Source organism: Lichenostomus cassidix, chromosome Z (genome assembly GCF_008360975.1).
Source record: "Lichenostomus cassidix isolate B80296 chromosome Z, HeHo_3.0, whole genome shotgun sequence".
In the NCBI taxonomy this organism is placed as follows: Eukaryota; Metazoa; Chordata; class Aves; order Passeriformes; family Meliphagidae; genus Lichenostomus; species Lichenostomus cassidix.
Window position 1 is genome coordinate 3189165 of NC_139511.1, and position 120486 is coordinate 3309650.

At 39.0% G+C, this 120486-nt stretch overlaps 1 protein-coding gene across 2 annotated transcripts; it reads right to left on the reverse strand.

Moving 5' to 3' along the window:
• Nucleotides 1–6045: 6045 nt before the first annotated feature.
• SLC12A2 (solute carrier family 12 member 2) lies at nt 6046–61225 on the reverse strand. Of its 2 annotated transcripts, XM_085042798.1 has the most exons (27): nt 60386–61224; nt 44463–44582; nt 43362–43437; nt 42658–42753; nt 40922–41061; nt 40098–40208; nt 37003–37111; nt 36433–36560; nt 36261–36345; nt 31988–32142; nt 27820–27927; nt 27082–27205; nt 25801–25902; nt 24382–24537; nt 23540–23639; nt 21760–21871; nt 19391–19531; nt 19081–19187; nt 17143–17222; nt 15710–15847; nt 14988–15035; nt 13390–13509; nt 13111–13222; nt 12575–12661; nt 10634–10769; nt 9829–9896; nt 6046–9076 (listed from the first exon to the last, which is right to left on the reverse strand). In XM_085042798.1, the coding sequence occupies exons 1-27, from the start codon at nt 60884–60886 to the stop codon at nt 8941–8943; spliced, it is 3396 nt and encodes a 1131-aa protein (XP_084898924.1). In that variant the 5' UTR covers nt 60887–61224; the 3' UTR covers nt 6046–8940. The 2 variants fall into 2 exon arrangements, with proteins under 2 accessions (XP_084898924.1, XP_084898925.1); XM_085042799.1 differs by lacking the exon at nt 14988–15035 and having other exon boundaries at nt 60386–61225.
• Between the last annotated feature and the right edge of the window lie 59261 nt (nt 61226–120486).

Below are 120486 nucleotides of genomic sequence, written 5' to 3' on the forward strand. Positions count from 1 at the left end.
AAACCCCAAACAAACAAAAAACAAACAAACCACCCCCTCCAAAACAAAAACCCAACCAAAAAGCCAAAAAACAAAAAAACCCACAAACAAACAAACAAACCCCCAACAACAACAACAAGCCCAAAAAACCCAAAACCAACAACAACCAATCAAAAAACCCCACCAAAAAACCCCAAAACAAACTAGCGAGAGACAACATGAACAGGGTGTCAAATATGGATATAACTTGGCATGCCTAATAAAAACAAACAAACACACACAGACAACAAACCCATCCTTTGTGAAAAACAGTGGTTTTTTAGTTTCTGGAGTTTCAAGATGAACACAGACAGAAAATGGGGTCACATCTATTTATTCACATTGTTAGGGTCACAGTGCCAGATCTGCCTTCTCTGTTGTTCAGGCAATACTTTCCAAAATGAATAAAATGGAAATTTCCTCTATACATGAGAAGAAACCACTCCTAATTCTCACACTTCTTTGTCTCTCTTCAGACTAACAACATCAGTTAATATCATATAAATACCTTTTTTTGTGAAATAACCATCACCTTCCTAGGAAAGCTCCTTAGATTTGCTTTTGTTTAGTGTTGCTAACTAATTAAGCAGTCCTTTTTCCTGAATTTTTCACTTTCAGCCACATAATAGCATACAAAGAGCTGTGCATTCAGGTGTAGAATGTTGTCTGTGCCAAACAAACTGGTTATGGGAGCAACTAAGAGCAAATACTCTAAAGTGACCCAGAGAAAAACCAAGGTTTGTTAAAAATCAAGAGGAAGCAGAATCCAGAATATGATCCACACAAGCTGTCAAACCCTCAGAATTTTCAATGATGCAAGCAATATTAAGCATGCTGCAACTAAATGGTTTATACTGAAAAAAGGAAAAAGACAAAAAACAGTGAGAAAACAAAAATGTCAAAGATTTTAAGACTTTCCACAGTACAAAGTGCTATTAAAAAAAAAATTACTACACACAGAAGGCATTCATACACCCTTGTTGTCATCCTGTGTATTTCCTTACAGCACTTTTGATGTCCTCTCCAAAGCAGAACTCAGAACCACAGGATCTCATTCCCAGGGATTCATCTTCTGCCAGTTCACTCCAACTATCATTTCACAGCTACTCTCGTGGCAGACGCATAAATTTTCATGACTCTCATCTCCTCAGCCGAGACATGAGATGCCTGCAGCATTTTTGCAGGTGACCTGATATTCCTTTCTGTTCTGACAAGAGCATTTAGGTGCCTCAGAGCACGTTTGAAGTGTGAAATGTTTGAAATGTGTGTTCTCCCACCAGCCAGAAGACCAGGTGGGAGAGTGAACACATTTACCCAACACCTGTTGATTTAGGAAGCAGAAATATTTCTGTGTCTTAAAACAAAAAAACCTGAAAGCCTCCTAGAAAAGTGTGGAATATCCCCCAATAACTACTTACAGGTGGCTCCCCTGGAGGACAAGCAGCACAAACTACCCAAACCTGTCAGGCAGTGTGACCTGACCAGCTCCACTTTTACTACTCCCACTCTGAAAATCTGAAATCCTAGGAGCAACCTTGTCATTCCTTCAATCTCCATGTACCACAGGCCAGTTTCAAAAATCTGTACCCATATTGCAGTGAAGCCAGTGAAAATGCAGATATTTTCCTGCTTTTGTTTAGGTTTGGGAAGTATCTTGCCATATTCTTAGGGACTGAAGGAGCAAGCTGTTTTATGTACTTGATTTTTCTTTATCAGGGACTATTAATTATTCCACATCACAGGAATGTTTTAAAGTAGATGACAAAAAGTAATTTTAAATAAAAGGTGTTATTTTAAAGTGATCACCAAAAAATGTTCCCCGTTAAAGGGAAGAGAAAGCATGACTGTTATTCACAGGAAAATCTGAAAAAAAGGATTGATCTGAATTCCAAATCTACCACTAAGTTCTTTTCTGGCACAAATGCTGCCATAAAATATAGTTCTTATGATCCAAACAAGGACAAACCTACCAAATCAGAGCTTATTGTTCTTTATTTAGACACCAACTACAAATAGACAAATCTACAGTAGGAGGAGATGGTTTTTATTACTAGCCTTGTCTAATCCTGGGAAAGTGAGTACTTCTTGACTGTGGTGCATTTGGAGTGATGGCTCATGGATAGATACATTTGCAAAGACAGACTCCAAACCACAAATTAATGCTGGAATGTTTTGTGTCCGGGGCAGAATGAGTTTTCTAGGGTGACTGACGGGTTTGAGGGCTGGCCAACAGGATGGAAAAAGTGAGATTTGTGCTCTGGCTAGAGAGGAAATCATAATCTTGCCCTTCCAAGTCTCAGCTGAGAATTAATCCTCATTTTTCTAGATCCTTACAAACATGGCAAGGACATGAAAGCTGCCCTGCAATACAGTGAAAATAAAAATATCATGAGTAAAGAGCACTCAGTAAGGGTCAACATGCACTTGCCAAAGGCTGAACTCTCCTCATAAATCCTGCCATGCCTGAATTACTACTATTACTACTTGAAGAGTACAGAAAGATTTTAATGAGAACAAAGACTCTTAACAATGCTCCATAAAATGAGATCTGTGTGAGGGTAGCCAAAATCCCACGTGAAAGCTCACACTAGTGTGTGGTTAGCCTTGATTTCACCTGCTAATTCTGCAAATAGCTGTCCTTGTTTGACTCTGTAGGGTTCTGTTTGTTCCTCTTGGCAGGCACTGTGCTTCGACCTGCCACGATTTCCAGGTGCTTAGACTACAAGCTTAACTTTTCTGCTGCTATTTTTGCACCTTATCAAATGGTTTTTATTCCATTTTTTCTTTCACCCCTGCTGCTCATCAGAGAGGAGCTGCATTAAACTTCCCCCAGGGTTTATAAAACACACAGGCTAGCACTGGATTATCTGACACACGTTTTTTTGTAGAACTGTCCCACCCCATGCTTGAGGTGTAATTTTATTTACTGCTACTGTGAATGTTTTTGTATGTAATTGGCAACAGTAGTACAATGGAATTGTTCAAGAGTCTCTATAATTTGCAACACTCTGGTTAAACCATCCAGCCAGGCAGCTTGGTCTGAAAAAATGAGTAACTTCACAGGGCTGGGAGTGAGGATATTTCAAGGCTAATCCCAGCTCTCTAATTTTCAGGCAGAGCCTGTGGAAATCCTTTGCTTGTGACTGACTCCATGCTGCCATCTGTTTTGCAGAGACAAATTTAATTGCAGAGAGATGTTCCAAGATTTAGTGGCTGTAAATCTGTTCAACAGAGTGATAAAGTTATTTTCAGGCTAAATTAACTTGAAAATGTCTGAACTATTCAGTCCCCTTCAGTACTTTAAATAGCCAGTACTTGAATATTTCAGGATGACACAAAGCTTTTTTTGACCAGCTCCCACCTTTGTGGTTGGAAGCAGCAGACATTTGTCGTTTGTCACTTATGAAGCAAAAATACCTTATCAGAATGTTATAGATTATTCTGAAACTGGATTGGACATGCCAGTGTGCTCTGTTTTCTAACATCTCTTCCCTCTCTGCCTGCAGCATTTCTCCTGCTCTCTAAGGTCAATACAGCTGGAAAGTGCCACTGAGAAAAGCAGTTATCATCACCCAGTGTGTTATGAAATGATTACTCAGTGGTGAAAAAGGCTGTTTGAACTCATCAGGCAGCATCTGCTTGGAGATTCCTGCATCCCTTTGGAGCAAAATCAGAGTATTCTTTCCCACAGGGCCTGATGGAATTAATACTAAACTCTGCTCCAATCCAGTCAAAATTTTGAAAAAAATTATGGAAAATAATGTTATTATGCTGATAGCTGTTGTTAATTCGAAGTACTAAGTGGTTAAATCAAAGAAACCAATGGAGTAGTGCAGGAAGAGTGCTTTTGGCAGTGCAGTTTCAGGCATTACACGAACTGCTGAAAGACAGTGGTGCCACCTGGTGATGCTATTTTAGTTGGAACTCCTAGAAAACTCTACAGGAATAGCATTTCCCTCACCAAAAATAATCTGCTACCAGGAGTTTTGCTATCACTGTGGATGGGACTGAGGGAATACAAACGGGAGGAACCTGGACACAGAACCTCACACTGGAATTTGGTTTGGCTACAGCTCAGCAGGGTGAGTTTTCCCAGATCCCAGGGAGCAGGATTGTGATGTCTGTCACATCCAGGGGCTACTGCCATCAGATTCTTGTGAACAGGCATAAGGGCAGTGAAAGGCACGAGAGGGGATGCTTTACTTTTATTTTTATATCAGCATTAGCAAGGCAGAGCAGACTGACATTTCCCTGCAGGTCTTTGCTCTTGCTCACTGTAGATTGGCTCAGTGCTGAGAGATGTCTAGAGGAGGATGGGTTAAAAGGTTTAATTTAGTACATCCTGGCAGTTTAAATCCTGAGGGATTCCTTTTCCCTGCTCCCCATAATGTTGTGATGTGGGGTTAAATGCAGCAGGGTGTAGAGCAGGTTCCTGCAGATACAAATCCAATGTTTTCTGAAAGAGACAGAAGGCAGACCAAGGAGGAGAGCAAGAAAAACTCATCTGAGGTTCCTTTTCCTGTTCTCCATTCAGTAACAACAGGATTCAGTCAGAAATCAGCAGAGGCTGGACTTGGTCACACTGGTTGTGCAGCTGCCAGCAAGTCCAGAGGATACAGTCCCAAGGATGGAGCACTTTCTGTCAGCACCAGATGCACCTCTGGGCATAGGAAGCCTTTCATTTCAACAAAACATCTTGCCTGCTGCTGTTTGGAGAAGGTGGCTGCACCTGCTTCAGCATTTACTCATTCATTCCATGCTGCCACTCAAAGCTTTGCAGCAGTTTGCATCACCCTGCCCTAAACGCAGTGGCCTCCAGCAGCCTAATCCAGTCTGAACTCTGGAAACCCATTTTGCACCACTCTGCCAAAAGGCAGAACAGCAGGAAGGATTGGGTGATGCACCACTTGCTGCCTCTGTGGTCTCACTGACCTGAAAGCCTGGCTTTCCCACCCCAGCTGAACACAAACCAGGTTTTGGGATTATCAGGATCCACAGAGTTTGTGTGGGGAAGGAAAGCACCAAGGTGAGGGGTGTCCTGCTTCCCTGTTTTAAAGCAAAATAACAGCACTGTGCAGTGTGAGCCTTCACTCTGAAGTGATGAGATTGACCTTGATCAAATCCTCATTTCTTAGCTTCAAGCGCAGGCTTGAAGTCAATTAAGTAAGAATTCAGCACAAAGTAATGTCATTGCTCAGATCCACTTCACACTGCTCCAGCAGACAGGAGGATCTAGAAAAAGCTGATACAAACCTTCTGTGCCTCTTTACAGAGCAGAGCAGGGTAGAGCTGATGCCACAGGTGCTGGCAGTGAACTAAAAACAAGCTTTCCGTTTCCCAAACCTCACTCTGAAGGCCTCAATTTAAACATTTCTAACAATGGATATACAGAACAGCTCTGAATGTAGCAGAGGTTAAATACTAAAACCAAAGAGGTTACAGTTTTTCAGTGGTTCTAAGTAGGATTTTAATGACAGAACTCAGCCCTTCTTCTCATTATACTTTTAAACTTCAGTTTTTCAACAATTTCTCAGTTGAGTGCACACTAGTGAACTTGAGGCTAAACAGGTCTTGTTAGAAGCAAGCTGTTTCCCCAAAATATTTCATGTCCCAGTGGACTACTGTTTCAAGGGACACACAGGAGTTGAGAGTCCTCTGTGCTCAGGAGCAAAATGAATGGAAACAGATTTTCAGACACCCACATTCCAGCTGAAAAACACCATGGGCAAGTCTGGCAAGTCATGACAAATTTTACAAGGTTAATTTGTTATGCAACCACTGCTGTTTCTAACCCAGATGCAAACATTCTTCTCCCAAAAAAACAAAATGGTTTTTGCTTTTACACCAGACACATGAATTGCTTTAAGTTCCCCTGGTCCTGTGCAAATTCCACTACAAAGGTAATTATCAGATGGATGAAATATTCACGTGTCAAGAACTAAATTCAGCATTGACATGTTGGATTATGAACATTATTCCCTTCCCACCACAAAAAAAAAAAAAAAAAAGTTTAGTTAGACAAGACAGTTGTATTGAATTCACTTCTTTTATTGCAGTGACATCCCCCTGGTACAAAGTATTAACTGCAATAATTACGTTAAAACATTAGAAAAGCATTTGTGTGGGACAGTTACAGTACAGTGTCAAATCTTACATCTTCAAACCAAGTGGGCCACGACCCACTAACGCCCAAATCTTTAAATTATTTTTAGTTATTTTTTTAAATATGTAATGTCAGAAAAAAGCATATAAAAAGAAATGTATGTAAAAGGAAACCTAAATACAAGTGAACAAATAAATAATTGATTTTCACCAGCTATTACTGTCCTTCTAAACCCATAAAAAGGAACTTAATCTATAAGAAGGTATGACTTGCCATGTGTAAGTGATTTACTTTCTCATGTAATTAATGATGATTGGAAAATAAGTAAATTTGGCGTCAAAATCAAAGCAGGAGTTGGAGTGACTGCCACTAACTGACATCTGTTGCAGACAATTACCATTAACTGTTCAATTTTAAGTGAGAAAATAATCTTGGAACTTGCCCTCATGCCTAGCATTAGTGGACTCCTGAGAGTGCATGTGAAAAGCATCCTACGGTATTTCACAGACATGACCTTAACTATCCCCATATGCATATTTAGATATATTTTATATAATTTTATACACATATATGCATGTATACACACACTTCATTTGGTTTCTGTGTTGTGTTACAGATCACAAGCAATGGTTTCCTGAATGGGCAAATAAACCTTTTAAGTAAGTGTACCTGTGCACGTTTTGTTTTTGTTTTTTTTTTTAAAGATAGCAGCACTAAGTCCATGCCATACTGTCCATCTGCTCAAAAGAATGTTACCCACGAAACAAGGAGAAATGTGGCAATGATTCCATATGCACAATGTGACAACCTTATCCCCTACAAAACACTGTAAAACCTGTGATATTTACGTTGGTAAGTTTGATCCACATCCCCTCACCTGGAAGGAAACAGCACTTTGACTGTGCACTGTCTGTCTTGTCTTACAATGTTTTATCATAACAAGCTGGGTTCATGCTGGCATCAGTTATCTCACACTTAGCAGCAAGACATGCATGTTTGTTTTTCTAAAAAGTTTTTTCAAAAGTGAAATGATTCCATAGCCTCAAATCCAATTGACAAACAGCAAAAAAAGGAAAAAAAAAAAAAAGGACTTTTTGCAGTTTACCAAGAACTTGACAACAGTGTACACTGCACAGTGTATTTTTATCTTTAATCACAAGAAGTTGAAGCTCCACCTTGCCACACAATGATTATACTTTGTCCTTCAAAAGGAAGTTACATTTCAATTTGATCCTGTATTTAGGAAAAAAAAAAACAAACACCAAAACAAAAAAACAACAAAAGAACAAACACCAAAACAAAAAAAAAAAAAACCCAAAAAACCTTTTCTGTGCATCCTTAAATGAAAGTCACTCACCCACTGGTAAACTGATCCAGTAGCATGTCCAATGCTAATATCAAAAGCTTGTGAAATGTTTTTAGGCAATCCTTTCTATCCAAAATATATTAGGAATTTAAAAAAGAGTTCACATTACTAACCTTCATACAAAGGCTCAAGTGAAATTTCTTTTGCAGGTGTTTGTAGTAGACTAAATTGTGAAGTTTCCAAAATATACAATGAAAGGGCACACAAGACTGGCAGTTTCTTTATTGAACATAGAAAATGTATAAAGTAGGATGTATGGAATAGATCAAAACTGCTAGACGATCAAACCTGAGTATTATTTAATAAGACTAAATGCATTTTCTGACAACTGAATGAATTGACCTAAAAACATCTCCCCTAAGAACTTAGTGGTCCGTTTAACCATTTGTTGAAAAATGCGAGAGAACTGCAGCTTTTACATTTCATACTGGATAGCACAATTCCACATAGTGTTTACTGTTTTCTGTTAGATAGCATCACATTGCTTATATTATCCCCATTCAAGCCTTAAGTCGAGTTTTGTTTCAAAAATAAGTTGAAAGTGACACTGAAATGTAAGAGGCCAAGAACTAGGACAGGTCTTTTTTTAAATTTTCTTCTGATCTGTATTAAGTTGAGAAACCTCAGCCAGCAAGATGAGCTTGATTTCACAGCAGAGCTAAGACCAAGAGGGTACTTTCTACCCTCTGCTGAGGCAGATAATGTTAGCTGTCTGTCTCAACACATTGTCAAATTTGAGAAAAAGAACCCTCTCTCTGCAAGCAGAATTAGTTTTATTTTGACTGTTACAAAACTTAGTGACACTAACATAAGGGATTTGCTTTAGTTCAACTGACCTGCCCCAATTCTCACCTTTAAATCTAACAGATATAATAATTAAAAAAAAAAAACCAAAAAACTTTCTGACGATAGAAAACATACAGTACTAAGAACTAATAGCTCAATGGAAGACTGAAAAGCAGCATTCATTTTTATTGTAATATGGAATAGACTAGAAACTAAAGGAAGTCTGATCTAAACTCTTAGTTGAAGGCAGATTTTGACATTCTATATAAATTTACAAAATAGGATGTATGGGTGAGATTTGGTTAATTTCAGAAGGCACCTCAAGGCTAAAAGGCTTTTATAAATCTATAATCCTTTCATTGATCAAAAATACAACATTTTATTGCTGCTATTCAAATAGCAAACAAAAAGCTTGTCTTGTTCTTCAGTCTAACAAGGAATCCTCCCCCATTAAGCAAGATTAAATTACAGAAAATATAGAATAAAACTGAAGATGTCACAACTTTAGAAATACAGTGACTTTCCTTGTGTGCTTTCAAGTCAGTGAAATAGTGAAAGAAGAGTCACTTTTTGCCTTTGTGATGTTAATGAACTATAGACCACGTCAGTCACTCTCCCCTGGGCACTGAAGTACCATTTCACCACAGCTGTGCCATGTGCAGTACTCTTAGGAATAGAAGGTGAGGACACTCTGATGATTCCCACGAACAAGGAGAATTGGTGGCAGATCTTTAGAGAGAACTTCTAGCCAGGCCATGTACAGTGCACTGGAAACTGCTCCTTTCCGTGCCACGGGCAAGCTCCTGCAACCAGCAAGGAAACAACATTCACTGAGCAGAAAAACCTGGCCAGGTGCAAGTCAGATCATGATAAACGTGACTGGTGATTCTAGAAAAAACTAAATATTAAGTCAAATTTCCTAAGTGTTTTAATTTATTTCTTCCCCTCAATCAGAATTCATGAGTTGAGAGTTTGTATCTTAAACATCTCAAGCCTTTGCATCTATTTCCTCCTCACTTTTGGGCTGTTACCACCATTTAATATTCAGGCAGCTTCATGCAGAATTCTCCTCAGTTGAGGACATTCTCTTGAAAGAATCTTCAATATTTTAAAATATAGCAAGTAAGAAAACTACAATCTGCCTCTGCTTGTTTACACCAAAAGCAATTAAAAAAAAATATGTGAGCAAGATAATTGACTTAACATTACCTTGAGAGATCTCCTAGAAAAGGAAATCATAGAAAGGACTTGAAAAAGAGGACAATAACTGCATGAGGAAGTAGAAAGGATGTGTGAATCCTGAGCTGCACTACAAATGTGGAGGTGATCAACTAAAGTGTCATAATCCAAAGCACAACTCTAAAAAGGACATTATTTGTTCAGCAGAATAGTATCTCCATACTTCTAATAAATACAGTCAGCACTGAAATCTTGAATATTTCTATCCCTCAATGCCAAGGCAAAGGCTTGTTCCTGATCCCTATTTATGTTTATATTTCAAATTACAGCTCCATATCAATTAGGGCAACACCACAAATCCAAGCAGTTTACTCACATGACAATTATGTTAGCTGTACTTGAATGCTCTTTCAGCAACTCATTTAGCCTGATCTGTCGGTAAGTCTGTAAATAAAATGAAACTTTTTAGGAACAGCTTTTATTCCAAAATGACAAAAAGTTAATTTGTTAAAAAAAAACCCCAAAAACCCCAAAAAAATCCAGTTATGACCAATTGGAATGAGTAATTAATAAAAAGCAGGTATTTTCATCTCAGTGTGGAAACTTGTTCTTATTACCAAAAAACCTACAGTTGTAAGGCTGGGAAAAAAGAAAGCAGCAAGTTTAAAATGTAGAAGTAAGCCAAGTACTACCCTTTTACAGGATAACCTTTCCTCCTCCAAAGAAACACTTGGGAAGAAATATTTCTGGAATCTCTATAGTGCACAATAGCTTGGGAAAGATGTCAAACCTTTAACTGCTCCTCTGCACCACAAGGTGTTGTTTGGTTTTGGTGGTGTTTCTTAAAAATTATGAAGTAAAACACATCATCTTAGTCAAAAAAAAAAAAAAAAGAGTTCCCAACACCTGGATATAGACTAAATTATTATAAACTAACTGCTGAAATACTATAGGAAAGCAGACTGCCCCCTACTCATCCTCAAATGCAGAACCTTTTTGCTTTTGTGAACCATCTAAATGGTTTTAGATGCTCCTTTTTATCTGCTATTTACAAAAACTGCTATGGAAGAGAGAACAGCAAGAATGAACTCAGTGGTATCACAACCACAAATGCAGTAGGAGAAAAAACAAGTTTTAACAGACGTAACACTTGAAAGAAAACAGAAAACAGAAAACAGAACCTTTGTTTTGTAAAGCTCAAGCTCATTATCTGTTATCCTCCATGGCTCATCCTCCTTCATTTTATCTGCAACTTCTTGTTCTTTATCATCCTCGTGAAGTCTGAAGGGCTCTATCATTTCCTCAAAAGCTGCAATACTGGAAGGATTAAGTGAACAGATATTAGAACAGAAATTAGTCTTTATGTAAAAAATTACTTTCATGGTATCAAGAAGTAAGTTTTGTTCTACTACATAAAAATAAACTGAAGTTTTTTGCCCTGCCTGCTGCAGTTAGAACATCAAATCATCTCTTTGCACATGCAGACACTGATTCAGCAAACAATTCACCATACAAATAAAATTTTACTCAGTTCCAAAATTTCACTCTGATTTTAAAAATCAGTACTAAACTAAAAAAAATGTACAGTAACTAGGAGCAGCTTCTTCAGAACTAACTTTGAAAATGGGGGAGGTTACATGTTACACCAAAACCAGCTATCAATTCTCATGCTACTGCTATTAGGATTCTGGCTTTGATCTTTTTTTTTTTTTTCTTTTTTGCCTCTTTTATCTCTTTCCAATACAGTCCTGGAGCCACATGCAAATGGAAAAACTCAGACATCTTACTCAGTCTTCCTCTCACACTCGTTAGAATATGAATACTTTGAATTTACTAGAACTTTAGAGCAAGAATTTCAGAGTACAACCTTCTGAAGATCAAGGCTGAATTATTTTCTGCTAGAAAAAACAGCTCATATTACTCCACTTTTCTACCTACATTTCCTCCAGGAAATGCCTACGTTACTAACAAAACAATCTTTGTATCTACCCTTGGTGGTCTTTACTGTAGAATGACTTCACCTTAATCAAAGAAAGAAAACAAATGTGATTTGCTGTTTTTTGGCTGAACTTAAAGGAGATCTACTAATAATATTATATTATTATACAGCAAATGCTCAAAACAAATCTTCTTCCACTTGGTTTTCAGCTGTTATTAATACCTAAATGGTATTTAGAAATATTTTGGATATACTGTGGGGATGTATCCACAGAGATAGAAAAAATGCTCTCAGAAGAAACAATTCATGGATCGCTTCTATTAAATAAAAACAATTCTGTGTGATCCTGCAGTCTCAGTGATGTATAAATGAGTGCTACTCCATCAGAGTTTACACCTTTCACAGCTAAGCATCCAACAGCACCAGAGTTCCTGCAGCACTTTGTTTTACTCTGCTTCAGTTGCTCAAAGTTTCCCACACATTTAAGAAAAAACTATTAAAAAGGGTATAAATGAACTCATATTAACATTTAGCATTTAAGCAAGTTCTAAAGTAACACTTTTCAATTTCCATGGCATACCAAGACTTTCAGATAAATGCATGCCCATATAAAAGATAATTTTACAACTTCAGCAAACTCAAGAAGGCCTGAAGGGAAAGGAGGATAATGGGAAAAGAGTATTTTTAGATCATCCACATCCACATTCACATTCTTATAAATTTGTGCTGAAAGCCATCTACATTTAACGTTTTTTTGAACTTGAAAGTAAGAAATCTCCTAAGTATGATCATTCCTGTGTCCATTAACAGTCCAAGCAATTTAAAAAAAAAAAGAAAATCCCACATCAGACTATTTCCAGACCAAATTTTGTTACATTAAACTAAGATTTTATGAGATTCAGATCATTTAAGTTTTGGTGAACATCTTTCTTCTTACAGAAGATTGCTCCAGACAATTCTCATTTTTTTTCAAACTTCATTTTTCTGAATTTAACATTACAGAGTAAGGGCCAGAGATTCAAAAAAATACAGATTTCTATATTCTTGGACATAGGAGTTAATTTCCTGCATTTTTGTGAAATGCTTGATGTCACAAGAACTTCTGTACTCTAACTTCTGTGTCCTAAATGAATGACTGACATCACAAATTCAACAAACAAACATCATGCGTTTCAAGACTTACTTTTCTTTCTTTGGCTTAGTATTAATATCCCCAAGAACCATAATATCTGAGAAGTCTATCCGAAATTTGCTGAGCAAAGTAGCCATCCTGTACCAGAAAAACAAGCCTTTATATGTGATCATACTTTTAATTATCTCACAGAGTAAACAGATAGATGTCTGTAAATAAAACACAGCAGTTTAAGAAACAGAAAAAAAGCATCCTAAATGTAACAAGGAAAAAAACCAAACTGACTTGGCATATAAATATAAATCAACATGCTTTTGGAAAATAAACCCAAAATAAGAGAAGTGGTATCCCTTAAAGACAATCTCAGAAAATATTTGGAAAAGAAAATGTTATTGCAGAAAAACTAGTTTGAGGTTACTCATTCAAAAGCAATCTGGGAGAAATGAAGCCTTTTTTGAGAAAGGCAACAGAATATGATTACACCTCAAGTGAAGAACAACTGATACAAGGCAAGTTGGAAGAGAAACTAATCCAATGTGTAACATGCTCTATTTACATTTGAAATGGAATTTTTAAGGCAAACTCACGCTCTTCTGTCATGATCAATCCTGTTTATTTTTCCACCAATGAACACCCTGATCTTGCACTCTTTCCACTTCTTCTTGGTTGTAATAAGGTAAGGAATCAACAGTGTCAGACCTGTGTTTAGAACAGAATTTGAGAAAGATTAAGAAAACTGCACTTTGTTAAATAGTACAGACTTAAAACGAATTGGCTAACAGATATCTATTAAGAACAAATCCAAAATTATTCCAATAAATTCTTTTATCAACATTTAAAGCTTTGTAAATTATAAAGCACATTACCTCCATCATCAAAGAGCCACCAGACATCAATATTGCTCTTGCCTTGCTTCTTCTGGAACTGAGAACTGGCATCAAGAAGTCTTTGGTCAGCCAGGTTTAAAGGAGATGAGCTCTTTGAATCTGGGAAAAAAGTATAGTAAAATTTTGGTTTTTAAGTGTTTTGCTTAATCACTTTGAAAATCATCAAAAGGAACTCCTTAATATTTTGTGATATACCTACTTTTGAATTAAAAATTCTCCTTTTTGCCCCCCAGCCCAACTCCAAATTTTGATTGACTGGCTCTAGACTGAACTGGCTGTACTCAGGGAGTCTGGAGACTCATAATTTCAGCAGCTGAAGTAATTTAGCAGACATCTGAGAAATAAAGGATGTGTGAGGTCTTTAGACAGGGATTTGCCTGGACAATTTAATTAACCTTGCTCCAGAGCTTTAGGCCATACATTGTTGCTACCTCTTGCAAATGACATAGTTTCCCTAAAAATATATAGATAACTAATTTTACAAGTAAATACAATGTCCAAAGCAATTCCTTCCTTAAATCCGGTTTTCTTTAACCATGTGGTGAAAATAAAAGCTGCTTATGCATTTTGGGTCCTACCTTCTGCAACAAGTACTGTTTTGCGCAACAAAGTTACTTTATTTGTTGAGAACAAGACAATAATGGCATTTTCAATCAGAAAAATACAGGTAATGTCTTTTTTTTTGAACTGTAGAAAAAAACCTTAACCTCTTAATTAAAACTTGGGTCTGAACAAGAGCCAGGAGTCTGACATTCATGTCTGTCCCTATTTTATTAGGAATTTTTTAAATTTAGAGCACATCTGTGACTGATTTACATTAATATACTACTTTACTGCATACTGGGACTTCTTCCAAGCTGCCATCTTGTGCTTCAAGATGTAATCTCACTTTCCATTATTAAAACACAAAAGGTTCTAGCTGCTGAAATTGAAGAAAATGTCAAAACAGTTCAGATGAATTGTAGTTAAGGCAAAAGTATCTGATTAAATCAGAACAAGTGTGAAATAAACCAGGAAGTGAAAACTGCTCAGGTAATTTCTCAAAATGTTGACCTAAATGGCTACTTTGCATTATTTCACATGTTCATCTCACTGAGTAGTCTTAATTTTTAGGATATTGAACAATTCCAAGTAACAGAGCAACAACTATGGCTTTAGCAGCTACACTGAGCAAACTGACAGAGCAGGTCCACTACACCATCAGATGGTATTTCCTGAACCAAGCAAGGACCCCAACAGAAAAAGAAAAGCAGAAAGCTCCTGAACACATTTCAAACGTTTCTCTAAAATAAAAGTTTTTGTTTGTTTTTGCTTTTTTTTTAATGCCAGCGTTTATGCACAATCCTTTCTCAGTAGCAACTTCTTCTGGGAATTTCCACTATGTTGCCTTTTTTTTTTTTTCCATGGCTAATCCCTAAGGATGAAGCACATTCTAAAGCAGATATGAAGAAACAAATAAACATTGCACAGTTGGGATTTTCCTCTCTGGTACTTAGGTGTAGAAAGAATTACAAAAGGAAAACTGAAATTAACAATGTGAAAGAATGATTTAAAACAAAAAGGTGGAAAATGCCTGCCTTTATTCAACAGTGGTTGTGTTGGAGTCTTTCCATCCTCGTCCTCCTCTGGAAGGTTTTTAAAGATACAAAATAAAAAGGTTAATTTCCTTTGTGACATTAATGAAAACAATACAAATGTAAATAAAAAAAAGAGATTAGAAAATAAAGATGTGAAATGAAGCGGATTTTGGCACAGAGAAAAGCACACAAACACAGTCTACCAAACCACAGGATTCATTTGTACTTAAAAAAATATATATATACACCTTCATTATCACCTAACTATTAAGGCTTCTGCTTTGCAAGAAAAGAGTAAAATTGCTTACAGTTATGTCAAAGAATCCTGAATAATTTGTGTCTGTTAACATGCGTAATATTCTAGTCTGAGAAAAAACGTTCATATATTTAGGAGCCTTGTAATCACTCATAATGTACAAATGTGGGGCACGACCCTCAAGCACTTCCTAATGTCTCTCAAACTCAATAACAAAGAAAATCCATTTTAAGTCATTGCCTACCACCTGTTTTATTTAGGGGACTAGAAACAAATATTTATTTCACAGACTGGTAAGCTCCAAATCAAAGTATTAAAGTGATTACACATCACTGTCTATAAAAGCATGACACTTCTATTCCACAGACACAAAAACTGCCTAAACAATCCCTGGGCATAGAGAGAGAGGGACTGAGGAGAGAATGAAAGAGAGAGAAGTCAGGTTTCATTGTTAACTGGCAGTTACCTTTGCGTGGAGTGGGAGTTCTTTCACTGGATGATGGAGCAAAAGCTATGGAAGTGTCTGTCTCAGACTTCTTGCTATAATCCACTTTTACTATGACATCCTTGGTGCATGGAGACTTCTCTTGGGATGATAGCAAATCTTTGAGAAAGCAAAAACACCATTAGAAACCACTGAATTGATACAAATTGTTTCAACAGAGGTATGTGACTACACTGTGCTATTCATAATAAAAGTGTCCTGAAACTGTTACACCATGGCAAGAGGGCAGGCAGGGGAGAAACAACACAAAAGCATTCTATGAACTTCTTCAGAGCACAAAGAGGCTCTTCCTCTGAGCAGAGCTGTAATTTTCTGCTTCTTTCCCAGGTTCTGGCTGCTGATTGCATTCCCAGAGTCTAAAAACAGAGCTAGATAACACTGTGGAAGTACAACTAGAAGAGAAAAAAAAAAAAAATCTCTTTGTGAAATGTTTTCTGTTTCTACTTTTAACTCCAAGAGGAAGATAAGCCTCAGACACGGCACAGACCAAGTGTGTTTGTCTCACTGCCAAGTCTTTTTCCCAGGTTTGGCTTTTGTGGAGCAGCTCTCAGAGCTGAAGCAAACTCACAGTGCCCAGTGGGTACCAAGATTCTTCCGACACCTTGGTGTGACATTCTCAGTTTTGTCAGCAGTGCTGTTTCCACCCTGCTGGTTCAACTCCTTGCCATTTCTCACACTCCTGTGCTCTCCTGCACACTGTGACAGCCTCTTTGACTCTCTCCAAATACTAAAACATTCTTTTTTCCCAGTGAAGGAGCAAATCTCCCTCTCTTCTGGGAGATGCCCCTCCTTGTGTGATTCCCCCTCATGGTAGCAGCAGAATATGGAGCAAGCCACAAACCAATTACACATTACCAAATCAGTGGACAGCTGCACCAAAGCTCACAGCTTTGGAATCTAACTAAAATTACACCATTCTACTTAAGAGCACTACTGACAAAGCATAACCAAGTCTTAAACCTTTCCAAATTTGAGGCAGACTGCTCAGAGTCTCTAAACTGTGTAGGGGCTGGCAACCCACACACCAAACTCAATTGCATTCCTCTGCATTGTGCAGTATTTGTTGTGATTTTCACAATTTCCAGCCCCACATACTTGATGCCAACTTGCCAGCATCACTAATTAGTTTCAGCAAAGTAGAAGATCTTCTGGAAGCAGCTGTATACAATTTGCAAACACAGAAAGGTGAAACACACAGAAAACCCAAGTTCTGCTGCTGACCGTGGGTTACCATCTTACAGTTCAGACTGACTAATTTTAGCGAATTTTACTGTACCAGAACATTAGTGTTTCTTTGATTTTGTTTCACTGAGTGTTCATTTAATATATTTAGAATGCAGCTGTAAAATGGAACTAGAATAGCAACTCACCAGATGGAACAAAGTAAGTCATACCTTGGCCCTGAAGGTGAGAAATGTCCAGACCCTCCTTGAGGCGAATGACAACTACACCATACTGGACGTCAAAGGCATCACTAAACAAAGGGACAAAATTAAAATATTTTACTTTTTTTTTACATTTTTCTTTTCCAAAGGAAAAATGAACCCTCCCTAAACAAATTCCAGTGATTAAGCACTGCCATTGGAAGTCCCCAGTTATAAATTTGCACTGAATTGCAGTTTCAATTACAAAACATTAACTGCATCTCTAAACTGAACATCATATTTGGAAAATAATGTCTAGAATGGATTAGGATATGCATAGAGATGGATATGGATAGGAATGTATCCATATCCATTTATGGATATGTAGGAATTCCTTCTCCTCCCTCTCTCCACTATGTAAACAGTGATTAAATAAAAGCAACAGGAATAGGTCACCTGAGTTCTGCACAGATATATAATACACCAAGAAATATAATTTTTTATCTCCCTCCATCAAGAAGGGGATTTGAGTAGATCTTTTTGATCTGAGAGCTAAAGACTTCTGACATCTTTCCAAAACGTTTGGGTATTAAGAACACCTATGATGATGCAATTTAGTATCAAATTGGCTGTGAGTTAGCTATAATGTGCCTAGTCCCATTACAACCAATAAAGTTGGAACTCACTCTATTCAAAAATAAGGAGGCAAAAATTCATTACTGTGTAAAAGAGTAAAAACCCTGAATAAATTGCTGAGTAAAAGTGCAATAAAATTAGTAACAACCCCACCCCCAAGATATAAAACAAGAAAAACATGAATAAACCATATCATACAGTTTGCATTAGTCATTAATCACCATCCTTTACATACAAATACCTCATTCATTACAAACAACCATAAATCAGAGAACTCCCTCCCATATCATTTCCACAGACAGAAATTTCTCAAGATTTTTCTAATTAAACACTTCCCTTTATAAGTAGTAAGGTGTGATTAGAAATGTTTGAAGTATCAATGTATTCTGTAATAAGTGCAAGAAAAATTGAGGTTGATTTAAGATTTGTTTTGTCTATTAGTGAACATTTTAATTTCATTATTGAACGTGTTAGATCTGTAGAGATTAGATGTGTTTCTATTGTGTGCTTCAGAAACTTTTAGTTTTCCAGAAATACATTTGACCTGCAGTTATTACCTCCTGAGGTTTCTTTAGGGATGTGGAGAACCACATGACTCGCTGACCTTGACAGATCTTCCTGCAAAAGCCATCCCAAAATAAAATAGGAAAAAAAGAAAAAACTAACCAACGTGTTTCCTTATTTTTCCACTGTATTGGTGTCCCTGCTTTTCTCTTAAAGACCTGGGTGAGATGACTTTTTTTGTCCTTTTCTGATATCTGCCTGTAAACCCCCATCCTCTCTCTCTTAAAAGCACAGCAAATGAGAAATATAAAGCATAAAGGAAGTGAGTTAAGCAGCACTTCAGCTGCACACAAAAACCTCAGTGTAAGTAAAATATGCTTTTTTTTTTTTTTGTCCTTAAGTGTTTGGTAGCAGCACAAGTTACTCTGTTAAATTTTTCAGCCACAAGTGGTTTGCCTTTCAGTACTGTCAAGTTACTCTGGGATTTCTTTTCTCTTCTCCTGTCTATATTACCCTGGGTGTCAGTGCTGTGTATCTTGTGAGTAAAGTATTTCTTCTCCTTTTCAGACAGCAGCTCTCAAACCTCAGACCTCTGCCACAAGTCTTTCTAGATACAGAAAGTCATTATGGAGATTTCTAATATGCCTGAACTATAAAGATTTGCTTATTAATTTCTGTATCAGGGAAAAAACAGAAGCATTGAAGGCTGTTGAATGGAAAATCTAGGTCTACCTGAAATAGACTTCACTTAACTAAGGTCTTTCTTCACTTACAACCAGGCACACTGAAATGGAACATAGCAACTGAAACTCTGTATTTGCTACTTACTGGAATAAATTGATATAGGTCTCAACATCTCTCATATCACCTTGTCTCCAGTTTTTCTTAAATCCAACAACAAGGGTGTTAGGTCTCATTCTACCCAAACCAGCAGCCTAAGAAGAACAACAAGTATTTTATAAAACAACGTGTTACTGACACAGCTAAAGGTTCTATTTTCTGCTTAAGAGAATTATAAAGTGCTTTTCATCAAAGCTTTAAGATAATTTTGCAAAAGGAATAGATTTAAAAGTATAAAGCCACTTTCAATTTTGATGTGCATCTAGACCCCTTAAATTTATTTATTTTTTTAAAATACCTGCATTAAGTACTGCCCTCCATCCCTCAAGTCATCTGCATGCACTGGAGCATAGAAAGCTTTCATCTTGTTTTTAATTAGCCAGCGCTGATACTTGGCCAAATCAGTTGACAATTCCTTCATGGCTTGCCTCCGAGGACCCTTTCAAAAAAAGGAAATAGTAAGAGGGAGGGAACAAGAATTAGGAATATGAGTAATGGGAGTAAAAAAGCCCCTACCAGTATCTTAATGTCACTGCTAGAAAAGAATTCAAACTTGGAGAACCTCAAAACATGCTTGCACACTGTCAAAACCACCCCAAACCACAAAATACCAGGCATTATCAGCAGCAAAGACTGAAAAACTTTTACTATTTTTAGGAAGAGGGTTGCTCAAACTTTAGCAATCTTGCTCCTGCAGAGCACAACCCTCTTCCCCAGGGGGTGGCACAAGTTTGTCCTCCAAAGCATAACATAATTTTAAAAGAAAAGGGCTTTATAAAGAAATATACAGATGTCAGATGACTTAACATTACACTTTATGGGAGTATTTGTATCCTGCAGTCAGTCACCTCTTCTTTAAATACTTCCTTTATATTATTTCTGTCGGGGTGAATCTTTTGTGTTCCTCCCAGACATCAAAATGCACAATACAGGATGAGGTATCATCAAGAACACAGCAGCCCAGTTTTCCCAAAAGGACACAGATTCTGACCAAATGGTCAAAACTATTGAAGAATAAGGTAGTGTTGTCCTTCCTTTAAGAAAGAAATTTTAAATAGGGAAAGGATATGCTCCCAAAAAATATCTAGAGTTTTTCCTACAAGAAGGATGACACCTCCTTATTCTTTTCTGTATAGCCCTACTTTTCAAAGGCAGTTATTACATCTGTGACATTTTGTCTCCCTAGCATTACTCAGTTTCTGTCCTTTCACATTCACTGAAATATTGTATTATAATAAATATTATGAAGTTTATATAGACAGCAATTAAAAGTTTCTTATAACAAAATATCTAATGCAGTCTGCATTAACTTGATTTGCTCTCATCTGTTCATTAGATCAGAAGCAAGTCATATTTAACAAGTATAGCAAATTTGAACACATTTAAGAGCAATCAGTGTTTTTATTCAAAGTCTTTCAGGGGTGTCACTGCAAACCTCCTGAGGGTGGCCCCAATCTCCCTGTCCATGTCACCAATGAAGGTGCTGAAGAGTCCCAGTGCCAGGACACAGCCCTGAGGGACACCACTTGTCACCAGCCTCCAGCTGGACACGGAGCCATTGACCACAACTCTCTGGCTGTGTCCATCCAGCCAGCTCCTCAGCCAGGGAATCACACACCCTTCAAATCCATGTCTCTCCAATCTGGAGATATGGATGTCAACGTAGGACTGTGCTGAAGGCCTGGCAGAAGTCTGGGTAGGTGACATGTGTCAGTCCTAGATGACATCTCTGTCACACAATTGCTTAAATGTTCTTAGCGATGTGACAAAAAAGTTTGGCCTTAAGATATGATGCAGAACTGCACAATCTCCATGTGTTAAAATGCATTTACCAATGTTTATCAGAGATGCCACAGCCTCTCTGTAGCTAAATGAAGTTTTGGTACAGATCACTGTATGACAGCCACCCTGCATCTCAATCAGCACAACTCATGACAAGCTGACTCTGAAGAGAAATTGCTTGAAAATTGCTTCCTTCCTACCATCACAAAACCACTCTTTAGGTCTGTCACAGACACTAAGTAGTGAGAACTGTTAAAATTATGTCCTTGCAGAACCACCCCCACACAGCCCCCTCTGCAAAAACATCCTCACTTGATATTCTGACAAAAAACCCCAGGGATACTTAGAGAAGTATTATTAGGGGCCGGCCAGAAAGGGAAGAGGAACACCTGAGAACTAAATGAATCTGATAAATGAAGGAATAAAAAACTACTTGGAAGGTTAAAAGCAAATTTTAGCTATTGGCTAAACTGCTATTGACTTCCCTGCTCAAGGTTTCTCTTCTCATAGGATCTGTAAGAGCTCCACATGAGAATCAATCTCCCACTGTTCACTTCAATTAGAAGTAAAAGGTCCCTCAGCATTTAAGCATCAAATGATCAAAGGTACTGACTTTTTACAAATTTTCCCCTGTAGAACATCTAACTGGAATAGTGATGACCCATACATCAGCAAAACTTACCAATAAATCTCTTTTTGCACTTTTTAATGACTAATGATGCTTTCATTACAAAAAAAGCACCCAAACAAATAAAGAACACAAAACTTAAACATGAACCAGAGACAAAAAGCAAACAGGTTAAAAAACCCAAACCAAACCCCACAGCAAACAGAATAAAAACACCACCAAGGTAACTTAATAATGACATGACAGAATACACTTACCATATGTACATGGCCACAAATCATCAAGCCCACGTTCTTGGTGAAAGCATGGACAAGGTGAAGCAAAGCTGGACGTGCATTTGGAGCACCTGTCATAATTAAGCACTGAGGTCTAGAATTATGAGGGGAAAAAAAAAAGATTGGAATTGGAATTAATCTGGAGTTCTGGGGTTTTTTTATTAACAGAGAAGTTTCTTCCAAATACTAGCCATAACAACACAATCATCACTTCAAATGTAATAACCTCATCCACTTTTATAAGACTATGTTAAATTAAGAAAATATCAACTGTTACCCAACTGTCAGCAGATCTATGACTAACTGCATAAAAACTTAGTAATCCCATTAAATCTGAATAGTTACACATTTAGAAAGTTCAAGGAAAGTTTTTAGACAAGACTACATCAGAAAGATCAAGTTTTTCCTCCCCATTAGTAAGTCACATCCCTTGCATTTTGTAGCTTAGATTCTTCTGAATCCCACAGAAATACTGGAATCATGTGCTCATTTTTACATAACTTTCCTTCAGAAGGCAGAGCGAACATAGTGTAAGTAAGTTAAAGGCAACTTTTTAACCACTTTTAAAAGAGGAAGTGTCCAAACTTCAGAACTCATTTTAGGTGGTAAGTTTTTCCATATCATACAAATCACCTGAAGTAATGTCTCAGTCTCTTTAGCTGCCCCATTTAATTTTCATTGATGGAATCACAGAATAAAATCAGAGCCATTTAGGCTGAAAAAGACACTGAAGATCATTGAGTCTAACCATACACTTGACTGCACTAGTTCCACCACTAAACCATGTCCCTAAGTGTCATGTCTACACACCTTTTAAATACCTCTGGGATGGTGATTCAACCACCTCCCCAGGCAGCCCTTTACAATGCCTGACAACCCTTTGGGTGAAGAAATTGTTTGTGATACCAAATCTAAACCTCCCCTGGCCCAGCCTGAGGCTGTTCCCTCTCCTCCTGTCCCTGTTCCCTGGAGCACAGCCTGACCCCCCAGCTGTCCCCTCCTGTCAGGAGCTGTGCAGAGCCACAAGGTCCCCCTGAGCCTCCTTTTCTCCAGGCTGAGCTCCTTTCCCAGCTCCCTCAGCCTCTCCTGGTGCTCCAGACCTTTCCCAGCTACATTCCCTTCCCTGGACACTCTCCAGCCCCTCAATTTTTTTCCTGTTGATGATGAAGCTTGATCTAATAGCCAATATAACACTTATAAATAAATCAGGGATTTTAATGGCACCTTATGACTTCAGAACAAAGAGCTGCCCCCTAATTAAACCTCCAATTTTGTGGTTTGTACCTACAGCCAGCTTTTTTTTCTTTTATAGTCTGGAAGTGGAAAGTCCATTAATACTCATATTACTACATCTGTAATTTAGTTTCATTGTCATATTCCTTGACACTCTGCTGGTGCCTATCCCAACTGATTGACATATCCTATTTCAACTCTCTGTACATATGCAATATAGATGTTACACCTTGTACTTCTGCAGGGAAATTTAATAATTTCCAGGAGAGCCCAGGGGTAAGAACTGGAGTATTTTCCCAACTGACAGGAAATGCCATAGATGCTTTCTTTGAAAAGAAAAGAACCTGTGCTGCTGCCAGGTTCTTCATAACTTCAGAAGCTGGCACCTGTATCAGGACTCCCACTCAATCTGTAATTCCATTTATTTGGCTGAATCACAGGAGAGTAACATGGACTAAATGAAAACCTTGACAGCAGACCTCATGACAGCAGCCTAGTGAACACAGAACTTCCTGGGTTTAAGTGTTACCTGAAGTTTTTCACGTGATCTTCCACTCCTGAGAGCCTAATGGAATGCTGCAGGGCATTCAGGTAAGTCAAGGCTTGAGTTGAGGATCCCCAGTTCACATCTGTTGAAAGATTTGAGGTTCCAGTGTGTTATTTACTGTTGTCCATTGTAAAACTATATGATCACAAAATGAATGCTGGATACCAACTGAAAACACAGATTTAAGCTACCCCTTGATATCTTTTATACAATACTAGTCAAAAAAACCCCTACAGCTAAAGAGGCAATTATATTTAAAGACAACATTTCTGTATAAGTTTTAGGCAAAATACTGTCCTTTTTTATCACATTTCAAAGACCACAACAACTCAAAGCATACTAGTTGAGAAAAAATGCTGTGATTTATATCATGGCAAAGAAAAAAGTAAATCCCAAAACACTGCCTTAATAAAGTCAAATACTTTCAGTGAAAAACTACTAGACTAAGCAGATCCTTTCAGATTTTTATGAGGAAAAGAAAGACCCCATTATCATCTCTTTTTGCTCCCATACACAGCTCTTGATAGCTACAATGAATTTACCATTTTCCATATGCACCTTTTCCTCCAATTTTCATTCCAGACATTGGTGCCTAAGTGGCATCTTCATAATTTGCACTTTTTGCAAGTGAGGAGGAAGGGGGACAGGAGTGACTATGCAGGCAAAATTCCATTTAATTACAACTAAACAGCGTGAAACAGAAGTTTAAACTAGCTGTCCAAACAGGAAGAAGCTGTTGGGGTTTTTCCCCACCAAGGTCATCACTTTTTCCCTCCTACAAACCTCCTTCCCCCTCCACAACCAAAAGAAGCCCCTGTACATACCTGGCTTCTTGTAAGTGACATAGATGTAGAGGCCAAGGACTATGACATAGGTCAGAAGTGCTGCCCACCAGTTAATGACAAACATCACAATGCAGCACAGAATAGCTCCAACAAGAGAAATCCACATATTGTAGTATTTGAAAGCAGGGCGCCAACCTAGTCAAAATACAATTTTGAGGACAGAAGAGAGGGGGGAAATTAATTTAAACAACACTATAAGAGAAGGAAGGCACTGTTTCTTGTTCCCTTCCCTAGTATTCCACAACCATTTCATGTGAATGGGTGAGTTTCAGTGATTACTTCAGAGTATTTCAGTACAAAATGCAGACTGGCACACTTATGCTTTCCATTTTCCAACATCTTTCAAATGAATTTGCATCTTGCTCACACAGATATGTAAATGTTCCTAATTTTGCCCCCTAAAAGCACAGCTCAACAGGAAAGTTTCAGGATGCCTGTGCCAGTATGCATATTGAATCTGGCTACAGGAACTTTTGGCAATAGCTTGGCAGATATTTGATTTTTGCTTTCAAATGCAGTATAACATGAATCATCATCTCATACCTCAGTTTCTTATGTACTGCTGCTTTCAGCTGTGCATTTTTGCTACTTTCACATGAAATTTTCACTATGGGAAAAGCAAAAGGACAGGTATATCCAAGAAGAACTCGGATAAGTCCAAGTACTGGACTGCCACTGTTTTACATCCTTATTGCCATGCTTATTTTGGTTCATCCAAAATCAGGTATATATACATGCACACCCCCACTAACATATCCAAGATTAACAAGTGTTATTAAACAGAGTTATTAAATATAAAGTTAGAACTGTTGTTCAAACTGTTTTGCCCATCCTGTATATAAGAATAAAGATGTATCTACCAGTTCAGTAACTTAAAAAGCTTTTCAGGGAGTTATTTCAGTACAACTGCACGTGGACTGGGTATGATGTACATCTGTTCTGCAAGCACCAGGCTTTGGCTCATTCCTGTAGTTTAACCAACCTCCCACACTAAACACTAGAAAAATGTGGCAATACCACCAGCAATTCTTGTTTCTTCTGGACTGGAAGATGAAACACAGTCACAGAACTGATGACAACAAAAGGGTGGTTTGCCAACACCAGATACTGAATTAGCAAGAAAGCCTTCTTCCAGAGCTTCTGACTAAACTCTGAATTACCTTGTGTTCCCTCAGCAAAGATGACAAAATTAGTAGCTCTCACGCCCAACTGAATTACCCAGTTCTTCAAATTCCAGAAGATTCAAGTGTACAACATATTAAGCTTTTAATTCCATGAGAATTAACTATGTATTTAATAATTATACCAAACCTGAATTTATATTAATGCCTTTTAAATTGCATTTATGCATAAAGGAATTGCAAGGCTAAACTCCCACCCCTAAAATGTAGTTCCTACCTGGAGATTTTGCAAGAGAAGCATGGAATACAGAGAAGTTAATCAAGGCATACGAGGCCAAGAAGAAATTAGAAATAATTGGAGCAATGACATTCAGTTCAGCTGTAAAATGAAAAAACAAAAAAGCAGGTTGTTATCAAAGGTATCATCCAATGGCTTTGCAGATTACAGAGTAAAAATTCTGCAACAAAGGACCTTATTTTCTGATACACTCTAATGAGATGCAGTTTACACCTTCTGTTAACACACAGAACTTTATACCAACAATCTCTTATTTACTATCTTCTACCAGTAAGGGAGTGTTTCAGTTTCAAAACATATAAACACTACCAAGTGTTCTAGAAGCACTCTGAAAGTACTAAATTTCTCAAAACGGAGAAAATGTAATTCCCAGCAGGGTCTGGATCACACAGTACAGCAATACACTGGGTTCTGAGGAATGCCTGAACAATTATTTCAGACCAACACCATCAGAACAGTGATGCTTACATCCTCTTTAGAGAAGGAAAAACCTGATGCTCTCCTGTCCTTGAGGCAGCATGCTACAAAACATTTATATGTGTACTCTCACCATCAAAAAAAAAAAAAAAAAAGCAGTCAAAATGCAGAATGTGCCATGCTAGTCTGCAAGTTTCTAGTTGTTGCAATCAAGCCTCAAGTCAGCATGGTTCAATAGGGACCCCATGGGTGTATCTCTGCCTCAAGCAGATGTGGAGGAAGGAGGACAGAGCAAATTGGGAAAAGAAGTTTGAAGCACTGGCACAGGACTCATGGATGGACACAGCACAATTAGTTTGCCACCTACACAGACTGCATGTAATTAATTACATCTAGCCTGTCTTCACATTCAGCAGCAGCAGTGTCAGCACTCATCTCTGCTGTTTGCAACTTACACAGAAAAACACACTTTAAATAACATTACTCATGAAAATGTGTATTTTACTGAAGCTGTTTGTCATTATTAAAAATCTGAAATACACTTCCATATTTACAAGATGTTAACACCTCTCTGCCTCAAGCAAAGGATGTATTTTTATTGATTGATAGTACCTAAAGACAGATACCTGTGGTTAAAAAGAGAAGTGCAGTTAAAACTTACTGCAGTTCTTGATAGTTATATCTAGAAGAAAGTCAGCCTCAAAATCACTGGATTTAGAAGGCTGTCTTAGAATTAAGCTGTGCTTTAGATCTCTAGGACCTTGTCATCAAGCCCACAGCATGGATTGGGATGCTCCCTAAAGGACAAAAGGGGATTGAGATTTACTAAAATTTCAAACTAACCAATTAGTATGAATCCAAGAGCAATTAAAAATGTAAGAATATATCCTCTCAGTGGTTCATTGTTCTTCCCATAGCCTTTAGCAAACATCTGAAATCCTGGATAAATGCTGTCCTTGCACAAAGCCTAAGGGGGGGGGAAAAAAAAAAAAAAAAAAAAAAAAATCAAGAGTCAGTATGCATTTTGTTCATGCCATCTTCTATTGCATACTATCTTTCTGAACACTTCCTGATGGTTTATAACCATCATGGACTAATTGTATTTTCATATGTCTTTGCATCTTGGCATTTTGCATTTCCACTATTCTATTCCTCAGTAACGTCTAGCTGCAAGTAGCAGCTTTGCTCTTCTGTAAGTAACTGACTATTTTGCTTGACTAGCATCTCACAACCACAAAAAGTCTTTCTTTAGAGACTACATTTTCTCTGGAAGTGGAAGGTTTGCCCCACTACACACACAAGTTCTCTGCATCAATACATCCCACTCCCCACTGAACTTTTTTTAACCCAATTAAAAACAAGGAGATTCGACAGTTAAAAAGAAGGTAGAGCAAAATACTCTCAGGAACATCAAGGAACAGGAACAAACTGTTCTCCCATTCTAAACAACAGGTAAATATTAGAACAATCTACTGATGGCAAGTGGTATGGATCATAATGGCAGTATGACAGAGTCCTATTCCAAAAATGAGTCAAAAGTAATTATTCTTTAAAATATTATGATTTTCTTCCCTTACTTACCTGGAAGATCTTAGGGGCACTCACAAGAGATGCTAATGCAGATGACAGGGTGGCTGAAAAAATACCTGCAGAAATCAGTGGTGCAAATCCTGATACCATGCTCATCACCTGAAAGCAAAAATATTGTCTTTTTAAATGTGTGAAAAAGTACACAATACAAACAGGTGGCACCATTAACTTCACAAACAGAAAAAAGAGATACTGTGCACTTTTCACTTAAAAGCTGTCTGAATATCATGCATATCATTCATATAAATGAATGAACTAGAAACAAATCAGGGGATATAAATGCATCCTGATTTCAGGACAAGAGATGGTGGCTTTTCACACAATAAAATAGCCAGCCTCATAATTCTAAGTTCATATAATTAAGGGCAAAAGTTTTCATGGGCTCATAAGAAGACTAAAAATAAGTAATGGAAAAATAGTACATTGGAATTTATTACATATTTCAACTAGCCTACATTGACTACCATGGTCTCAGAAAGCTCAAGTGATAAAACAAATGAAATTGAGTATCTTTGGAAAGTTGATTGTCTTTTTTCAGAATCTCCATCATTTAAGTTAGATTTTTTCCCATTCAAAACCACAAGGTCAAGGCAAGTTTGTTTCCTACCTCCCCAAGATCAAATACCAGCACACTTTTGTAATCTTAATGACAGAAATCAAATATGCAATCCTTGGTAAACTGCATGTGTAACAAGCTTGTACCTTCCAGTACCTTAAGGGGCCTTACAAAAAGGAGGGAAGCTTATAAAAAGTGAGTGGAACCCCTGTCCATGGCACGTGGATTGGGAAAAGATAATCTTTAAGGTCCCTTTCAACCTGAACCATTCTATGATTCCACTATTCTACTGATTAGTTCTGTACCATAGATGCAAAGCTGGATGCAGCTGTCATGTGAATTAAGACACACAACTGTGTATTCTAAAAACATTCAAGGTTTAATAGAATACTTTTCTTTATGAAACAATAGTCAAAGTTGCTTTAAGGCAGCCAGTGCTGAAAGATTTTACACCATCTTGAGAAACCTTATGTTTTTAGTAAACAGACCAAACCCAGCACGGTGCTTCTGAAGCACAATGTGGTTGTGCATTTGCTCTGTTTACTTGCCTTTTTCACCCTGGCAATCTCATTTAAATCATCAGGAGAGTGACTGAAGGAAAGCAAGAAAAAACATGCAGAACGGTCCTGTTTTAAAGTTACTGTCAGCTGAAACTGTAAAACCTTGCTGTCTAAATAAATCTTACTAGGTGAGACATGTTCTTGGACACAATGAATAGGCAACTGATGAAGTTTTGTTCCCATTCCTAGGGTAAAATTTAGTGGATTTCTCCAGACCAGACTGACAGAGACTGCTGGGCCTCTCTGTGCTCTACATTAGGTTTCACTGGTGAGCTCAAGGCATGCCTTGCTTAAAAAGAGAAATTTAGTAAACAGACCTTGCAAAAGATGAGAGTAAAGCAGCTGTCAGAGTACTGTAATGAATGAAGGAGAGAATTTCCTGAAGTCTACTTACAGTTGATAACAAAAAAGGTGTACGATCATAGAAGTATAAAACTAACAACACATCTATTAAGCTATCCCTCCTACTCCTGGATTAATTTAATTTCACAAGCAACAGAAGAAGTTACAGTTTTAAATGGCAATTTCTAATAGCCCTATATTATGTCACAGAAGAGAACTTAAGGGTGTAAATACTTTACTGACTATTATTGTAGAAAGAAACTTTTGTTATAGCAACATAAGTACAGAATAATTTTTACAGAAGCAATATGCAAGTTTGCTTCCCTGCAAGAATGGCTTAATCACTCTTCCCTGGTTATAGACAGAATCTGTGCACAAGTCTCCATTACTTTTCTTCCCATCCAATGTAAAACATTTTTATTTTGATGCCTTCAATTACTACACTTGCCTCAACTCACTGTTTACATCTTGCAATCTACTCACACTTTACATTCTCATTCTACGTTCTGTCCAATGCCTCCAATTATTTACGCTATTTTTGAGTGTTGTTATTCTATAAATTTGAGAGATAGTCCAGAAAAGTGCATGCAGTTAATATTTGGCATTTTAAAAACTAGCAAGTTATGCCTTAAGAGGCTTTAGGAAGCTTCTCTGAGCTAGAAGAGTACAGGGGGAACCAGATCCAGCAGAATCAGTGTGCCACGGTGTTAAACACTCCTCCCCTCCCAATCCCAACACAATCCAAACCTCCTGATCATGAACCAAGGAGCCCACAAAGGCAGCTCCCCATAGCACAGCAATTTTCACCCCTGAAAGATCATTCAGAACGGTAAGGGCAGGGTAGCCTTGTAACCACTGGTGTGGTGACACAGACATACAGTTCCTGCTGATAAGGGCCTCATGTTTGCCTAGCATTTATAGTAAAGGCAGTTTCTTGAATTCCAAATACTTGGGATCATGAAATACTGTATTTTGACTATTTAGTTCCTTGGTACAGCACTATGAAGCAGAAAAAAATTGTTGTATTAAAACAACTGGGTTTCATGCTATTTTCAACTTTCTTTCAAAGCTGCAAAAAATTCTGCATTTTAATTCCCTTTTTCCTGGGAAGTTCTAGGCTGAAGCTATAGAGCCCAGGAACAAATTTTTGAAGTTACTCTTCTACCAGGTGACAGCCTGGGTGCAGAATAACCACTGACACTGAACAGAAATGTGTGAAGCCTGTGAGGACCTGTAATTCACATGCATTGACTGTAACAGAAACTAAAGATAAATCTTTCTAGCCAAGTCTGACCAAGCCTATCTCATTTTAAGTCTATCATCTAAAGACTTTACCACAGGTAAATCATACTACAAGTCATCCATTTGCTGCCCAAACACACTCAAACCCTGAGCTGCTGCCCCAGCAGGAGCTTCAGATCAATTCTTTGCCAGAAGAACTGAGTGCAGCACAAAGTCTCCTGAAGTGATAAAGTTGTTAAGGTGCTCACAAAATTAGCCCTTTCTGGCCCAGAACCTGCCTGTTTACAAGCTTAAGAGATACACAACAATCTTCCCTCACCTTAGGGATTAATTTTAGTTTGTGCCCTCTTTGTTCTCAGTTATTTACCATACAGAAAAGAGAGGTATGTTTGGGTTTGAGAGGTGCACAGGCTTGGAGCAGCTCCCTCCACACCATGCTCTGCATTTCTCCTTACAGCTAACATTCAGAGATACAAAGCTGAGAGCAGTTCAGTTACAAAACGCACAAGTTTCTTGTTAGATAAACAGTCTCTCACACAATTTCCTTCTGATACCTTCTCAGAAGACAGAATCAGACTTTTCTCAGAGATACATGGCAAAAGCTGTGAGGGTGAGAAAAAAAAAAAACAGCAAGGGAGAGTCCCACTGTGTATTAGGAAAATGAAATTTCACAGAGGTTTTCAAAACCCAACAAAGCAGGAGGATGTGAGGGCCACTGCATTCTCTGTGCTGCATCTGGCCTTAAAAGTGACTTTTCCTACTTGCCACTGACTCTTTTTTTTCCACAGAAAGAAGCAAGAGTAATTTGGGAGACACAAGTATCTACAAGAAGAACAAGAAGCATTTAGGGTAAGCAACCTTACAAACGTTATGACTTAAAGAAAAAGACACAATCAGAAGAAACCAGTTACAGGCTATTCACAGCTGTACATCTGAAGATATGTTGGTTCTTTCGACCTTAAACAAGGCAAGTCATCAGATCTTGCAAAATTATCAATCCCACAAGAGCAATTCTGACTTTCTCTACAAAAACTTAAAAACTTGGCAAGCAAATTACTGACAGAGACTCCCTATGATTACTTTGCCTCTCTATTGAAAAATTCTCCCCACCAGTGAATGATGACATTCAGGTACCTTAAGAAAGCTGCATCACCACAACCTAACCTAAGCAGTTTACTCAGAAAATAGAGTAAATATTTATACCACCTGTGCATAAACACCTAAGAGTTTTCAACACGCATACATTCTTCTGCATACCAGCTAGAATGTACCACATACCTATTCCAGACAAAACTTGTATTTATGGAGACAAACATATTTAGGCCTAATAAGCAATTTAAAAAACCCCAAACCAACAAATCCAAAGAAAAAAATAGACAAATCCCCAAAGCACCAAACCAACAAAAAAAAAAAGCCAAACACAAACCCCAGTATTCAGACTAAGGAGAAAGTTTTATACCTGGAAATTGTTCATCAGCCCATAGTGACACCCTGCTGGAGACTGACAGGATGAGAAATCATAGTTTAGTTTGCAGGCTGCAGCAGTGCAATTTGTCAGCTCGGTGACAATGGTGTCATTTACATTCCCTGTGGCATCTCGAACTACACAGGAACCTACAAGGGACACAACAATAAAAAACAGCATTAACAAACTGAACCAGAACTTAAGGATATATGTTAATTCCTTTCTATTTAAGCTTAAATTAGAGCAATATTAAAACATAGTATTTAATTTTTTAACACAGTACTAAGCCTATCTTCACTATAAAGAACAAGTAAAAAATCAAGCCAACTGCTCCCTTGACTGAAACAAGCTTTAGTTTTTTAATAAATCTGAGTGTAGTAAGAAATAAAAAGTTTTAGCACAGCTAAAACTGTGCTAAAACAATGTCAGTAGGCTTGTAAAAGTTTAAGAGCACAATTTTAGCTGAAATACTATTTCTCTGAAGCGTGAGTTTCCACATAGCACCTAAACTGAAGTTAGTATTATGCAACACCACTTGACTTGACAGGACTGGCACAGGGTGCCCAGAGAAGCTGTGGCTGGATCCCTGGCAGTGTCCAAGGCTGGACAGGGCTTGGAGCAACCTGTGGAAGGTGTTCCAAGGCAGGAGTGGGAACTGGATGATCTTCTCAGTCCCTTCCAACCCAAGCCATTTTATGGTTTTATGATATTAAACTTTCTCTTTTGGTCAATATTCCTAGATGAGTGCAGATTCATCTTGTATGTCAAGATGTTTGTAGACCAGTATACATTCTGTTGCAATTGTTTCTCTTCCAGTCAATATTAATAAGAAATTAAAACGTTTGTCATGAAAGCCTGCTGCAAACTACTTCCCAATGTTTAAATAAACCACGTGACTGTGTCTCCTATGTGACTGTGCCATTTTTAAGTTAGTTTCTTGGTGAAGAACAGACACACAGTACCATTTCTTCCACATCTTTTTATAATTATCACCTTAACTACTGTCTTCAGTTTATCTGTGATTATTTGTAATTTTGCTGGTCAAGAAAATGCTGGAGAAACAGAAATAGAAACTAAGAAAAACTGAAGAGTACTAAAAGGCCATTAAATCTTCTACTTCAAGGGGTTTTTGTCTCATATATGACAAAAAGTAGATCAGACTATGTTATTTAACATTCAGTCAGACTGATTATTATTTAGCATGCTGTGGTCTAACAGTAGAGGTAACCAAACTGTTTGAACACCAGGAAATACTTCCAGGAACTGGAATTAAACAAGGAGTGAGGAAAAGTCTACTGTCAATAAAATTCCAATTTTTTTAAAATTAAATTTTAAAATTAATTTAAAATTACTTTCATCTGTTAAGAACTTGAATGATAAAAATTGCCTTGCAACAGAACTCTGTAGCAGCTAAGGACTTGAATTAAATACTTGCAAAGTAAGGAAGAAAGCAGAGTTTAAGTTTGTTCAGCAATATTCCTAGGCATCTATGTTAATTGTCTCTCTTCCATTGGGAAAATGAATTCCTAATTACTTATGCTGTATATAGATTTTTCTGAGCCATCAGAACTTAACAGCCCACAGCAACACCTGGTCCCAGTAGGTGGACATCATTTAATCCTTCCACTCCTAATTTCTTTTTTTAGTTACTTATTAAGCCCAATTGGTTTAATTACAGTAAGGGTTTCCTACACTGATCACTGGTCTTATGTTTTTCTTGTATGTGCAGAGGTTGGGGTTTTGTGCTGTTTTCTGGTTTAAATGGGATTAAAAGCTCTGTAAGAGGAAAATATTTCTCCATCTCCACTATCCAAGTATTTGCCCCAGACATTCAAGCATTACAATGGATGTGACAACACACTTCTCAGCTGAACTATTTGTAAATAACTTTTTTGTTGGTGAAAGACTGCAGTGGGAGGCCCATTACATTGAACAACTCACTAAATACCTAAGTGCAATATCACAGCCCTCCTCTTCCTCATTTCTGTCAGATCCAGCTGGTTGGCTGGACTTTCACACACAAAGTCAAAGTGTGACAGAAAGGGCCATGACAGTAGGAAGAAACTTGATGTGGGCCTGACCATGTGAGAATGTAGATCAGAAGCCAGCTGGGCAGGCTCTGCTCTCAGAAGACACTTAGATACAAGTAACAGCATTGACACTTTCTGGAACACTCATTCAGAAAAGATTCATTTATTTATATGATTCTGGCAGCATTTTCCCTAAGAATCTCTAGGTCTTCCTTCCTGCAAAAAACAGGATTTCACCTTTTCACAGGCATTTATTAAGCATGTTCCTGCCAAATTCAAATAGAGCTTTGCCATGCTTTAAGCCTGAGAAGGCTAACAGCATCTCCATCAAGTCATCTCCTTAACTACATGAATTCCAGAGGAACTACAGCCCTTCAGACTGCAGTTCAGAGTGTTTAACTTTACCAGTGCTGTAAGCATCTAGTTAGGCTCTTTTTAGTTAGCTTTACTTTCATAACTACAGGAAGCAGGTCTTAATGCTACTGAAAACTTTGGCTTCTTTTATTAGAGCTTCCCTTGTTTTTAAAGCAATATATGTTGCTCTTTGAAATGTATCTTTCAAGATTTTTGATGCAGATTTGCTTGTGAAATCTGCCTCCTCATGACACCTGCATGTCTGCATTAGTCCTTTGCTAAAATATGAAACTGCATACCTTCTTAGTTATCTTTTTGAAATATCTGCCTAGCTCTAGCAGCAGGATGAGCAATTTTCCTTTTTTAAGCCTTTTCTACTCAGTTTAGCCTTCTTACTTACGATACATCACAGAAATAGTGTGTTCAGAACATCATTTTCCTCTTCAGATATGAACACTCTGCAACATTTATTAGCCCCTTCAAATCTTTAACGACTTGCTTACTTTGGGAAAGGATTAGAAGTATTTGTATTTGCCTAATGCTCCTAATCCAATGCCTCAAGAGGAGCTAAATTTCACTCAATCTCTGACTCTTGCTGCCTTTTTCTAACTAGCATAATTCAGAGTATAAAGCCAGTACAAGGCAGAACATTTCTGATGAATCAAACAATTTCACGTCCGGTTGGTTTTGCAAACTGCTTCTTTTGTCAAATTTTATGTTGCATTTTTCATGTTTGGAAGCTGATCAAAGTATTCCATTAACAAGAGAGTATTAACAATAATTTCAGTCTTGTGTGGGTTGAGGTTCCAAAGGATTCAAATGTGGTAGCAAGAGGTCTGTGCAGTCAATCTAATTAGGAAATGAGTGTAGCTCATTATGCTGCATAAGGCACAATCACTACAGAGCAACTATTTGGCAGAGCTACACTCCCACGTTAGCCAACAGAGGCAGACTAGCAAGATTGGTATCTTTAGAAAGGAAGTCTCATTAGAGGTAAGATCAATGGTACTCTTCTAAATGAGAATTTCACTCAAAAGGCACCACAGCTATCATAAAACAAGGTCTTTCGTATAAAAAAATTATTATTACTGTCAGAAACTAGTTTATGTGACGTGAGTAAAAAACATTTCAAATCACAGGCAAGAAACATCCAAGGTACAAATACAATCTTGTAATCTTAAGGTTGCTAGAATTATTTTATGGGTGGGAAAAACATGGTTAACCACTGGTGCTCTAGAGCAGAACTGGAATCAACCCCAGAGCAACTTCTACAGAGGATTTCAAACCACTGTGGGGTGATAAAGACTGCAAAGAGAAGACTCAGATCAGTCTGTGATAATTTCTCTTCTTTACCCAAGAACATGACACTTCCAAAAGTGGGCTGACCAGACTGAAGGCCTTTCTTGGTCTCCCTCAACTCAGGAATTACTGCTCAAGCTCACCACAGTGCTGTCTGATCATCCCATGGTTCACTTCAGGTAAGTGGCTGGTTACCATAATCCTCAAAACAATACAGGTGTTTGTTCAGTGAGTATTTCCTCAAAACATGCTTTTCTAATCCAGGCATTATCCCACTGTTAAATTGTAAATCCTTCAATATAAATAACTGCAGCAAATGAAGAAACACCGGTAAGAAGTCTTTTGTCATCTTTAGTCTCAAGCAGTCACATTTCTTTAAAAAGTATCAGTCGCTTCAGGAAATTAAAACATCAGATGAAAACTGAATCTCCCAGCAGTAAAAACCAGAAACCTTTGGCTATTACCTTCCTATGCAGGAAAGTCAATTACATAACAACTTTACGTAACAAATTACATAAAACCATATCAAAACACATCCTCAGAATGAACGTGAAAGGATAAAGTTAAAAACATTCTCTATTTACCTACAGATACTGCAATTCCTACGTAAACCAATGTAGTGATTAAGATGGCCAACAGCGTTCCTTTAGGTATGGCTGACTGAGGATCCTGAAAGAAAAATGTCAGTGGACAGTGATGACAGAGATCAACGTACACTTGAGTGGTTGTGAAGAATATTTTTAATTCACTACTTACCGCAAGGTCCCCCGAGATATTTGCACCAGCAAGTATGCCAGTTGCAGCAGGGAAGAAAATGGCAAACACAGAAAAGAAAGTTTCATCTTGTCGGAAATCTGGCCCAAAATTCTCCATGAATATTTCAGCTGCAGGAGAAGATTTAAGTCTATCAATATCCATGTAGAAGGTGAGGTATTAACCCATTCCAGCCACTATGAGACCAGTAAAAAAGCTGACAGTCACAGCACTTTATTAAATTAAGTGTAGAACATATAAGCCCTAATTCATCACTTCAACTCAACATAGAAGTCAACACAATATATTTAAGTAGTACAAATACTTACAGTATCATCCAGCTTTTTAAAATTTAATATATTTAATATTAAACACACAGGATGAAGTTTTGGCCCAATAGCTTTAAGGGACAAAACTGCAGAAGTTTGAAAAAAATCAAGGAAAAAGAAATATCTAGTTAAATAGGACTATAAGATATATTACATGTTTAATTTAAATTTAAATATAACAACATATTTTGCAAAAAAAAAAAAAAAGGTTTTGTTTACCAAACTGTAAATTGTTCCAACATACCTTTATAACCAAAGAACCCTTTGGGCTTCTTGCTATCCAGAGGAATAAATGTCCCTATGACAAAGTCTCCAATAGCAAGGATGAGGATCACCAGCAGGACTATCTGTGCCTGAAACACAATGATGGCTGTCACACAGGAGAACTTGCTCCTTTCATAGTATCAAGTGTTGTGCTATAAAAATGTAAATGTTTACTTGATTCCAAATTCAGCTTAGTCGTCTCAGCATGTTTTCCATAAATAAATGAGGAAACTGGAGAGAACTTGTACTAGGATTTTTAATAAAGAAATAGGAATAATTTCCCAATTTGAAGCCTAATTTAGAAAGTTTTTTATTACCAAACGCCTCAAAGTTACAGTGTTAAAACCAAACTTCTTGAAACTATTTTCCCTATACATAAGCCTTCCAGAAGGAATGCCTTTGAGTAGATTCAAGAAATTCACAAGAAAATAGTCAAAAATGCAACATTGCCTTATTAGCCACAGTCATAATACCTTGTCTTATACTTCAGCATGCAATATTTACATTACTAGAAATTTTATTACATCCAGAATCAAACAGCGTTTATTTCCTATTTTATGGAATGAACTGGATTATTTTCCTATATTCTCATGTTCTCACCCCTAACTTATGAAATTTAATTGCAAACTACAACAATTACTTGTTAATTCCTTGTTTTGAGACCTTCTATGACAACCTAGATTTTTAGTCACTTTTCCCTAGAACTATTCTAAGCCCTACAACTGGAACAAGAAGTACTTTACACCATCCAAAACCTCGAAAGTGTCAGGAAAGACACATCTAGGCATTATAGAGGTGGTTCAGGTTTTCCATTTAAATAAGCAATCACACTGCTGTTATCTTCTGGGTTATTTGATTCCTTAGAAAGGAATGCCAGTAGCTTGGGGGAAGCTATTCACAGACTCTTTTTAGGCCTAGGATGAGGAGTTAATATGCAATAGCACTGTGGCATTGTTGATGCCTACAAAAAAGTTTTCAGTTCACACAGCCTCTCAAGAAAACGGGGTAGAAAAGTGATAAACAGAGCATTAACAGCCTGGAGCAGATTTAAAAGTCCACCTGAAGAGAACAGTTTGTATTTAAATATTTGTAAAGCCTCAAGAATAGGTGAAAGGTGTAAGGATTATGCTGGGTGCTTACAGAAGTCTTCAGGAATACCAGAGAATTCAACATCAAGTTATCACAGAGAAATTGCCACAAGTGGATTTTTCCAGTAACTAAGCTAGGCATAAACATCCTGAAGCTAGGGATGTTTGCTGAATACCTTACTTAAATTCCAAAGTCTGAAAGAATGGGCTTCTAAGACCTCAACATGAGGAGTTGAGCTGTAAAAACCACAAACTCTGAAAGGCCATTTTTTAAAGCAAACTTCCAGGGGATCAAACCCAGTCTCTCTTCACTTTTAGATCTATTTCAAAGGTATTATTATAGATTTCCCTGTTCCATTTTCCAAGGCATTCTCTAAGACATAGCTAAGGAATAGGAGAACACCACAGCTCAAGATGGAAACAGTGGTGTTTTGCTATGCTGAGTTGTATGTTAGCCCACATGAAATGCTTGTCTGACAGGTTCAGTTTCCTATCATTGCTCCCACTAACTTCCTTCCATGACAGAGAAACCGAGAAAAGTTTTGACTTTTGCATTGAGCACAGAATTTTTGTAAGCTATCCCTAATAAGGATGACACTGCAGTGATACCACATTTCAGGTTTGATACAGAAACATTGAACGGGGTATTTCCATGTAAACTGTTGTTGTATAATGTGCTACACAGCAAGACCAAGATATTTCTTGTGACTTCAAGTGGCAGTGGCCAGAGGGTTAATAACAAATAATTCTTTCAAAGGAAAAACTGAACAGCTCAGAATAAGAAGGTCAGTAGTATTCGAAGTTGGGTGCATACAGATAGCACCACAAATTCAAGTTACAGACAATGAAGGGCTACTTGGGAAAGGTAAACAGTTTTTACAGACATTCAGTGTAAAATACATGCCAAACTGAATTTCTGTAAGTTTCTTTTCTCCTGGTAGTATATCAAAGTAGTGCACTTGATCTTCACTCATTCTTCTAGGATCCCTGTTTCTTGGAAGCAACAATGATAAAAAACCGTCCCTCATTTTGATTATAAATACCATCATCTCCTTGATGCAGGAGCATAAGAAACTCACAACACTTGATGAAGAGGCTCCTTCAGGTCCCTCTCAGTGCAGAAAATAGGAGCTATTATGAAATATACATCAGTTGGGAAGGAAGCCCCAGTAAGAGGCTCTTCTCAATTTTTTTCTTTTGAGCACATTATGTCTAGATACTCAGAAAAAGCCTCCCAGGTCCAGGAAAGAGAGCAATTTATGCTGCCTAGTAATGGCAAGCAGAAAACTGGTAAGGCAGCCTCTCTATTAAGGTCCTCTGAGATCTCTTCAGTCAGAGATGACCTAAGACTGTGCAGCCACAACATGACAACGGAAGAAGGTTTTCCCTCCTACACATTCATCACCACCAACATTCAAAACTCTTCTCCATACTTGGTCTACTGAATGCATCACACTGTTTGGGGCTGTTTCCAAGTGGAAACCAAACCAGAAAAAAATGGAAGAGAAGGGGAAGATACTGGGTTTGAGCCAGCAGAAGCTACACAGCTCTAGATTGGCTTTGGCACCAGCCCTGTATTTTTCATCCACAGAACTTGCCTAAAGTTCATAGTAAGGGAAAAGTGCCATGCTGAAGTTTTTACCTTCTCTTGTGCTGTAACTGCTTAGCAGAGGGAAATATCATTAACCTGTTTGATAATTAAGAGTAATCTATTTGTCATTAAGAGTAGATTATGCTGGGGTTTATGTTGTCACAGATGCTTAAGCCTTCAGTGAAGAGAAGTGGTTTAAGATCTGAAATGCAGTTCAGACCTGCACAAGCTAGTGCCAGACAAAGAGCTATTGCATAAAAATCAATTGACTTCTAACATACCATCCTGCTGTACTGAATACTCTAAATATACTGAAAATAAATCAGACAGCTAGGGTACAAAAATGGAATCAAAATTATGAGCCAGAGAACAAAAGAAAAGATGGGAGTTTCTTACTTTTGCTTCCCACTCCATTCCAGCAATGGAAATACCCAGCAGTATCACCACTGTGATAGCCCCTATGATTCTGATATCGTTCATTTCATCGATCATCAATGTCCCATTTTCCTAACAAAACAAACAAAAAATACACAGTCATATATTTAATTAGGTAAACACCTACCCTACCAAAGAACAGCATTTTGTTTACAGTAATTTATTAGTAGTTAACCTGCACACCACAAATTTACTAACTGTAAACTACCTCTGAAGATACAAGTAATTTGGGTGTCACTTTGTTTTTAAATCAATGACTTTTCTAACTGGAAAAGATCAGGGTTGTTCAGCCTCGAGAAAAGAGAGCTCCAGGGAGACCTTATTGTGACCATTTAATATTTATAGGGGGCTTACAAGAAAGCTGGGGACAGACCGTCGGAAAGGGTTGTGGTTATTGGACAAGGAATAATGGTTTAAATTAAAAGAGGGCAGATTTAGACTAGATGTAAGAAAGAAACATTTTACAGTGAGGGTGGGGAGGCCTTGGCACAGGGTGCTCAGAGAAGCTGTGGCTGTCCCTGGATCCCTGGAAGTGTCCAAGGCCAGGCTGGATGGAGCTTGGAGAAACCTGGGCTGGTGGAAGGTGTCCCTGCTCATGGCAGGGGGTGGCACTGGATGGGCTTTAGGGTCCCTTTGAACCCAAACCATTCTGTCATTCTACTTGGATGGGGGTTGGACTAGGTGACCTTCAAATGTCTCTTCCAAACCACACCATTTTATGATAAGACAACAGCTCAAACTTTGTATCTAAAGTATAATCAGTATAAGCAAGGTCATCCAAGTACCTTGAGCAGCTCGACAACAGTCTCTGCAAAGCCAACAACATACATTGCTACTGCCACAGCATTGGCAAATGCAAAGATCAGACCTATGGCACCACCAAACTCTGGCCCCAGACTTCTGGAAATTAAGTAATATGCTCCCCCTGAAAGAAAAAAAAAAAAAAAAACCCACAAAAGACAAAAACGTCCTCTAAATGATAGAGCCTAAAACATACAGTCATCAGCAATTTAACATTTACACGAGCCAGAATGTACTCACCCTTTATTCCCTGATGTATTAGAAAATAACCCTAAACTAAGTCTTTTAGGGACAGATATGTTCGTGAAATTTCAGCATATTTCAAGTTCTTAGGAAAAGAGACCAGCTGGAAATAACCATGACTCATGCACCACATCATATTATTCAGGTATGTGACTGGTTCTATGGTTAGAAAATAAATTGTAAAACACAAGTGGCAGCATTACTGGGCTTTTAACTTCAAACTGCTGAAAGCACTTGTGCAGTCAAGATAAAGAAACTGGAAAAGCAGACTGCAGTAAACCCACTGAAGTTCCAAACCTCTAAGACCTGTTTCTAAAAGCTCTCTTGTTAAAGGAATTTTCTGTCCTCCAACAGGACTCTCAAGGGCCTATTCTTTGTACTTTTGAGCTTGACAAAAACATCTCAAATCCCACATGACAAATGGAAATCTGAGTATCCTGCACTATTACAGAAAACTAAAATTTAGAAAATGTAGCAAAGGCATATTCCTCAAAGTTTAGGCTAAGCTTTCTAGAAGCAACAAAGTCCTCCAGCTCTAGTCTAAATTGAATGCATTTTAAAAATCTGCAACAGAAAATCCTTGATTTCACTGTGTTACACTTGTGCAAATCCTATGGATGTACCCACTGTGTCATACTCACTCTGTCTTATGTAACTTTAAAAAAAAAATCTTACCATAACGTTTTCATAGGAACAATTGTGATTTTACTCTACAGTTCTTCCCATTCAGCACTTTAACTTTTCTAATGAAATACTGTTTTTCAAGAGTGACTTAAAAAAGGCTTCAATACAAATGGCAAAACCTGACATACTTAATGCAATTAAAAAACTGAAAGGGCATTTAGAAACTAAGCTGGACATAATGCTAACACTCCTAGCTGATCTTTTCCATTAGGTCTGTGTACTTTGTGATAGTGAGGCTTTTCATTCTTAATCTTAATGAAGATAGTTTTGTAAGTTGTTACTTTAATTCCACTGCATTTTTTTACTAGGAGCAGTCTTGTAATGTCATGAAGTAGTTTGATTATGTCAAAGGCACCAACTACTTCCAAAAATAACTGACAACAGCAGATAAACCACAGAAGAGAATAAAAACCATCACCCTCAGGAAAGCTGGAGCTAACTGAGAGTTTGGAGAGTTACTTGTGTGAAGATTTATTTCAGGACATGAACACAGACAAGCACACTCTTAACCAACCAGTGCAATGCAGGAGAATATTAAGACCCTATTAATTCCTGGACATGTATCACTAAAAATGTTTGTATTCCAAAAATTTAAAACAGATAAAGTTTCTTTCACAGCAGAAAAGAAGGGCACTAGTTAAAATCTAATTAATAGGCTATCTATTGACTTTTTGTTAATTACATGACTGTTTAATCACATACAGAACACAAGGAAGGCTTTGCTCCTCAGGAATATTAAAGTGTGCACTCCAGAGTGAGAAAAGCTTTAAAAATTTTATGAAAATAGCATTACCTCCTCTTACAAACCCATTTGTGGCTATTGCTGAAGTAGACAGTCCTGTAATAGTCGTCACCACAGTGGCCATTCCAATAACCAAGACAGACAGACCTTTTGGAAAAAGAGGTGAAAAACAGTGTAAACCCAGCAGTATTAAAGAGTACAAACCTTCAACCTAACTTCATTTAAATACTCACTTCTTGCACATGCAACACAAATTTACTGTGTGTGGTCCCACACATTTAGGCAAAAGGCTTCTTCTTTCCCCTTTTGTAAAGATGAATTTCCAGGATAAAAATAAAACTGGATAAAGGCTCTCTTGAATCAGCAAGGTAAGAGCTGTGTTCTAGAGATTCAAGGAAACACAAGCCTTTTGCAGACCAGAGATTTTCTGCAGTCCAACACTAAGTTAAGCCTTTGAAAAAAAATGCTTATATACTACAGAGCCTATTTGCAGATTTTAATAATCAGAGATCAAACGTTGATCTCTACAGTTCACTGAAGACTTACAAATGTCAATTTTAAAATATTACCCTTATACCTAAATGAAAAAGTCTATGTAACTGCTTGAAGATTTTGGTAAGAGTAAATTACCATAAACACTGGCAATATTAAGGTAATTTCCTACTTCTGTTTGAAGTGTAAACACAGGATTAACACCTCTTGTGGATCACATTTGAAACTCACTGAAATAAAATTATATTGCATTAGTACCATACCTATCCCAGCTTGTCCTACAATCCATGATAGTCTGATGAAGAGCATCACACCCCAAATATTTAACATACATCGTACCTAGGATAAAACAGAAATTTTACATAGATTATTTCTTGCATCTGCAGTCATTTTCACTAATTCTTCATTTCAGTTTTTAATATTTTTGAAATTGTCTTGGTGTCTTTCCTCACCACTTTTCAAATTATTTTACAACAGGTTGTTGTTATAAAATCTTAAGTTTGATTTTAAAAAAGGAACATAAATATGATGTACTCCCTTAAACACAGATAAAGTTAAGAATACTTCAATATCAGACACCTGCACTATGTCTCATCCAAACAATAATAACAATTTAGACCCTAACTTTACAATCCAAAATTCATACTAGAGAAAACATGATTTAAAATAAGATACAGGTCTATGATAACTGTGAGGTCTACAACCCCAGTTTATATCTCCCATAAATGTCTCTCCCACAAAAAAAAAAAAAAAGCACTAAAGCAATACCTTACTAAATACTTTATTTCTTTTAAAATAACAACTGCTGCAACTTTCCATTTCTACAACTTTTATATCTTGCAACAAAATTGCACAGTAACAGAGAGGCAGGCATTTTTTAATCCTTGTATTTAAAACTCTTGGATCTCAATGAAGACAGTTTGCATTGCACAGAATTTAGATATGAGACTAAAAACAGATCTTGAATCTCTCTCTTTCCTGAAGAGTAAGGTATCAATCCTACAAAATCAATGGAGAGAAGGACCTCTCCTAACTATAGAAGTTAACCATAGAAGTAAAGCAGGTTAGATTTTTTTCTACATGACCTTTTTCCTTTTTGGAGATAATGCAACTTGAAAACTCTAAAACCTGTGCTAGGAAACCATAAACCCTTAAGAACTCGAAGTCCGGAAGTATTTATTCCCTTAAAATTCAGTAAAAGCAGGAGCAACCCCTCCAAAAATTATGGTATTTATCATACCTCTCATACATATAATCTTTACACTACAGTATCACAATGCCAGGCAAAGAAGGAGGTAGTTAAAAAGATCTGTAAGAACAGATCAGCATCTGTAAGAAATTGAAGAACCATGTATCAAACTCACCAGTACACCTTTTATCCAGCCAAACTTGACCACCCCTTTGCTGTCAGGTGTGTAAGCAGTAGCTGCATCCCCAGCTGGTGTGCCTTCCTCACCATTTGCATAGCCATCCTCAAAGGGCTCCTTGAAAAACATAAAAGAAGTTTATATTTTGTGTGGCTGACAGAGCAGAGCGGGCACATGAAACTTATGTTGTAAAAAAACCCCATCTTGTGCAAAAAGAAAAATTTAAAAAATGACATGGCAGAAGTTTTGAGCTGCTCCTTTATGTCCCTTGCATGACACACATCTTGGATTTCAAGGAATGTAAAACAAACTTACAAGAGCAAACCACTGGCAGACAGTGTGGTATGTATTTTCAATAATTAGTTCTAGATCCCTAAAAATTAAAATGCCTGGTCTGTACAGAAAGAGCTGGAAGATTTCAAATGCACAAGAAATTTTACTTCTGAATCTGAAAGCACACACTGTTCCACCACAAGTTACTGTACTCTGCTACAGCATTTCCTGTAGTTCAGACTAAGGTGTCATTTGATCAATTTTTCAGGAAATAAATTATTCATTTCCCTGTAAACTATTCTACTACTCTTTGTAATGTGATGCTGCCAGAAAGAAGGATGGGATATTGGCATTTCAGGGAAAAGGAGGGAACACAAGTCTCTTTCCAAACACTTTTCCCCATTTAAATGGGAAAGGTGACAGATGGAGAAAACATCAGTCCCATGGACAAAGGCCAACTTATGTCTTTTATTTACAATTCAACTCTTGATTTCAAAAGTGCAGAAAATCTCAACTTTAAATATAAATTGAAAATATATGTGCATACACACACATATATGGTTGCTTAAAAGGCAGTTTTGTTTTGCCAAGCCAGGCAAACACCTGAACATTTAAACTCAAACATTTCCTACAATTGATACAAGAAAACAAGAAGCACTCTAGGCAAAGTATGTTAGTTTATCCAAGGCAACAAGTATTAAGAATGGATACACTAAAAAGACGCTCAATTACATCCAACAAACTGGCTCAAGCAGTATATTGTGAAGCAGCCTGCATCCCAGAGGGCTTAGAAAACATTTAAACAATTTGAGGTTCAATCCAAACGAAGTAAGGGCAAACTCTACATTTGCTAAGTAAGACACAAAACAAAGGGGACACAAATAATGCCTTTAAGTATATGCAGGGAAAGACTAAGAAAGATTAGGGTGAGGTATTTTACCAGATTCTTTCTACTCTTGATACATCAATACCACATACCACATGGACTCAAAAGAGAGTCCAGAGGAAATATCTCTAAACCTGTGAATTATGAAGGGTGTCATCCATATCCTCATAATCAGCAGTAAACATACACACCAGATTAAAAAAAAAACCAAAAACAGATGTCAACCTTATCCAAACTATAGCACAGATTCACATCAGTGCTTCTCTCACTGATGCTGAATTATGAAATTCTCACAGAAATTTATACACCAGCAACACATCTGGTGATCCTGTCAAGCACAAGCCTTCTGCTGTTAGGCACAAACATGACCAGATTCCAGATCACAACCTTAATAGTTAATTCTCTTAAAGAATACATTTTACTGTCTAGAGAAGAGATTAAAAAAAAAAAGAAAAAAAAAAAAGACATCTATGTATTATATACTTATTCTTGCATGCACGTGTGTATATGTATTATATACTGATTATAAACACTAAAGAGAGGACAAATAGAAACATAACCAGGAGTCAACCCAGTTTGCTGAACTGCAGCTTTCCTGGATAGAACTGATGGCTGTAATTTTTGGGAGGCTTGCACAGCCTTTGATCAGATCCATCAATTAATTGCTGATTATTTGTATTCAGGCACTCAAGCCAAATCAAGTAGTGGTGAGTGATCATTTAGAGCAGTAAGAAGAACACTGAGGATTGAAAAAAGAGAATTACCATGCTGCTACATTCCAGAAATGCTGACCTGCATAAACCAGAACTAAGGACACATCTCCTACTCAAGCCTGAAGCTCGTGGTGGAAGAGGATGAGCCTGTCAACTATCCTGCTTCAACAGCTTAAAAGCACAGAATAAAACGTAAAGATCATTCTAAGCATTCATGCCTCCCTTCACTACTTCCTTTGGAAGTGAGGAGACAACAAAGAGAAAAAAGATGCATTAAAACAAGGGACAAATTATAAACATGTTTACAACTACACCAAAACCTCCAATCAAGCATGGGACAGCATAACCACTTACTACTTCTTCATGTAAAAATCCAATCTTACTCCTCATAGAATGAGGAGTAAGAATGGATCCATCCATCACATTATACTTGCAACAAACTCTATTTTAAACTATTACATAAAGGGAGTCATGTTCAAATTATCTGAGCAATTTTCAAGCTTTGGCCAAAAGAACTTGCCAACATTAGATAACATCTTCTGCTATTACAACAACACATCATGTCTGCAAAAAGAAGTAACAAAACTGTTCTCTGAGAAGACAGGTCAGGAAGGATCAAGGAAGGGCTGGAGGAACCTGTATCTTCATGTCTTTAAAATAGTGAAATATGACTAAAGTGTTTAATGCTTTTTTTTGAATAAGCTTGGATTTTGTGTCCTGCAAGTTCAGGTTTTATAAGAATCTGGAGAAATGCCTTAGTATCTAGTCTAAGAAAGGACCACATACTTCATCAGGTGAACATGGCTGGCCAGGTATTGGTAAAACCTGCACAAACTGACAAGCTGACCCCCAAAGCTCACTTCAAAACCTCAAACACCAAATGACAGCTACACATTTTACTGCAGTGCTCAAACAAGGCCATCGCTCAGCCTGTTGTGTTCTGGGAAGGAGATAATGGTTCACAACTGGTATTTTCAGTTATCAGTTACCAGATCAGCTCCAAGATATGCACACTGTGAACACAGGAAAGTTTTGTTCTGTATGTCTTGTCTCTCCACACTGTGCAATATTTCTTAGGAAAATATTTAGAGGCACAAGCAAAATGTAATAACTGAAAGGTTATTCCTGGTTATCAGTGCTGGTGGGTGCCCAATAAAGCACCACTGAGAACAGATATTACAGAGTGTGGGCACAAAAGAATTTCACTACAGAAGGCTCCAAGTTCAGCCCTCTAAGGCGATATTAAGAAAGCACCACTGTGGATTCAGCTGTAAATCAAGCAGGCGTAGTATTTTTCATGCTTGTGTTCATGAGGAAACAATGCTTCTACTCAAGTCAGACACTGAATGGAAAAAACTGCACTAGCACTATTTTAGAACAGCCAATACATGTATGATAAGATCTTCATAAACAGCAAAAAACACTGACACACTGTGGATTTGGAGGGGGTGTAACAAAAGGGGATTTAGCATTTCAGATCAGAAATGGTCGTAACACAGGTTTTAAAACAAAATAATCAGCCCAAAAATACTCAGTCATGGTGCACGCTTGCACTGTTAAAGGAAAAAAAAGATACTTTTACAAGCTGACAATTCTATCATACACTGAGAGGACCACAGACAAGAAACAGTTAATTTCTGCTCCTACACAGAACTTTGAATTGCTGTATCACAGTATCTGAAAAATACAGATAATCTACTATTTCATCTCCAGTGCTGGATCATAACAATAAGTTATTTGTGCCAACTGTGAATAGCCTCTACATTTATGAGAAGTGTATTAGTAATGAGAAAATACTTGGTATTTTGGAAGGGAAGATCTGAGATTTTTCACATGCAGCCTGTTATACGCTGGTGCATCAAAAAGTTCAGTAAAAATAGCTTTATTTAAGAGTTTTTGAAAGTGGTGTATGTCATGCAGCTTTTTTTTTTTTTTTTGTGGTCAATATATCTAAATCCCATCTTAATGGCAACATATTTAGGCTATGTTGAACCACACAAAGCAGCACCAGAATAAACACATAAGAAATCTTGTTTCATTTCAAGAATAGCAACTTGGAAGCCCCAAGTAAAGGGCAGGACCACCAGTAAGTTTGTATGAAAGACTGTTGCTGGATTTTTAAGCAGAGTGCTGTCATTGTTAACCCCCTCATTTGGTGAGTTCCAAACAGTCACCAACTTCTTCAGCTAATCCCTCCCACTGCTATTAGTCCTGTGCAAAAACAGGAGGCCAGAGAAGCACCTAAGACTGCAGCATTTAACTGTTATTCCCATTTCTCAAGTCTGACCAGTTACAGCTTTAGCACACGCCAATGTGCAGTGTGTAATTTGGGTTCTCCCAAACTTCCTAGAAAGGCCTCACAAGAGCAGATTGTCATCTAGACAGGACACAGGATTGAAGGTGGTTTCAAAAGTTTACATTATCATAAAAACGTTAAAGAAATTGTTAAAGCAAATGAAGAGGCTCATCTTTTCAAGCTACAATATCTGCAAGGATATATAAAAATGGCCTTCCACTGCATTAAATCAAGCTGCTTGCATTTAAAACTGCTTTGTACCTACATATTCTGACACTGAGCATAGTTCTCTCATGCTTACTGAGAGCACTAAATTAAAGGAAGCCACCTAAGAACCATCTTTGCCCAAAAGGTACTGACAGAACAATTCTATGCATTTATGGGTCTGTCACCAGCCAAAGCCTCAGGAGCAGGAGGCTGAGGTTGGAGATCTTTGCAGAAACCCTTCTCAAGAGTTAGAGGCTTTCACACATCTTCTGCAGTCCTTCACTGTGGCTCACAGCACTACTGACAACCTGTTCACTACCCCTTCCCATCACAATTGTTTCCATCTCCCAAAGGCTAATTTTGTAGGCATTGCCATTTTAAGACATTCCTTATTGCAGAAGGAAATAGGAGCAAAATGTATTGATCCAGATGCAGCATGCCAGCTGTCTCAACAGAGAAAGAATCATTACTTGGAGAGATTATACTCTCAAATATCTCAACTCCAGACCTGCACACTATTAAGACTATGGCTACAAAACCTGTTCTTTTCAGAACTAACACAGCTCAAGATATACATGGAAAAAGAGCTTTCGAACATTTGTATTTTGCACTTCTAACTAAAGGATACTTTAGCCAGAGCACAGATAAAGTAAAAATGACACAATAAATGAAGTTATGAAGCCACATTAGAATTACTACACATTTTGCGTCAAATGATGCTAACAGTTCAAAGCATTTTTAAACACTATCCAAGATCTTTTCCTTGAAAGAGCAAATGAACTTTTGGACTCTTGCTCCTACCACCTGTGACACTTCTAAGGAGCAAAATAAAAGATTTTAGAAGTGCTAGATGTACTTTATGCACAAAGTAGCTGCACAGAACAACCCCGCTGCTATGGTGTTTACCTCTAAAATAACAGAACTTCTGAAAATAATCTGTACTGGTACAAGTGCAATACTGTCTGATAAAGAATAATAAGCTTGGTATTAAATATTGTCTGACTGACACCAAATACATCTGTTCTTTAAACATTATTTTTGCAGCATATGATGTTTGTAGTCATAAAATTCCCAGTTTTTGCCTGCGGGTCAGTTTGATAAGCTGTTTTTATCTTTTAATGCTTTTATCTTTACAGTTGTGGAAGAGATTGAGAGGACTTAGCTTCCTTTCCAAAATTCTAAATCTCTACTGAATGGCTCTGAGCATACTGTTGTCCAGGGATACCAGTCTTACGATAATCCCTTTATCAAGAAAAACCTTGAATCTGGTTACCTGACTGAAATTCTAGAGCATTTCAGTACTTAAATATACAAGAGGAAAAATAAGTTCTCACCAGTCTTTGACTTGAGCTAGTGACACTTACTACCGTTTGTAACCATTTTTTCAGAAAACCACTATTGAAAAGAGGCTGGGATACTATTTCTAACTTTGCTCAAAAACTACAAAACACAGGCTGTTCTTAATACTAAACTTGAAAAACACCTCTACTGGGTCTGATGGTTTTTAAGTGTGTTTTTTGTCTGTTAAGAAAATAAACAACTCCAAAGGGAGGAAGAATCACAGGTAATGACTTTTAAAATACCTTACTCTACCTAAAACTCCCTTGAAAAATATTTTCACTGGACAGTATTTTGTAAACCAGTCCTCCTCTGCTGGAATAAGGATGGTGACAGGTATGAAAACTACAAACAAATATGCACAAATCTCAACTAATGCTTTGTAACTGGCCTCATTCTGATGAAAGAGAAGCGAAAGTGTACATTCCAAAACTGAAAGCAGGCTATGACTTTCTGCATCTTAATTACATCCCTAATTTACATCTTACCAACAGATGTAACAGTCTGAATCTTTGGTACTTCCAACAGGGTGCTACTCAGAAATCCAGTGTCTTTCACAGACTCCTGGAGCAGTTTAAAAATTTCTGATTACTTAAAAATAGTTTTACCAAGTTAGCAAAACAGATTCAAGTGCTCAGGTTTTTCAGGAGTTAAGATGGGAAGCTTGACTGATTAGCATTGCTCCCAGTGGGGAAAAAAACTCAGTCAGTTACACATGCAAAGGAAAATATGCCACAAGACAAGTTCAAGACACCACGGTCTGCCTAAACACCTTTTTACCTTTTTATTTAAAGAACAAACTCAAAAAATTAATACTGTCAGGAACAATGACTAGTCATTGCTGTTGACATCAGTTCAGAAATTTCAGCAGGCATATTAGGTACATTACTACTTGATTATGAAACAGGAATGAATTATAAATTCTGTCAGCAAATTTGCCATCATTCCCACTCCAGTGTCTTTACAGGTCATACCCTAAAAAAAAGCCATTAAATGGCACCCAGAAGTCACCTAGAATAGAATGAGATAAATTGCTGAGATAAAACACAGTCAGTTCTTAAAACCTGGGATTCCTTACAATTAAACACTAACAGCTTCAACCATTAGGTTACTCACCTCAATCAGAGGAAATCCTTTGCATGTTTGCAGCCAAGAGACCAAAACTTAAGTGCTTTGACTGTATTACCTTCTCTACAATTACACATTTAAAATAAAGTAGCAAATGCCTTTGGCATCCACTTCCAGAGATTTTAAAAGAGATTGCAGCAAACACTGAATCTTAATGTTATCTTAAGCTGAAATTAAAGAGTGTTGTTCTGTGATTACAGCAGAGCAATTTTAAACAGAAGAAATTTATAGTTGCAATTAACATGTCAACTGAAGGATTAGCTATGTGTCTCTGCCACCAGCTTGTATTTCAGCCTTGCACAGTTTTTTATTAATAGAGAAACATGAAACAGTGTTTTTTTGTGTGTGTGTGCATATATATACATACACACACACACACACACACAGAGACACAAATAAATAATGATTTTAAAAGCCATTTTTACTTTAATTATTTTAAAGGGATAATCACCCACTCATCCTCCCAACTCTGACATGTAGTATGATGTACTTAACTAAGTTAGCAAGACTTAATCAAGAAACTTACTCAGGCAATTGATTTCAGCTTAGGAGTAAATCCTTTCTTTCAAGGTGGTATACTTACAAAGGATAGATAGATTTGTTTATGCAGATTAGCACCACTTTAAAGTCTTACATGCATACAGTTTTCGTGACAAATCTCTAAGCTTACTACATGAAAGCTATATCCCTTTGGAATAGTTTTTGCATGTGATAAAAAGGCAAAGTTTTGTTGACATCTGCAGGTATGCAAGAGCAGTATCCTATCAGAAATATGAATAACATCTGCCTTTCCCCCCTACCAAAAACATTAATTAAAGAGAGCACTTTGCAAAATAAAGAAAACCTCCCCACATCTTTGCATCTTGATTCATACATCCCTCTGATGATGCTATGAAAACTCTGGGCAAGCTGATCATGAAAATTAGAAACAAAAGAGAAAAGGCCCCTGTTCAGTAGTTTTGCAGTGTTTATGGCCTACATTCCAAAAATTTTGTAGGTAAAGTCAGGCCTTCTTGTCAAGAAATAGTCAACATGGTCTGTCACTGTAAAAACAAAACATAACAAACCCCCAAAAAGCCAAACAATCAAGGCTCCCCAAAAAAGCCCAAACTTCCTTTGCTGGTGTCTCCAGTTCTGTTTAGCAGAAAATTGCACCACAATTCTAGTCAGCAGGAGGCATGGCTTCCTGCCCAAGTGTAGGGGCAACCAATCCCCTCAGTTTAAGGGAAAGAAATATATAGTCTACCTCACACCTCAAGAATTCACCTATATTTCTGCGTTGATGGATCTGACCCCTTCCAGAACCACCACTGTACTCTGAATGATTTATCAGAAGAATTATTCCTCACTGTGCATTGACTGCAATATTCCTTTTGATATCCATTGTCTTGGAAGAAGAAATCTTCACAGGAAGTGGATCCAGGCTCTGAACACAGGTGGTTTTCACATGAGTATCTGAAACACAGAAGCCTGATATGCTCCAGAATGAAGCAGATGCAGCACTTGATTGCATAGGAGCCAAAGTAAATCCAAATAGTAAGCCTCCTGCAGAGGAGTTTTGCATACTCAAGTATAGTCCAAGAAATACAATGTTCTGCTATTAAGTACAAAAGAGAATCCATTTCAGTCTTGTCAAGAAAGTTGTTTTGGACTCATCAGATTTCCAAGTCATCACAATTCAACCCCAGCAGCCCAGCCTCCAAGCAGCCACTTGCTCATTTCTCCACCAGTGGGACTGGGGAGAGAATTGGAAGAGTAAAAATTCACAGGTTGAGATGAAGACAGTTCAATGGGGAATGCAAAAACCACACACACAAGCAAATGCAAACAAGGAATTAATGCCCTGCTTGCCATGGCTGGGCAGATGTTCAGCCACCTCCAGAAGAGCAGGGTCCCATAACTGTATCTAACAGTGACTTGGGAAGACAAACTCCATCACTCCAAACACCTCCTTCCTCCTTCTTCCCCACTTCACATCCTGTTGTCACATGGCCTGGAACATCCCCTGGGTCAGTTTGGGTCACCTGTCCCAGCTGTGTCCCTTCCAACCCTCTCATGTACCTCCAGCCTCCTCACCAGTGTGGCCACAGGAAGAGCAGAAAAGGCCTTGGCTCTTGTGCAAGTCCTGCTCAGCAACAACAAAACCATTTCTGCATCACCAACCCTGTGTCCACCACAAATCAAAAACAGAACCCCACACCAGCCAGTGGGAAGGAAATTAAACCTAGCCCAGCCAAAACCAGCACACAAGTCATCTTCTACTCTCCACCCTGCTCCCCCCACCAAAAAAAAAGGTTAATTTGAGGCATTCTTGCTTTTAACAGCTTTTGGTTTTCATCTACTTCTCTAAAACTGAATAGTGCACTTTTATTCAAAAAGTAGGAGACAGGCAGCAAATGACACCATGCAGCAATAGCAAAACCTTAATAAAGCATCCCATTTCTATAGGACGTCTAGTTCCAAGTTTATTAAGCTCCTGAGAAATTACACTTAACCTGTTGCCTTACAACAGGCTAAAAAGCCCATTGAAATAATCCTAAAAAATCATGTAAGTACTGCCTGATGTCATGTTCCAAAGTGAACATGGCTAGAGCACAGCCCCTGAGCCAGCACTGAGCAGGGCTGGTAGTTTCACACAGCAAAGCACTCACTTGCACTGGCACAGCACCACATTTCAGCCAAAGTTGCCAAACTGCTTACAGTTCAAAAGCAGTATTACTCAGAATAGTCTTAGCAGTCTCTGCCATGTAAACTGTCAGACCAAGTTGAAACATTAATCTAGTTCCTTTGCAGCTGAAACAGACATAGCTATTTTCTTTGAATTTTAAAAAAACCCAAACAACTGAATCATCTGAAGTAGGATCAGTTGATTCAAAAAAGGAAAGTTAAATAGCAAAATGAAGATGTAAGAAATAAGCCTTCTTAGTAAAATGAAATTTTAATTTAATTTTTCAGAATATTTTTATTCTTTTTATCACCTTATCCTCAAATCAGTTACATTTATAAGGCACAGGTAATACATTCACAAGTTCGTTTTTATGCATAAAATGAAATTTCAGTAATTTTGGCAGGTATAATCAGTATGGTGAAGAGCAGAAATAAATCAAAGACCTTTCATGCACCTAAGCTGAAAAAACTGGATGGCTTCCAAAATACTGAAAGGCAAATAATTTGAAATCAACTATTTAAAAAAATTCTTAGTAGTGAAAAATGACCATAGTGAGACTGCTATTACCTACACCAAGAAGTGGGGTAAATGGTTTTGTGGTTGCTCATGAATGAATACTATATGAGACTTTAGGAAAAAATCTGAAGAATCCAACAGAAGATACAGTACACTAGTTTAAATTACTCCAAGATACTGATCTTGCCAAGCTCCTCCCCAGCAAGAATGTTCTTCAAGAACGAAAATCATTCGAGGTCTAATCAAGTGCAGTACCAAAAAGGTAAAAAGTTAAACTGAAGATTAATTCTGCAACACCTTCCTCTTCAACCAGTTCTGAAATAGTCCAATGGGAGTGTGACAATATTTTTTGTAATGTTAATAAAGATAACAAAGAAAGTGTTAATTTCATCTTTATATCACTCTTGAAGTTCTCCTTTGTACTATACACAACATCTGTACAGCAGAACATGTATATACAATTTTTAAGTCAATAAATATATGTGTATTAGGAATGCACACTCAAAGGTTTTTACTGATGGCCATGTGCAGTCAACTGTGGAGATCCCTGAAATATTGGATGAGGGAACTGAATCACCACATGCAGTGCAAGATTTTGCAGCTGAGGGGGTGTTGGCTTTCTGTAAACCAGATCAGATCTGTATCAGATCCAGCTAAGATCTGTGACAGCAAGAAGTTCACCCCTTTCAGCAGCAGTCCACACTTGTGCTGTGAGCTATATAAGCTGTTAAGGATTGCCAGTTTCAGTTTCTCTAGGACAAGGAACAAAAAAAGTAGCAAGAACAGTATTAGCAGTTTGCTGAAGACAGTTCATGTTTTTTAGCATTCCACAAGTGTTCTGGACTAAAGATTTATCACAAAGATCCAAGAGATCCAAGCATCAAGCAACATAAAAATACAAATTATACAAGGTCTTGATAAAATACAAGCCCTGGAGCACTAATATTATTTACTGCTGCAAACAGAGCAGTATACTCTTTTTCTTTGATAAAAATCGTTGTGATTAAGTGGGGTATCAGAGTAAGCAAAGTGAGCATTCTCCACACAGGCTGAAAAAGCATAAAAACATCCCTCTGCATGAGGCAAGTAAAGCCTCATTGAGTACAGGTGCATTAAGGTCAGTGCTGTTTAAAAGTTGTGAAAGAACAGTTACCAATTATAGGCTTCTGGGTTATCCAGCAGCACAGAGACCAAGACTAAGAGAGCTTCTCTTGTCTTATTTTAGTACAGTGAACCTCAGAAAGAAGATTCAAATTCAGCTCCCATATATGAAGGACAGCAAGAAGGAAAAGTAATTTAAATTAAAAACAACAGACTCAAGAAAGAAGAGACTTAGAGACTGTAAACAAGATTCAGTAAAGTGGTGCAATAAACACTATCTGCAAGAATCTTGCTTGAGAGGGAAAGAAGAAGCTTTTAAAGACAGACCTTACATAACGTCGTCAGCTAACTTGATACTCTACAAACATCTTTTAGCCTTTTATGCATCTTTAGCTGAGTTCTGCTTTTGTTACAGGCTAAGCAGACACAAACCATGAACTGAAAGAAAATAAACACAAACAAATATTAGAGGTGCAGCAGCTGTTTAACATTCTCAGGACAGAATACATTGTCTTTAGAAAGCAGTGCCATACATGGACCTTTTCACTGTGCTTATGCTAAACATTTTAAGTCATCAGGTAAGAGGAAAAACTGCAATGTTTGAGAAAATACTTATTAAAGCCAGGAAGACAATTGAAAACAATGATAGCCATCCAGCTTGAGTGAAAACAAACAAAAAAAAAAAACCACCTCAGTTTGTATCAGGACTACCAGTAATGCCTTTTTTCTTACTCCTGTCTCCAAATTCAGATGACAGGTGCACAGATTTCTGTGTGGGAGGAAGCAAAACACGCTGGTGTTTTTAAATACCTTGGGATTTCTTTTTGTTTTGATTTATAATTTGATCCATGTGGGGGTGGAGGTGGTGTAAGGATCTTCCTCTGGGATCAGTACCTTGTAGCCTGTCAGTCAGTGCTCCTGGTGAGTATTTATCAAACAGAGCAGAGCTGCCAGCAGAGGGCTTGGTTAGCACCACAACCACTCACCACAGCTGCGAGGGACTGCACAAAGATCAAATTAGAATCGCTGATACACAGCGAGATTTAGTCTTAAGGAAAAACCAATAAGCTCCCTAATTAATTCAGTGCTATACAGAAAAACCCCGAATTTTTCCACTGGATTACACCGTGCAGGTCTGAATACTCTAAGAGTATATACTTGTCAGAACCATAAGGTTTGTGATATTATGACATGGTAACTGATAAACTGAAGAACACAAAGCCATGTACAGTATCTCCTACGGGCTGTATCTCTACGTACAGATGTAGCTGACCCAGGCAAAACAAATATTCCTAAAATGTAAGACAGGGAAAAAAATTAAGAGAAGCAAGGAGACTTTTAATCTTCCCACTGTCTGAAGGCAGATCCCCTCAAGAGGGCAGGGGACACCACTGCAACAAAAACCTGCGTGTCATGGTATGCTGACTTCCCTCCCAGTTTTTCGCTAATAAACATCCTCTCACCTACACATCTCTGGAGACCAGAGCTCCTGAAACACATTCCCTTTATCCACAAGGCAGCAACTGCAACAGCATCACCAAATTCTCTCCCTCGTCTCTCTAAAGCAGAGTGAAACTAACACACACCAGTTGGGTAAGGAACAGACTGATCACCTTAGCAATCTGCAGCCAACGACCTGCTAAGACAAAACCCCTCAACCTGGAATTTGACATGATCAACCAAGACCAGTATTATGCAATTCATCCACCTCAGAGTCCTGCAGCATCACCCAGCTGTGTTTCCACAGCCAGTTTCAAGAACAACCCTTTTCCTACAAGAAAAGCCATTGCTGGAATGACCACACGAACACAGTCCTGGTGGGAACCAGGACTGCAGGACAAACCCTTGTGAAATGGGACCCCTCCAGCACGTGTAACTGTGTCTTCCTCAAACAGTCAAAAAATTACTCTTCTTCCAACACTGCTTTTCTGAGAACAGAATCAGTGGAAGTGTTAGACAGATGAAGCTTCTAAACAAAGCTAAAGGGAAAAAAAAAAATCTGTTCTATAACTGGCACTAGTATCAACAATGCTCCAACACTGCCTCACATTTATCTACCTTTTAAAAGCAAACAGGATAGCACGAACTCTAACTGCCAGGTAAAATAGCTGCATTCAAAGCAGTGAACCATACTGCTGGTAAACAGTTTTGGATCATTCTTAACACAAAGTGCCAATCTTAATGCACTGGGTCACAAGCAGAGGCACAACAATAGGTATTCACACAGTGTGAACTTTATGTAAGGGTACTAGGATGTTTGTACCAGCTGCCTTGCACAGACAGGCTGTACCTGATAAATTGGTACAAAATCCACAGCTGAAGAGCGAGGTTGATTCTTTAAGTTTTCAGAAGTCAGTAAAATACCTTCTCAAGTGCACAGCATTGTTCAACAGTAGAGACCTGCTAGTGAGCAGGAACTGAAGTCACTTTGAGAATGGAGACAACAAACCCTCTGAAAACAGTGAAAAAAGGTACAACAGCTCTGTGAACGTCCTCAATATAAAAGCACAGCACCATCTTGATTTAGAAGTTATCAGTACTCTGTGTTCACAAACCAAGTACATAACCAGAGATGGGATGTATTTTATACTCCTGAGATGGTGAGGAATGTAGGTATCTGATGCTATTAGCATGCACGACACACCCTTATTAAAAGCTTTTGTGTTCACAGCTTTATCTTGGAAAGTGTTTTGCTAAATTGGAAGCAAAAATAATGGCTTCCCTTCTTCATATAAGCCTAAGTAGCTGCTAACGCTTTAAACACTTTCAACATTAAACACCCTGCAACAAAACACTTGAATTACTTCAGGGAACTTCAACTTAAATTCTGAACTTTACACCGTGACCTTTTAAAAATTAATACTTTGTATCAAATGCAACCAAAATTCCTTTTTTCCATCCCCAGCACTTATTTAACAGGGGGAGGGGCCCAAGCAGACAGACATGACTTCAAAAAAAGAGCTATCTTCACATATACATCTATCCACACTGCAGAACAAATTAATGACATTTAAGAAATTAATAATTTGACTTAATTAATGCTCACAATGAAACTGTTTTGATAATGATCCTGTAATTAGGTTGCCTACTGCTCCTCATTGCCACGGACTATGAAGAAAATTGCTTGCCATGAATTTCTTAATGAAGAAATTCCAATTTTAGAAACTATATTCCAGAATATTTTATATTCTGCACTGGAATGTCTTAACGGTGTCGAAGAGCTTTCCAGACTGCTTAACACACCAAAAAAGCTGTTTGCCGACTTAAGAAATTTGAGCAATGTTCTGCTTACAGCTGAATATCCAACACCTGGCCATCCCATCATGGACCAGGAGTCAGAAATTTGAGGGGGCAGGAGGACAGAAAGTCAGTGTGGTTTCACATATACTGGAAGCACACATATATGTGTTTTATTTATACCTCACCCAAATCCAAGCACAAGGCAGTAATTGCCAATTTCGATTTCATACTAACTTAGAATCAGACTACAGATCACCATTCAGCTCCATCAGGAAGGGACCTGGAAGGCAGGAGTAATTTGCAGTTATGGTTAGTAATTAAAACTAGAGATCTAATCTCAGGTGTCACAAACAAGTATCTTTAAAATACACCAACAAATTATTTCTACTGGAACAATTCCAGAGTTAGTTCCAAAAAATACCCCTAAACAATCACCACCACCAGCACTCCCCCACCCCTAAAAAAACCCCAAAACCCCACAGATCAGTGCTAATGCACTGAGCAGCCTAATAACGGTGTGGAACAGGTAAATTTGGAAAGAACACACCTTTCCTCATGGCACTCTACCTACAAAGCGTGAAAGGTGGGATGAAAAAAAAGTTCTGGAAACAAAATATTCTTCCCCTCATTGGAACGCGGCCCATGTGTTCCTTTATTTTCCTAAACCCAGCAGAAAGATCCCACTCAGAACACAGTCTTCCCTGAGCACAGTCATACACCAATTTTCAAACTGCGAGAAAACAGCGCTGCAACAGCTTAATCTATCTAGCGTTGGTCTAGTGATGATAGTTTAATAAAAAAAAAAAAAATCCGTGAAATTAATTCTACGTCCAGCTAGAGCCGGTCTTTTAGCCAAGACAGCCTTGCAATGCAAAGAAGGCTCTCACTGTCAACTCGTCTCAAATAACACACAGGCTCGTAGTCCAAAATAGAAAAAGCTTGAGACGCACAGCTCCAACATTTTTCGAGCCCTGACCGCGAGGCAGGGGCCACCGAGCAGCCGTGGCGAGGCTGGCCAAGGATCTGTGCCCGTGCAGATCCAGCAGCATCCCATCCGGATCCCATCGGACCCAGCGGGCTCTGCCTCGCCTCTGCCGCACACACAAACCTCCGCCCGCCACCAAAGCCAGCGCATCCTTTTTATTTTTTCTTTTTATTTAGCGTCCCTTCCAAACGTTTTGACTCGCCTTCCCGGACTAATTCCCACGGCAACCCCCTGAATTAATACCCTATCTGCTGGGGGCGATTTGGAAGTGGAAAACCTGTCAGAGATCCCCGCTGGGTTATGGTAAAAACAGACCTACAGCTCTGAATACCTCTCGCACCGAGGGACCATCTCCCAAAAGCACGTGTGTGCGGGGGGAGGATGGATATCACTGCGTCACGAAAAGACAAAAAAAATAATAGAACTGAGACGCAAGCTATGCACCCGCGCTCTTTGCGCCTCCTCGAGGCTCGGCGAGCTTTCGGCTTTTCTTTTTTTTTTTTTTAAGCTTTTCTCTCCGAGGAGCCGCCGCAGCCCCGGAGCCGGGGGAGCCTGGGGATCTCTCTCACCTTGTCCAGCTCATCGTGCAGCTCGGCCAGGCTGGGCCGGAGCAGCTTCTCGCCCAGGTCGGCGGCCGTGTGCCGGTAGTGGTCGATGCGGGGCACGGCGTCCATGGTGTTGTGGCCGAAGGTGCGCAGGTAGTAGGTGTTGGTGTGGGTGTCATAGTAGTAGTGGTGGTGCCCGCCGGAGTGCAGGCTGCCCTCGCTCATCACCGTGTCGCCGCCGTTCTGCACGCCGCTCACATTGCCGCCCTCCGAGCTGCCTCCCCCGGGCTCGCCGGGGCTCTCGCCGCCGGCCGACGGGTCCACGAAGTTCACCCGAAACCTGCCCTTGGCTTCCTCGCCTCCCTTACCCGCCGCGCCGAGGTCCCCGGAAGACTTGCGGGGCCCCTCTGCCACCAGGTCCACCTGGAAGCGGCTCTGGCTCGGCGTGGGACCCAGCGGCTTGCCCAGCGCATCCTTGGAGCCCTCATCCCCCACGGACCCCGCCACCAGCTCCTTGCCCTCCATGCCTTCCCCTCGCTCCGCGGCCGCCACTGCTCCGAACGCCCCTCCCGGCCGGCGGCTCCGCTGCTTTAAGCGGCCGAGCAGCGCCGCGGGGCTGCCGCAGACACAGCGCCGCGCCCCGCCCCCGCCGCAGCGCCAGGTGACGGTGACGGCGCCTCCGGTCCCTCCGCCCGATCCCGCTCTGCCCAGGCAGGAGCGCGGTCGCTTCGCCGGCTGGCGCGGCGGGAGGGATGCGGGGGGGAAAAAACCGCGGCGCCGCGCAGGCTCCGCCCGCTCCCGGCTGCGGCGGAGGGGGCGGCGGGAGCGCGTCCCCGGCCGGGCGGCGGCGGCTCCTCCCGCCCGCACTATGGCGGCCCCGCCGCATCCGCCCCGCGGCGGCGCTGGGAGGGGCGGGGGGGCCGCGCCGCGATCCCGCCCGGCACGGCCCCGCCGGCCGCCGCCACGTCTCGCGAGAGGAGCGCGGGGGCGCTCGGAGCCGCGCGGTGCCTCAGGGCCCGAACCCCTCGGGAGCCCCGAGACCGCTCGGGCACCCCCCGGGGCCTCAGGCAGCCCCGGAGCCTCACACACACACCCGGTCCCTTGGAGTCCCCGCAGACACCCCTCGGTCCATCACACACACACCCGGTCCCTTGGAGTCCCCGCAGACACCCCTCAGTCCGTCAGACACACCCCCTGCCCCTTGCAGTCCCCGCAAATCCCCGCAGACACCCCTCGGTCCCTCACACACACACCCCCTGTCCCTCGCAGTCCCCTCAGACACCTCCCAGTCGCTCACGCACCCCTGAACCCTTCACACACCCCCGCGGTCCCCCACACACATCCCCCCGGATGTCTCATAATCCCCTGGGCTCCTCATAAACACCCCCAGTTCCCCTCACACACACCCTCAGAGCTCTCAAAAGCTTGGTTCCCCACACACCCCCCTGAACCCCTCATGTACCCTCAGATTTCCTCACACACCCCACAAACCCCCTTGCACACCCTGGTCCCTCACCCAGCCCCCAGAATCACAGACTGGGTCAGGTTGAACGGGACCGCACTGGGTCATCTCGTCTGATCTACCTGCTCAGGCAGGGTCATCCCAAAGCACATGGCACAGGACTGTGTCCAGACGGCTCTGGAATGTCTCCAGAGACAGAGACTCCACACCCTCCCGAGACAATCTGTTCCTGTGCTCAGTCACTGCACAGTGAAGAAGTTCTTCATGCTCAGGTGGAATGCTCGTGTGCATCAGTTCCTGCTGTTTCTCTCGCCCTAGTGATTGACCATCACCAAGCAGAGCCTGGCTCTATCTTCCTGGCATCCCTCTCTCTATATTTATACACATGGATGAGGTTCCTTCTCAGCTGCCTCCTGTTGAGGCTGAGCAGGCCCAGCTCCCTCAGCCTGTCCTGATGCAAGAGATGCTCTAGTTCCCCCATCATCCTCATTGCCCCTGGACCCCTTCACACATCCCCTGGTTTCTCAGACACCCCCTGATCCTCTTCACACACCCCCAAATTCCCCACTGCCCCCGAGCCCCTCACACCCCCTGACCCCTTCACACCCACCCCTCATATCCCCCTTTTTTGCCTCCCAGCCTCTGGATCTCTGCCAAGTGCACTGTAAAAACCATTTGCATAATAGGTCTAATGTCAGTAATGTCTTCTTGTGTCTCCTCTGCTGCAGTGTTTTGTCCCTGTTCTCTTAAAGTTTATTCTCTCTCAAGAAGCATACACGGTTCTTTATTTGAGAAGTGGGGTCGTTCTGCCTCTTTGCTCTTACTGGAACATAAGTGCCTGGATAATCCATTAAAGCATATGATGTTGGCTCTGAGGCTGTGAAAAGAAACCTCAGATGGGAGTAAAATACTTCAGCTTGCATAGTCGGAATTTAAACAGGGACTCACCAATCATTTTTCGTTGTGTATTTTTAATGTTTTCATACTTGAAGGTAGCAGCTCACAGAATATCTGGAGTTGTGAGCTGTGTCTCCAAACAGTTTCGTCTTATTTAGGTGCTAAAACTCGAGCAAACATTCACTTCAGGCAGGCCTCTTGAGCAATGCCATGTCTTTATTTCAGTAACATTTTAGTTGGTACTTCTTGGTTGCAAATCTTTTTTTGTTCCCCCTGATGTGTAGTTTTGTATATTTTCCCCCTCTGCCTAGCAAACTCTGAATGCTAACATCAATTTTCTAGCTCACCACATCTCTACTGTTTTATTTCAATTAACAACAAACCTGGTGACGTCATCCAACAGAAAGTGACTGGAGCTATAAAACAAAGCTTGCTTTTCCATAACAATTAGAGGAAGAAGTATTTCAATTCTGGGGGTGTGCATATTCCTAAAAAAAGCTGAGGATGCTTTGGTAGCTTAAAAAGGTGGGTACATTGATTCTTTCTTGTTTAAACACTGTTCTAGAAAAACAGTAAAAATCATGTACTTCAAAACAGTTTGCGACATTCTTTGATAGACTCACAAATTAAAAAAGAAAAATGATGAAATATTTTAAACATTTGGCAAATTTTCAGAGTGTAAAGAAAATAAAATCTGTCTGCAAACTGGAAAATAAAAGATTAAGCCATGGTGAAGTTTTAAGTTTTGTGCGGGTGCAAGGACTTGAAAAACCCTGGATGATGAAGGGAATGAGTCAAAATAAAAGATTTTTGTTCAGAACTGAAAGTAAACGGCACCCAAACAACAGATGATACGCAAAGAAAATCCACCGTACATTTTTCATAAGCAGACATAAACATCTGCATGGAACATCATATGATAAGGTGCTTGGAAACAGTTTAGACTTGGAAATGGCAATTTCTGTCAGTTCCCTGTATAAATAAGTGAAAACAGAGAAGGGAAGCAGCTTGTGAAATCCCATGGATGTTATACAGTTGACGATGATGGGATGATACTGCGATGTTTAAATATTTTAAAGGACACTCTTCATGGACAAATGGATGTGTGTTGGCTACGTCTGTGAAGCCCATGGCCTCCCTGGTGTCAGTTCCAACCCCTTATCATCCATTCTATCATTCCATGGTTCTATGAATGTGAGATAATGATATGGAGAAAACAAGAAGTTGAGGATGCCACCACAGTCTCCAAGAAAGACAGGGAAATGGAGGTCCCAAGAAAAAGATTGATGAGGAAAATGTAGACCTCTCAGAGTTAAAAGGATCAAAGAGATGAGGAAATACCACTGTATGAGAAGCTGGCAGCAGCAGTAAGAGGAAAATGAGACAAGTCTTTGTCAAGGTTCTAGGACTTCATGTAACCCATGAGAAGGGTGAGAGATTCTGTAACTGTAAGGGGGCTAAAAGGCACACAAATTCTTATTAATGGCCTATTAAAATCCTATCCTAATTTTCATGGATAACTAAGAGATACATTTTGAGGGAAGAAAAAAAGAATACTCACTTTAAGGTTGTAATTAAATGGTTTTTGTCGTACCACTACTTTAAAAATCACCGCAGTAGAGTTTGATTGTCATTGGTGAAGAAAAAAGCATAACACATTAAACAAACATGAGCAATAAATTACTCTTACGCTGACCAAGATTGTTTACCACAGAACATTACCAATTACTTTTTTCTTTAGAAAGTGAGGAGGGGGAAGCTGTGGAGGGTTTCAGTATCCTTTGACAAACTGCCTCCTTTTTCTACTTTTTTGTCATTTGCTAATTGCCAGCTTTGTCAGGTGCTTCATAGGGCTCATTTGATAACTAATGTGAAACTGGAAAATGCAAACATTTTATACTATTACGATTGTTGTGGTCATTTAGACTAGGTCTCACTCCTGTTTTGTGCTTTTCCAAGCAGAAGAGCTCTAATTTTAAGTCTTTACTCTTGTGGACACCGTTCCTCACATCTTTTCTGCTCTCTGGTTCTAAGAGATCCTTTTTGAGAGGTGCACACAAGTTCAGTTTGTGAGTCCACTGTGGGTTTCCTTTTAGTATGTGGAAATTTTTATTCCTTTTAGTTTTGCATGATTTGTCTGATGTCAGGCACCAGACTTACAAGACTGTAGATGCACAGTTCTTCCCTGAGATCATTAAATCAGCGTATGCTGTTTCCAAAGCCCACGTCCTCCTGCACCAAACTGCTTTTAAGGTGCTGTGCATCAGGGTTGGTAATTCAGCAGTTGCATCCTTAAATACTTCTAGAGTTTAGGGCTGAGTGTCATTTGGGCTTGTCTCCTTGTTGGTGTTCGGGCAGATCACTCCTAGCCATCTGTTGCAAAGAAAGGCAAAAAAGAGGCAGAGAAGCATTTCCTGCCTCTTCCAAAATGCAGGCAGGTGACAAAAACTCATTTTGTGTACCTGATAGGGCCTTTTCTTCTTTGGGGCTCTTTATGTCATCATCATCCATTGGCCTTAGGCTCTTGAAGGGCTTGCTGTTCCAGATATAGGTACTAATTTTATTTTTTTTTTACGTATGTTCTACTGGGGAAGTAATCTCATACTTACGATCTGTTTTGTTTTGTTTTTAATACATTTTGACACTTCAGCTTTTGCAAGGAAAAGGTTTATTCTAGTAAATTGCCTTATTCCTGCTGTTTGGTTGTACCAGCTTCCTCTCAACCTTTCTCAAGACATTCCTGATTGGTGATACAAATTTGTGAATTTGTGATCTCTCCAACATTTTTTTTTTCTGCAGTTGCCGCCTGTAAGAACCCAACTCTTTTTGGTCTCCTCACCAGCTTTCTCTTTGATCAGTTTCCTCATTTTGTTGGACTTTTTTTTTTTGCTTTTTTTGGTGAGTATATGTCTGGTGGATTTTGGGGTTTTGCATGCTTTTGGCCCTACAGGGTAAGCTACAGTCACTGTTTCAATGCAGTTCTTCAGTGCTAAAAATTTAGAGCAGGTCCTGTGCGTGTGCTGCTTAACCATAATGAGGGTTATTTGCCCTCTTGTATGTCATCTACCTAGTTGCCTCTTGGTGCAGTCATCAGTAGCATCTAAAAATGTTTCTGCATCTTGTTTCCCATTTCCCCACCTCACACACAGCCTGATTCTTTGTTCCTTTCCCCTCCCTTTGTTCACTTCCTTTTTTTTCCCCCCCTTCTTTTTCCCTTCCTGCTCCACAGAAAAATAGAGGCAGAGTTAACATTTGTATTCTCCTACTGTGCTGTTTATTGTGTCTTTTATAATTATTACAGGTGTTCATCCAAATCAGTGTTTATGGTAATACTGTCTTTCTTTTCCAAGAAATCTGGATGAAGTCCTAACAAATACGGTATTGTCATGTGGTAACTTACCTGTATTTGTATTACACTAATCCTAGCTTACAAGAAAAAAAGGTAATTGCAGCAACACTTTTGAATGGCTGCCAGATAAATCCTATGATTAAGACACTTAGAAATGAAATCCGTTTGCTGGCAGCCGGATGTGGTGGTGGAAAATCTCTTCCAAGGGGCCTTTCTTGTTCTGATCATGCTTTAGACGTGTCTCTGTGTGACTTCAGTATTTCACTGCCCTTGTTTTTATGGACCTGGTGGACCATACGTACTCTATTCCTAAAATTTTAGTGTTTCTGACATTCTCTGACGACTGGCGTGCAAGATAGGTTTTGAATAGCTGCTTCAAAGGGCTCCAGTTTTAATACTATGTCACCAATGTATTTACTTAGGAGTGAGGTGCAGGGTATGTCTCATGTCCATCCAGAAATGTAAGTTTTTGCAAGACATCATGCAGTTTCGGTAGCTGCAGGAAGGATTTTCAGCACCTGCTCCCTGCTCTGACGTGAGTTCCCGTGTCTAGTTTTATGGTCCTCCTGGTTTATCTTTAAAGTTCTGGTTGTCTTGGTACCCAAGAGATTGCCTTTCATCCTGTGCCCATAACGGTCCAGTCGAGACCAGCAAAGCCCCACAGGCTCTGGAAACCACTGCCAAGGTGTGCATGTGACACAGGGAGATTAAATGCAAAGACAGACCTTATAATTATGCACTTCAATTATCACATATCATTCAGAGTACTTATTATCTGACTCATTCCTCTTTTTGCCCAGTGTTTGAAAATTGCAGTGTGTATGTACATGCGTTAGGAAGAACAAATTATTCAAAGGGAGATGGAATTCATTATTTCAAAGTGCTGTGGTTATAGGCAGATACATCAAGAATGATTTGAAAATATGGATGAATTTACTGCAACAATTCTGGAAATAAGCAACAAACAGACCTTTTGTGCAGTCTAATATACCTTCAAAGCAAAACTCTGCTCTTTGTGGGGTTTTTTTGTTATGTTTCTAGTTTTAGTAATTTCTACATATCTCAGTCTCTAAGGAATTTTATCACAGATGAAGCTGCAGGCTATCACTGTGGTACTGCTGAAAAGTAAAGTGGGCAGCCTGTATGCTTAGTAACTCTTCAGTCCAGACTACAGAGGACTAATTTTGATTCCAAACCGAGCAGCCGAGCAGCTCAGGACAGAGCTCATATAGTCTGTCTCACCAGAGATCCTCCAATTTCATTTCTCTGTGGGCTAGGAACCTGTTCTGATACTTTGTTTCTCACCTCTGTGTGAGCAAAGTCCATTTTGGTGATTCAGTTCCTTCATCAGTTCATCTCTTTGCTCTCTAGAGCTACAGGCAAGAAGTTATCTCAGACATAAAAGTTCTGGAGATTTTAGTCTGTATGTAGTCATGAGACAGCCAGAACACAGGGATGAGGAACTGCTTTACCCTCCAGGGATGCAGCTAAAATGTTTCTATTTCTCATTTTTCCCTGTTTAAAGTTTGGTAGGTTTTTTTGTTGCTTTTTATTTTGGTTGGTTGGTTGAGGTTTTTTTGTTTGGCTGCTTAATTATGTTTCCAGATGATAAAATATCTTCTCCATCTTTGTAACCCATTCATTATCTTCTGAAATGTATGTCCTTGGGAGCAAATACCCTTTTGTAAAAAAGCCAAAGGAGGCAGGTTGGCCAGCAGCCCACCAGTGTCCACAGATATCTATATTTCCAGAAGCTCAAGCCAACCAACCACATTCTACTCATACAATTAATTTCAGTCTTTTTCTTTTAATTCTTCTTGTACTAGGACAGTCAGTTCATTAATTATTTTTTTTCATGTTCTATAAACACTCATTATCAAAATTGAGTGGAAGTTACCAATAATTTATGCTACAGTCATCCTTTTGTTTGGATTTTTTTTTTCACTTTGCTTACTTAATTCAGTGTTTAGAAGACTCCAAGTTTTTGTCCTGCCATATCACAGCTTAAAACTGAGTGGTTCAGGCTAGAGGGAAAATAAATTTTTTTTAATATAAATCTTTATACCCTCCTCTGATATGACAAACTGAATGTGTCCCATATGCCATAAGTATCAAGTGTTGCTTATCCACTCACTATACACGTTTTCCCCCATGTTAGCTTGTGAGTTTGTGGAGTTTAAATGTTCAGGAAGTTAAGATTAAGGGAAAGGAGCATTGCCCTACTTCTGTCATGTGTCAGCATTGTCATCTCTTACTCCTTACCAAACAAAAAAAAACCCCAACCAAGCAGCCAGCCAACCAACCAACCAAAAAAAAAAAACAACAAAAATATTCAATATGAATATTTGAATTAATATTAAAATCGTTGGGGAAGTATGCTATATGATTGTGATGCTTATGGTATATGTTTGGCATCAGAGGATGTGGTCCTTGGAGATCAGGCAGGGAAGATGAACCTTTCCCACATCCCTGAGGATGTCTGCACAGGGCACTTGTGTCCCAGCATGCCTCCAGCCTTTGGAGTGCAGCCACTGGGAGGGAATCAAGTAAGCTTGTTCATAAGCAGTTTTAATAACTATTCTCTCCTTTCGTCTTCAGAGCAGGAAATTAGTGTGTGAGCACAAAGGAGCAAAGGTGCAAGAAGATATTTAGTAGTGGTTAAAGAGCACACTCTGGCTTGAACCATTTTACAGATGGGAAAACTGAGGCATAGAAAGATGACAGCCCGAGTTGAATCTACTGTGTGAGAGTGGAGGTGGATTATTTTGAACACACAATACCCTCTCAGTTTTCATTCCCACATTTTTGTTCCACCCACAGATTCATTGGGGAAATTGCTAATACTGAAGGCAGTCAAATCCATTCTAATCTTATAAGTAGTGGAAGCTGAAAATGGAGGTTTGTAGCAATGCACTTGTTTTCCTCATGCTTTCAGACTAAGAAATAGAGATTGCATTACAGATACTAGTTGTAGGTCCTTTGTGTAACGTTTAAAGATATGTTGGCAGGATAAGTTGCTGTATATTGTATTCCTGAACAATGCTAAGTATTTTGGTCAAGTGCTCTTTTTTCTTGGGGTATTTTTGTATGTGGTATTGAAGCCTTTAAATGCTCAGATAGTGACTCATCTGCATCCTTTCAAAGAGTTTATCACTAATCTCAGGAAATCATTACACCAAGGTTTATTAGAAAAAAGAAAAGGGTAACCCCATGTCTTTACATAGGGCTGGAATCCAAATGTTTTTCTTCTTATAATTAGAAATGGTTTTGAACTCTTTCCCTAGGATAAGTTCAGGGTGACCTGAATGAATGGTCCCCAGGAAAGCTAAGGAAATGTAATATTTATGAAAATTCATTGGAAAAGATAGCATTTAGATAGTATGTAGACACTTCTAAATAAACTTTATTGATTCAAAGGGGAAAAAAAAAGTGATGAAAACCCCACCATGGTCTAAAAAGGTAAAAAAGGTATGAAACCTGTGAGAGTGGGGAGGCCCTGGCACAGGTTGCCCAGAGAAGCTGTGGTGCCCCTGGATCCCTGGAAGTGTCCAAGGCCAGGCTGGACAGAGCTTGGAGCAACCTGGGATAGTGGAGGTGTCCCTGCCCATGGCAGGAGTTGGAAGGAGATGATCCTAAATGTCACTTCCCATTGAAGCCATTCTGTGATTCTATTATTTCTTTATATAATTAAATTTCTGTAATATTATTCAATCATTCACTCATCTCCTTTTGAAATCACGCAGACAAGTTGATTAGTCTGCATTAAAAAAAAAGCACAGTAGACAAAAATTTCCAGTTTTCTAGAAAATAGAAACAAAAATTTTTAGAAGTGGAAAAATGAGAGACTGAAAAAGGCTGTGGTTCTTATGATGGGTCAAATAGGAAGGAGCTTAGTAAATGTGTGCAAAATGCTGTAAGGCACTAGAAGAGGGAAAATGGAGCTACAATCAATCTTTCAACTATAATGGAACTATCAATTAAGTGAAAAATGATTACATGCAGTGTAATAAACTTGCTGATGCGGGTGCCATAGACTTAGGTAGGTGGGAAGAAAGGCCTAGTCATTCAAATGACCAATAAAACATGGTCAGTTTTCAGGCAGAGGAAAATATTAAAGCTCTTAATCTGTTTCTGTCAAAGTGTATGTGAACTCTTCGCAAGGATTAGGCAGAATTTCTTCTCAAAATCAGTGTATAAGTTGCTATCTGAATTTACTCATGCTTGCATCTGTTGCTGGTCCCTTTAGAGACAGGATTTCTAGACGATGTTTGCATTAACTTCACACAGTACTTGTGGAAAAAGTGGACATCAGGTACCTTTATAAAAGCTAGGAAAATAAACTGGCAGCACAAAATCGGATGCAAATTCTGGTAGAAATGTTCAAAGAGAATCGACTTTTATTATTTGCTTCCCCCTTGATGAAAGGTACCTAGAGCATCATTGAAACAGACACTGACTTGCTGCAGCTTTGATCGATTAACTGGTTCATCTTTTCAAAACATCCTGTAGGCAGCTCATTCAGACCAAGAGGGAGAGCTTCTGCTGTAACTATAGCTTGTTCCTGTCCCACATGTCACATTGCAGAATCTGTTTTACCCAGTTTCAAAAATAACTTCTTCAACTGTGTCAAAAAACATATGGCAAACATCACCCCCACACATTGCAGTCTATTGTCATCACCCATTTCTGTCAAATTAATATCCTAGGCGCTCCTTAATCTTCAGGATGGGCTGGAAAAAAATGCATTAGAAATACTGTCCTGTAGCTGTTTCTAAACATTCTCTGCTTTTGAGATCTGCTTGTCCTTCTCAACCAGAACATTAAAATGCAGAAATAACTAATTTTGTCTTTTTGCAGTGCTCCTTCTTTCCTCTGTCAGCAAGCAGCAGTTTTTTCTCCTATCCCTTTATGGTATGATCTCTTCAAAGAATATTTTAGTTCTGGTTTGTAATGGAAATAATAAGTGATTCTTCATTATTTTTGTGCTCCTGTTTGGCCCAGTAAGAACAAACCTTGTTTTTGTGTGACAAGCTACCTTCCACAGCAAAGACACAATGTAGACAAGGATTTGCCTTCATTCTGCCACTGTCTTGTCTCATTTACGTGCAAAATTTTGAATCCCTATCTGATTGTTTCTCCTGAAGCTATTGCCAGTATTCTGTTTTATATTCCTTTATTTGTTCTGTTCTGTCTTTCCTCTTGCCCTTTATCAGTAACAGAGCTTGAGCTTCAGGAGGTTGAAAGGTATCTGATCCTAGATTACAGTTTTCAATGCTTGTCTAGGACACTGAATTTTTAAAAATTCTTAATGACCTATACTGTATGGAAAGAAATGTTCAGTTGAATAATTGTGTTATGTACATAGCTAGACATCCAACTTAGCAAATTATGTAAGCACGTGTTTATCTCCTGTGCTATTCAGCAAGGCACTGAAGAATTAATTTAGCATTAAACTTGCTGAGGTCCACTAAGGTTGAGAAGTTTTTTTAAGAGACATGCCAAAAAGAGGTGGATTGCTAAAAGAAATCCCTCATTAAACATCATTTTGCAGTTTGGTGCATGGGTGAAAAAAAAAAGAGAGGTAAAAAAGTTGGACACTTAACAAGGAGGTTGGAGTTCCAGGTTGAAACACTTCATCTCTCACCAGATATATTGACATATTTTAATATTGCCACTGAAGTTACTAATTTGGTTCCCTATTTTTTTTTCCTTCAGGAAATGTATTTAATAAAAATTGGAAATAAAACTGAGTATGGCATTTACATCAAATTTCCCTGGATTTAGTTTTCTAGTGACTGAGCCTAGTTGTGAGCCGCAGACAGTGACCTCCATAAAAGATTCTTTTATGATTCATACCTGGTTTTTCTATTTGATCCCACAACTTCTGCTCCTTGGGTGAATATATACTGTAATCCATCCATAAGCATTGCACCATGTTCTTGTATTAAATATAAGGAGTAACTCTGCATAGTATTTGCAGAATTATTCCTTATATTTAAGGGAAACTTCTTTTGCATGAAGTAACACCCAGCATATTTATTGGGAAGTTCCTACTTCTCTTACAGTATGGATGGCACCATTACTTTGCTAAGTTGACAAGTATTTCTATTTAGGTAGAATATTAACATATGTATTTACATGTTCCAACAGGAAAGCAGGTGTTTTCTCTTTTTTAATGAGTGAAATAGGTCAATGCTGAAACTGGCGTTTTGGAAGGTAGTTTTTGTCACTCCCCTCTTTCCTTAATTCTCTGTCAAAAGGTTGATGAACTCTTGACATGTCAAGCATTTGGCAACTAGATACAAAAAAATAGTCTTGTCAATTTATGAAATATTACTTTTGTATCTTCGTACTAATGTGTAGACATATATTTTCGACACCAGAAATGCCTTTGCTAATAAGATTACCTGAAAACTTATGCTTAGCAATGTTCTGTGAAAACTGCAACTTTGACTTTATAATCTGATCATTTTTCATGTATTTGCTTCTTCTCTTCAATCAGATTTCTGATGGTATGTCATTAACTTTTTTTTCAATTAAAAACCTACAATTTATCACTTTTTTCCCCAAAGAGAAAGAATTACTTTTCTCAAAGAAGCCAGGGTGACCTTAAAACATTATGTAATATAAAGATTTTGCCACTTAGAACAATGAAATTAGAAAATAAATTTACATTCAAACTGCTGTGTTAGCTATGAATACTTCACATGATGTAGTCCTTACAGTTATGGTAAAGAATTACTCTTTTGATAAATATTATTCTAGTGGATGAATGACTGTTCCTTTAAGATAACTGACTCATAAATACAAATATGATTCACAAAGAGTTCCCAGTAAAAATTTTGTTTTCTGTTTATCCAGTATGCACAGGAAGGAAAGGTCAGGGCTAAAGGCAGAAAGTTTAGAAATCCAGGACAAAAAGTAATGATACATAATATGTTTTAAACTTTCACAGCTGTTGCCATCCCTCTTTCTGTACTATCCAGATGTACCAAAATCCTTGTTTTTAATCTGGCTAATGTCAGATTGAACACTACACATTTCACACACACAATTGAATTCACTCTTGATTTCTTCACCTTCTGACTAGGACTTGGGTCAAATTCAAGACCTATTTTTTACTAGTCGAGTCATTCTGCAGATATCAGAAAAAACAGAGAAAAAACACAGTACTAAGAAAAATCTTGGGTTCTGCTGGATCATTTTTCCATTGCTCTGCAGCGAGATTGCCTCTAACTTACATTTATGTTGTGCTGCTTTTTAAAATCTAATTGATAAAAATTGAATAAATGAAATTAATGCTTGGCTAATTTATTATTATTTAAAATAAAACCAAACCCCAAGGTCAAATTTATTATCAATCTGTTAGTTTTAATCCTGTCTTGTAACCTCTATTCAAATTATTTCAGGCTTGGAGACTGATTTGGTAGTAGGTACCCTTTTATCTTGTTCTGGGTCTGGTTAATGGGTCTGTAAGTTGCTATCTCTCTGCCAGTTGTATTTTCCTGGTATTTGTTTTCTACATGGGTAGTAGCATTTCTTCAAAGTAGTGCATTTTCAGAAATGGATCTAGAGGTTCATCATCTCAACACATTAACTAAAATGTATTCACAGGAATTCACAGGAACTATGGATATGTAGGGAAGATAAAACATTACCACTCTTGCGTTAAAATTTTGTTGGAAATGAAAACTGTAAAAAAACAATTATTCATTTATTTATTATACAGAAAAACAGCAGTTCTTTAGTTAGGCCACCAGCATAAAAATAACTGTTAGCCAGCAAAAATCCATTCTCTGTGAATAAATTTGCTGCTTTTATTTCTCATTTCTCTTTTGCACGACTAGCCTGAATGGGAATTGCCCAAAGACAGCAATAGAACACCCTCTTCCAGAGCTCCTGTTTGAACTGCATCCCAGTGCCAGCATCCTACCATCTGGCTGTGCCAAAGCACCTTGTCCTCCTCTTCTGATGGGAACACTAGGAACTTGCCTGCTCTCACTAGACAAAACACTGGATTAGCCATTCACGTTAAAGGTTAACTCTAAGAGCGCTTTAGTTTTGCAATCCTATTCTCTGAGGAAAATAATTTATTGTACTGCACAAAAGCCTCAGTTCACATGAAATGAATTAATCTATTCAGCTGAGGTACCTCATCTTCCCAGACTCAGCTTGGAATCCCTTGGTGTGGGGGAGAACTTCCTGAAGGCAGTCAGCTTAGTCAAGTTCTTACCCTCCCTCCAGAGGGTCCTAACTCCTTCTGTTGGCTGTGAAGAGCAGAAAGGCCAGCTAAGTTCCTAAACTTTGCAAAATTAGGTAACTGGCACAGAACCCAAGATGCTATGTCAGTGCTTGCATCGAAACTCAGGATTGCCTACACTGTCAGGCAAGGATCGGATAGGGCAGGATTTGTCACCCATTCTGTGAAAAGAGAGTTGTTTTACACAGGATTCTGCCACTGGAGAATAAAACCTCTGCTTCTGGATGAAGCGTGTGCAGGTTTCTTCTGGATTATTTTTCCCTCTTGAAAAGAAGCAGTAGGGTTATTACAGCCCCAGGCAATGTACAGAGGCAAATCTGACCAAGCAAAATGCGCAATGGACTCAGATGATGAGAACAATAATGGGCAGAGTGAGGAGGAAGGAAAACATATTCAGATGGTGTGTAACTGTAGCTTTGGGATAAGACAAACCAACTGCCCCAGTGACATTCAGGATATGTGTTTGCCCAGTTAAACCCACAATGGTAGATTTCCCATTGCCTCTCTCTCCTCTGGTGTTTAAGTAGCTTAGATTCTCTGCCCTTGGAGAGCTCAGTTGAGCAGACGTTTCTATCTGCCCTACCCTCACACCACAAAGTTCTCCAGCCTCTCACATGAAAGCGTCATTGTTGGTGTTTGTTCTGCCTTTTCATATCTAGGCAATCTTTCACCTAGCCAGGGCAGGTGCAATGTCAGGATTATTCCCCGCCAAAAGTAGCAGATACATGTTCCTGGATCAGCCTTTGCATTCTTATCCAACTTGTCAATACATACGTAATATGTTTTCATGGAATTTTTTTTTTATCTGTACCACGAGCTGCAACATGTAAATGTTTGTGTCTGCGATGAGTACGTACTTTTCAAGGACATTTTTGGAAAAACAGGGTAATACTTTTTAAAAAGACTATCTCCTCATTACATGGAAAGAGCAATTAATTTAATAGTGTTATTTGCACCATAATAATAATAATATTTTATTAATAAACACTGCAAATTTTAGAATATCTGGTTTTGTTGCAGCAATATTACATCTCCTGAGGAGATAATTCCACGTCATTTTCAGGATTAAATCATGTTGCCCTCTTTGCAACTTCTGACTTTTCAAAATAAGTCTTGTATTTTCTATTGGAAACACTCATGTGGAAGCAAGTACTTCACCATGTGTCTTCCTCCTCATGAGTGTAGAAACAGAGGGGGACTTAACAGTGATGGTGGGACAGATTGTTTGTGATCCTATAATATGGAATAGCAGTTAGATTCTTAGGGTCCCAAAACTAGGGACTAGAAAACTTACACACTTTTGCCTCTTCTTTAAGTTCAGTCAGTTTAGTAACGCTGAAGAGCTAAAATGCAGACATAAGCTTTTGTCAGAACTTTCTGAAATTCAACACTTGTTATCAAAACATTGTGTAAACTTTATAGCTACACAGTTCCAGGTTTTGGCTTGGGCTCTGATTGCACTTGAATTGTTTCCGAGTGATCAAAAGAGAAATTAATAGATGCCTAGTAAGAAAGTTCACTTTATTCTATTTACAGTCTAGTCTAATCTCAATACATTTAGATAGCTATGATAAACATCCCTTTGAACTGAACCTCACCTATTCCTGAAGGATTACAGAACACTGGAGTCTGGGAAAGCATTAAATACAACTGCTGGCTAAGATTAATTAGACTTGTGCATTTCTTAAGGGCTCACAAAGGTTTCACAGAACTTACAGAACTACACGTTGTGCATCCACGTGGATATTCCCTATATATTATGGGAGAGCAGCAGTTTATTGTATTTTATTGAGAGCAGGTGGTCTAAAAGATGGGGGACTTGCTGTCTGAGCTGTGGAGAGGTTGGATAGGACAGAGGGAGTTTTATGCTTTCCAAAGCAGGCATCTATTAATAGAAATCAGAGCCTGGAATATATCCTCTGGTGTAGCCATAAGCAATTCAAAAACACAATTAACAAATATTCAGCGGATGTCATTTGTGTTCTAGGTTGTTAATGCCAGAAAGCTATTATTAGAATTATGAAGTACTTTGACAACTTGCACTTTGGGGAATACATTTTCCTTTGTTTGCAATGTGCTGCTTACTAAGTTTTGGTGGAATTTAGATTCAGACTATATCCTCTATATTGTTAAAAATTAGAAATCTGCATTAGACAAACCTACCATTCCTTGTCAGGTGGATTGAACTATGTTGTCAGTTGGAATTTTTTTCATTTAAAATTTAAATCTAACCCTCATAGCAAAACTGATTAATTTCAGTAGAGTAACCTCAAACTAAGTGCTGTATGGGTAAAGTTAAAATCCCCAGAGTGAAAGAGGTCAGCTTCAGTTTAATTTATGGTATTTACATTCATGTGATGTAAAATTCTTTGTCAGAAGAACAACTGGTTTGAGGCACACACTTAAATTTGCAGTTTTTATCCAAGTTTAAATTCTGTGAAAATTGACTAGATGCTTTGTTGATTAGGAATAGAATTGGTTGATGCTGAAGTGCTGGCATTTGCTGATGGACTCTGTTGCACAGGAAGCTCTCTGCAGAAACAGTGATTTTAATAACAACAAAGCCAAAGATGGTGCCATCTTTTCCACACACTCATGAACCGATAAGTGCTTTCACATTTCTTTTCACCTTTAAGTGCTGAATTTACTTGTTTTCTACTGAAAATGTTAAAAATGAAACAAACTATCCCACATCCAAACAAACCACTTCCTTACAAGTACCTCTCAGGCAGAATTGTTGAGCTTTTTTATGCATTCTTCTTTGTTTGTGTTTTGAATCTTGGGTTAGTTTTTCTCTGTTGCTGTGATCCAGATATGAACAATTTCCTTGACATATCTTGATAAAACCTTATATACTACAGCTACAATGTAGATATACTAGAGCTACAATGCAGTATAGTTGTTATATTTCAAAAGGCAGGAATAGCTTTTGTGTAAGTCCAATTTCTATAAAATGGATCACTGAATTTTAAGAGGATTTTTCAAAGTATTTTTCTAATGCATATCTATAAAGTTACAGTATTATTGAATTGAATTTTAATTATTAGACACTCAGTTTATGATTGTGTGGATTTTTGCATATATTTGTGAAAATTCCCAATATGCTGCTCAGTGATTTTTATATGGTGCAAAACACTTAAATGAGTTCTAACACAGCATGATGCACACAAATATTGCGTGACTGTAAGGTAATGGAAATGCAGACACCAGGATGTGTGCATGCTTATGTCAACTGGATGTTTCTCTGTAGCCAGTAATTAAATATTTACAGAGGGAGACAAAAGAATGTCCCTTAGGCTGAGATCTCACAGAGTTGTACGTGTAGCAACGTTGAGGGTACTAAACTATTCAGGAGATGCCCAGTAGTAGGGGAGTTGGAAACAACATTTATGTTTTGATAGCAATTTTGGCAATAAAATATTCTTAGAGCCTTGCCCCTTGGCCAGCAGGCTCTCTTGCAGAGGTTTGCCAGGATCAGCATTTCTGTGCCTGTGCCACTGACTCTGCTCTGCAAGCTCCACACGCCCATTCTCACATGGGCAGGGCCACCCCAATGCCTCCAACAGCCCTACAAACTAATGGGTGAAGCAGAAGAAAGTATTCTGAAAATCTGCCTGAGCAGCAGTGAGAAGGATTTTTAATCCTGTTGCAGAGACCCTCCCCAGGATGATAATTTAAGTGTTGATATGAACGAGGTGGATGTGGAGCATCACATCAAACAAAGGGGCTGCTGGACATTTTTAAACTTGAAGTTTACTTTTTATGCTGGTCTTTGTTAAATAGAATGATTCTGGTCATTTAGATTCTGGTCATTTGTCCCAATCTTCCTATCGCTTTAATTCCACATTAACAAGTAAGATCTTTCTTATTTGATGATATGCAGGTTTGTACTCTGGTGAATTGATTTCAGGCTAATGTTTAGGAGGTGCAATGTTCTCAGAATGTCAGTTTTGCATAGCACAGAATGCCTGGTCTTCTCACTGGCTGTCTGGCTGCAAGAAGGACATCATGTACCTCAGAGAGCCTCCAAATATGCTTCAGACAGAAAGCACTAAAAAAAGCAACAGTATACATTTCTACATATTTAATTTTTTACAGTCATAAATGAGGACCTGTTTGTGCTTACTCTGAAGTCATTACTGACTTCAGAGTAATGAAGCAAAACTGGGGCAAAAAATTAATAAATAGATGGAGAGAGGCTGACATGCAAGTTAGGATAAAAATTTCATAGGTTTTTTTCCCTTTCTTGGGTTTTTTTCCCATCTTGGTCCAAGGTAAACCTTGGAATTACTCGGTTTATTGTCCTCTGCCATTCTTCTTCCTACCTTTTCATATTTAGAAACCCCAGTGTTCCCCCCCTGGACAAAAATATTATGGAAAATGCAACTTCAAATATCCCAAGGCCCCGGAAGTGGATTGCTTAGTTGGGCTGAAAAGTTGGAATTCAGCAAACCAACCTTCCTGGAATTATGAACCATCTGTCAAAGCATTCACAAAGGCTGGACTCCACAAAACATATGGAGAGGCCAAAAGAAAAGAGCTCTGTGTGGTTGAAGGCAGCAGACAGGATCTTCCCGTGTATTTAGTCTGGATGTTGGCTGGACTGGATGCTGCTGGCTGCATAGCTGGGTCTCACAATAACCACAACTGCCCGGGAGTTTTCAGTGTAGCCACGTGTGAGGCAGACTGTTGTGGGTGCCACAGCCAAAATATTCACAACATGAGCCCCAGGCAGCCTTTCCTTACTGGGTGCACTCTTACAACTATCCTGATAACTATTACTTAACAGTGTCAGGAGGGAAGACAGATCCATGATGGTGAGAGACAGCAGAGGACTTGTGGAGAAACACTCGGAATTTAAGGAATACACGGGAGGAAGCCAGTGTGAGTGAATGACAAGTAAAGGGGTTTAGCAGGTTCAAACTAAGCTTCTTGAATGATTGCTACCACCAGGAAAGGATTGAAGGCTGATTATCTTGAGAAAGAGACATGCCTATCAGCTGGCTGAATCAGATTAGTCATAAGCTTCTCTCCTAAGCTTTTCTTTTGAGCTTGTGCTCACTTTATCTTTGGAAAGGCCATTCCTTTGAGAGACAGCTTTCCCAAATACCGTGTAGGAACCTTAACTCCAAGAGAAATATCAAAATGACAGTGCCTGAGTTGGTGCTTTGGGCTTGGGTTATTCTGAGCTACAACCTGGAACATAAGGGCAAGGATTTAGAGAGTAGTGTCAGTGGATATCTGTTGCCAGGGTTTTGAATAATAAGAGACTAAACCTGTACCTAAACAGATTAACTACAACTACAAACCTACTAAATGTTAGTATTCTAGTTTCTGAAAAGCAGGCCGTAAGAGTGCCACATACATAATTACCATTTTTACAGGATGTACTGATGTACAAAATATCAACAAAAACTGTCTAGTGTCCAGTCCCCTCCCACTTAATGCGTCTCTTTGGGATGTGGCCATATTTACACAAAGCATATACTTAATTGTATTGATTTGGGCCTGTTTCCCAATGCTGTAAGCATGGGAAACATAAACAAGAAACCATTAAACTTTATACAAATCTGCAAGTGTTTGAAGTTACACACATGCTCCAATTATCTCTCCTCTTAGTAATGTTCCAGACAAAAAAAAAAAATTTACAAAAAGTTACTCTGACAAAGACATGGCAATGTGTAAATTGATGTGGAAACAGAATTGCTTGTTAAATGAATTGTCTCATTAAAGCTGAAAAACAGAAGAGGGAAAGCTACAGGATAAGAATATCTGAAGCACTGCTTCTCAGATGAGGGCTCTGCCTTTTCCACAGCATCTAAACCTCAACGTATGTTGGAATAGATGTTCTGTTTTAAAACACTAAGTAAATATTAAACTTCTACACTCTCTGCCTTACTGTTTGCATTCTTTGATGCTTGGCTGTAACGGATTGCAAGTTTCTCAGATGAAGTCACTTTGTTAGAAGAGGGCAGCTAGCTCTGAATAACACAAACAAGCAAAACTAGTAAAGACAGGCATTTCCTGAATGTTACAGTGCTTCTCACTGCGTGGGGATCAAGTGATGGAAGTGTTCTCCTAGGTGTCAGAGGAAGAACATTGCTGCTCTCTCTGGATCAGCTATGCTCAAGGAACCAGCTTTCCTCTTTAAAAAGGGGATTAACTTGTGTCAAGCACATGCTTTGTGATGGACTGAGAGCCTTGGCACTCACTGCCAAAGCTCTTCCTCACTCGTTTCACCTTCCAGCCACCCTCCGAGGGGCCTTGATGGCTCTCTGAAGTTTTCTGTTTCTCAGGTCTACAGAGATGTTTTAGTTATGTAGCCCCAAGCTTTTGCTTTGCTGCCTGGACAAGGTCATGAGTCAAAGTCATGATCAAATAATGTTTGCTTTTTTTCGTTATTGGTAACAAAATAATTCTTTCAGTTAATGATTTACAGGAAAAAGGAAAAAAAGAAAACCTGTGAACTATGGGAGTTAACAAAGTGTTACGCTGATGTGTGAATGCCTCTGGGAATTTCATCTATGCACCCCCCTTGAATACATGCTGCACAAGATGTTGGTATTCTGTGGTTATAATTCTTGAATTTTGTGGTAGAAAGCTAATCCTAGAAACCAGACAAAACCCCATATTTGAAGCAGCAGATTGAGAAAAAGTAGGCTTTGTTCCTAGGTTTGCTGATGTCTTTGGGGGTCACCTTGAATTATTCATATCAGAGATTTCAAAACATCCCCTGATCCTGCAAAGCCAATTAGAGATATCTAGGAATTGTTTCTCCTGTGATAGTCAAAGCTCCTGTACATTTCAGTAGAATATCAGAATTCAGCATAATTCAACGTAGCATCCTAGGATAGAAACTAGGAACATGGGAATGTAGTATCAGAACTCAGCACAGAAAAATGAAATCACATGCATCTGAAATGGACCACTGCCATTAAACAGGGTTTTGATTTAAAAATTATTACATTCCCCTTTGTAACTCTTGCCAGCATAGGCAGAATGGTCCTAATATTGGCCAGAAGAAAGAAAATAGTCTAGCCAATGCGCTCTGAACATCCAGACATTAATGTAGTTAGTGATAAATACCTTTAATAAAGAGTGTTTGTCCACAATTGTTTTTCGATCTATTCACTAGCAGACTGGTTTGTTTGGATTTTAGCCATCTAAGCTTAAACATCAAGTTTAAATTACCTGCCTATTCTCACAGTACACTAATGGAGAGAGATAACCATCTCCAGTGGATGATTCAGCCACTTGAAGATAGAAATGTAAGATAGTTGGGAAGCGCCTGTCATTCCATTGGAGAAGCCACCTAGATTTTATGGAAGACATCTAACATTCAAACAGGTAAAATGAGTTGAGAGAAATCCCAAAAAACTACATACTCCAGAACAGGAAAACTTCAGAAGAATTTGTCAGGGATTACAGGGAGTTACTATCAGTATGAGAATACTGTTAATCAATTTGAAGAAACAAAAAATATTAAGATTTTTTTCTCTGTTTTACACTGATTTTAGTGTCTAACAGTGGAGTGCTGGAAGGAACTGTATTCCTGATAATTTTGTGGTTGCTTTACTGTACTTATTCTTGGTTTGAATTTTTTACATATTCAGTGAGTGGCTAGAGGCAAAATGCAGTGAACTGCTTTCAGCCATCTGCCTGGGACTTCTGGGCCACATGGAGGAGGAACCATGCTGGAAAGGGATTCACACAAGGCTAAAACGTCCTGCGTTGCCTGGAAAAGGAACAAGTCAGGTGTTGAAGTGACAATACAGACACAGGAGCTCAGCACCGGAACTAAAAAGAAAAAGGGGATGCTGGAGTACTGCTTCAGTTAATTTCCTGACAAAAAAAAGAGTTATAAAATTTATGAAGTTGTTGGCTCTGGCATGGAAGGGGTGGGGATAACAATAGAAGCATTATATAATTTGGAGATATATTAACTTGTCTCTCTGTTTCTGTATCTTCTCAGTTTCTAACTTCAGTCTTTCCAAAGAGACTTTTGGATCTAGACAGGCTCCCCACAGCTTCTTCTGCTTGTTTCCTGCCTCTGACTTTTTCTGAGATCCTGGCTTGTAATCTGCTCTCCTCCTACAGTTCCTTATGGCACTGTCTTAGTGCTATCCAAAAATACATGTGTTCCATAAAGAAACCGCCTATTTGCTTGGAACTGATACTGGTATCCTGGGTCTTGCTAGATCCTACCTTCAGCTCGTTAATTTCCTTCCAGAAGAGCTCTTTTCCAATGTAATGATCCAGGTTCAATGAGTCATTCTGGCAGCCAATTTAACCCAGACTCTGCTGAATTGCACGGTTCAGGTGGAGCTGCATCTCTAAGTGATCTGTTGGGCTTTTTTCTCACAGGGCTTGTTACATGTGGATGCTCATTTGATTAAAACACCAAAGGAAATAATAAGAAAATTAATTCACACTGAGGATACACCACAAATGTGTGTTTTGGAGTCAATCTAATACACACAGGCATCAAATTCTTGCCCTGCTTACCCAGTTTTTGCAGTACTTGGGGCTCAGAGTCAGTCAGGTTGTTTGTGAGGAGCTTGCACTGCACTGCATTCCCTATTGCCAGTGTTTTATAATGTGAAAAGGTATTGACCAAAGATGTACAGAAGTTCGAGTTGGAGCCATAGAGAAGCTTAAAGCCTTTTAATTTTTCCTCCAGTTTCAGCCACAATTCTCCCTTTCCTTTGGCATTATGCATGCAGACAGGCACGCTAATACCTTTATTACATAACTGTTCAGAAATGCTCCCATTTCACAGGAAAGATGCATCTCATTCACACACCTTATGCAAACAAGATATAAATTGCTACACAAGTGAGGACATGCAACATTATGCTTGAAAAGGCTACTCAGGTGCAGTCGTCATGGGCCTTCCTGTGCCAGAGAGTGAAACCCTCCCTTTGGCTTGTTTTCCTCTCTTTTTTGGGGCTGACAAAACTCTGCTTCCTCATCACTAACGGGGAGAAGCTGTGCCATGAAGAACACCCCCAACACCCCCCCATCCAAGGTTGGGTTGACCCCTACTGACCTGTGCTCCTGGGCAGCAGATCCGATGCCAACGGGGCAGTTTTTAAAATGCCAACCCAAATTACGCGAATCGCGTGATTAAGCGTGTGGGTGAGCTTAAGCTCTTGTAAACCTTTATCATCACCTTTGCCACAGTCTGATGCAGCTGTGGAAATGTGGACTGCTCTGCGAGGTGAACCATGGCTGAGGCATGGTTTTGATATTTACAGGGATGCGTGTCCTTCCAGCTGGAGGCTTCACACAGCTGCGGCTCATAAGCAGTTGGCCTCAGCTGCAGATCTGCAGTCAAATCACAGATTTTTTTTCTCCTCATCTGGGGTTTCTGTCCTCTCAACAACCCCTTCATGATGACTTTGAGAAATCAGTGATTGAAAGACCTCTGCTGACTGGTAAATTTGTGCAGAACACAGGGGCAGATGATATGATTGTGTTTTGACAAGAGACTGGACCGTGATAATTCCAGAAGATTTTCTTTTCTTAATATCTAGATGAGAGGAGCTGAAAGCAAATCATATTTCCAGCTTTTCAGATACTAAAATACTGTAACCTTTAATTAGAGTTTGATAAGCACTATTCTCCAGGAGAGTGCTAAAACAATTATAATTTTCTCATCCATCAGTTGTAAACAATACTGGCCCAAGCAATGAATAAGCAAATTGAGAAAGCAGCCATCTTCATTAGTAGTTCACTATTCTTAGCAGTTCCTTATTTCTGAGTTAAGTTCATTATTCTAAGGAAGTTTCTATACACGGCAAAAGATGCACTAGTGCTCTGTAGCTTGGATTAATTAAACTTTGCATCAAATTTGTGCCAATTTAAATACATTTCTTGACAGAAAAGAGGAAGTACACTGAAGAAAGAATGGAGAATAGACACAGCAGGTAAGATGCTGATAGCTGCATTTCCCTATTCCTTTGCTATTCCCCATCCCACTGTCTAACTCTGGTACTTTTCCTGTAATGCTCCTCACTGCAGGGCAGCTTAGGAGTGTTTTGGCAGGGAGCAGTCTGCTTATTCTCCCTGGAGACTGCACAGAGATCATAAATCCTTTTGGAGTTCTTAACCCTTGTATGTAACTGACAGCTTTAATCTTCTTCATTACCAAATTCAAGCAAGAGGCAGTGCAGGCATGCGGAGAGGAGGACACATGTTTGAATTGCTGGGCAGCCAGTCACACACTTTCTAATATTATTATTTAATGGATTTTTCAGGCAGAATCTGCTGTGCACTGGAAGTGATTCTTTTCTGAGGCACACCAGTGTCATAACAAGGACTTGTGATAGAAACAGGTCTCTGAACATTGTTTTGTTGAGGAATTCTCTGGTTTAATAGTATTAGTGACTTCCACGCCCCCCTTTCCCTAAGTTATAATTTGTGTTGCACTCCTTCCCCTCACTCTTTCCCTCTAGGCATATCTGGCACCTCCTTCATGCCTTGCTCTGTCAGAGCAAGACGGAGCCAGGTGCCAATTCTAATTGTTACGTCAGGGTGATCTGTGAATGCTGGTGACCTTCTCCCAGGAAGAAAAGAATGATGACCCATAAAGGCAACTGTTCAGATGGCAGAACACTCTGTGCAAATCATTTTTCCAGATGTCTAAATACAACAGAGAAATCTACCCTGGCATACCTCACTCCTCACTTATCATCATTAAGATACTATCCCAGTAAGGATTTTCACTGGCACGGTACAGTTCCACGTGTATCTCGGAGCATTTTAGTGCACGAGAAAACATTTCCTGCATGTGAGACAGAAAAAATAAATTACATGTCCCAAGTGGCATATGATGTTATTGCTGCAGATAGGGAGAAGGTTGATGTCTTGTGTCTTCACGTCACAGAGCTGCAAGAACCATTTGTGAAAGATACTGCAATGCTGACTTATAATGCTTGGGGTTTTTCCACTGTTTTAGCATGCTTGGTGTTATTGTTTGACTGACTGTGTGTTTCTGAGGATGACAGAACATTGTCTCCTCTTTAGTTTACAGGGTTTTTTCACCTCTTTTACATAAGGATTGCTTTCACAGCACCGATTGCTTAAGGCTAGTGCTATCTAAACGTGTTTGAATGTATGCAGTCATCAGAGGCATGTTTTGCAACTCATTGTCAGAACCCAATAAATATACACCAATTAAAAGGGAGATTATGACAACGTAGTAGGCGAGTAAACAAGTTTCTAAAAAGGATACTTTCCACACTTAAATATTTGTCAGCACCATTTTTAAAAGAGTCCAGCAGTTCATAAGCTGCTGTGAAGCTCAGTTGTGTGTTAGACACTATAAAAGCACATTTTATTCAGAATTCAAAGACCCAGAAAACTGTGACATGTGAAAATTGGTACACTGCTGATAAGATTGGATGTTAGAGTTTTACCGAGGCCCCATATTTCATTTGAGCACACAACACCCTCTGAATGTCAACAAAACAAATACAAACTTCACAATGTTTAAACAACCCAAATTTCTAGTGGCAAGCTAGGCTGGCAGTCAGTAGCTCCCAATGAGGAAGCAGAAAAGGATATAAAGCTCACCCTGTTCAGTCCTGTACAGGTCAGATCTCAGATGATTTCAAGTGACAGGTTTATCATCCGTGGTATGCACCGGGGAAACAAATAAATCATCTATTTCTGATTTAAAAAAAAATAATTATCTAGTAAATCAGTGTTCTCAAGAACAATAAAAACAGTAAAGCATAGAGTCCTCCAGCTCTGGTCCAAAACTAAATTGTGTCTTTTTAGTAGTGCTCAACATCTGCTGCAGCTGTTAAGGTGTTAATACTGAGTGCCTTTAGGGTTCTGAGAGTTTGATTTGCTTCTGGTTCCCACTTTTCATGTGGAGTCACTGATGGGAAATTGCCCAGGAGGTCCAGTTGTAGCTCAATGGCAGATCCAGGGTGTTTTAAGCACTTTGGGAATATTTCATTCATATTCATTTAGTGCTGATATAAAAAGTTGAATTCCAGTCTACAGGAACATGTGAGTAATGCACTATGTACCAGAATAACAGTGACTTCCTAATAATTTCTTATTTTTCTCAGTAATGTGTATGTTATTAGGAAGCTGACACCTACCTGTTTCAGGGATTTTAAGGTCTTATGAGGAAAACAGTAAGAAATAGTATATTATTTGCCATGCATGAGGCTCTTATAACACAAAGACAACAGAATATCAAACAGTAGCTCCAGAAAACGGGTAGGATATTTAAGATATCTATTTATAAAGAAACGTTTTTTACAGGTTGTACGTAGGAGGTTTGGATGTCATCCAGGATGACTCAAGTTTGTAAGGCTTTTCTGAGTCTGTGACAACTGAAGTGACATAAATAAGAACTATAATCACAACAAGCCAATGCTGCTTTTCAAAGTCTCTATTGTGCCTTGCAACACTTGCTTTACCTTAAGCAGCACAAGTGTCCTTAAGATGCCACTTCTTATTTTGTCATATCTTCTTTTGATATGACAGTCCTCAGTCAAAAAGCTTGTTTGCACATTGACAACAGCATTGTAAGTAATTAAATCAGCACTATTTCTTGTCCCAGAATCACAGCACTCCACTTGGTTGGGCTTTCTGAAGGTGAATGTGTTGCTCTCAACCCATACAGACCTTTTTAAGAAACAAAACAGAATGAACAACTCCTCAGTAAATGCTTCTCCATCCATATTATCAGAATGAGAGGGGGAAAAACCATCTGAGAAGTATTCCAACCCACATACAGCACTTAAGGTGCTCCAGAGAAAAAGGGAGTGAGGAATAATTGTAGCAGGACACTCTGCCTGAGGTGGGGGTAAAACACCTCAAACAACACCCTGTGAGTGAGAAGGAGGTGCCTTGGTGTTTTTTAGTGTTGAACAATGCTGAGACCTGCCCGACTCATCACTGGCAAAAGTCAAACATCCTGTGAGTGAGGTGAGGATGTGGAAGATGTGTCAAAGTACCTGATAAAGGAACCAACAAGTGACACTACTGATAACTTATCTAAGGCTGCTGAGCTGACACAGCTGGCCTGGGGACATCTGACTGAAAGTCCATCACCTGGTGCTATAAAAGCACTGTCCCACCTGTGAAAGGGAGGATATTCTCATGCACCCTTTCTAGGAGAGTGTGTGGAGATTCCTCCCTGGACTGAGGACTCCCCTCAAGGTTATCTCTTGAGGCTGAGAGAGATTTACTACAGTCTTGGTGTGGATGAGCAACACCAACTTCTACTTAAAAACTGATTTTGCTACCTTTAATACAATCGTTTGATATTGCTTCAAAAATAGTGCACTATGTTAAACAATTAATTATAGCTACCTGTACTGTGTAGTAGAGAATGATGATTAAGATCTTTTGGTCCAGTCATAATCATGTTACCAAAAATGGGTAAAAATAAAAACTCTTTAACATCAATAGACATACCATTAAGAAGCAAGCATTCTTTATTCAGCAGGAAGCATGAAATTGCCTCCAAATATTGAGCAAGCTGAGTACAGACAAGGATCCTGTTTATATACTTTATTTTACATAGTCATAGGTTTTCCCAGGAAAAACATGCAAACAACAATAATTTCTCTGAAATCCTTAACAGGGAGGTGTTCTCTCCCTTCTGCTCATGCATTCCTCTGTCCTGGGGGTCTCTTTGGTGGTCCCTGGTGGTTGTTGATGCCAAAGTCACACCTGACTGCCCAGTGAACTGCTAAAACTTGGCACAACTGGGCTGGTGGCTTTCCATTTCTTCTCCCTACAGAATGAGCATTGTGTGGTTCCATAGGCCACTGGTTTTTGAAGAATGACCATTGTATTTACCCACCAGGTGCAAACAATTCTTCACCTGGCAGCTATAATAAATAACATACTTTTATATAAATATGCCTGGCCTGTCATCCTTAATCCAAAGGGTCTATTACACAAATACAATCATTTAGGCATAAATTGTTGGCTGAGTTTGGGGCTGGGATTGGATCCAGCCTCACCCAGACTCCCCTCTGAGAAGGAGTTTAGAAAGCCAGGGGGTCCATTCCACACCTGGTGACTCAGTGGGAAGTTCTCCCTGAAAAACCCTTTCTGCAGCTCCCAGTCTGCCCTGGACAGTAATATTATTTATGGCTTTCAAGCCTGACCCATGGGATGTTCTGTTAACAAAAATGTCAATCCACAGTATTGATATTCCCAGGATCCATGGCTTGGTGCTACGAGATTAAATTTCCATGAAATGTTTTTAGCCTTCTAGACTGTGGTACACTGACATTGCAGAGGAGCAATTTCTTTTTCATCACCCTACAGATAATTGCCCCACCTGAACTGGGGAAAATTAAATGCCTTCATCTCGTTTTATCAAACAGTGAGCCTGATAGGGTTATAAAATTTGGAATTCAATTCCTGAAATTCCAACTCAAGGATTTTCGAAAATTTGAGTTAAATACTGAATTTCCACTCAGTCTCTTAAGGTATTTTGAAAATCACTGCCAAAAGGGTTTAGTTTGAAAATTGTGTTCTTTCATAGTCATCATATGTCTCACAGATTAAAAGGACCTTGGAAATCATCCATCTCAGAGTGTACCTGTGAAACTGCAATACTATTTTACGAAGCAAATGCTGAAACAAGTTGGTCTCTTCTGTGCTGATGCAGAAATAACTATGTTCCAGGCCAGATCTATAATAAATGCCCTTGTGGAGTTGAGATAGACTGTAAAACACAAAATTCAGCCTCACCCTTCCTCCCTCTGCTTTGTTTCAGGCAGGGACGTTTCTGGTGTACTCCCTGGGCTGGAAGGAAACTGCAGATTGTTTTCAGAGCTTTTGCCTGGAAATCTTTCTGTCCTTCCCCAGCTGCCTTTCCTCCTTCTCATTGCCATGTCTGCAGTGAAGTCAGAAGTTCAAAAGGCTGGTGACTGACAGCTCCTGGAACAGGTGGTGTTTGTGACAAAGGCCTGGCACTTTGTTTTCTCTCTGGTATGCCAAAAATCAGCAGCCAGCACCGTGCTTGGAGTCAGACGTCCAACTGCTCTCAATACTTGAGGCTGAAAAAAAAATATATATATCCTGTGATGGCCTTCTGCATGTAAAGACTTCAAAGGAATGTGAAAGAAACGTCAGCATGTGTGAAACGTGAGTTTGAGACATCTGATGGGCTTTTCTGTAATTTCATTAAGATGTTAATGGAGCAGTGCTATTTATCTTTTCAACACTCACATATTCTGAACATCGGGATTCCAGCTCCTCCTTTGTTGGAGGAAAAAGTTTTTTAACCATGTGTCTACTCAAAATACCAAATAATGCCAGGTGAAAGAACTTCTTCTGGCCCTGGAAGTGGAAATCTGTGTGGAATGTCTCAGAAATGGCAGGTTTTGGAGAGGAAATTGTAAAACCTGTAGGAAACATTTAATGTTTTCTTTGCTCTTTTAATCTTGACACAAAAACAGTAAAAAAAAAGGTGCACTGTAAAGTCTAAGGGGAGAAATTTCTGTCGCCAGCCTTATACCAAATGGGATAGCAGTAGGTGCCACATTTATGCAGTGAGTCAGGCATAATTCCTGAATGGTAACTATCAACCAATTTCAGCTTTGTTTCAGAAGTTTTGGGGTTTTTTCTCCTTTCAGGACAAAAATTTAGAAGAAAATCACTGAAAACAGGAATAGAGCAGGAGGCAAAATATACAGATTTTTGGATACAGAAAAGGTAGGGAAAAGAAAGCAAAATCAAGGAATTAATTTTAAAAAAAGGTTGATAGTGTTACCCAAGGAGTCTGTGCAGCAGTGGGGGAAGATGTTGGGAAATTCTTTTAACTTCAGCACAATAATGTTTGATACCTATACCAGTGATTAATATGTGACAAAATGTACTGGCAGATATCTTAGTTTTGAGAACAAGGATTGAGTGTCAGAGCAAAGAATGATAACAGAAGTGCATCTTGACATAATTGAGATATTCCCAAGGACAAAAGGCTCATTAGAAGATCCAGAACAATAAAAGGGAAATTTGGGCAATGGGATGTTCCAAAATGATCACCAAAGACCCTCAAAAGACCCCTACTCACATCCAAATAAATCCACTGAAATAATTTGCATATATTCAGGAAATGTAATGAATATGCAGCTCAGTGTGGCAGAGTAGGTCACTCCCAAGCTTAAAAAATATGAAAATTTAAGGAAAATAATGCAAGTAATCTATTTCTTTTACCAATCTTCCATCAGTTTCAAAAGGATTCACATGGAAACAGGAAAAACAAGTTCTAAATACTACATTGTCTTCAGTGGGAGGAAGAGAGTAGTGGGATGAGAGAGAAGGAAAAAAAAGAAAGAAAAATGTACCTGACAACTCATTTCCAGCCAATTTTCAAAAATTTCCCATTTGTCAGTTAAAAACATTTTTGTCAACCAACCAGTTCCCCTAAATCTACCAAAACCACACCTCCCTGTTTCCTCCCGTGGGCTGGACCATCTTGCCTGTCAATTTGCCACAGCAGCACGAACTCCAGAACCAGAGGAGCACCCAGCCTGTTGTCTCCACTCCATGCTGCACTGAAGAGAGGTCAGGCTGTGTGTCAGCTGTGATCCAGGGCCTTTGTCCCTGCCCTTCCCTGCCTCTGTGCAGTGCTGCTGGATTTTCCACTGGATTTTCCAGTGTGTTAATCCCAAGGGACAGGATGCTGGGTGCCTCTCTCAGAGCCATGTGCTGCTCCCTGTAGTGGAATACACAGTGATGAGATTTAGAAAGTTAATACGTCCCCAGCGATGAAGCCATTGGTCCCCATCCAAGAATTTAATCAACAGGACACTTTTTCTTCAGCTGTGATGTCTCATGAATTAATTACTGCAATTCAAGGTTCTTATGTGTTGAAAAATGTGCTTGGTTATTTACAGGCTAAAGCAAAACACATTCAACAGGGAGAAATGGTTTGCTCTGCTGATATGGGGCTTGGTTAACCCAGGGTTTAGTCACTGAAAATAAATACCATTCTAGTAACTTCCTGAGCAGGAGGTCAGGAAGAATATCTCATTTTCTTTTTTGAGACTAGTATCCTAATTCCAGAAGCACAATGCCTTGCAGTCCTGAGGGAAAATGCAAGCATAATAAAAGGTTAAGCTATGACTTTTGTGATTCATAGATTCCCTTATTTTGCAGTCCTAATTTTGTGAAAACTTTATGTTACTGGACTCACTTTCTCCTTAAGAGGCAAAAAGCCAAGATAAATCTAAGATATATTCACTTCTAATTTTTATAATTTTTGCCAGATGCACAGGTCTGTCTGGTTTACCTTTCATGAGACTTGAAATTGTCATGCTCCAGTCTATCTGCTGCAGTCATGTGAGAGTTAACTGATAATAGATGTTACAGAACTCATACAGTACTACTATTAATAAGATCAAATGTTCCCAGGAATTTTTTTTTTTGGTGTGTGTGTGGCAAGAATGGATATGGATCTTTAAATTAGTTATCTGTGGAACAGGTTAGTTTCTTTGACAGTTCTGTGCAGGTTGTTATACTGGTAAAGTCTGCTCAGACATGGTTATCATGGATGGACAATATATATAACAATACGTAAACGTGAAATAAAACCCAAGAAAGCTAATAAGAAATATATAAACACATTAAGGTCATCAACAGGTGGCTACATAACAACTAGATATCACTTTTTTTCTGTGACTTTCCATGTTCTCTTCATGGTTTTCCTGTTGCCACAGGTTAGGCCAGAGGTTTTCAGTGGACACACTCTCCTTTACTGTTTTTGCATTAACAAAATAAGAACTCAGTCTTTCTTCTGGAAGTCCTGAAATGCTGCTATAATATCAAAAAACACAAACCCCAGGGGTATAAGCCAAGATGATTCAAAAAGCTGTACCAGTGTTTATTCATATAATTAAAACCACTGTGTAGCTGTCCTCCCTCCTCACACCATATTTAAGCTGTATGCAGGTTTTGGGGTCAACAGCTGTCTTGAACATCTTTCTGGCCTTTAAATCAAACTGGTAAAACTGAACATGCTTTTGATTCAATGGTGAAAATAAATTTGTCCCTTGTGGGAATTAAGACTGAAACATCATTACACATGAAAACTACTCCATTTCAGAGGAGCTTTAGAGAAATTATTCTAAACTTCATAGATTTTCTTAGCTAAAAATGCAAAAATATTGGAACACCAGGACCTTAGAATCAGATATTTGAACTGAATTAGGTTGACAGGTTTCACCTTGTGAGAACTTGGAGGGTAAAATAAATTCCATCCTGTGTGGAAGTGAACTTTCAACAGCATCTGACCTTTATAAAGAGAGCTGTGCCCATTTTGCTCAATCCTGTATCCTGAAAGGTCACATGGCGATAAGAGCACCTTATTATGACTAAACTGTTGAATGTATTTGTGATAAGCTGATTCTTTTCTTTCTTATCCTTCTCATTAATTAATTAATGAGACCTATTGTTGTTTCAGCTACATGGCTGAGAGAACAACGTAATCCATGACATTCATTTAAGGAGAACTCATGAAATACTTGCCTTGAACAGATATTTCAGAGAGCAGGACTTTGGCTCCACACAAATGCATTTGCATCCAGATGTAGAAACAAATGTATCTTAAATAATTTTCAGGATTTTGAAATGAGGTAGTAAGTACCCCAGAATGAAATAGATATTTTAAAAACTTGCAAAAGGAAATAGACAGAGGACCTTCGAGAGTGGGAAAATAATATTTAAAAAATCATATTGAAATAATTTTAAAAGAAGTCCTAAAACCTTGAGACTACTAGAGGAAAATCTAGGAGTAAATTAATCTTTCTGTGTCTACAATGTAATATTAATGATGGACAGTAAATAGTGCACAAGATCTCACAGAAAATTATTGCTTAACTATTGGCTGTCTATTCATTTCAAGATAATCACCAATTCTGGGAACTGCAAAAGAAGAGGTTGAGCTGTTCCCTATAAAAATACCCCAAATATTTCTTTTCAATGAATAATATTTACAAAGGAACACAGACTACCTCAAATACAGGTTACATGCCTAAAATACTTTTGGAAAGACTGAAATAACCTAAGGAGAGTACAGAGAATCAATTAGGTAATTTTCTGCCTGTCTTGCTAAATCATAACCTGGGTCCATCATACAATAGAAGATGAGCCTGTCACAGCCAAAGTTGGAGGTATTTTTATGCAGGAGCAGTCCTGAATTTAAACATACACTTTGAGGGGCAGCACAAAATACAATCATAACAATTTAACCTAAGCAGACCTGTGTTAATAAAAAAATCAACAAAAACAACCCAAAAAACCAAATAAAAATCCCAATCAAACTTTATTATCTGCTTTTTCTTAGTATATGGAAGTTTATTGTTCTTTAAAGCCTTTTGGCCTGGCTTTTTTTCTGCTGAGATATGAGGATTGCAATAAAATAATTCACAGGTACTACACAAAAAAGGCCTCAAGATTTGATTTAGCAAGATTTGATTGACATGTAATTCTTTTTCCGGGAAATCATCAGCTTTTCAAAGAGCTTGAGAATAATGGTTTAGAATTGTGGAAATTTGGCCTCTCTTGGGTCTAAGAGGATGAGATGTTCCCCAATTGATTTAAGTGGGTGGTTTTGTGGGTGGTGGAGCTATAAACCGGCCTTCTAAAGAGGAAATAAAAATGTCAGACTGGATCTGATTAACCTTAAAGGGTTAAATTTTAAAGCCAATGTCAACAGTTTAGTTGAAAAACACCCACACCTGCTTCTGTCTCCCAAATCTGGAAAAGACCTTGGAAGCAGCTGCTCTCTGCAGTTTCTCTATATAGAGATAATGACTTTTCTTAGGGCAGAATAAACCTTACTGCCACAGAGTCAGTTAACTTGCCTGTTTGAATCAGTGTGTTTTTTAAAATTTGATTAGACTACCTGGACAAAGGAGCCCTTTCTCCCTGGGTTCATATTCTTGGAAACATAGAATTGTTTGGGTTGGGAAAAACCCCTTAAGGACATTGAGTCCAATCATGGACCTAGCACTGTCAATCCAGCACTAAAGATGTCCCTAAGTGCCACATCCACACCTTTCTCAAATCCCTCCAGGGATGGTGACTCAACCACTTGCCTGAAAACCTTTTAGGTGTAGAAAAGTTTCCTAAATTCCAATCTGAAGCTCCGCTGGTGCAACCTGAGGCCATTTCCTTGTCCTGTCCCTGTTCCCTGGAGCACAGCCTGACCCCCCGGCTGTCCTCTCCTGTCAGGAGCTGTGCAGAGCCACAAGGTCCCCCTGAGCCTCCTTTTCTCCAGGCTGAGCTCCTTTCCCAGCTCCCTCAGCCATTCCTGGTGCTCCAGACCTTTCCCAGCTCCGTTCCCTTCCCTGGAATGGAATCCCTTCTCCAGCCCCTCAGTCTCTTGTCGGGAGAGGCCCAGAACTGGACACAGCACTCGAGGTGTGGCCTCAGCAGTGCCCAGCACAGGATGGTCACAGCCCTGCTCCTGCTGCCACACCATGGCTGGGACAGCCCAGGGGCCACTGGCCTTCTTGGCCACCTGGGCACCCCTGGGCTCATGTCCAGCTGCTGTCAGCAGCACCCCCAGGGCCTTTTCCAGCTTTCAGCCACTTTTCCCCCAGCCTGGAGCTGCAGGGCTTGTTGTGTCCCAAGGGCAGCACCCAGAACTTCCCCTGGCTGTCCCTCACCCCACTGGCCTCATCCCACAGCTCCAGCCTGTCCAGATCCCCTGCAGAGCCCTCCTGCCCTCCAGCACATCCACACTCGGTGTCACCTTCAAATTTACATTTTACACGTGAGAATTCTTCTCAATTGGTTAGCAAAGCAAAAAGTATCCACACCAGTCCCCTGCTCTTCATCCACCTCAAATTTCTAAGTGGAATGCAACTTTTGTCATTTGATCCTAGAAGGATTCTGACAGACCCTTTAGTATTTTTGGGTACCAATGCAAGGGAGAGAGTTGAGAATGCAGAATGACAAACGTCTCATGTGCTGCTGCATGCAAATGGCAAGTCATCCCCAAAGAATGTACTGCATGACGCTATTGAAATCTTATTTTACTCAATTAGAAAGCCTTTTTTATTTTTTAAATACCAAAGTTTAAATAATGTCACATAGGGATTGTCTGCTCTGATACCTTCCTTATTCTTCCCATGAACATTTTGGATTCTTCTGACCGTGCAAAACTGTAGACACCACATGCTAATTATTCTGTTATTCTGCTTAGCATATGAAAATGCATTCTGCATTGCATATCAAAAGCTCCTGAAGCAGCCTTCAGAAACCTTTTCTGTGCAGTGCTATTGATATTTCCAAAGAATTCTAGAAGCAGAGCAAATTACTTATTCAAGTTCTATTTGGTGCCTGCATCAAGGAGTCTTTAATATACAGAATAAAGCCAAACAATCTCTCTCTTTTTCCCATTGGTGCCTAGTACTAGAAGTTTAAGACATAGTTGGTATGCAGCTAAGAAGGAAGTTAGGAATTTGTGATTTGTAACTCCTATTGATACATTTCCCCTTCCTTTCTCCATCTAAAAAAACCCTTTGGACATTTTTTCGGACGCCTGTAAGATAGCTATTTTTTCCTGAGAATCCTGACTCATTTCCTATCTTCCTGTAAATAATTTTACCCAAGAATTTGTCATCCAGTATTCTCCCTATTAACAAACCTTCAGTCTGTTTACATTCAGAAATACTGCAATATGCTAAGGCTTGAAAGCAAAGAGATAATTAGCTCAGTGATCCTTTCTGAAGTGCTTTATTCCATATGCTTTTCTGAAACTGGATGATTCGGCCCCGGAAAAGCAATGCCCTTAATTATTCCTTTAGACATCAAGATAGGGATTCTCTCTGTTCCCTTGGCTTGGTGTCAACTCTGTCAGAAAGGAAATGGTGGAAAATAAGAGCATGCCCTGTAAGGTTTAACTGAGGTCATGGATGCATTTAACAACACGTATTACATGACTGCCTGCATGAAATGGAAGATAAGCACAGTTTGGATTATATGTGTGTATATATATAACTTTTTTTTGAAAGGAAGTGGATGTTTGGAGACTACTCATATTTCATCTAGAGATGCGAGGCGCTGTGTTTTACACCATTTTTGAAAGGAAAATACAGAAGTATGGAAAGTTTCCTGCAGGGAAATACACATCTTGGCAATATTTCTCTTTTGTGATGAATACCTGTCATAACCATTGTTATCCATTTTAGAGAGTTACACTAAACAAGTGGCTTTTAAAAATAGGAAGTAAATAAAATGCAAAACATTACCTGTTGTGCCTTTCGCATTTTAGGTCTCTGTGTTGTGCTAAGGGAAAGCTACCCCAGAGAAATTACTCTTATCCAGTATCACACCATGTCACATTTACTGCCTTGGCTTCTGCTCTGTATCAAAACCCTGCCACACTGCTGCAGCAATTCTGACCTGCATTTAGTCACTTGTGGAAATAATTCCAGTTCATACACAATAAAGCAATCCTGGATTGGCTTTGAGTTACTTTAGCAATTGGGTTTACCTCTGTGGTTGACCTGAAAAAACAAGAAGAGAGCTTTGGACCAGCTTCTTGCATGCCATGATATGATTTCACTTTCCATATGTATGCAAGTGATCCTAAGTACAGAGGTCTCATTTAAAGAGTGTAACAGATTTGCTTATAGTCCAGGTACATAAAAGTAACTTCTTTAAATTATTGGTATCCACAAAAATATCTAAATCGACCTTGCAGTTATGAAGAGAGGGGTCTTTATTTTCTACACCATATCTCCTTGTTGATCTTGTTTTTGAAGTTGCTTGTGAGTGACTGATACTAAATCCACGCAGAATAAATCTGATAAATCTGATTAATTCAGAGGATAATACGACTTAAATAAAGCACAAGTACAGATTGCCAGCAATGTCATTAGTTTTAGAAAATGCATCTGTAAAATGTCGAAGTTTGCAAGCATGCAGACTTAACTCGCTTCTGTAACTACTAGTTTATTTCAAACTATTAATGTGAAGTTACATATTCTGATACCCTTTCTGTGGCACGGGGCAATTAGGTGTCTTATTCTGTGTTTAAAGTGTGGTACTAATGGAGATCAGAGAATGCACCGCAGGGGAAGACAGAAATATCAGCATGACTCACCTGAATTAGAAAAATCCTACACTTCATATCTGCCTCAAACATGATTTAATTTCCCTGATATGCAACAGCTGTCGATTTAAAAAAAACAAACCAAACAAAACAGCACAACAGGCTCAGCACAGCTACAATCATAACAAACAATGACCTTGGCTTATATCTTGTAGCCATGGCAGCAGCTGAAAGGACTCTTCCCACAGTGCGCTGGCAGGGAGGGTTTTAATCGCAGTTTCCCATGCCTGGGTGTCTCAACGAGGGAGCAAGGCTGAAACAAAGAGTTCTGCAGCAAAGGGGTTTTTTTTCTGAGCCACCAGACAATTTGTGATCACAGCATACGAATTTTGTTTCTGTCCTTTGGGGAGTATGCTTGCTCCACACAGCTAGTTTTGGAACCATGAAGCTGCACCTATATGAAGGGTGGTGAAGTTTTCCCTGTGTTTATGTATATGTAGGTTTATCAAAGGACAATAAGGTTTGTGAGAAGGTTTTTCAGTGTTTCCTGTTAACTTGAGCAGGGTTGTCAAGTCAAAGTCAAAACTGGAGCTTGCTCTCTGTCTGGCTTTTGGGTATTTCTTCATGCTCTTTTCATTAATTGTGGGAGTGCTCCTACTCTCTGCTTACAGGAATGTGAAAAAATATAAATAATTAATCCCTCTGAAAACTAAAAGAAGTGTGAGAAGGATTCTTTGACCTTGTCCCTGGCAGATAAATTGAATGGCTTACTCTTTTAGGTCGTTCAGCTGGTGCATTTTCCCTCATATTCTCAGGAAACGCAAAAAGCGCAAATACAAAGTGTTAAACTTGATTACCACGTTCACAGCAGATAAAAAAAATAAATAAAAGTGGGCAAAAGGCCACTGAGCATAGGAGTTAACATAACTTTAGATGTGGGATTTATTTCTGTTCTGTTTGTCAGGCAAGAGAATTTTCGTGTCAGTATACAGTTGGGCACCAATACTGCACACACCACAGGTTAGCACAGAGGATGGAATGCACATGTTGTGCTGAAATACCCAGACCCTCTCTACTTGCCTGGGACACAATTCCACAAGTCTGTCCTTATCCTTATCTTTGATGAGACGCTCAGAAGGAATCTGTACATCTCTCTGGCTTTACGCTCAATATTTCTAAATGTGAGTGTATGGGAAATGCTGAAGCCTTCACTCTATAAGACACCTAACTTGGTTATTTTGCCACTTAATTTGCTTATTTTGCCACTCTATTTAATCCAGCTCTCAGGTCCTTCCCCTTTCCACTGGTTCCAGGGCTCCACTCAGCAGAAGTCACCACCACCACCAGACAGATTGTTTTTTCCTGACAGTTGCTCTGTCACACAGCTCTTTGTAAAGCTGCTCACTTGACCTTCCTGGCAGAGCAAATTAGTAGGATCACAATAAATACCTAGTCTGATTGGACTGAACTCCACAGTAGCCTCTCAAACTGCTTTTCTCCAGACTGTGGGGAGTGGAGACTGCCAGCAAGAAGCAAAGGGATGAGCTCTGGCCACACTCCCCCTGCAAGCAGGAGGAAATACTCCCTGTAACGTGTACCAAAAAATGTCATGGAGTCTTTTAAATAATCCCCAAATGTGTAAGAATAAAAATGCTAAGGAAATTCAACTTGATTTGTTGTGAAGCAAAGCTGTTGTACAGCTGGCAGTTCTTGTCTGTGAGGTTTGCTACACTGATTTTCCCAGATAAACATGAAGAAGTCAGATGTGAAGTATGACCAGTGTTGCAAAAGGGAGGAGAGAAATGGGGACTTCCCAATTATTCTGAGGGATAAGGATGGTTATTGCCACAGGAGGTGAGAGAATTAAATATGCAGTGCTGGGCATCCCTTGTTTTTGGGAAAAAGTGTTGTATTTAGTGTACTTGCAGTGACAGGGCAGAGAAATCATCATGGTAGATGCAGTGATGCTTGTGGAAATTTAAAAAAAAAAACCTAGCTATGACAGCAACAAACAGTGTCAGTGTTGTCTTTTCAAAATCTGCAGAAAAGCACAAAAATAACTTGAGTAATAAAGGAAATGTCCCTCAACACTGGATACCTAAAATAAGAACCAAGGACAAGTACTTTCCCAGAAAAGTCACAACCTCCAGTAATTGCCCCTCCAAGGACTCCTCCACTATATTTAATAGCTATTGCTGGATTGTGCTTCCATTAAGCTTTTATGGTCCCTTTTTGACGATTTTCACGTTTCCTTTTTTCTTTAGCTGAACCTGCAGGGCTGTTGTTCTGTTGGATGTGTTGCTGGATGCCTCCTAATGTATTTGGAGAGGCAAAAGAGTCATTGCCTACCTGGAGTTCCCTGAGATTTTTATGCTCTGCTGCCTGAGGAACTTCAGTGTGTATGTTCCCATTTCCATGCCACTCCTGTTCATGGATATTATGCTTTACCTGAACTATGTGGACCATTATTTTTCTCGTCCTGGAGCACTCAGAATGCAGAATTCAGCATGTGGCAGCTCCTGGCTTCACACTGCGGCTCCACGACGCTTTTGGTGAAAGCAGCAGGGGTGCAGGGGGGAAAAGCAGGATAACAATCCCAACTGTTTATTTTTGAACTCATAACTGTGATAGTCAGTTCCTGGATTCTGGCTGTTTGAGGAGTTAATGAGCGAGCAAGCAAGGCCACTTGTAAACATCCACCCCTTAAAACTGGTTTTACAGCCAGTCTTGCAGAACCCAGTGGGGCAGGACTGTGCATTGTCAGGGGAACAAAGCTGCTGGGAGAGCTAAATGAAAGGTCAGAGAATGTGTCTCCATTCCAGTTTGGGAAATGCACAGTATCCAGTAAAAGTTGTCAGCAGTTTGGGGTGGGTGGCCCCTTGAGGATGGGAGCTGAGTGGAAATTCCCATGCCTTGGGCAGAGAAGGAAGAGAAGGGAGAGGAATCCTTTTGCTTTGGAAGGGCAACAGGGAGGTGTTTTACTGACTTACAGCTGTGTGACAGCGGTGACTGAAGTGAAAATAATTCTGCAGGTGTAAGGGGTGAGGTGGGAAATGATCACTCCTTCTGGGTGCTTGCAGGTTTGGAACACAATCTATACAAAACCCATAAATCATTGAGCTTCATGTGGGGAGAAGTTTACAGAGAGACAAGATGTCCTGAGAGCTTCAGGACTGTCACTGCAGACCCACGAAAATGATGAGCCAGAATAGAGTTCTCAATTTATTGGAGATGTTTGTTTAGTTAGTATTCCATCCTACACAGGGCAAAAACATCACTCTGAGCCCTTCTTCTTGCAAAAGTTAAAAAATAAAACTTACTCTGTATGTTCTCCATGTATTGCCACATTGTTTTAATTTGGACAAATGGCAATTTACACATTTCAATCATTTGCATTTGATAGTGGGGTTCAAGTGCTTAGATATTTAATCACCTCTGAAATATGTTTTTATTTTCTACATAATCTGCAATCCTACAAACTTCTTTGTTTTCCCCACTCTACAGCCTGAAATGACCCATTTGTTTCAACAATAAGCATGTGCAATAAATGTCAGAAATTAGCTTTGTTCTTCAAGGAGAGCTTATTACTTCCTGGAAGGATGTCCCTGAAAACTAGTGCTAGTATTTATCAAGGTGCAGGTATTTAGAGGTTTGAAGGGTACCTAAAAATTATCTAAAAATTACACATCTTCACAGAACTTGCAATCCCATGCCACATCTGATTGATTTAAATATAAATGTCAGCTTTTGAAAGTTGCACCAAAGTTTCTACCTGCATCTTGAGTCATTTCAAACAAAACTGCAACATCCTTAGGTGATACTTGCTTTGAAAGAAAAACTGCAATAAAACTGGCCAAAGTATGGATGGCTGAAGCCACTGAGTTGGTTTTTCCTTTGTCCGTTCTGCAAGAGATGCACTTTTGTAGTCACAACAGTGACAAAATTCCACTTACAGAGAGCTATTGCAAGCCCTTGTCTCCAGAAGGGCATGCAAACCCCTAAAACAAGTTGGAAAGGGTCTGGGAAAGAGCTCATAATCAAGGCAATTTCCCCATATTTGTTCTTCTATCCTCCATGAGATGAACCCAGTGAATGCAAAACAAAAAGGGAAAGACTTTGCTTGCATCAGTTTCAAAATTCCTAAGATCAGGCCCCCATTTTCTTTAATGTAAATACATAACTAGGAATAAATAATGTATAAAAATAGTTAATACCACCAGTGGTGAGCAGAAATCCACCCATATGAATGTGTTATTTTCCTTCCTTCCTTCCCTCCTTCCTTCCTTCCTTCCTTCCTTCCTTCCTTCCTTCCTTCCTTCCTTCCTTCCTTCCTTCCTTCCTTCCTTCCTTCCTTCCTTCCTTTCTTCCTTCCTTCCTTCCTTCCTTCCTTCCTTTCTTTCTCTTCCTTCCTTCCTTCCTTCCTTCCTTCCTTTCCTTCCTTCCTTCCTTCCTTCCTTCCTTCCTTCCTTCCTTCCTTCCTTCCTTCCTTCCTTCCTTCCTTCCTTCCTTCCTTCCTTCCTTCCTTCCTTCCTTCCTTCCTTCCTTCCTTCCTTCCTTCCTCTTGTTCTATTTTCTCACAACTGACTTACACTTTCTTTAGAGGAACCAAAGAAAAGTGCAAAGCTATTTGCCCCCTTGTACAAACATATCCTTTCAGGGACATATTCTTTAAAAATGGACAAATCTTCTATTCAAGGCTCAGGATAAGCTTAATCATTTACTTTCTACACAGCTCTCACACTGATCTGGCAACTTAGTTAGGACTTTAGTATAAATGAGAACACTAATTTTTCAACTCAGACAGCAGTTTCTAGGTTTTGCTACATCTTTGGGAATTGGTACTTTTCCATCACGTTTAAGTAGAAAGAAATACTTGTGAAATTCATGAGTTGTCTAATTTTCCAAGGTTACTGATAGAACTCTCTCATTCTTACTTTTGCTCTCACTTCCTTGTAAACACTTAGGAATGAAAATAATGGGAAAAACATTCAGATCATAAGCCATATATTGATTAAAAGTTGTTTTTTCCCCAAAAGACTATGTTTGTAATTACATTGCTGTAGTTTAGACCTACTGCCAAAGTATTTTCTCTTTGTGCAATGTTTTAATTTGAGATTTTCTTCCTTCAAGTGTTGAAATTAGTCATTAGTGTTTCTGTGTGTATGGGATGATCTCATTTCATACTAAACATTTCTGAGGCAAAAATTATTAAGAGGAGAGTGTAATCAGAGCAACTGTCCATTCTAAATAGAGAAAACCTCATCTCTTGTGCTCAAGTATTTGTGACTGTGAAATAAAATAGTGGTAGGCCTGCAGAAATGCTCAGCTTAACATTTTAGTTTCTTATGAATCCTTTTTGAAGATACTTTCTAAACATCCTATAGGAAGTATACAAACGGAGGGGTGGATTTGTGTGGTTTTGTTTTGTTGCTTTTAACTGTCTGACTTAACTAAACATTTAGCTTAACCTGATGAATTTTTCTTCAGTGAGGCAAATATTACACTGGACTCTACTGTGGAAGCAATCACAATCACAACCCCCTACATTATGCTTTTGTAAATCACATGAAAAAAGCAATGAACATTTTTGTGTTTGGGTAGGATGTTCCTTCCATGCAGTTTCTCCAAAGATATTCCAGAGGATGAGTGATACTCCAAAGAGTAAGGGATGTTTGAGAGCACCAAATTCCTGGGAGGATCACTCTGTCACATATTGTGTACATGGGATGCTGGCCAGCAAGGAGTGTGATGTGATGCTGCTTTGGGATCTTTGGGCAGGTTCCATGCTCCTGAATCTGCTAACTAACCCTACAAAACAACAACCACAGCATTTGTATGCAAGCAGGCGAAACAACCAACTTGGGCTCTGCTTTGCATCAGAAAACACTTACAATAAAGGGTATGAATACAAAAAAGCAACAGACTCAAAGCTCATTCAAGTCAAAGGGATTAGCAACGATGCTTAAGCTCTTTGCTTCAGCAGGGCCTAGGTGATAAGCAGCAATTAATCCATTCTGAAAACTTTAAATATTGCATTTTGGGATTTTTATTGGGTTGCTGTACCAAACCCACACAGGCTGTTCTGAGCAGCTCCTCAGCTCTCATTTCTGATGAGAACACCAGAAATGGCCAATTTCTTATGGGAACATCAGGGCTTCCAGAGCAGGTCCTCCCAGAGCTGTTTCCCAGCCTTCTAACTCCTTGCCCATGAAACTCACTGAATTCACCACCTCTTGTGTCTGTCAGACAAGAATCCTAATGCTTGCTCCTTTCTGTAAAGCACGTAGGAATCAATGCAAAATCTGTTTGTGCTGTACATTTCACCTGCTTTGGAGCTTAGCTTTTCCAGACTGAAGGTGAAATCAATACCAGGCACATCAAATGAAGTTGCAGGTTACATCCTCTTGTAACTATCAGTATTTGAATATAACCTGGTGGCAGGCAGGAACTTTGAAAATGATGATTTTTCACTCCAGAAGGACTGTCTCTGAAATAGCTTTTACTTTCCTGTGAAAGTAAATTTACTTTGAATTAACTCTGAATGTACTAAATTCGTACATGACCACAGGGTATTTGTTCTCTGACTAACTGAAAAGATTCCCTGCTTTATACAAGATTATGGATCTTGCTAATTATAGTGTATGAATTAATAATTTCGGTCATAATTCTAGTTATGCCTCGTCAGAAAATTGGTTTTCAAGCTCATGAATACTTTCACATGTCTGGAAAGACCAAACTGGATCAACATAAGTATTTTACTTTAATAAATGCAAAACACTTTATTTGGAATTCAAATCCCTTTGAAACACTAGGAAAATCCAAATGCAACTAATTATTTTGAAATTATCAATAAAACATACATTTAAAATATAAAAAAATGGGCCTGTGGATACTTTTTAACACTTTCCAGTAATTTTTTTGTGAAAACAAAAAGATCAAAAGCGCTGTGATTTGCTTAACAAAGAAGTTTCTGTCACAGCAGTTTTTTCTGGTGGAAAATAAATGACATAATTTTTCTACCAACCTTCAGTTTGAGGCTATACAGTATCAGTAGCCTCCCAAAGTGCAGAGGGGGCCAATGGGATGTCATCTCATGGCATGTGACAAAATTAAACTGTCACATGAATGGGGTCCATTCAGTGCTTTAATACCCCATAATGTCCTTCTTCGTACAACTGACTTTCTGTGTCCTAAAATGATACAAAATCTACCTCAACTTTCCTCACCACACTGTGATTAAATGGTTCATTAAACAAAATAAGCTGTGGATCTTAAAGAAGCTGTGGGTCAGTAAAAAAGATGTAAATATGATCACAAGTGGTGGTTGGGAGACACAGCTTCAGTCTCCAGGAGGGATCTGTGGGGTCTGTGGGAGAGTCTCTAAATTATCTGTACAGCAGAAAAACTGCAGCTGTTGTGGGGAAGGATTGCTCTCTTGCAGATGAAAGCTTTCCTTACAGACTGCAGGGAATGAACGAGATTTCATGTTGTAATGAGTTTTATACTCAGCCACAAAACGGTGGAAACCACAATCAAAAGTCTTCCCTGAGCCCACAGAAAAACTCTTTTAACATCCCTACCCTTTCTTCCACCTTGAGCTGCTGCTGAGCTGTGGTCAGACCATTCCTCTGTCCATCCTGTGGGATTTAATCATCTGAGGAAAAAGAAGGAAAGTGCTTTGACAGCAGCTCTGACTGATCCATAACATTTGTGAGGCTCTCGGTCAGCTCAGTGGCATTCAGCACAGGGTCAGACAGTGTGGCTCTGGATTCATTCAAATTTCTCTTTCCCTTAAAAAAAAATCTTCTCTCTCCCCAAGGATTACTCCCACCATGCTGTCTGAGCCAGGTGGAGCAGTAATTGGTATTTCCATTTCCTTTTTTTAGCCAGCTAGAGACATGAGGGAAAGTGTGGATCTTGTGCTTTCTCATGCAGTTTTGTAGGCTCCACATCCTTAGGGAATTTGCCCACTCGACACCACAGTTACCCTAGACTGTCTTTTCTAGTGTAACAAACATTTGCCAAGTGTTAATGAAATGTATTGCAGACAAATAAAAAGCACTAGCAACAAAACTGAGAGAATATCTATGAAATTTCCCAGGTTGGTTTATTGCTTAGCAATAATCTCGCAGTGAATTCAATAAATAGGACACACAAAGAGAAATGCATAGTCTGATACTTCTTCCTTAAAGTGCAGTTGCTTAGTAACTTTGAACTCCAGAATGTGTTTATTTTTCAGTGCTTTCCCTAATGAGTGTGGTGACTGCATTCTTTCCAGTTTAACTGATACCGTGGCTCCCTCACCCAAGGTTATTCATACCCTGCTAGTTCTATGATTAAACTTATTGTTAAGGCTCAGCTTCCTGATTGGGGTTTGAAACTTGCCCATTTTCTATTTCTAAATGATACAATTAAGCAGAAGAAGTTCTGTTTATTGCTGAATACATTATACAATTACTATTGTATATTTCGCTTCTGAGAACTGTGTGGACATTATTTTGCTTTTCCCATTATAAACTCAGGTCTTTCAGTCAGGAAACCTCTATTTCCCAGAAGTTTCAGGGAGATTGATCCTGACATTATTACCTTTTGGTACATCTAGAAATACTTTTAAAGAGATTTTTAGCAACGAGAATAGCCTAGGAGTCCAAATCTGCTACCAGCTGCTGCATCTTCTTTTCACTTTGCACTGAAGTTTATTCCAGTTGCTTTATCTTCTAATGCTACAGTGAAACCTGAGTAGATGACAGCAGAATGAGAAAAAGCCTAATGTCTCTCTCCCTCACCAGTCTGAGGTCTCTACAGACCAATTCTGGCAGGCTTTCCATTAAAATAAACTTTAAAAAAAGGTCTGTTTAATTCCACTTGGCATAAGTGAGAAATTTCCTTTTCCTCTGGCCACTTTGTTACTCATATTCCTAGAAAAGTTGAAAAAAAAAAACCAAAACAGGTTAAAGAGCTGCAATTCATGCTGACAAGTGTGAGCTCCTGCTGGAAAACTTCTCAAGTTAAAACTTTTAGCAGCTGTATCTGAAGTGTGCTAATCGTCTTTTATCCACCATTTTTAGCATTGTATGTTTTGATATACAATATTTCAGTTGTGTGAAGACAGGTTGCTCTTACTGCTGCTGACAACTGTGATGACACTGAGGGAGAGAAATTTGGAACAGAGCTTTTAGCTTTATTTACTACAGAATAAGGTTGAATATCTGATGATTTATTGGCTCCTTAAACAATGAAAAAGGTGAGGGTCTTCAAATCCAGCACCCAACTTTTTTTGCCACGCTCTTTTCCTAGAGGAAAGATACAGAACAAAAAGGGGAAGACCAGCAGGAAGGAAAACATGTGAATTGTGGTAAGTGTGGGTTTCACAGGAGTTATGTACCCTAAAGAACTTCAGGAAGAAAATGTGAGTTGAAAAAGAATAGCTGCAAGTGTTCTGATGCCTAAGTATAACACACGTGGGTGAAAGCCAGATTTTTAAAGGGAATTAAACACCTAAACCAATGAGGGCAACACAATTTTTTGGTTGCCACCAGAATCACCTTGAAAAATGTCCCTGTCACAGAAGGCCTTGTGAGTTCTTTTATCGGCTGTCGCTTGGGATTTCTAAAGTTTTGACTTCCCTGCTTGTTTTAAAACAATTTTGTTGCCTGGAAAAAAAAAAAAAAGGGTAAAGAAACCAGTTCTGACTCGGAGGCTCTTGAGAGCAGCCTCATGTCTGAGCACAAGAATGCTGTGGATCTCGTGGAACAAGTTGGTGCTGCACTGAAGTGTCCTGTGAACATCAGTGTGAGATCAGAGTTTGCTTCAGCCAGGACAGGACTGGATGATCCACGATGTATTTGATCTGATCACAGGTTTCACACACCTAGGGCAGAAATGCAAACGCTTGGGGAGATTAAAACCGGAAAATCGCAAACAAGAAGAAGAAAACAGGTTACTACTAATTTTTGAAGGATATTCTTTAATTCTTCATTAAAGGGATATTCTACAGAAGTGCAGTTACCCTCAGTGTAGCAGATATTTTACTCCTATATGTGCAATTACTTCTGCAATTTAGTTACTGCAGTCTTCAGTTCAACATTTAACAAGGTGGTTTACTAATGTTTTGTTTTTGTTAATACCAAAAAAACCATCATATATCTATACTCAAGGATGACCCATGTTGCTTGTGGTTTATGTAAAATTTTCTTTCTAACATAATAGTTGTAGAAGAGCTTTATACAAGAAATGCTGAACATTTCACTGCACAGAATGCAAGGCAACAACCCATAAATGAAGGTCACTGATATAAAATCTCCTCCTCCAGGCTCTGCCAGAAGGAACTGGCTTTCCCCAAGCTGCAAATCTGTGTCCTGCCCACTGTATGCACTGAGCCTTTATGGTAAACATAGAAACATATTGCTGTCCCTATGTGAAAACATTTCCTGTTTACATGGAATTAAACTTCTGCAGCAATAAAGTTTTCTAGAAGTTTTCTTCTTTGCATGCAATTTCTCTTCTTGGCAGCAAGTGCAAAGGAAGGTCAGAGTAATACCATGTTTCAGTACAATCTCAAAGTCAAATACATGTTTTATTTCACCTGTGCAATTCAGCATTCTTTGAGGGCAGGGGAAAAAAGGGTTGATAAATGCTTTATTTTATGCTGAGATTTGTGATAAGTTTTGTTAAAAGGCAAGGAAATCTCAGGTGGTGTTATAAATTGGAAATGTACTCAATGTTCCTATTGTTCAACACTGCTTGGTAAACACTTGATTGTTTCAGCCTTCTCATTACTCAGACAATCAATGATTAAATAAACAATTAAATAAAGAATGCACCTTCATGCTCCACAGCCTGGCAAACCACCTGGAGGCTCAGCAGCAGGAGCTCATCTCAGGCTTCCCAGGGCAAATCATTTTCCCAAAGTTTTGGGGAAGCAAACAGGGGATCACAGCTGGGGCAGGTTGTGGACTTGTGAGTGGAGAAGCAGAAAAGTGTCACAGGAAAAAAAACAAACTATGGGATGGCTTAGTTTAGAGGGGACATTTAGGGATCATTTTATCCAGCCCCAGCACCATGGGCAGGGTTGGTCAGCACACAGAGGTCATTTGCACTTTCTCCAGCTTAATTCATGTCTAACCTCAGCACTCTGTCCACATCAGATTTAATAAACACTTTAGAAACTTTAACACATCAAATGAATTTAAAAATATATTTAAAATTTAATAAACACTTTAAAAATTTCATTGCTGCAGGCAACTCTGAAGTAAATTACTGACAGACACTCTCCACCTTTTAAAAAAAAACACTTAGCTTTAGAGATCTAGTATTTTACCTAATTCCTTTTGATAAAATGACTCATTGCCATAGTGCAAATTTTTTTGTTACTCAAGGGATCACACTTTTTCCTTCTGATAGCACTGTGAAACCCTTAATTGAATGGCATTTGAATATATGGGTAACTCACCAAAGCCCACTAAAGTTCTAATAATGAATTTAATTCATAATATATTTAATTTTGTTTACCTGTGAAAGCAAAAAAGTAGAATTTCTTAGAATGCCTCAGTCGGAATAGATCCATATAAAACTTCCTACAGGAAAAACAGTAATGGTACATCCACGAGGAATTTTTTTAAAAAAAATTTAATTTCTTTGTGTAAGAGCAAGTTGCATGCTATGAATCAGTGCACATATTTGAGTAATTTTAAACACAGGACACATTTCATAATTTCATTTTATTGCAGCTGCCCAAACACATGGTAGTGCAGAGGAAAAACAGAAAAATTACAGTTCATTAAAGTAGCAACTTGGCCTATTGACCACACAAATTTAAAAAAACAAACCACAAAACAAACAAGAAAATGCCAACCTCTAAGTTTTCTTGTATCTTTAGTATTTTTCTAGTGTTTTTTAGATGTTTCACATCAGCAATTCCTGCAGAGCAGAACTTCCAACCACCTCTGTGAGGCTCCAAACTCACAGTCTCTCTTCTCAGTAGCAAAGAGACTTTATTCCTACTGAACTATATATTACTCCTGAGCTCTGAAAGTAAGATTTGAATCCAAATGAATCCCATAAACCCTAAAAAAGCTATGTCTTCTACAGTTAATAATTTAAAAGAAAACATACATGACAAATTTATTTCTATCGTTTGATGTTTTTGCTGTTTTTGTGATCTTCCTTTCATCTTGATAAATAAAAACAGGCAATTACAATTTGTTTTCTAATCCTTAGTTTTCAGCACAATGTTGAAAAATTTTATTGCCTTCACCAAGGAATATGCCAGTAAATGTTTTTGTTAAAATATTTACCGCAGATGTATCTATTTAGTGAAAATATTCCATCAAATGGCTTGCAGTGGTACTATATTGATCTACAGTTTATCCAATGCTTTTTAAGGAAAGTTTGAGCCTGCAAATGAAGGGCTATTTATTTCCTATTGTAAAGATAATAAATGGCTTGAATAATTGCAATGCATTTGATTAAAACTTGAAAAAAAACAAAAGTTGTGTGTTCTACAAATTAACTTGTGGCCTATGAAATTACCTCGGTGAGTCCTAAAAATGTAAGAACACTGATTAGCTCTCATTCATCTAATCTCAAACAAAAAAAAAGTTTCTTCTCTTAAAATAAAAGAGAGTAAGCCTGACACCATAAAGCTCCACAGTCTTCTGATTTTTAGACGCAAATACCTTTTCTTTTCAAACCCAAATATGCTTAAAACAAGGTTACGGTAATGGTTCACAGAATAAATGAGTAATGAACAAGGAAAAATATGTGAAAGCAGCAGAAGGGGTGCTGTATTTCCAGGACAATCACGGTATTTGACTTCATGAAGGTGAGAGAGAAGATAAAAAATCGTGAAAAAAAATTTTGATGAAAATTTGACAAAAAAAATACAACAGTGTCAGAAACCACAGCATCACTGTCCCCTCACCAGATACATTCTCCCAGACCCTGGTTTTGTTTTTATTAACTCTTCAGCCAGAAAATAAAGAACTTCCAGCCTTGACTTGTGCAACAACCCCATTTTGCCTTCCAAAAAGAGTCTCCTGCTCTCTGAATCTCTGTCTGCACACTTCTCATCCTGCTTCCCCAGTGGAAGCTGCAGACAAAGCTCAGTTTGGGGTGCACATTACCATCACGAGGCTGTAGAATTCCCAGATTTTTTAACAATGTGTTTTTAAAAAGGTGTAGCAATTTTATCCTTGCAGCAGCCACATTCCCTGTCAGCACCCTGACCTCTCACAAGTCCTTACACATCCACCAGTGTGAATTAAACTGATTTTGTGCTCCACGGAGCCCCTCAGCCTCACAGAGATGTAAAGAGTGGTTTTGAAGCCAAATCTTTCAGGAGCAAGCAGTTAAATGGGATTTTGGATGGGATTGGATGGGGTTTTGTGGTAGCAGGTTATCCAGTTTAAGCCAGGAACACCCTTGCTTCCCCTGACTTTGAAAACCCATGTTTTTCCATCACCCATAGCTGAGAAAAATATATTCTGTGGCTCCTGCTTAAAGATGTTTCCATCTGCACCTGCAGATGTTCTACTGCAGAAAGACAATTCCTGTTTAAAATCCTTAGGGATCTTTGGCTCCATGAGAAGCTGGCTTTCCTGTTATTTTTAAATGTTGTCTACATAAAAGTAGTGGTTTTTTTTCACTACTCAGCATGCTAAATCCCATATCCTGTTTCCCAGGTCTGATCCTGGGAGCGCTGAGGGAGCTTTGAAGTGTTTACTGCTGCCTGAATTTGGGTTCTGTGTACAAAAAAATCCTCGAGTTCTTTACCAAATTTCCCTCAGTGAAACGACCCCAAGGAGTTTTACACCTGGAATGTGTAAAACTGGGATTTTTTCTAATCAAGGATTAAAAAAATCATGGGATTGAAAGCATATTTTGATTAATGCACGAGTGGTGGTCGTGCTCCTGAGAGTGCACGAGTGACACAAAATTCACCCACAGTGGGTGCCTCTACTGAGTGGTTTTACCCCATTATTTAGGGCCAAATACCTGCAGTTTAAAGCTGCCACCACTTGCCAATGTGTAATTGATCTGCAGGTAACAGATTGTTCCACGCTGGCACAGCAGGGGAAAACAATTTGAAGTTACTTATTCACCCCACGTGTCATTTCTCTTCTCGCCCTTGACACAGCAAGAAATTAAATTTCTCATAATTTCTCGTAATGGAGGGAAAAAAAACCAACCCCAACCCACAACCCAGACAACACTCCACCCAAAGAAACCCATCCAAATCCCTAAATGCCCCCACTGGCATTAGATTCTCATTTTTAAAAAAAATTTCCTGGGTGTCTTTGCAGGCTGCAGTTGCTCCCATCCAGGAGGAAGTCTGGATAAATTAACAAGATAGATCTTCACCTGAAAAAAAATAAATACAGTCCAAATAGTAAAAGAAAGAGGTGTATATAATTATCCCACATGTGTACATGAATATATATACTTAATTTGCAAATATAGCTGTAATGACTGCATATTGAAATAAAACCACTGTTTGAACAAATTACACAATGTCTTGCTACAGGCATATATAAGAAAACACATCACCAATTATTATTAATTGGTTCATGAAACACACATGTGAAATGCAAATGCAGTCCTGGAAACCTGCTGGAAGCAGAGGGTAGCAGGGGATTTATCCAACTCAAGGTCCACCCTTTATTTTTGTGCTTTATTTTCAGGAATTTAGGAATTTATTTAGACTTTACCTATTTGGAGACAGATAGGTAAGCAACTCAGTGCTGTGGAGAGTAGTGTTTAACCTAAGATATCATCATTGCTGGAAAAGAAAATTTAATGTTTAAAATACCAGTCTTTTTTTTTTTTTTTTCCCTAACTGTGCTGCTTCTTTTAACCAAAGCATGAAAATTGCCTTCCTGCAGTATCTGCACAATTGCAGTGGAAAATTGCAGTGGAAAACAGCACATTATATTTTGAATGTCTCAAAATTTTGGGGTTTATATCAGTATGTTTCCATCTCAGAAAAAAATGCAGATTTTTTTCAAGGACAGTAGTGTTACTATCCTACCTAGGAAGACTTGTGAAATGCTGTGGTTTGGATAGCTATCACTGTAATATTATTCTAGTAAAAGTAAAAATACACATCACTTAAAGCCTTGCTTTAGTAACTCTTTTACACAACTAAGACATAATTTTTTTGAGAATTCTTTTTGGCCACATGGCCATTTGCTGGCAGCTAATTACAGCAGATTTTGGTGTTCTGAACATGCTGGGTTTCAAAGAGATTTACTTGGAGAATAAACAAGTACTCCGTGGGAATACTGATGGCACAATCTGGGCCCTAGTGATTATTTTAACTTCCATCTGAGGCATGTGAGCTACACCTGGAGGTTTGCTCATGGTTTCAAGTTCTAATTGCTCCGTTGGCTTCACAGGGCTTGTAATTAAAACCTCACAAACTCAGTTATTCATGTGCTTGGCTAACCCACCCAATTTGTCTAACCCACCTATCTGTTATGGTGTGATCCACAATGCAGGTGACAATAACCCTGAAAAAAAACTACTGAGGTTTTCTTCCTCAGAACCACATCTGATGTTTTTTGGGTTTTTTTCCCACAGCCCCAAGCCCCAGACATGCTCAAAAGCAGCACTGCCTGGTTCTCCCCAGCCCAACTTCTGCCCACCTTGCTCTGCCTCCATCTGAGAGGAATTCTCTCTGTTTATTTTGGGAATCCATCCCTCTGTTTAAGGTGGGATCCTGCCATTTAGCTCTGCGAAAAAGGTCATTAAAATCTTATCCAGTTCACTCTGAAACTTGGCCAGGCTCCTTCTTCTGCCCAAAAAAAATACAGAGGCAGCTTTCTAACACAGGATGAAGACAAAAGGCAATGGCATTCCTGAAGTCCATCTGGGAGTGTGTGGAAAAGTTTGAAAAAGCTAAACTGTTCTTGCACAGTCCTGCCTGGGTTTTAGACATTTCCCCTGTTTTTCTTTCCTTTTTGTACATCGTTGAGGATATTTACTTGAAGACAGAGTCTTTGTTTAAGTATTCCTCTTTCTTTTTCTACTTATTAAAAATCTGAAATCCTAGTCCTCTGCTTGTGACATCCCAGCAGGGCTGCTGTGGAAATTATTGCCCTGCCAAAACTCAGAGGACGATGACACCAGGTAGAGAATAAACAGGAGAGGCGGATGGACTGTTAGGAAATAAGGACCCCTTTTTATCTAAATATTTTTGTTCATGAAGAACAAGGGAAGGGAAGGGAAGGAAAGTACATGATATGTTTCTGAGGCCCTGCTACTCTTTTAACCAGGAGTTCAGGAGGATAAAATGTGAAAGGGCCCCGTCACTCATAAGAGAAAGGCTTTATTATAGTGTACAGTTGTTTTTTTTTTTAATCTAAACCTTTGGCTCCTATGATTTATTGACATACCTTGATATTTTTTTTTCCTTTGAGGTCCTCAGGCACCAGTGTCAGGAACAGTCACAGACAAGCATTTGCTGTGCTGGGTTGCTGAGTGACCTCTGGAAACCTCTGTCAAGGACAAGGGTGTTGTCAGATACCTTAAAAAATACTGAGCCCCCAAACCCCAAAGTTATAACAAAAATTGTAATCTTTGCACTCCTGTGCTTCCACAACAATATGCATGTTTCAAACCTCTCTTTCATAACTGTGAGCACAGAGGAGATGAAAATTTCATCATGAAAGTTCATATTTTCATTTGGCATTTGGCCCCAGAGAATTTAGTGAAACTAAATTCAGTGGACATTGATGAAAACATTGAATGTAAAGTGATAATGGGCAGCTTTTAACCCCTCAGTATGACACAGGCTATAGCAAGCCTCCACTGTATATTCACCTTCTTGGTAGCAAAGTCACCAAAAAGGAAAATTGTGTGGGCTGACAGCCATCAAGGATGGTGTGAAACAAGGATATGTAATGACAGAGAAATGTAAAATTACAAAATTTTACAAAAATGTAATTTACACAAACGTAAATTACAGAAATGTAACTTAATGCATGTAAAGATGTGACTGGAAATGGGAGAAAGTTCCAAACCAAATTCCTGACCCCCAAATCCAGCAGACAGGTGGTAGAAAGAAGGAGCAGAGAAACAAAACACGTGGACAATATTTCTTTTTAAAAAGGTAAAGAGGAAGAGCGTAAGGTAAATGACAAGAGAGATTGTAAAATGTTTTAGCTAGCATTATCCAAAGTGTGAGGAAGAGAGGAGAGGAGAGAATGGTGAGAGAGATATATATCCAAGGTGTAGATCCAATTAATCATGCAGTGGATGCAGCTGGGGAGGAATGCATGGCAGATTTCACAGCGAAGGAGAGCAGCTGCCCTGCAAGAGATATCTCCACAAGAAAAGATCATTATCACTGTCTGTGGTCCAGACAGGGCAATAAAAAAATTTGGTGCTTTACTCACTATTGCTCATGAAGCAAAGGTTGGAAAATCAGATAAAAATCAGTTGCACACAGACCATGAGATGGGAGAAAACTTTCTGGTTGAAAACACAAAGGGAAAAACCCCATAAAACGTGCACTTGTAAAATATAAGCCTTACTTTAATTCCTTGCCATGCTGCCATACATTCCAGTGGAATCACTGCTCTGCACATTGGAAATTGACAGTATCAGGTTCATCAGAAAGAAACGGTGATGAAACTCTCTAAATTGCTGAAGAAGGCAGTAATATCCAAACACAAATGCCTAGATGTAATCTGGATCTGCACCAGCAGCTGAGCTACCTCCTCTTTTTCTCACCCCAGCTTCTCAGGTGTGTGTGGGGAACACAACTGCAAGCTTGCCTGAGTCAGCTGATGTGGATTACAATCCCATCTGATGGTGAAAGCAGAGCAGAGCAAAATTGATCAGGAATGAGCAATCTGAAGCAGAAAACCTCCCAGGCCAGGGCTGCTGCCTGTTTGGAGCTTCCTGCAGGCTGTGTCCTGCCTAAGAGCCATGAGTCCACCCTCAGCTGAGGCAAGGAGACAAAATCCCCTTTACTCAGCCATAGAATAGCCAAGAAACAATTATTTCCAGCTCAGATGGACAATTTATTAACAACAGTTCTTTCCACAACTCAGATGACCCCCAGCCCTTGTGAAGGTCCCCAGATCAGGAGGTTTAAGGGACATAACTCAGTTTCTGTCTCTTCCCATTATGAGCTGTGAGAAGGGCAGAAACCACACGTGAGTGTTCCAACCAAGCACATCTGTGTACACAGATTAAAGATTTAATACTTCTGTGATGTCATGATTAAGTCCTAGTCATAGAAGCATAGGATTTGTCTTGTTGGCATTCACTGCTGGTGTTCTGCCTTGAAAAGTCTCCAGAAAAAACAGGCTTGGGATTACTGCCTGCATTATTTCTCTTTAACCTGTCTCACAAGGGCTTGGCTTATGAATGAAAAGTTTGTTAATTGCCTCTCCAGTGTCCTCCATCTGCTCCTGTTTGACCCTGGGGAGGACAGGTAAATATATCTCTTCTCAAATAGGCTAAGCTGTGGAATAGGGATTGGCATGTTTTCTCAAAAATATGGGACTGACATTTACAGTGAGGGTTGCAGAATGCAACTGATGGGTTTTACGAGGCTTTTCTGGAGGTGATGGACCAAAATTAAGAAACTTTCCCTCATTCTCCCCAGACTGCCTTTGTTTAGCAGTGCTGCTGGAAATAAAATATGATGATATTACCTGTGAGGTGATTTGGTGGGAGCAGGACAGGGTGTGCCTCTCTGCTTCCCTCTGTCTCCTCAGTGAGAATCTCCACTTTGGGCTGCAAAACTCCAAAATTATGTTTTCCAGAGTTCTTCACAGCATTTGTAGTTCAGAGGCTGAACATTCCCACTCCTTTCCCTAAAGACAACTTGGGTTTCCTCTGTGAATCAATTCACTGTGGTCTTTCTTCTTGGGGAGAAGACTCTGGTGGTCTCAAGGCTGTGATGTGTCACAAACAGTGAAATCAGGTTGGGAAGCCCAGCTGGTAGAAAAATCAATATGGTTTTTGAAGGTAGAACTCAGGCACTTGCCAAGAGTTTCCCTCCATGAACTTTTGCAGTTCGATACTGGAATGTTTTCACAGGCAGCAGGATTTTTCAGAAAACAAATCAGAAATCCTTGTTTTTCCCACTGAGAAACTGTGGAAAAATTTGTGGAAGATTTTCATCCAGTCATAATAGAAACGAGCAGTACTGGTGAAAAAGCACACAGTGAGTGCAGATATCAGTCCAATTAAATGAGAATGTCACTTTTCAAAATCACAGCAGAGATGAAGCTTCAGTGCTGAAGACAAGGGTGTTATTCTCTGGTTTTGGCTAGGAAAACCTTACAATGTTATTTTTGCTGGAAACACAGCACAAGAGGCTCAGTCTCAGGAAGGGTTTAGGAGGAGAGGGAGAACCTAGGTTATTTGAGGTTCAGAATACATGTTCTGTCTTCTGAACATCAGGAATGGTCAAAATGTTTTTCATGGATATCCGTGGATAAAGCTTTAAATCCCATCCCATTTCTTACATGCACTTAGACCTGGGGAAGGAATATTATATATAATGGTTATAAATTATGATGTATATTAATATACATAATAGTTATAAATAATGTATGTTCAATAGGGTGGAGAATCATCTTAGTAACTGATCTTAGTCTTTTAAGGATTTCCTCTCCTTCCAGTGAGGATCTTTGATTGTTGCACAACATAGTGATCACTAGTACTCTTCTGCATCTATTAATGTGTCTTTAGAAATAAAAATCTAATGTCATTCTCCCCAGAGCTCACAAGTTTCCTCATTTTTTCAGAACCAAGGAATACATTAATGGGACATTGGTTTAGTTGTCTTCCCACTGCTCTTCAAAACCACAACAAGCAAAAGCCCTGTGAATTCTGGTGTGCAGTTACATCAATTCTGGTTATGTTCAGCCAGGAATTTGTCTCACATTGCACTGACTTGTCATGAAGAAGCACTACAGAGTGTCCATGCTGCAAAGCTCACGGCGGAAGCCTTTAACCAGACCAAACTTGTTTAAATAAGGCAGCACTGACTGGGGAAGAAGGCAACAAGGAAGGAAAGCAAGCAGTTTTTTTTTCTTTTCTTTCTTCTCTTTTTTCCTTTTTTTTTTTTTTTAATTTTATTTTTTATTTTTAGCATGTGCTATTTGATTTAATTCTGCACCTGGTGCAGAAGAAAGAAAAAAGAAAATAACACACTACAGGAGTAAAAAAAACTGTGTAATAAACAGGCTAGCTGCTAACAAAAAAATTGATCAAAATCATCTGTAACTTCTGCTAATGAACCCCTGCAAACTATTGCTTAATGCCAGATTATTTTGAAGCTAAATGAAAGGCTGTTCACAGCTGCACATACTTCATCTCATAAATGCAGATTAAAGCAGATTTGAAAGCATCGTTATGAATAATGCATCATTTTTAAATAATAAAGTGAATAACACAGTCAGCCTGCATAAACCTGGAACAGGGATATTTTCAATGGGTTACACCACTCTCCAGAAGAAGTTCCTTGGGATTGAGAGAAGTTGTGCACATGAATGGGTTCAATTCCTGCCAAAGAGACACCAGGAGCTGAGAGAACCTAAACGTTTTCTCCAAGTTTCTCAGGTGGCTCTGTGACAGCAGTGACAAACCTCCACCCACATCAGTCTTTTTCCTCTGTAAGAATATCTGAAATAGACATCTCATCCTTCAAAAACACATCCACCAGTGTGTATTGGTTGTCCTCTATTTGCTGCATTAATGGTTCAATATCACACCTATGGATGCTCTGAGGATTGTGCCTTGCTCTCCCCATTCACATTTAGTAAATATTTATAATCCGTGAATGAAGCCCAGAAATTCTTCATTCTTCACTCTAGAAATGTGCCTTTTCTACTCAGAATAAACCAAGGTTTGTTTAAATAAAGGCAATTGGATTAGGCCTTGCATGTGTATGTGTATGTAATTTTAAAATATACATAATCTATGTTATTTAAATACAACGTACAACATATTAATTATACACAATTGATTGTGTGTGATTGTGTGCTTTCTATGGAATCATGGAATGGCTTAGGCTGGAAAAGACCTCTGGATTAATCGAGTCCAGCCAGTAAACCACATTCCCAAATGCCATCTCTGCACGTTTTTGGAGCACTCCCAGCAATGGTGACTCAACCACTTCCCTGGGCAGCCTGTTCCCATTTTCAGGCAATATATGTTTATATATATACTTCTGTGTTTAGGTACATTTACCTCTGTATGTTGACATAAAACATGAGTATAACCCATGCTGTGGCTGGCAAATTGGGAATAAGGATTATCCCTTGGGAATATCTTCTGCCATCACATTCACACAGTGAGGAAACTATTCTACTGATGTGAGAGATAATTCCTGGTTATAAAAATCTGGGCACAGAATTTTGATTTTAAGATGGAAATCTACAGTCCTGTAGCCTTGGAATAGAGAGGCCATCCTTGTGGCAAGAGCAGCTTATGCCACAGTAAGTTTCAGGCACCTGAAAAAGCAATAATTACACAGTTTTTCTCCAAAAACAAAATAGTCCTTTCCTCTTACAACCATTACTTTTTGGAAAAAAATACCTCTTGAGGTATTCCCACTGAAATTCTGCACCAACATGCAAACACACCTCATGTGCTGCAGTAATTTAGGGGACAAAAAAAATGCAGATTGCCCCTGGTGTGATTGATCAGGCTGGGTTGGTGATGATGTCCTCAGACCTTTTCTGTCTGGAATTGATGTCTCATTGCACAACCACCAGAGAACACAATAATTGCATACTTTTGTCCAATTGTTGTCTAGAACTTGCACATCAAACACACCAAGGAGAAAGGTTCACTGTTAAGGCCATAAGGCCCTGGAACAGAGCTCAGAAAGCTCAGAAAAATACACCTTTTCTAGACCTCTGTGAAGGACATTTAATCTTATCACCCCTTCCTTTCTGAGATAAAGGGGTTTTCATGTATACAGAGGTTGTGCTGAGCAGTGTGATAACTTAACCATGCACCTGGTGCAGAATTTGCAGCTCTGGGGGCCAAATATGAGTGTTTTGAGAGGATAAAATTTCATATATTCAGGGGGTCTAGCAGGGTATGTCAATGAAAACAAATTAAACACAAACGGTGTTTGAAAAAGTGGAAAATAAATTGTTGAGTTCTTTGGGGCTTATTTTTTTTCAGATCTCTCCCCTTCTTCTTCCACCCATTTTTTTCCCTTTTAGCATGCCAAGGCATCAATGAGTATTTATTTCTAGGGAATAATGAGTGAAGACTTCAGGACATGACTCATCAAAATAAAATCATATTTTTATTCAAATATTAAAAATCAGAATCAGAAATCACCAGTTCGTGTGTTAAGAGCTACCACAATGCAGAAAATGTTTCACGTATACAATGTTTTCCCTTAAATTTTTTAATTTTAACTACTGATTTTTTAATTTTAAACCACCAAACTACTCTTTGGGGTTTTGTTCAGCCTTCTCAAAGAAACCACAGGTTATTTAACATCCTCAGCAATAAATCAGGGTCATAAGTTATAAGTCAGTGGTCCCTACTCCTTCATCTTCAACAACTCAGAAGGTAAAAAAAACTGCAATCACAATCTTCTTTTTTTTAATTGAGCCCTTCTTGAGCTCTATCTGCAATCATGAGAATTTCCCTGTGATATCCAAATTTATTTTAGCTGTTTTGACCAGTGCAGATCTTTTTCTGATATGATTCTCCTGAAAACTGTAGACAAATATTTCATTAAAAAATGCAATTTCATAATTTGAAACTTTGCATAATAGTAATAATTTATTATAATGATGATGATAGTAATAGTAGTAATAATAATACTATTAATAGTAGTAATAGTAGCAATGGTAGTAATAGTACAAGTTATTACTATTATTAGTAATAATAGTAATAATAGCAGTAGTATTAGTAGTAGTAATGATGATACTATTAGTAACAATAGCAGTAGTAATAGTAATATTAACATTAATATTAATAGTAACAGTAATAGTAATAATAGTAATAGTAATAATAATAGTAGTAATAATAGTAATAGTAATAGTAATACCACCTTATCACCTTTATCAAAAACATAATTTTAGCATAATCTGTGGTGCTTTTTGGACACTTT

Excerpts from the sequence above, each read along its gene's own strand:
- SLC12A2 (XM_085042798.1), bottom strand. The coding sequence starts at position 60,886 with ATGGAGGGCAAGGAGCTGGTGGCGGGGTCCGTGGGGGATGAGGGCTCC. Across the intron at positions 42,754-43,361 it reads TGTAGGACAAGCTGGGATAG|GTCTGTCTGTCTTGGTTATT; the intron begins GTATGGTACTAA and ends TTTTTCCAAAAG. Across the intron at positions 10,770-12,574 it reads ACTAAGCCAAAGAAAGAAAA|TATTGCAGCTTTTGAGGAAA; the intron begins GTAAGTCTTGAA and ends TAATCCTTCCAG.